General features: G+C 46.6%; 13 protein-coding genes across 13 annotated transcripts; 4 read left to right on the top strand and 9 right to left on the bottom strand.

The window, feature by feature from the left end:
* Positions 1–26,136: 26,136 nt before the first annotated feature.
* On the bottom strand, positions 26,137–27,654 carry PtA15_7A582 (uncharacterized protein; the record flags this gene model as incomplete). Its single annotated transcript, XM_053171203.1, has 6 exons — positions 26,137–26,257; positions 26,340–26,443; positions 26,517–26,595; positions 26,689–27,289; positions 27,366–27,447; positions 27,556–27,654. The coding sequence occupies 6 exons, from the start codon at positions 27,652–27,654 to the stop codon at positions 26,137–26,139; spliced, it is 1,086 nt and encodes a 361-aa protein (XP_053022408.1).
* Positions 27,655–33,160: 5,506 nt separating this feature from the next.
* On the bottom strand, positions 33,161–35,034 carry PtA15_7A581 (uncharacterized protein; the record flags this gene model as incomplete). The annotated part of the gene is made up of 4 exons (XM_053171202.1): positions 33,161–33,304; positions 34,146–34,449; positions 34,545–34,804; positions 34,912–35,034. 4 exons carry the CDS (start codon positions 35,032–35,034, stop codon positions 33,161–33,163), a joined length of 831 nt encoding a protein of 276 aa, XP_053022407.1.
* A 1,678-nt stretch (positions 35,035–36,712) lies between these two features.
* On the bottom strand, positions 36,713–38,360 carry PtA15_7A580 (uncharacterized protein; the record flags this gene model as incomplete). Its single annotated transcript, XM_053171201.1, has 5 exons — positions 36,713–36,867; positions 36,964–37,146; positions 37,297–37,935; positions 38,003–38,102; positions 38,235–38,360. The coding sequence occupies 5 exons, from the start codon at positions 38,358–38,360 to the stop codon at positions 36,713–36,715; spliced, it is 1,203 nt and encodes a 400-aa protein (XP_053022406.1).
* Positions 38,361–48,150: 9,790 nt separating this feature from the next.
* On the bottom strand, positions 48,151–50,061 carry PtA15_7A579 (uncharacterized protein; the record flags this gene model as incomplete). The annotated part of the gene is made up of 9 exons (XM_053171199.1): positions 48,151–48,396; positions 48,470–48,600; positions 48,665–48,776; positions 48,847–49,050; positions 49,119–49,249; positions 49,312–49,347; positions 49,418–49,639; positions 49,741–49,783; positions 49,888–50,061. 9 exons carry the CDS (start codon positions 50,059–50,061, stop codon positions 48,151–48,153), a joined length of 1,299 nt encoding a protein of 432 aa, XP_053022405.1.
* A 1,052-nt stretch (positions 50,062–51,113) lies between these two features.
* Positions 51,114–53,107, bottom strand: PtA15_7A578 (uncharacterized protein; the record flags this gene model as incomplete). Its single annotated transcript, XM_053171198.1, has 8 exons — positions 51,114–51,144; positions 51,238–51,341; positions 51,477–51,548; positions 51,642–51,679; positions 51,750–52,018; positions 52,347–52,544; positions 52,672–52,699; positions 52,840–53,107. 8 exons carry the CDS (start codon positions 53,105–53,107, stop codon positions 51,114–51,116), a joined length of 1,008 nt encoding a protein of 335 aa, XP_053022404.1.
* An 11,901-nt stretch (positions 53,108–65,008) lies between these two features.
* Positions 65,009–65,698, top strand: PtA15_7A577 (uncharacterized protein; the record flags this gene model as incomplete). The annotated part of the gene is made up of 3 exons (XM_053171197.1): positions 65,009–65,222; positions 65,317–65,405; positions 65,495–65,698. 3 exons carry the CDS (start codon positions 65,009–65,011, stop codon positions 65,696–65,698), a joined length of 507 nt encoding a protein of 168 aa, XP_053022403.1.
* A 1,161-nt stretch (positions 65,699–66,859) lies between these two features.
* Positions 66,860–67,526, top strand: PtA15_7A576 (uncharacterized protein; the record flags this gene model as incomplete). The annotated part of the gene is made up of 5 exons (XM_053171196.1): positions 66,860–66,890; positions 66,974–67,000; positions 67,084–67,184; positions 67,290–67,386; positions 67,465–67,526. The coding sequence occupies 5 exons, from the start codon at positions 66,860–66,862 to the stop codon at positions 67,524–67,526; spliced, it is 318 nt and encodes a 105-aa protein (XP_053022402.1).
* A 989-nt stretch (positions 67,527–68,515) lies between these two features.
* On the bottom strand, positions 68,516–69,959 carry PtA15_7A575 (uncharacterized protein; the record flags this gene model as incomplete). Its single annotated transcript, XM_053171195.1, has 2 exons — positions 68,516–69,256; positions 69,324–69,959. 2 exons carry the CDS (start codon positions 69,957–69,959, stop codon positions 68,516–68,518), a joined length of 1,377 nt encoding a protein of 458 aa, XP_053022401.1.
* A 1,313-nt stretch (positions 69,960–71,272) lies between these two features.
* On the bottom strand, positions 71,273–71,960 carry PtA15_7A574 (uncharacterized protein; the record flags this gene model as incomplete). The annotated part of the gene is made up of 4 exons (XM_053171194.1): positions 71,273–71,332; positions 71,410–71,446; positions 71,524–71,716; positions 71,807–71,960. 4 exons carry the CDS (start codon positions 71,958–71,960, stop codon positions 71,273–71,275), a joined length of 444 nt encoding a protein of 147 aa, XP_053022400.1.
* Positions 71,961–76,933: 4,973 nt separating this feature from the next.
* On the bottom strand, positions 76,934–78,302 carry PtA15_7A573 (uncharacterized protein; the record flags this gene model as incomplete). Its single annotated transcript, XM_053171193.1, has 6 exons — positions 76,934–77,110; positions 77,207–77,356; positions 77,457–77,679; positions 77,776–77,918; positions 78,048–78,158; positions 78,273–78,302. The coding sequence occupies 6 exons, from the start codon at positions 78,300–78,302 to the stop codon at positions 76,934–76,936; spliced, it is 834 nt and encodes a 277-aa protein (XP_053022399.1).
* Positions 78,303–81,140: 2,838 nt separating this feature from the next.
* Positions 81,141–83,559, bottom strand: PtA15_7A572 (uncharacterized protein; the record flags this gene model as incomplete). Its single annotated transcript, XM_053171192.1, has 7 exons — positions 81,141–81,179; positions 81,276–81,595; positions 81,704–81,964; positions 82,075–82,501; positions 82,597–82,696; positions 82,775–83,251; positions 83,342–83,559. The coding sequence occupies 7 exons, from the start codon at positions 83,557–83,559 to the stop codon at positions 81,141–81,143; spliced, it is 1,842 nt and encodes a 613-aa protein (XP_053022398.1).
* Positions 83,560–84,269: 710 nt separating this feature from the next.
* On the top strand, positions 84,270–85,121 carry PtA15_7A571 (uncharacterized protein; the record flags this gene model as incomplete). The annotated part of the gene is made up of 2 exons (XM_053171191.1): positions 84,270–84,280; positions 84,464–85,121. 2 exons carry the CDS (start codon positions 84,270–84,272, stop codon positions 85,119–85,121), a joined length of 669 nt encoding a protein of 222 aa, XP_053022397.1.
* A 4,160-nt stretch (positions 85,122–89,281) lies between these two features.
* PtA15_7A570 (uncharacterized protein) lies at positions 89,282–141,389 on the top strand (the record flags this gene model as incomplete). The annotated part of the gene is made up of 11 exons (XM_053171190.1): positions 89,282–89,600; positions 89,675–89,764; positions 89,864–90,857; positions 139,536–139,657; positions 139,744–139,858; positions 139,930–140,029; positions 140,145–140,365; positions 140,441–140,773; positions 140,896–140,907; positions 140,975–141,171; positions 141,253–141,389. The coding sequence occupies 11 exons, from the start codon at positions 89,282–89,284 to the stop codon at positions 141,387–141,389; spliced, it is 2,640 nt and encodes an 879-aa protein (XP_053022396.1).
* Positions 141,390–142,915: the final 1,526 nt, after the last annotated feature.

The raw sequence follows: 142,915 nt of genomic DNA, 5'->3' as shown, positions 1-142,915 counted from the left end.
TCCATAACGTCTTGAGATCAAGATTTCAAGGGGAGTTTGACAAAAATATAAAGGAAGCTGTGCCGGCTTGTCACCTGGTACTTGCCATGTGTTGCTACACCAGGGATGCAAGGAAGGTTTTTGGAAAGGGTCAACCTTTATGCACTCCAAAAAATTACCACACATTACTGTGCACTCCAAAGATTTTAGAGTGCATTACTGTGCACTCCAAAGATTTTGGAGTGCATTAGTGTGCACTCCTGTGAAGTCTCGCAGGTTTCTGGAAAGCGGGAAGTGCGAGAGAACTAAGTTGCGGAATATATTGCACGGCTTGGAGCCTCCTTTTATAGGCGAGGGGTTGGTAGCGAAGCATAGCAAAGAGTAGGGAGGACTCGGGAGGAAAGGGATATATCCCATGGGATGGGATGGTACAAGATACAGGGTAAGGGACGGATAAGGGTAAAGGGGATGGCCGGACTTGGAGAAGTCCGGTCGCGACTTAGGTCACTAATATACATGCTTCGGAGAAATAAGCTATAACAAGGCGAGAGCGCCGTTTATAGAGATATAAGGCCCCGTTTGGCAGCAGTGATGTCATGTAATAACTACTGCTTTTCTATAACCGGGCCTCACCGAGGCCCAAATCATATCACTCGCGCGTTTGGCAGATTTGAGAAGTGATGAAGGTCATCACGACTTTTGTCATCACCGCTCATCATCCCCGCCATTTCCCACATAGTACCCCTGGGGGTGTATTTGGGATGATATTGGCACACTTACACAACACATCCCCAACCATACCCTCCCACCAGTACATTTGTTCCGGTACTCCCCTCGATGGCCGGTACAGACTTTGTACCGGCCATCGAACTTAGTCCACACTCCACTCCCATTGATTCCAACACACCCGCTCATCAAGAGAATATGCCCCCTGCAAGGTTGGATCTACCAACCATCCTCGTTAGCAACCAACTGTGTCGGCCATTATTGGGAGTGGATGATCCCTTGATGACCGATACAGTCATTCATCAAAGGGAGATGACCTTGTATTCCCTTTGGTGACCAATTCTATCGTTCATCAAAGAGTCTACATGTATGTATATGTACTCCCTGATCTCGATGAACGATCAAGTTGGTCATCAAAACAACCTTGAACTTGCCTCAATGAGCATTTCTACCGGCCATCAAATACACAATCCAATGGCCGGTATGTACCAGCCATGCAGCTTGTTATGTAGATCAAAGTACATGACTCGAGTGTCTGCCAAACACTCGAGTTATGTAGAAATATATGAAATACACAAGTGATGTGTATCACATTAGGTAAGTGCATATCATCACATGACATTACTGCTGCCAAACGGGGCCTAAGATGTATAGGAATATAGAGCCGAGGACGGCTGAAGATACAATATGAGTCGGAGAATCCGGTCTTGGATAAGACCGATAAGAAGACCTAGTAATAGAGCAGTCGAGTGCGGCTGAGAACAAGAGGAGAGCCCAAGAGCGGGCAGAAGAGATGCCTATAATAGGCATAAGATAGCATACCGGGAAAGGGAAGATGAGTGAGTCTTCACACTCCAAAGATTTTGGAGTGCACAATTCAGGCACTCCAGAAACTTGAAGTGAATACTTTTCCATTCCAAAAATTGAGTGTATTACCTTATACTCCAAAAAATGTTGGAGTGTGCACTTCATACACTCCAAAAAGAATAGAGTGTTGACTATTTCACTCCAAAAATTTAAATATTGGAGTGACCATACATTACACTTGATGTACTCCAAAAAGAGATGGGGTGTACTCCCCTCATTGACATCAGACCAGTTGGTGCCAGTGCCAGCCATCAAAAATCTAGTATATTTTTGTTTCTTGGTCAAGACTAGGCATTACTGAGAAGAATTTCTCCTGCTGATAACTGGGACAGAATAATAATCAAGATGTTATTTCACTCTATTTCTCTCAATTTTTAGTTTTTGTTGGCCATTGGGTTTAGTTTGTTTCCCTTGATGGTGTTTCAAGACAGCCATTAACAAAAATATTGGGGCAGGCTAAATGCACTACCAATTTTTACTACATGTACTCCAAAATATTGGAGTGGAAATTAGCCTACTCCAATAATTTTGGAGTGGACCACCTGTGCACTCCAAAAATCTGGAGTGTACCTTGTGTGCACTCCAAAATTCTGGAGTATGTGTGCACTCCAACATTTTTGGAGTCACTCGAGTGAGCATGGATGGCAATACTCCAGTGAGCATGGATGGCAAGACTCGAGTGAGCATGAATGGCAAGACTTGAGTGAGCATGGATGGCAAGGGGAGAACCACAGCCAGTGTTGCTCAGCCAATCTTAGCCAAAAAGTGCATGGAGGCTCAGCAACATTCTGTTGCCATTGCGGAAGCGACACCCCGTCGCACACAAGCTTCCACTCAAGTGAGTGAAGCTGGCCACAGGCAAAATGAGCAGAGATCGTAAAGGATAACCAAAACCAATGCTGCTCAGCCCACCCTGACAAAAAAAAGCAGGGTGGCTCAGCAACACTCTGCTCCCCCCTCACTTAAGCTTACACACATTGGTGTGGAGCTGGCTGCAGGCAATGTTGCTCAGGGTTAGGGTTATTGGTTTTTTCAGCATTTGGCTTGGAGTCAGCAAGAGCTGGAGAATTGTCTGCCTCATTGGTTGGGTCATCATTTGAACCGGCCAAGACAGAAGGTTCTCCTCAGGTTTTTTGGTGTTTGAGACTGATAGAGCCGGAGATGGAGCTGATGATGGCTTTGATTGAAGTGACTTAAGAGCGGGCAGAGTAGAAGAAGCTGAGGAAGGTGCTGAAGATGCTGCCTCTGGGGAAGGTGTCAAGAATGCTGCCGCCAGGGGAGTCACTGAGGAGGGTTCCAGAGATGGAAGCAATTTTCCCTTCAGGTGCATGTAAAACCCCCCAAAATAGCACTTTTCACCTGTTTTGCTGGAATTTCACCCGCACTGAATGATGCAAGCCACAAACACATAACAATAACCGTTTCAAATTTATAGAGTAAACTTTTGGAAGAATTGGATCTCAAATTGCACCCTTTTTGGCCCCTGATGTGCATGCAAAACCCCCAAAAATAGAAAATTTCACCTGTTTTGCAGGAATTTCACTTTCAATGAATGATTCAAGCCATAAAAAAATAACAAGAAATGTTACATCATTTCAAGAGGCAACAGCTTTTTCCATCATTTGATTTCACATGGCACCCTTTTTGGCCCCTCATGGGCACGCAAACCCCCCAAAAATAGCACTTTTCTCCTGTTTTGCCAAGATTTCACCCTCACTGGATGATGCAGGCCAAAAACAAATAACAAAGATTTTTGCATCATTTTAAGAGTAAACTTCATTGAGTGGCTAAACAACCACTAGGCTCCCATATTGGGGCAGTATTAACTCTCACAAATTCAGACAGTGGTAAATGCTATCCCTCCATTGACTGAAATTGTGGTTCAATTTTGCACAGGATATGTAGGAGTTTTTGGGAACAAATTGGCAGATAAGAAGGCAGAAAAGGCCAAAAACCTGTCCTTCCTTGACCCAACAATATCACAAGCGTGCCAATGGCGAGATCCAGCCTGATGGTGTGCCAAAGAATATGGGAAGGTTAACCCAGGATGACTTTCCCTGTCCAATCAGCTTTTCACCCATTTTGATGAGGTCACATTCAGCTCAATACCTTGCAATTCACATGCAGATTGTCACCTTTCACCATTTGTGAAAATTGTGATGTCCCATTCTTAATGGGGTGGATCAATTTCACAATCTATGTTTTACACCCTTTGGGCATTTATGGATTACCCCTGAAAGACAATTTTTTTTTGTAAAACTATAGCTACTAACTGATAGAAGAATATGCAATGAGCAATGCTTACAATAAAAAAAAGGATGAAAGTCACACTGGCAGAGTGATTTCAAAAAATAGAGGTTCAAAGCAGGTTCTTAGTAGATGTTATGAGCTGCTCCTGTGCGTGCCATGGCCTACGCCAGGGACATGTCACATTTGTACATACATGTCACGGCTCTCTGCCCCAAAGGAGAGCTGGGGGGAAATCCTAACTTCTTCCCCATCTAGCAATCAACCTACTAGAGCTAGAAGATCAGAGACCAGTCCCCCTCCCCAACCAGAACCATAACATATTGCTAGATCCATCAACGGGGACGAGGACAGAAACCAAATCACCAGAACTTGAACACAAAACCGGAAAAGCACCACCAGGAACCAAGAAACCAGATTTTCTAGACAACCACCATGGTTGCCACGGCTCTCCTGCAGCAATTGATTGATCTCATGGCTGTTGTGAATGAAGAACAGGAACTGCGACGGCAGGGGGAGGCGGTGCTCCAGGCGGCCGAGGAAGGTTGACAGCAAGCAGAAGCCGCTCTCCAGCAAGTGGCGGCCCACCCACAACCATGTAAGGACTCTGTTGAGTCCTTCAATGAGCGTCGTCAAAGGGGCAGGGAGAGTGGCACAAGGGCCATGAAACGTTCTAGTTCCAACATTGGGGGGGCTTTGTTGCATGTATCTAGACCGGAGAGAGGAAGAGCTCTCTCTGTAAGTAAAACTAGGAAGGAGGAAAGAAAAGGGTGTGAGAATTATGAAAACTGAAGATTATATTATCTTTAATAAGTAAAGCAATCTATTTTACATGAATATGATAAAATAGAAACTATAGGTTTTATTACCTGAAGGCAGATAAAATCTACAGTTCAAGAGTTTGCTTTTTATAAATAATCTTGGATTAGGAATCCGCTATTAATACTAAAGCAAAATATAAGTTTATATTAGCTATGATTGTAGCAATGTCTTTTGTTAATGAGTTTATTTTTAAAGAGATTAACTTTACTTGATAGTAGTTCAATGAACTATTACAGTAAAGCCATTCAGCTTATCATTTTGGTTTGACTTGATCGAAGATTGAAGAGGTTATACAATTTTGTAAACTCGACCTGTTTTTTTTGAAGGACAAGTCAGTTATGAATTCTCCTTGACTTGAAGCTTAAACAAAGCTGTTTTGATAAGAATGACTTACGATGAGATTGCAGTCAGTTTGTTTTGATTTGCTTGCATTTGTTTGATTGTGCTTTCAGTGCTTGATCTGAAGAAGAGGAAGATAAGACATTAGCTCATCTTAATAAACTAAAGCAAATGAGCTGGGTTGACTCGCGAGGAGTTTATTGATGATTGATCACTATGGTTTTGATTGGTAACAGGATTTTCATCACTGCTTGGCACAATAGCGCAAGGCTTCTTGTGATCTGGCTTGCGTGATGAACCTGTCACAGTTTTCATGCATAATGAATATAAGTATTCATTATACAAGCTTTGGTGAGTGTACAAAAGTACTACTCACCGGGGGTACTCCTCTTAAGAGGGAGAGTTGGATGCCAACAAAGGGGAAAGGGTGACTGGCTTACCTAGACCGGAGAGAGGGAGAGCTCTCTGCCGGACTAGGAAGGAGGGGGAGGAGACAAGTCTAAGTACTCGTGGCAAGTCAGGGATGATGTAAGCGGGTGACAGGACTTGTGAAACCCCAAAAGGGGTGGTGGTTTACAGTCTCCCCTCCCATAAAAAAAGGGAAAGGGAGAAGAAGAAAAAAAAAATGGGAAGGAAGGGACAGGCGGGATGGGATGGTTGGGGTGCGTATGAAGGGATGCAATGGCACGGGTGGGACGGTGTGGTAAGCCAATCCTGATCTACCCAGAAAACCAGCAACCATCAATCACAATGCTGTCACACCTCAAGAATAAATCCCATACCTCTGGCCCCCTTGTCAGCAAAGCCCAAGCCCCTCAACATCCCCACTCAATGGAAATACCCTGGATAATAGTATTCCCTCTTCCCACACTCTCCCTCTCTTGGATAAACCCTCTTCCTAGTCTCAAACATCTACCCAGATCACATTTTACCCCCTTCTTCTAGTGTTTCCTTAGAACCATGTGCTCAAAGATGTATAAGCACCCTTGAAACCCTTCACCCTCCAAACCCAACATGATACACATTATGCTAGACATAGCCCCAAACCCCACCTAGATTACTTCTTCCTGAAACACTTCCTGAAACTCATAACTCCTCCTATCTTAGATCATAGAATATTCTACCCCTATTATGTCTCACATATCCCCTCCTCCAACTAGGAAGATTGCACCATAGCCCCCAGAAGATGGCATCATCCCCACCCACTATTACACCATCATGTGACTCCTTGAACCACTACTCTGACCACATGGCTGTTTCATCCTATAGAAGTAGAATGTTCTATGCTTCCCTGTAGGTTATCCTTGTTTCCTCATGGCTCCTCTTTCTTGTGTATATAAACTGGGTTGTTTTCCTCTTCATTTATTCCCCATCAGATCCTGTCAAAGTAATTCAGATCACTGGTCACCATTCACTAGCCTAGCTTATGCCATTAAATCAGAGTGGACAAGCTTGATAAGTCTATGCCAAATATATCAGGTTGGACAGACTTTACATTACCTTTAACTTGCTATTAGATTAGTAGAAAGTAAACCCTTAGACAAACCTCAAGAATCCTCTATAGCCACACCTTTCCATAAGAGTCCACACTCTTATATTCTTTTTCTTGTTCCCAGAGAGGCAGCCCATTAAAGCACCATTCCCTCTCCAGCTCTATTCATCCCAAGAGTAGTTCCACAACGGGAAGGAGGGGACAGGTTGGCCAGGACAGGAGGGGACAGCCAAGGCAGGACGGGGAAGGACGGGCGGGACGGGGCAGGATGGGATGGGACAGGCAGGAAGCAAAAGGTGGTGGACTGAGCCCCTCAATAGGGGCCTCCACTACAAGCCCTTCCAAAAGGACCCCAATGTGCTTCAACAGGACGGGCGGACGGTATGGGCAGGATGGAAGATTCAGGAGGCTTCAGGGGGTTTGGATAGGTGCGGATATTTCTGGGGGTGTCGGATCGGATCGGACGGGGGTTTGGATAGGGTCAGAACGGAAGGGGAGTTTGGGTAGGGAAGGGCAGCGCAAGGAGGAGGGCAAGGTCAATGGAGAGTTCAGGAAGGTTTTGTTGGGTAGGGGAGGGTGAATGACTTTGGTAGCGCCAATGAACTGTGTTCAGTAGATGACAAAGCCAGCAATTGTGACAGTGACAACCCTGAACAAGAAAGCACCACTTTGGCCAAAAAGAATTCTGATACTGAGCTCAACATAAATACCAAATCCAAAAAACTCCGGCATCTAACTGTGAAGGTATGTACATCATCCTCTGCGTCTGGTTTAGCTTGGGCCTAATTCTTTTTGTGTAACTTCCATGTCATAATTAGCTTGATACTGTTATCAAACTAATCACTTGCTTGACGGCTCAGCGGGCCAATTTTGAGCGAACAGCGAACTTAACACAGTCCCTCCGAGGAGGTCGCGCTTCGCGCGACCTCCGCAGGAGGGACTTGCCCGCAAGCGGTGATCTTTGGCACAGAAAACGCGGTTTTTTGAGAAAATCACACTTTTTTTAGTAATCTCACAATTTCTCCCTCATCTTACCAAGTTATTTCTCCTGATTTTCAGTACATGAAAGCTCTGCATGTTGTGGAGGGGACTGCCGTTTTAAAAGTTTCATTATCTGCTTTCTTCATTGTGTAATCAAAGCAACAAACCATCCAACTTCCTCCTGAGGGGGAGGAGTGAGTAACTCGATAAACTGCCCCAATATCTTTTTTCCTTTCAGAGTTTAGACAGCCACCTGACATATCATGTTCAGTAGCCTATACTTATCTCAGCGTTGTAATTGAAACTGCATGTGTGTGTCAGTGAGTTTGTGAGAGTATGGCATCGCGGTATCTTCGAGCGAGTCCGGACACGTTTGCCTTTGGAGCACCCGGACAAACAGGAATGTAGAGCTGAGGGAATAAGGATAAGATGAAGATGAAGCCCTGCTTCCTCTCTATCTTTTGGTGTAACATACCATGCAAAAAAACCATGACATGGGGGTATAAATACTGATGCAAAAAAAAACCCTTCATGGAGCCTCAAATTTGTTCCCTGCCATGCCAACTTTCACCGCTTAGGTGTAAGTCCCTCCTGCGGAGGGGCCTTTGGGCCCCCTTGGAGGGACTTTGATAAGTTCGAGCGAACAGCCAAGAAGTTGCAGGTCAAAGTGGCCCCTTTGATTGCAGGTTACGGTATCAGATGGAACATCAAGTACCAAAGCTACCAAAAAGCCCTTGACACCCGCGATGTAATCGACCACATCCTGAAAAAAGATCAAAAGCAAAAAACTGACAGCCTCTTCGACAACATACTGTTCTCCCCGCGTGATTGGATGGCAATAGAAAGTTTGAATGATGAGCTTGGGGTAATTCATTCTCAATTCTCTCTCCTTACTGTCATTGCTAAATCATCAAATATGTATCTAACAAATTAGTCTTGTTCTTGTGTACTTGGCTAGGTGTTTGTCAAGCTGACCTCTCAGATGGAGGGTGATTTGGCTACAGGTACACATGTCATACCAAGGTACCTGGAGCTCAAGGAAAGCCTTGAAGAAAAGCTCGATTGTTCAGCTCAAACGGATGCGCTTCACCCGATGTACTACACAATGTTGAAATGGGTCAACAAATATCTCAATGAAGCTATGCAATGCGAGACCCTTGTGCTTTCTACATTGATGCATCCTTGTTACAGGATGCATTTATTTGAGATCGTTTTTGGGGCTGAGAGTGCTCAGGTTACTGAAATCCTCGACTTACTCAAGCAAGAATTTTGCAACATCAAAGCTCACCAAAAACACCTAGCCAGCATGAAGAACGCGCAGACCACGTATCTGAATGCGGTTTCTATAGGTAAACCGGTGAAACCTTTACCAGTAGCAAAATCACTCATGTCTTGTCTTGCTTCTCGTATGACCGCGCAACCAACAACAGCCCAGGTCCAGGAGGATGAGGTTCAAGCGTACTTGTCAGCTAACCTGTAATTTGAGGATGGTGCGATTGAAGATAAGGAAACACCTTTGATGTGGTGGAAGGTATTGCCCATTTCATTTCCCCTTTTTTTGTCAATCTTGATGGCATTCTGGACTTGAGCTGATTTCATATGTAATACACAGGCAAACCAAGCGCGGTACCCAACCCTTGCAGTAATGGCCCGGGCTTATCTGGGCACCCAGGCTAGCTCGTGTGCAGTTGAGAGGCTATTTTCAGCAGCAGCAGATGTATGTAGCAGCAACCGAGGTTGCTTGCTACCCTCCACAATGTCACATTGTGTGAGCAGCCTTATGTGGCTCCGTCAAGAAGTCCCCCTGACAGGAAACTTTGCGGAGGCTGGAAAGGCTTTGAAAGCTTTGGTTAAGCCCAGCCAATAGTACACTCTCCTTCGCAAATCTGCTGCTCAAGTTATTGTAGTTATTGAACCTTGGCTTTAGATATTGTGACGGAATTAAAAAATAAACATTTACATTGCCTGATATTGTATTGGTATAGAGAAAAAAATAGTGAGAAATTAGGTTATTGTAAAGTAGGCTAAAAAGTGGATCCTGGCAAGAAAAGTACCAGTATTGAGCAAAAAAAAAAAACTACAATAACACTACTTTACCAATAACTGTAAAGTAGCGACCCACCGTTGCCATGAGTCTCACTCCATCAGATTGGAGTGCATTCCCCCAGCACTCCATTCCTGATATTTCTCCTCCTCAAAAGGGGAGTGCAGTACTGTGCACTCCAGCAAGAGCTGGAGTGCCTACAACTTCAACCGGGCTATGTACAAACACACCCCACTCAATGCCAGCTGCCACCTCCTGATCTCCATGACCGGTACAGACCGGCATTGAGCAGATTAACATCTCCCCTCAATGACCAGTCTGTACCGGACCGCCGGTCATTGAGGGAAATCACACCTCTCGATGACCGGTCTGTGCTGGTCATTGAGGGGAGTAACATCTCCTCTTGATGACCGGTCTGTGCCGGTCACCGAGGGGATTCACACCTCTTGATGACCGGCGCGGACCGGTCACACCTCCCGATGACCGGCACAGACCAGTCATCGAGGGGACTCACACCTTGATGATTGGTCACACCGGTCATCAAGGCTAATAACACCTCCTCTCAATGATTGGTCAGACCAGTCATTGAGGGTAATAACACCTCTCGATGACCGGTCATCGAGGTGAGTCACATCTCTCAATGACCGGTCATTGAGGTGAGTCACATCTCCCAATGACCGGTCAGACCGGTCATTGAGGGGAATAACTGTAAGAGTCTCTGTTAGACTCTTCACTCCAGTTCAGTGAAGGTGATCCTAACAGGATCCAGTGAGGATTTGGGGCTAGACAAGACTTTTAGTCTTGGAGAGAATTTTCTAGAACCCAACAGTATGTCCTGCAAATCTAGCTCAGTAGATAGAAGTCAGCTTTTCTCTACCTACAATGGTTTGAGGATTTGAAGAGAAAGGAAAGGGATGGAGGGAACATACCTAGCTCAGTAGATAGAAGTCAGCTTTTCTCTACTGAGCTAGGAGGGCGCGGGAGCGTTGAGTCTAAATAGTTGCCGTGGTGGTTGCTGAGGTGATCATCGGGGATTGTTATGTGAAACCCGTACTCGAGGCTCAAGGGCGCGCTTCACAGTGTCCCCCCCTATAAAGGAGGAGAAGTCAATATATTGGGGGGAAGCGGTTCCGGAGGGTCTTCATCAGGGGGAAAGATGTAGCGTTTGAGTTTGGAGATGTGAAAAACCGGGTGTCGTTTGTCGTTGGCTGGGAGCGCTAGTTCGGCATTGAGACTGTGGTTGAAAATTTTCATGACTTGTTAGGGTCCCTCGAAGCGCTCTTTCAGCTTATCAGTCCCACCTTGCTTTTTTCCTCTCCAATCTGCAGAGTTAAGCAGTGCCCAGTCATCGGGGCGCAAGTCCAGTTGCTTGCCGCGGTGTTTGTTGTGTTGTCTTGCTTGTTTTACACGGCTAGTCCACAGTGCATCCCTGGCATCTGCCCATGCGCCTTCGCGCAGTTTAATCCACGCTGTCAGCGCGGCTGAGGAATCGTCCGGCGAGTTGGAGGAGGGAAAGAGACCCGGTGAGCGCCCAAACAGTAGTTCAAATGGGCTATACCCCGTCGAGACGTTGACTGCTGAGTTAATCGCGAGCTCGACCGCAGGCAGTGATTCTAGCCATTTGGATTGCTTTTTTGATGTGAAGGATCGCAGAATCTGGCCCACCGTTTTATTTGTCCGTTCACTGCGGCCGTCTGCCTGGGGGTGAAAAGAGGTCGTCATGTGGAAAGATATGCCTAGTCTAGCCATGAGGGATTTCCAGAAGCGAGAGGTCCAAGCTTTGTCCCGGTCGCTAATGATTGATTTGGGCGCCCCAAAGGTTGCCATCCAACCATTGAACAGTTGAGAGGCCGTCTTTTTGGCTGTGTCTTTTTGCAGGACAGGGATTATCCGGGTGAAGCCCAAAAGTCGGCATGTACACGTCAAAATCATATCATAGTGTGCGGTCAACTTTAAGGGTCCCACAAAGTCAATGGCCAGATCAGTCAGGGGCTGGCGTGGGAAGCTAGGGGTCGCCATCTTGCCTGCTGGGGCCGTAGTCTGGGATTTAGTGCGTTGACAAGTCGAGCAGGCGTGGACAAAGTTGAGAACGTCCTGGGTCATCTTTGGCCAGAAGAAATCGCGACGCAGTTCGGTGAGTGTCTTCAGGTGGCCCATGTGGCCCAGGCGTTGATGTGTCTCCGATATTAAGGATCAGCGGAGCTCTTTGTCTGCTGGAATGACCATTCGTCCGTCAACGAAAAGGAATCCGTCGATTTCCGCATAGTTATCATGGAGGGGGAGTATTGATCTCATCAATTGGCAAAAAGGGGCATTTTCATACCCCACCTCCACTGCCTTCTTGACGTTATCGGAGAGCGTAGTCAAGAGTTCGGTGAGGGATGCTACACAGGCGACATTGCCTGGCGTGATTTTGTCGTCTTCAGCCTGCATGTCTTTCCTGGAGAGGGCGTCCGCGACTGTGTTATCCTCGCCGCGGATGTAGTTCAAATGGAGGTCAAAGTCGGCCATTAGCTCGGTCCATCGGGCTTGGCGTTTTCTGAGGTTTTGTTGCTTTGGCAGATGGATCAGTGAGTGATGGTCCGACATCACGTTGACTTTCATTCCTAACAACAACATTTTCCATTTTTGCAACGCATGGATGACCACGAGTAGTTCTTGCTCGTGGACAGGGTAGTTACGTTCGGCGGCCGTCATCAGATGGGATTCGTAGGCTATTGGAGACGCCTCCTTCCAATCTGCGCCCTGGGAGAGCGCCGCGCCTAGACCTGATCCACTGGCGTCAGTAAACAGCCATAGTGGGTCGTCGGAGTCGTAGTCGACATTCTTCAGACACGGCAGGAAAGTCATCAATTTCTTGATGTTGTCAAAGGCGAGTTCCTCTTTCTCGCCCCATTTGAAGTCTTTCGCGTTGAGTTTAGTGCTGGTCAAGGGCGTTAAGGTGCCGACATACTTCTGCAGCCCCCAGATAAACTTTTTCATCCACTGTACTGTCCCCAAGAACCGCTTTACTCCTTTCGGCGACTTGGGTGACGGCCAGTTCTGTACAGCCTCGATTTTCTCCTCGTCGGCTTGGATTCCGTTTGACAAGATGTAGTGCCCAAGGAACTTGACCTCGTTGCGGAAGAGGAAGGTTTTCTTGGGTGAGCAGTAGAGGTGGGCGGCCCTGATGCGTTCCAAGACCGCGCGTACGTGCGAGTCATGTTGTTCTGGGTTTTGAGAATAGACCACGATGTCCTCTAGGTATACAACGCAGATCTTGTTGATGAGGTCTCCTAGTGCTTCTTCCAGTCGGGCCTGATGGGTTGCTGGGGCGTTAGTTAGTCCCATAGGCATGACACACCATTCCATCAGTCCCCAGGGTGTTTTTACCGCTGTCAGAGGGATGTCTGCTTCCCGCATCCTTGTCTGAAAGAATGCGTTTGTCTGGTTGATAATGGAAAAGATCTTGCCTGTTGCAACGATCCGGATGAGTTCGTCTACATTGGGGAGTGGGGCTCAATCTTTAACCGTGAGACTGTTCAGGCGACAGTAGTCGCACACCCAATGGGGCAGCGCGTCTGGGTCCTTTTTAGGGATGATCAGACTCGGGGATGCGTATTGGCTTGACGACCGGCGAATGCGGCCGGCTTCAAGATGTTGGTCGATTAATTTACGCCACGCCGTCAGGTACGTGTGTGGGTAGGGGTACTGCCTTTTGTTAATGACAGCCGTTGGGTCTATCAGGATGATGCGGTGGCGGACCCGGGAGCTTTCATTTTGAATTTTCGACGGGAAGGTACCGTCGGTAAAGAGACCCGCTTCTTCTGCCTCATCTGAAACCGCCGGAATGTCCGCTGGAAACAGGTCCGCAAAATCAGCGAGTACCGCTTTTTCCTGTGTGGAGTTCGAAGAAGGGGCAATCCCAGCCACGGAAATTTCATGAGAAGTGTGATAGTTGTGTAGGAGGATGCTGGTCCGGAGGCATTGGACCGCTTTTTTTCGGCTGAGTACCGCTAGGTCAAACCAGTACAGGAAAGGCATGCCGAGAATCATATCGTATTCCCCGTCTATGTGGCCTACCCGCAGTGGGACATCTTCGAAAGAGAGTCCTGAGCACGCGTCTTGAAGTGTGGCATTCAAAAAGTGCTTGATTATAACGCGTTCCGCGGAGGCGCCGTGTAGCGCCATACGGACCGCTATTGGTTTGGTTAACGGCTTTTGTTGGAGGTTCGCCGCCAATGCTGTCCGCGTCTTGATGAGATCCAGTTCTGATCCAGTGTCAATCATCGCTTGTACCGAGATGTTTGCCAGAAGTAGATCAACAATGATTCGGACTGGTCTGTCCGTCAGGGGAGGTTGTGCCATCGCCAATCGCGATAGCGGCGGGTTCAAGAAAAAAAAAGTGTAAGAGTCTCTGTTAGACTCTTCACTCCAGTTCAGTGAAGGTGATCCTAAAAGGATCCAGTGAAGATTTGGGGCTAGACAAGACTTATAGTCTTGGAGAGAATTTTTCCAGAACCCAACAGTATGTATTGCAAATCTAGCTCAGTAGATAGAAGTCAGCTTTTCTCTACCTACAATGGTTTGAGGATCTGAAGAGAAAGGAAAGGGATGGAGGGAACGTACCTAGCTCAGTAGATAGAAGTCAGCTTTTCTCTACTGAGCTAGGAGGGCGCGGGAGCGTCGAGTCTAAATAGTCGCGGTGGTGGTTGCTGAGGTGATCATCGGGGATTGTTATGTGAAACCCGTACTTGAGGCTCGAGGGCGCGCTTCACAATAACACCTCTGGATGACCGGTGTGTACCAGTCATCAAGGGCAGGTGCTACTCTTGATGACCGGCCGGTCTGACCGGTCATTGAGAGGAGGTGCTACTCCCCTCGGTGACCGGCACAGACCGGTCATCAAGGGGACTCACACCTCTTGATGACCGGTGATGACCGGTCATCGAGAGGACTCACACCTCCCGATGACCGGCACAGACCGGTCATCGAGAGGACTCACACCTCCCGATGACCGGCACAGACCGGTCATCGAGAGGACTCACACCTCCCGATGACCGGCACAGACCGGTCATCGAGAGGACTCACACCTCCCGATGACCGGCACAGACCGGTCATCGAGAGGACTCACACCTCCCGATGACCGGCACAGACCGGTCATCGAGAGGACTCACACCTCCCAATGACCGGCACAGACCGGTCATCGAGAGGACTCACACCAGCTCACACCTCTTGATGACCGGTCAGACCGGTCATCAAGGGTAATAACACTCAATGACTGGTGATGACCGGTCATTGAGGTGAGTCACATCTCTCAATGACTGGTCTGTGCTGGTCATCGAGGGGAGTAACATCTCCTCTCAATGACCGGTCAGACCGACCGGTCATCAAGAGTAGCACCTCCCCTCAATGACTGGTACACACCGGGCATTGAGAGGTGTTATTACCCTCAATGACCGGTCTGACCGGTCATCGAGAAATGTGACTCACCTTGATGACCGGTGATGACCGGTCATCAAGAGGTGTGAGTCCTCTCAATGACCGGTCTGTGCCGGTCATTGGGAGGTGTGACTGATGACCGGCGCGGAGGTATGAGTCCTCTGGATGACCGGTTGTGTGAGTCCCCTCAATGACCGGTCCAGACCGGTCATCAAGAGGTGTGATTGCTGTGGGCACTGCAAAAAAAAGGAGACTTGGAGTGCACCCCAATGCACTCCATTTGCTATTTGGCAGCTGGAGTGCAAAGCCAAAATCCTTCACTGAAAAGACTCCAATAAACATGGAGTGCCCATCTGGAGACTCCATGTTTTGGGAGTACAAAATCAAGGCACTCCAACTTTTTTGGAGTAAGGGTGTTCAAAGTTGAAATCATAAAATTTTCAATGCATAAAATCATGAAATCATAAAACTTTCAAGTGATGATTTCATATGTACCATTCTAGAAATGTTGCTCTAATTTGAGTGCTTGGGTGCAACATATTTTTTCAGCTTGGAATTTTATGATTTTATGCAAGTCAACTTTGAACACCCTAAGTGCTGGCCCCCCAAAGCCAAAAATGTGGAGTGCATGAAGTAAAAGTTTGGAGTGCATTTAGGCTGACCCATGTTTTAATGAGCCAGATTTATGCAAAACACCCACCCAACACCAAGTACCTATCAAAATGGCCAGTTTACATTGATCCAACAGACCCCAGCCGAATATACATCCCTTTGACCACACTGAATACCCAACTTTGGGCGCATGATATTGTGAGATATTTTCATCTGCATCTTCTGTAGTTTGATCACTGACAACTTGCGTGACTGTAGTTAAAAGAAGTCAAAGGGGTTGACTATTTTACTCCCCCATCAGCGCTCCGTTTCAAAAAGCTCTCAGCCCATAAGAAGAGGAAGCTTTCTCATCATGTTGTTGAGGAAGCCACTCCCCCGCCTCGAAAATCCTCACCTGCCAAGGCATTGGAAAACTCCTTGGTAGCCGAGCCTGACAAGAATCTCATGGCGCAGTACCTCGAATTTGTCAAAATCCAGGAAAGTAAGAGAGATGAGGTCCTCAGGATTCTCAAGGAGGAAGATGTTATCCACCCAAGATTCTTTGAATTGGACAGCATCACTCCAGCGGACATGAAATCTTGGGGCTTCACTGCTGGCATTATTACTCAATTACAAGACAATGTCAAGAAATTTGAGAAGAGCCGCACTCCTCAATAGCCAGATTCATCACATGCCTCAATATCTTCCTTTATTTCCTATCTTTCTTGGTTGCACTCAATCCTCAATAGCCAGATTCATCACACGCCTCAACATCTTCCTTTATTTCCTATCTTTCTTGGTTGCGCTCAATAGAAACTTTACTTTTTGCGTTCCTAAATCCATAGAATTTGTATTTCTTCTTTGTATTGTATTTCTTAGACACTGTTGTATTTCTCAAACATTTCAGAGACCTGTATCACAAACAATTCATGTGCCCTGTGTGCACTAGATATACCTGAGGAAAAGGAACTTGTACATTGGAATTGGTTTCAGTCTCAGAGACTAGATAAAACTGAGGAAAAGGGACTTGAACAATAGATCCGACTTGGTTGCAGAGAAGCTATTGGACTAGAGAGCAGAAAGACATTGGACTTGGTTGCAGTGGATCAAGCTGGACGGAAAATAACTTGGTGGAACTTGGACTATTGTGGACAATGCTGGACTATTTGGAATTGGGATGATGCTGGACTATTTGGAATTGGGACAATGCTGGACTATTCATAATTGGGATGATTCTGGACTATTTGGAATTGTTATGAGCTGTAGCGCAGGCTCTGCAGCGCAGACTCACATGTAAATAGACTACACGTACATGTCACGGACCATACTCAAGGTTTGAGAGGCTGGAGATCCAAGCCTCTTCCTCATCATGCAATCTACCATCTTGGATCCAGAACCCCCAGAACCCCAGACCCAGACTCCATCTTCCTCTCCATAGAACAGACCATAACAGGAATTCGGATGCTGCTGGACTATTCAGAATTTGGATGATCATTGGTTTGGAACACCGTATCCACAGTGACAGTAGACTTTATTGCACAGCTCCGCTGTCATGATTTCAGCGGCTACTTGGCGGATATCCCATTCCGGGTTGTCGGCTTTGTTTAGAAGCTGCGTAGCCCTAAAATATTGCTTGGTTGCAGCAAAACACAGTTCTATCGGGTTCAACTCCAGGCAGTAGGGTGGCAGGAAAAGGATTTGGACCCCGGCAGCGTTGCACAGCTCTCTGATGGGGTCAACTCGGTGGATTGTGGCGCTGTCTAACACAATTACTGAGTGCGCATCAGGGTAGCTAGAAAAGATAGGCTTTCAGCTTGAAAAGGATGAGGATGGGGAACATGATGGACTCACCTGCACCAAGCTGAACTCTAAGAAATGTTCAAATTTCTCACCAGTAAATGTGTCAAGCGTAGTGGTGAGGGCCAAAAGCCCATCAATTGAGATGGCTGGGAGTAGGCTGATTTGATTGGGGTTCTGGTTGACGAGAAACCTTGCCGAGGGGGTCCCTTTTTGGGACCTTGCAAAAAATCGGAGAAGATCCTTGTCAACAAAAGAGCATTCATCTGAACAACATACCAAGGGAGGAATTGTCAGCCAATATTGATGAAAAAGTAATGATTAAGGGCTTGGAATCAAAGAGGGCTTACCGGTGAATACCAAGAAATCTGCAGGGAATAATTACATGCGTTCAACGTACGCATACTTCACTGCGAGGGACAGATATTCTTTGTGTCTGGTTTCTTTAACGTGATCAAAAGCTTCTAGAAAAGGGCTCTGTGAATGCCTGAGGTACTGAGGAGGGTTCCAGAAGACTCATACAATTTCTCTCAGATTTTGTCCAGGAAGAGGCCGGGCTCAGTACAAACAAGCTCGATCATGAAGGCGCACTTGTCTTGGGTGAGTCCCGCAGGGCAACCACGTCTCTCATAGTCAATCAGATCCTTGATGATGCATCGAGTTTCTTCAAAGAGGCGCTTCCATTGGCAGAACAACTGGGGTGAGAACTGAACACCCAGTAATTGCTGGATTGACTGGACATAGAGGCCTTGCTGGGACATTCAGATTATGGTGATTTTTGTTTTTGGGGGGGGAGGGTGGGTGCGGTAGGCCATCAAGGATATTGTTTGTGGGACCAAGAGGGTTGGTGAGGTTAGTGTTGATGGGAAAGGGGATGGAGTTGCTGTTGGTGAGGGTTGGCAGGAGGATATCCCAACTGCCGGGATTGGATGTGATGATTTAACTGCTGTGTTGGGCAGAAACACTGGGATTAAACCTTTGATATGCTTACTAAGCGCATACCTCAGAAATCCAAAAAAGTGAAAAAGACCAAGGTTATTTCAAAACAAAATACTGAATACAACCCTCATTGTCTCTGTGTGTCAACAGCTCCCCGTGTCACAATACTCAGTCTGTGAACCTCAGTCCTGCAAACCCTGTGCCCTTCAACATAAGAGGAATCTACTATATTGATTTAGGTAAGTTACTAATGAAATGAGTGTTTTAACTAATGAAGACTGTAGGTTTTCTGTAAATCTTATATCCTTTATAACTACTGAACCATTTAAGATAAAGGGGTACTATGTGGGAGTGGCTATAGGTAAAATGAGGCGTAGAATCTGAATATGCAATAATGATGAAGTATTTATGAAGGGTTACGGGGTAATAGACAGTGTAATAATGAATAAATATACAGAGAAGATAATAAAATACTACTTGTGGTTTGGAATGGAGCACCACATTGGACATAGTGGGCGGCTTGTAAGAGGCATACACAGAACTAACATGGTTGGATGCAAGTTTCTGCGCGTGCTCTACACATTCAAAATATGAAGTTTGATCAGTGAAATACACCACAAGGAAAAAAAGAAAGGAAATCACCTAGACGCTGCTCATACTTTGTTCCAGCTCCAACCTGTGTGCTACTTGGGGTGGCTGAGGATTCCACATTGTCCTGGTCTTCCTGTTCATTGATTTGTTTGGTTTTGGTGTTGCCTTCTATTTCCGCCCAACTTCGGAGCTTTCCAATGGATCCGGTTTCTCCTCAATAGGAGATGGTTGTAGAGGGGGTAGATTTAAGAGGGCCTTGTACGCCTTTGTTTGTTTTGGTCTTTTCGGCAGCCAAGTCTTAATCTGTTGTAGTTGGAATCCTTGATCGTGTATTGCTCCACCCCGCCCGCCTCTTGAACCTCTCACACTCCAAATGTGGAGTTTGCCCACCCCACATCTCAACAACTATTAACTCTTGCAGAGGTGCTATCAACTGTGGCGGAGGGACTATTATCTGTTGTGGAGGTAATTAGTAGCAGATATGACCAAAAGCCCCAGCTACCTCAAAATTATTTTATGCTGGTGTGTTACTGCCTTGCAGCTAAAAATTTGGTTACAGAGTATTTTATTTCATGATCCAAAACTTTGGTGCACTTTGGGGCACTGTGGCAAAGGTTTTGGCAGATTTCCTTAGTAGGAAATCCACCAAATGACACCCACAGTTGCACACCCCTTTCCTGGGGTTTCCTACTGCCAAGAAGTTCACCATGTGCCTTTCAGAGTCTTTTATGCCCACTCTACAATTTTTTTTTGGGGGGGGGGGGGGGCACTGTAGCTAACGCTTTGGCGGATTTCCTTAGTAATCCGCCAAATAGACCCACAGTAGAACACCCCTTTCTTGGGGTGTGCCAATGCCATGAAGCTCATCAGATGCTATTCAGATTCCTTTATGGCCTATGTAAATTTTTGGGGGGCTTTAGGTGCCCCAGTGCGGAGGTATAAATTTCTCTTTATTTTCCATCATTTTTTGTGAAATTAAAATTCCAACTCCCATTCTGGAGAGTAGAATTAATTTTCCAACTCCCAAAATGCGCGTGGGTCAAACTTTGGTCCCGCGGACCGGGGACAGACGTCTAGAGTATTTAATTTTTGGGGGGCATTGAGACTCCACACCTCTACATACAATAATCAAAGACAGAACAAAAGAGAATGATAAGAAAACAAATATATCTGAGTTTTGAAGGAAGAAACAACAAACAAAATCGGGAGACTGCGGATTTGATAGATGGAAACAATGAGATTAAAAAAATGAAACAATTAAATCACTTGAATATTTTTTCCATTGCGCTAGAGTGAATTGTTGCCCTGACTGGTTTAGTGAGAAAATCCGCAATGTTGGAATTTGTCAATACCCATTCGAGGTTGATCTTGTGTTCTCTGACCGCATCATTCACAAAGAAAAAATTTTGCTCTAGACTCTTCATGCGTCCTTTCAATGCATTGTTGTCGGACACTAATACTGCCGCTCAATTGTCGCATTTGATTGTCAATGTCGGATTGACGTTGAGAGATTGTAAGATTGGTAATATGAATAATAAGAAATCAACTGATGATCCAAGCGATATGAATTCCGCCGCGCAAGTCAACGTGGCCACAACTTTTTGTCTACGTGATCCCCAAGCAATCGGACTGCCAAACATGGTGATGACAAAACCAGAGGTGGACCTCTGGAATCCCCCCCCCCCCCCCCCCCAGTTTGTGTCTACCCAGGTGATAATCTCATTGCCCAATTGAGAAAGTCGAAGACGCTTCGATTTGGTCGATTTGATGTATTGTACTAGGTGTGACAACGCCTCCCAGTGTGTCTTGTTTGGATTTGTGCTGAACCGCGCTAGATAGTTGACTGCAAAGCTTATGTCGGGTCTAGTTCCCAGCGCAAGATAATTGATTGAGCCAATTGAGGATTGGTACAATGTTGCCGCAACCGGTTCTCCCCACAATGTCGTGAGAGTGTTGCCTGACAGAGGTGTGTGCTTGGTCACGAGGTTCGGATTGACTTCTTTCTTGAATTTGTCGACTAGTTGGTTGATGAGCAGATGCTGGCTCAAGCATATCAAATCTTCTTCATACTCAAGGCGTATGCCAACTAGTTTATCCGGTTTTGAATCCCATTTAACCCTCAGGTTATTTTCCATCTTTTGCTGAAACAAGTCAATGTCCTCCTGGATATTCCCGAATACAATTCCATCATTGACGTGGATCCACACTATTATCACCGAGTTCCCCTTTTGGTACCAGTACAAGCACTCCTTGACTTCATCACACTCAAATCCCCAACCGTGTAACAGGCCCTTGAAGTGCTTCCACCAGCAACGGCTGGCCAGTCGAGTACCGTAGAGTGCTTTCTTTAGCCTTAGGACCTTGCCTCTCAATTCGGGGAGAAGTTTGGTCGGAGGATCCACGTAGATCGTCTCTTCTATGGGACTATGTACGAATGCGCCAGTGATTTCAAAAGAGTTGATATTCCATCGCCGCTGAATAGTCAGATTGAGTAGAAGCCGGAGGGTCGAGAGGGAAGCCGTTGGTGCAAAAGTCGATCTAACATCTTTACCAATTCTCTGCTTGAAACCGCGGATGACAAAGCGGGTCTTGAGCTTGTTGATGGTATTATCTGCGTTCCTTTTTATGTTGAAAACAAATCTTGTTCCAATCAAATGTTTGTTGTCCTTGTTCAGAATTTCAAATGTATCTATTTCTGTCAGCTGATTCCACTCTGATAGGCAAGCCTTCCGCCACTCGGCAGAAGCTGGTGATTTGAGAGCGTTCTTCAGGTTGGTCGGAATGTCTGCGTCGGATAATGCCTGAATTGAGTCCAACTGAGAGTCTTGTTCTTCACAGATTTCTTTGGTCTTTTCTTGTCCCAAGGTCAGAACTCTACGGACGATTTGATTGTTAGTTAAGCTCTTCGGTACAGGAAACAAAGGTTTTCCCTGAAAATCAAGGAATGTTGCACACTCTGAGTTCACCACCTTCTGCGTCGCCGGGTTCCAAAAAAACCAACCCCTCTCGTCGTCTTGATATCCGACAAGGTAACCAGTCCATCCGCGCTGGTCCAGCTTGCGTCGGCGTTCTTTGGGAATGTGGATTGTCGCCAGGGAACCAAATGGATAAAATGCATTGGCAGTTGGTTGCCGTTCAGACCATACTTCAAGAGGATTAGTCTTGCAACTTTGATTTGACAGTCTATTGAAGAGATTGCAGGCGCATCGGTACGCGTAAGACCATAACTTTGAAGGGAGTTCCGAATGAGCTAGAGTGGATCGAGCAATGTCTCCTAGAGTCCTGTTGAGACGTTCTGCCTCGCTGTTTTGTTCCGGTGTGTAGGGAGAAGTGAAGATGATCTGGCATCCGACCGATTCAAGATAGTTTGACAAGGGTTGAACAGTGTATTTTTTTGCGTTATTGCAGCAGATGAATTTTGGTGCCGTTTTGAAGTGATTGACGATCTTCTTAACTAACACCAACATAACGGTGGGAACCTTGGCCCTGGATTTCATCGGATAGACAAAGGAGTATGTGGTTGCATGATCCCGTACTGTGAGGAGAAAGCAGTGACCCATGACATCCGGTTCAAACGGTCCCATCATGTCTGTCACAAGGAGATCGAGTCGGTTTTCTCGGGGGATTATTTCTTGGAGAGATGTCCGTCGCCGTTCGCTTTTTGTCTGTCTGCATGTCTCACAGATGAACGGTTGCCAGGTCTTTAAGTCGAAAGAAGGAACAAAGCGTCTTAGGAAATCTTTTACAATCGGGTCTGACACGTGGCCCAGTCGGCAGTGCCAGTTGTAGGATAGAGATGTTAATTGAGATTGAGATTGGGTGGTAACTTGCATGGCCAAGGGTTGAAAGAAATGATATGAATTTGGCGAAATAATCCACAATCAATTTTGATATTGAGCCGTGATGGAAGCAAAGGAAGACGTGAGGACTATGTCATGATTAGGGAGAAAGAAGGGACGGAATCCCGAGTCGATCATCTGGCCAAGACTAAGAAGATTCCTGTCGTTTCCGGGCTGAACAGAACCTTTGGGATGGTTAGGGTACCATCCCCATTGGTTATCCGCAGGTGACCACTATGTGTGGCCATCATAGAACCCGTAGATGATGCAAGGTTCAGTTTTAATGCTGGCCAGAGGGGAAGAAGATTAGAAAATAAGTGGAAAGAGCCGCTCACGTGATGGGTCGCCCCAGAATCCAAAACCGCGCCTTTGCCGGCGGCACCCGTCGCATCCGCTCCCACGGCCAAACGAACCGCCACATTCTGATCTGAGCCGGTAGGAGGGTTGTTTGGGGGTGCAGCCTGACGGGTATAAGCGGAAGCGGGGCAACCGTTGACGGGGGTGTTGGGCGGCGGCAGTCTGGCATCACTGCGGAGGTTCAGACAAGACAACCTCCAGTGGCCCAAAACCCCACAATAGGAGCAGGGTTTGCCTTCAAAGATGGTCGGATTGCTAGGCCCTTGATTGCCTCTCTGGATGTTGTTGATTGCGGCCAAGATGTCTTCAACCGTTGGGTTGCCAGGTCTCCCAATGTTTCTGGTTCTTGCTGTAGGTTGAAAATTCCCGGGTTTTTGTCTGAGTAGTGCCTGGGAGTTACTTCTTGGATTAGCTCTGCTGTTCTGCTGTTGGTTTGCCGCCCATCCGGGCTGCCTTGAGTCTTGGGGTGCTTGATATGATCGAAAAACTGAAACATTCAAACCAGAGTCGAAACAGTTACTCTCGCCGTACACCGAGGTGAGGATTGTTTGAATGTCGCGGGCTGTGACATCTTTTTTCTTCCCAAGTTGTAAAGAGATGTTTTGAAAAAGTTGCAATCAGGACATGGTCGGAGGTGGTGGCGCGATGGCTTGCAGTAATAAGCTTTCAACCAGCGGAGGTAACGCTGCCTGCACGTTCTTGAGGTCGGCGAATACGTCGAATACTTTATTGAAGAGGCCCTGGACCTGTGAGGGATCAGTTGTTGGACTGGTGATTCGGAATTCGAGAAGTCAATCAATAAGCTCCATCTGCCTGAATCTGACTGTTCCTTGGAAGTTCGTCTGAACTGCATTGAAAGCTTTGGTACCCTTTGTGTATTGGTCGACAAGTGATGAAAGTTCATTGTTGACCGTGATTTGAATGAGATAAAGCAGGCATGTTTCTTCTTGACCACTGATCTTCCTGTAGCTCTCGGGGTTGTCGAAAAAGCTCGCATGGTTGAGAGTCAAGAAAATTACTCAGGAGAGATCCCTTTTCCACTTATTGAAGTTCAATCCGTCAGCGGCTAATTGCTTGATTTCTGATTTGTACACACTGGGCTGTTGCAGGAATTTGTTCCTGGGAGAGATTTTGGTTGGGGCCGTCTGGGACATTAGGGGGATAGGTGATTTGGGATGCAAGATGGTTTTGGAGGAAATGGACAATGTATCTGATGGGGATAGAGGTGGAGACGTCCCCCTTGGTACGTTATTTTTTGGTTGATAAGCAGGTGTTGGTAGGACGGTTGTTATCGATAGTCCAAATGGATTTCTGACAATTTGGTTGTTGTTTGGTACTGAAGCCAATGACGATGTACCTTTGTCGATGTGTCTAGTTATTACTTTAGAGAAGATATACGAGAGTGCCGAGATGAATGGTGAAGGGGGTCGGTCATTTTCCAATGGATCCGGTTTCTCCTCAATAGGAGATGGTTGTAGAGGGGGTAGATTTAAGAGGGCCTTGTACGCCTTTGTTTGTTTTGGTCTTTTCGGCAGCCAAGTCTTAATCTGTTGTAGTTGGAATCCTTGATCGTGTATTGCTCCACCCCGCCCGCCTCTTGAACCTCTCACACTCCAAATGTGGAGTTTGCCCACCCCACATCTCAACAACTATTAACTCTTGCAGAGGTGCTATCAACTGTGGCGGAGGGACTATTATCTGTCGTGGAGGTAATTAGTAGCAGATATGACCAAAAGCCCCAGCTACCTCAAAATTATTTTATGCTGGTGTGTTACTGCCTTGCAGCTAAAAATTTGGTTACAGAGTATTTTATTTCATGATCCAAAACTTTGGTGCACTTTGGGGCACTGTGGCAAAGGTTTTGGCAGATTTCCTTAGTAGGAAATCCACCAAATGACACCCACAGTTGCACACCCCTTTCCTGGGGTTTCCTACTGCCAAGAAGTTCACCATGTGCCTTTCAGAGTCTTTTATGCCCACTCTACAATTTTTTTTTGGGGGGGGGGGGGCACTGTAGCTAACGCTTTGGCGGATTTCCTTAGTAATCCGCCAAATAGACCCACAGTAGAACACCCCTTTCTTGGGGTGTGCCAATGCCATGAAGCTCATCAGATGCTATTCAGATTCCTTTATGGCCTATGTAAATTTTTGGGGGGCTTTAGGTGCCCCAGTGCGGAGGTATAAATTTCTCTTTATTTTCCATCATTTTTTGTGAAATTAAAATTCCAACTCCCATTCTGGAGAGTAGAATTAATTTTCCAACTCCCAAAATGCGCGTGGGTCAAACTTTGGTCCTGCGGACCGGGGACGGACGTCTAGAGTATTTAATTTTTGGGGGGCATTGAGTGGCACTTAACTTCCTTTGTTATGACACCATTGGGTGTGCTTCATCCTGTATTACACATCTTACACTCAACTCAATCCCAACTGATGATATTACAAAGGATATTGAAGATCAAGGAGGGGTGGAGATGAGGATAGTAAATACAGCTACAAAACCCGTTTGGCCGGCTGGTTTTGCTTGACATGGGTGCCGGGCCGGGCGAGGGGCAAGGGAGGCAGGAGTGGCAAAGGGCCGGGTCAAGGTAAAACCGCTCCAGGAATCCCATGGTGGTCCGCACGACGTAAACGACTTTTGGGAGTTGATTTATTAATTCTTGGGAGTCAATTTTTCAACTCCCTGATTTTATGCAGGTCAACTTTGAACACCCTAAATGTAACTATCATACAGCTTATGATCAAACTTTACTAGTGGACAATATGTCACCTTGCCTTTTTATTGCACACACCAACTTCTGCCCCAAGTTTTTTCAGGTTCTCCAGGATCATTTTGTCTTTCCATCAATACCAATTCAACTTAATGTTTATTAGTTAGTTCCACATTCACCCTTGGAGTTTCAACTGACTGCTCACCTCAAACATCATCATTTGAATATTTGATTGGATTGGCTTAAATCTTCAGTTTGCTTTAAAACCATAGATGGCTACAGTACTGCACGTGAACCCCATGCCCACTTTAACTTTTTTTTTTATAAAAATGGTTTCCAACTAAATACAACAAGTAGATTTGATCATGTTGAGAAATCGGGCCCAAGTAAGCGCAACTAACTTTGCTGTAGAGTAGCACATTCGGTAGATGATGATTGGAGAGGCTCGTCTTTCTCTTCTTGAAAGTGGTTGTTGGAGGTGTCCAGTTCAATCGTACTTGAATCATTCTCGTTTTCCCTGCAATAATGTGTAAACAAAAGATTAGCAAATCAACTCATTGTGAATCAGCCTTTCCGAAATATATAGCTAAACATTTCACCTGGTTCGAGTTGTTGGACTAGATTCCAACGTCAAAAATAAATTTTTCAAGTTAGGTAACGTATGTCTCAGATCACTAACGACAACCTTTTGGTGATACATAATCTACGCGCCGTAGATCAATAATCATAGTCGGTTTATTTGTTAGCTTGACTAGAAGGGTGAGATTGCGACTAACTTGTTCGATGTTCTTGTTCAATAGAAAAACAGCATATTCAAACCTAAAGCGATCAACTCCTTTAAAGTACAATGGAAACCTTTAGATGTATGCAAAAGGATGGATACGTATAAGACAGGTAGAATCGTCAATGACCATCAACAAAAAGCAAGTTAGAGTAGCAATCACCTACGAACGAGGTCCAGGTATTCTAGAGACCAGGTCCGAAACGAGTGAGCGTGAGCCGATGAAATTAACAGGATAAAGAAGCGGGACGGCCAGATAAAGAGCGAGTAGCTGGACGAGATGAGCAACAAAGCCGAGCGCGGTAGAGACGATGAGGTCATCATCGGCCAGATCAAGCGGCTTGGAATGGAAAAACTGAATTAGACTTGGCCCGGTTTCTGTTGTTCCCGCTGATGCTGTGGTTGTTGATGTTGATGAGGAGGGTTTGTTTGAGATTGATTGAGTGGGTTCTAGATTGGGTAAGATGATATTGGCGATTGAGAAGAGTAATAAGCGTGAAACTGATGGGTTGCTGATAGATGAAGCTGAAGCGGAAGACGAGGTGGGTTCGATCGGATAAATTGTCGATAGATCGACGACCAGTTCGGAGCGTCTCTTGCTCAACTCTCGTCGACATGCTTCTCGTCGGGGCAATTCCCTCCCAAGTAATCGCTCTCGTTGCTCGATCACGTTTTTCACTCGTGCTTCAGTCAATGAATTTCTTGCTGCCTCAGTTAGTTTTCGCCTCCTCTTCAGCTCTCCTTGGCGGTCACGCAGTTGATCCTGTACTGAAATCAAGTCGGATTAGTAGTAGTTCGTTGGCTCCAGTGGTAAAACGTCAGGAGATTGGCAATCGTGACTAACATTTTAATAATCTGATTTTGGCAGAAGTTTGCTCTAAATTTAACTGATTGAGATTCTCGTGAATTTCAGAAAGCTTTCTGGACTAAAGAGCCTCTTCAACGATCCATCGAGAAGAAGTTTTAGTCGTTTAAATTGTCCAACCAGAAAATAAGATTAGAGGGGAGATATGATGAGTTGAAGATGAACTGACCAAATGGGACTGACTGTTTTCCCGAGCATGGGCCTTCAAAGTCCGTTCGATTATCTCGATTTCTTCCAGAGTCGGTTGCAGTTCCGCTTCTTCCTGCATATCTTCGTTGGCCTTGATAGTTGAGGGACACCTCTTCCTTGCCCGAGGCCCCAGGGCTCCTTGATTGATCTGCGGTGGTAGACCAGGGTTTCGATTTTTCTTCGAAAACCTCCGGGGTCGAGTAACAAAAGTCCCTCCCGTGCTCGCGGGGGACTTGCACGCAATGGAGGACTTCCCGTCGCAATCTGGGAGCAATCTGAGAGCCTCCCAGAGTCTCAAAGCCTAAATTTCCCTGCGAAATTTGGCTCAGATCTGGGTCTGGAAGGGGTTCCCAGATTGACGGGAAGTCCTCCAATGTCAAGATACAATCGAGTAAAGCATCAAATTTTGGGAAGCCGTGGATGACTGGATGACTTCCCGTCGTCATTTAGAGTGCTCTAGATGCCCCTCTGAATCCTAAATCAAGACACCTATCAAAAACTCAACCAGTGCACATGAACTTAATGATCTGTAGGGTTAGGAAAACATTTCCCTTTTTGTCAAAAATTGAGAATTTGGATGTGTAAATTGAGATCTGGGAGGCTCCCAGACTCGACGGGAAGTCCTCCACTCCCGTCGAGATCTGCGAGCCTCCCAGAAACGGTTTAGAGCCCGAAAAGCTAGATTTCCTTGCGAAAATCTAGGCTTTTCAGGTCTAAAGCGGCATCTGGGAGGGTCCCAGATCCCACAGGAAGTCACCCAGTACCATTGTAATCATCATGATTTTCTACATTATCTTCCGGTGGGGAAGTTGCAAAAAAATCATAAATCTGTTCAAAACCTCTTGTAAATTTAGCCATAGGGCAATCATCTGTCACAGAAATTAGATATTGGGCACGCAGGTGGAACACTAGCACACCCCTCAAAGGCCCTTAGAAACTGAAAAATTGTTTTTTTTTTTTTTTTTTTTTTTTTTTTTGACAGTTTCTTTTTTGAATGACAGCCACAAAGGTAGACTTCACTTTTGGTCTTGGGTAACAATGTCCAAGCTCTGCCTCTTCAATAATGTCCACTGGGCTGAGTGGTCACCAATGACTTGCACTCTGCTCTCCTATGTTACACTTATGGTTTTCAAAATTGCATATGTCACTATCTAAGTTTATTAAAACCACAGATTCACCAAAGAATAATTCAAGGGTTTCCCCTGTACATGAGTTTTTCAGAAACAAAAAAAGTGTTTTCCCTACAAGTTAAACAAAAAAACAAACTAAAATAACAGTTTAAAAATTTCTAATGTACATGATAAAAGCAACTGATTTTACGAACTCCCAGCCTGTGACATGCCACAGGTGAAAAGAGACCGGATTTAACCGCTCAGCCTGGCACAAGTGCGTGGGGCAAAAGTCAGGGCTGGAAACCCCTCAGCCGAGTGCAAATGCAATCGGGGAGGGGGAGGATGACCACCAGTCTGCTGCAAATGCAAGCGCAGGGAAGGTCACCTGGGGGTAAAGCTATCCTGAAAGATCTGGTGAGGTTATATACCCATCAGACCAACTGAAGTGCGCATGGTAAGTTGTACCTTGCAGTACATCCAATACAGGACAACGGTGGCGCGGGTTGTGTGGCTGATGCATGGTTATGCCTGGATGAAACATCAATCTGTTGCGCCCTGCTGTTGGTCGGTCCGCACCTCCCTGCCACAAATGATCAAAAACCATGGCAACAATTCCATTCCCTGTGAGGTTCTTCGCCATCTTCAACTCTTATCGTGGCCCCACCTCCTTATTAGGCAACCTGTGGCGACTCATCAAAAGCCCGGCTAAGTCAAGTGGACTCCAACTACCTCAACACATCCTTACTCCGCCAACACACCGAGACCCACACAAAGTTTACCAAGAGGGCTGAAGATGGCGTGCAGCAGCTGACAGGGCCTCCCAAATTCTGCGAGGCCTGCTGCGAGGGCTAATGACCATACACCTGTTCAGGAGAGCCCGGAAGCGCAGTTTGAACTGGCTTGAGCTCCACACCCACTTCCATTCGCTGCTCATTGACCACTCCGACCCGAGATCTCTGCACACGCCAATCTTCCTTGCGTGGCCCTTGTGAACCCCCTGGCTGTTGAGTTACCTTTCTCTCCTTCACTATTTCTCTCTACTTATAACTGAAACCGCTTTGCCTGTTCTATTCTCTTCAACAGTCATCCACAGAGAGGGAATGCGGAGCCAGGCCGTATAAGAAGAAACGACTGGCAAGTGTTGATACTGGCGAGTGATCAGGTTGCTAGATGGCAGCCAGACTTTTTATCAAAATCTGGCCGCTGAACCAATTCTCAAACAAGCATGACCCAACCCCGACCTACATATTGGCTTTGAGGGAATCAGCTTGCTGTGGCAAGGGATTCTTCCTACCCCATGGTCACCATCCCTGACCCAGACCATGTAATTTATCTGTTTGGTCATGATATGCTCCGCTCAGGCTTACCCAATTGAAATTTGCTTCTGAAGACCCTCCCACTTCCCCCTCACTCTCAAGGCTTAATCCAGAAGGATACTCGGTAGAGGGGTGAGCTGTGTGGGAGTATATTTGGAAACTAACGTCTTCGCACACGGGCTAATTTATCTTACCCTCTCCCGCGTTGCCAACCTAGAAAACTTGCTTGTGGCGAGGCAAGAGGGGAGGATTGGTATCATCAATGTTGTTCACAAATCAGTCTTTGCTTTCAGGTTGCACTTAAAAACTATGTGAATTGTGTCTAATGTGGTCAATTAAGGGTGTATTTGATGGTTGTAATCTAATTTGGGGTTTCAGCCAGCAGGCTAATGACTAAATTTAGACAACTTAAAGTTGGAGGTAGGACCTGACTGGTCATGCAAGGGAGCAAAAAAATTGTTGGATCTTGTGTAAGATTATTTCCAAAATTGAACATTTGACACACATTGGTTATCATACTTTGTTGGTGTTTATAACATGACCTAACCGTTGATAGTAATTTCCCATGAAAATGGAGTTGAGATTTGGATGGCTGTTGCTCCGGCCACAAAGAGCAAGCTCCCTCAATGACCGGGACTGACTGGTATGGGTCTCTGCTTGGTGCTAGGCCGGCAGCAGCGCTGGGAGGGGAAAAGGTGCTCTGGAAGCTGCTCTTACAGATGGTCTGGATGGGTTGTAGGGATTTGGGTTGATAGTGTTGGGGAAGTGGTTTTGAGATGTTTTGCCGGGTTTGGATCCTCCGCGGCGGTTTAGTTTTGTTGGGAAAGGATTCTCAATAGGGAGTTGGCCTCTTGGAAGGGAGTCTTGATGATTGGACTCAGAAAAAGATTGATAATATTGATAACCCCTGACTTGGATCAAAACATGATGCTATGGCCTCCCATCATCCAAGCCCGCGCTGAACTTGGAATCCTGGAGGCCTGTCACATACATTTCATCATCTACTCCGCGCGCTACGCGCACGCACACGCACAACAAAACAGCAGAGAGAAAGAAAGAAGAGAACAAAGATTAAAGAAAACACAACACAAAAGAAAAGAGGAAAGAGAAAGAGAACAACCAGGACCGGAGAGGGAGAAAGAGAAGGGAGAGTAAGATGAAATGGAAATCACAAACAAAACAGAGAATAAATCCACAGCAGATGCTGTGTTAGGACCAAGAAGGATGGAATGGAAGTGGGTGAGGGGGAGACAGTGGAAAGGCAAGAAAGAAGTTTGAGGATGGGAATGGAAAAGTGGGGGGGAAAGAATTTGAAGGATGAGAAAGAGATGGGGAAGGGGAAAGTTCTTGAGGATCTTGAAGTCTTGAGGATGGGTGAGAATCTTGATGGCTGCTTTTAGATCTTGATGCTTGCTGAGTATCTTGCTGATCTTGATGGTGGTGGCGGCAGACTGCTTCTGACTATCTGAAAACCAAATGGGCAATCACACCAGCTATCAAGTGGGCATGCACACATTCATCTAACTGTGTTCCGGTCACCCGCGGTTTAGACAGTTTTTGTTCTTGAGGTGTAGATGTCCACCTAAGTTGTGTAAACATATCAGTGAATTGTCAGTTATTGCCTTGTCTTGAGGTTGCACCTGGCTTAACTTGAATAATCTGTTACTGCACCTTCAAACTTTGGAAGTGCAGCGGCGTAGCCGCCTTGGGCGCTAGTTTACATAAAATCATAAAACCAATAGGGGGGTTCACAATAGGATATAAATAAAACTTTAGAGCTAATTTTAAGGCCTTTATGAACAATTTTCTAAAAAATGAAGAACTTGCACTGATTCTCAGGGAACACCCAGTCCTGTACATCTTGCCAGATTTTTAGAAATTTGTTGATAAAGGCCTTAAAATTGACTCTAAAATTTTATTTTTGTCCTATTGTGAACCCCCCTAATTTTGGCTGGGAGATGTCAGCGTGCATAAAACTTTAAGTGACATCTCCCAGCCAAAATTGCAGTTTATGATTTTATGTAGAAAAATCTTATGCAATTTTGAATACCATAACTAATAATCAGAGCTCTGCAATAAGGGGGTTCACAATAGGATAAAAATAAAACTTTAGAGTCAATTTTAAGGCCTTTATCAACAACTTTTTAAAAATATGGCAGGATGTACAGGATTAGGTGTCCCCTGGCAATCAGAGGGTGTTCTTCATTTTTTAAAAAATTGTCTGTAAAGGCCTTAAAACTTTAGAGTCAATTTTAAGGCCTTTATCAAGATTTTTTTTAGAAATCTGGCAAGTTGTACGGGACTGGTTGTCCCCTGAGAATCAGAGCAAATTCTTCATTTTTTAAGAAATGGATCATAAAGGCCTTAAAATTAGCTCTAAAGTTTTATTTTTATCCTATTGTGAACCCCCCTAATGAGCCTGATATTTATTATAATGGTTTTCAAGAAATGAGCTCTGCACTCTGCTAGTGAAGTCCGCAATAAATGTAAATAATGATGATAGCAATGTAAAAACTCTTTCTAATGATAAGTACCTGTACCACCGTAAGTGTAAATACAAATTGCAACAATGAGTAGTTGCATAATGGATTGATAGTAAGATGATAGAAGAAAGTAAAAGAAAACCATCTGATCCATCCTCCTTCCTCCCCTCCATTCACACCATCCGCCTTTCCCACACGGCTCCAGGCTATACAAAATTCATATCACTCTTTTGCATTCACAAGTATGGATACATACTCTACAAACGCTAAATAAATTACTTGTTAATAAAACCTCGCTGTAATCATTTTCCAGTTTTAAACTTGATGTTCTTGATGTGATTAGATGGCTCCTTCAAATTCTACTTTTGGCCTCAAAATACATATTATATAACTTAACATCTGGAGAAACTACAACTTGATCAAAATTTGAAGAAGCACCTTCTGATTTGGATAAGGTTTAGGGTGATAAAAAATAGCCGTGGGCTCTGCTGGAGGGTACGTATGAGCCGAGATAAGAGTCGTAAGGCCTAAGTCAGGGAAGCATAGGTCAGGATAAGCCATCAAGAGTATTTTGTTTGCTATATCTACTTGAGATAGAATTAATTGGCATCGAAGTAAAACCAAAAAGAAGGGAGATTATTACCAGATGGATGGATGATACGCAATATCATCAGTTAAATCGTTTCATAAACTGATTGGTTTATCCTTGCAGAGGTCTGTGCAGGCATCAGAGCTAATTTTGTGCCTTTTGAAGTGCCGACGAGCGTTTGAGAGGATGTTGAACGTTTGGTCACATCCGGGAACTTCGCAGGTGTAAGCTAACATTTCAACCAAATCATCCAAACCGTAATGCAAGTATTTGTGCATAAAAAAGGTATCAGAACAAAATCAATTCACGGAAAAGGGGAAGAAGCTACTCTCAAGTTTAAACTCAGAGTGCAGATGGATGGATAGTGCAAATATAACACACGCCGTTCTCCAGTATGTATGCCTAATCGTGGTAGAATGGCATTTTTATCGAGTTTCATGAGTAGATGTCCTCAAAGCTTGGATGACCGCAAGGTACTCACGCTGGTGCTTCGGAGGACAAGAGGGAAAAAAAATTATTTTCACGTGGCAATTTAAAGCAAAATCAGAGCAGACTTACTTGCAATAAGGTAGACGGTCGCGCAAAAAGTTTTTGACCTATGATGGAGTGTAGCAACCACCAGTCAGTGGATGATTCATCCTGCTTTGAATGGCTGGTAATCTGACAAACAGACGCGCTGCGATGAAAAAACTTACAATCGGGACACCTGTATTTGTGCAGATCAAGAGATTCGGCCAATACAACAATATCTGATGTTAGACCAATATCAAATCCGAGGAAAGAGGCTGATGGGAAATATTGACTTGATTTTTCTGGTCTCTATGCCTTCAAGCTCAAGTATGGAAGACAGGAGAGATAGCAGAGATATCGCCTGCCACTTACGGGTACTCTCGATACTTTCTTCCACAAACCACCCGACTTGTCCCAACGATGTTCTTATGGTCCCTAGCCACAACGATGCTCTCTCCTCGTGCCTGAAAGGATCTGTTGTCGCGGATCTCTGTAGAACTTGAGATAGAATAAATCTTGCTTTCATTTGGGAGAAAACGTTCCGATGGGCGAAGTCGGACTTCCACGTCGGGAGGTTCCGGAATCCTGGCGATCTTCCTAAAGCTTTCTAGGGTACTGGAACGTGTATTCGCCAAGTAGCGCGCAAAATGGAGCCCGTCAAATTGACCATGATAAGCCGTCCCTAGCGGAGATCCAGAAGTAAGGTCATCCTTATCCGTCGCTTCGATTGACCCGGGTGTGTGCTCAGTCGGCGTTCTTGGCGTGGCCAGGCTAGCAAAATTATTCCCGTCTGATCGCTCTAAGGCAGCAGCTGTAGCCACCGTCAAACGACTATCGTCGGTGAGGGCAGTATCCTGGTCCACACTGACCACAATGTCATTTCACGTAAAACCCAGGATAGTCAGACATATCTTTCAGTGTATCTAATTACTGTGAGAATAGTCTTTCTATCCCCTTACCTTTTCAAACGGGCTTCTGAATTACCACCACTCGGATTGATTTTGTTTGGAAAATTTCGGAAACCACCTCTATGCATGGAATTGTTGAAGCTGCTGTGTGACCTGACACCAATATGCGTTCCATCTTCCACCATCGGGGCGAAGGGAAGGTGATTGCTAGGCCTCGATGGCTCAATCCGCTCCTCAAGATAGGCAGTGTGATCCGACGCGCCAAAACTCGACAAAGTAGCAGGTCCGTAGAAAAAGCTTGGGCATGGATGCTGTCAATAGCGCAAATGATGAGCTGCGTTCGGTATCGCGCCGTTTCCAGCCAAGAAAGTAGACGGTGTACTCAGTATCCCCAGGCTGTCCAGTAAAAATTGCTTACTTCAAAATCGACTTTTAAAGGCCCTGAATCTGCAGATAAGTCTGAAAGGCTCAATAAATCTTCAGACCAAGTAAGTAAACTATTACACCCCGGCGTTTCGGAGTCTTTTGATATGTCAGTCATGATTCAGATATTTGTGAAATATTCTCTAGGGATGGAGATGGTGGAGCATCAAAAATTTTTCTCCGATACGTTCCTACTAAACCAAGTTGCCAAATAAATATCTCTTGAAGTAGTAGAGGGAAACGAAAATATCGGGAGGCGCGGCAGGAAAGTAGCGTTCAGCTCAGGCAAGCCAGGTATGTACTCCTGGAACGATTGGAAGTGGTGTGTGGAATTTAGAGGATTATACAGAATACAGCCAATGTGCCACTGTTTGGAGGAACACTTGCACCATCTTTCGCCAAACGACTGTCGAACCCCAGAGACCACCCGCCGAGAAGTTGGAGTTGAGAACCAACCCTCCACAAGCACGTCCCGAAGTTTTAGAAGAATTCGGGCGTACAGCTGGAAATACCCATTAAGATTTTGATTAGCATCCAGTTTGAAATTTTTCTTTTGAGTTCCTGTGTAACTGTTTTATGTGGAAATGCCGAATAAGAATTAACAAGGTTTTCGGTTCAGAAATTCTTCTGTTGGAGCGACCGCGGTCGCGGGTTTAGTCCGGATTGTCTCATCATCGAGTGACTGCACTCGAAGAGCAGTGTGTGCCGGCATCTTCTCGATGCTTGGTACAAACGCCGACCATCGGGAGGATATTTTGCACTGCTCTTGTTGGCCGGATGTACCGGTAATCAAGTGACCGGAACGGACCAGTCACCGAGGGGAGTATATTGTACTCATTTCGATCACCAGAACGAACCGTTGAAGGAAGTTTGTACTCCCCTCGGTGACCAGAACTAAACAGTCATGAAAGGGAGTGTGTACTCCTCGCGATGTCCGGAACGGACCTGGTCATCGAGGGGAGTGTTTACTCCTCTTGATCAACGGAACGGGCCCAGTCATCGAGGGGAGTATTTACTCGTTGAACGGAACAAACCCATCGAGGGAAGTATGTACTCCTGTCGATGACCGGCGGCGGAACGGAGCGGCCATCGAGAGGAGTACATACCTCGATGCCCGATAATTTGCACTTCATGTATGGCCTGGCCGGTCACCGGGGGGGTGTGTATGCTCCGCTTGATGACCGGCCTGTGCCGGCCATCTGCACCGCGGCTGGATGTAGAACTCCGGCTGTCGGAGTTCTGCCCCCCGAACTTTGTTTTCGAGGTACCCGACCGATTAAGTTTTGGCAGGGTGAAGATCCGCGGGGGAGTGTCACCCGTTCAGATTATTTTTGTATTTGTTTTTCACCCTTGGTTTGTCTCAAACTGAAGGTCCGAAAAATTCCAAGAAAGTATTGGATCCAGAAGCAAGAAAACGCCCCTTTGTCTGACAGCATGAGAAGTTGAAGCTTCATCTTTTTTGATGTGCAGTGCGCGAAGTGCTTCGTGCTGTGACCGGTACGTCGAGTGGAGGACTTCTGCAGTGCGCGGAGTGGATCGGTAGATATATATCTGACCAAACTAGGTTTCTAATTGTGATTTGTGAACGATCAACGGAGATGCATCGGAAGACAAATAAGAGAAAAGAATACTAGAAGTTGTTACAAAGGTGGTCCGTTGCGAAATATTTGGCGTCAAGTTTCTGGCACGATCTCGTAAGAGGTTGATGGGCTCTCTGTGTATAAGGGATGGAAGAGGTGATTGTTCAGTCGTTATTGGTGTGTTTCGTGTGCCTATAAAGTCGTGAGATGATGTGATTATAAGCCGAAGCTGACGAATCCGAAGCCGAGGAAGGTGAAGAAACAGATGAACAAATTGATCAGAGCCATCATCGCCCACCAACTGGCGTTGTTTGTATAGTATTCATCCCACACAAATTTGCGCGCTGAGCTCATGGCTGTCACCGTTGCAACTGCAAATTTTAACCGGAGAGAATCCGGAAACCCATGAGACATCAATATCACACATGGAGGAAATTTTTTTAGTTAGATTGAAAACTCCAACTTACTGACAATGTTGGGGTTTCCACTGGGGGTAACCCAAATCCCAGGATACGGATTGTTTGGATTGTTCACATAGGGCGTTGGTGATGACGAGGCAGGTATGTAAGTTGTGATGATTTGTCCGTTGCTCACATAGACTGTTGTGGCTGGCGAGGCTTGACTGATAAATACTGTCTTCGTAGCAAAGACTATCACAGATCAGAATTTATGTCCATTGGGGTGATTGGTTGGTGATGCAGTAAAAGACAAGAGGGAAAAATATCATTAGCATGAGGAGAAAGGAAGGTTGATGGAGATGAGAGCAAAATTTAGATGGCGATCGAGAAGGGTAACTACACCTGTATCAGTCCCGGGCCAAGTCTGGGTGGGCCCATTAGAATCTCGTCGATGGCGTACAAATGAACGTTTGTGATGCAGGGAGGAAGTTGTATTTGAATATGAATGTGTTGAGAGGTTCTTGGTATCTTCGATCGGCACGAGTTCAATTTGTTGAAATACTTGTTGTGGAGTGGAAGGATGCGGGCTGGGGAGGGGTGCGAAGAGGGCCAAACTCGAAGCGGGTGGAGCCGACTTGGCCTGCCGGCCCACGAACGGATCGGTGAGATTGCCTAAGTTAGCAGGGGGTAGTCGTTCGATTGATTGAGATAGAGGGGAGGGGCTGAATATCGATGGAGTATCGGGTAGATGATGGGTTGAGAGACCGGCCCGAACAAGCTCATCAACGGGATTGGGGCTAGGATCTTTTTGCTCGGGGGAAGAATCGGGCGGGGGCTCGCGATGGTCTACCGGTGGGCCCAGAACTTGCTGCCGGTGAGGCTCGGAGAGGGAGGGATGTGGTCCTGAGAGTGTGAGAAGGATGGCGGCCAAGCAGACGCGCGAATGGAGGGGCCGCCTGACAGTACGCATGCCGGAGGACTGAGACTCGGTAGACGGGACGGTGGTGGGCGGCTGGCGGTGAGACGCGGGGCAAGTCGCAGCTGTACAAGATTTGAGTAGATTGCTCCTCCCCGCATTCGCTGAGCTGGATTTGCCGGGCTATTCTACCGAACCCGGGATGGACTGGAAGATTGATGAGGGTGAAGGCGGATGGCGATGAGTGGATTGAAGAGCCGATGAGGACCGAGGGGAGTGGAAGTTGAGTGAACTGGCAAGAGCCTGGCAGATACCCACACGGGACTCAGGAGTGGGAAACGCGCTTGTTTGCAAGAATCAGGTATTCCTGAATCCTAAAACACCAGCGCTGCAAGAGCCGGGAAAACTGTCGAGATCCGCACACAGGGGTCATAACAAACATGGCCGAGCCTCGTGGTGTTTGTTTGGCTGGCCGCTGGATGGTGGGCTCGGAGCGGGCCCGCTTGAAGATCGCGCCGCGTCTTCCGTGCCCCGGGTCTCCGGTCAACATATCCCGGCTTGACCGATGACTACCGGCCCCCTGGCAAGGCGTGTCCCACTTCTCACACGATACACCCGCCAGATTTGTACCCCAGATGACCTCAGACGGTCCTATGTATGATGTCGGAACTGCTAACATTTTAAAGCGCGCCGGCGTCAGCAATCGAAAACGCGAACCAACTAGTAGTAGTGCATATCAAGCTGTACCACGAGTTCCAAGGCAAGGTCAATCCGAATCACACATACAGCAATAGCGAAAAAGCTTGCGGGTGGGCGAGGCTGAAAATCCGACAGACAAACTTTTTCGCTTCAGCCCCGCCCCCTGTATTCTTCCAAATCTTCTCAACTTCCAGCCCCTTCGCACTCGACCATATCCCATATCGCCTCCCCCCTCCGCCATCGGAAATGGCCCCCGACCGAATCCCCCCCGCCGGACCCAACCACTGCCCAGCCGTCCCCAGCCGCCAGCCAGGAACCGATCCAGCAGCCGCCAAAAAAAATTTTTCACCGGTCAGTTGCCCCCCCCCCCCATTTTTCCGTCCATTGCCCGTGGATAATCCACTCACACCTGCTCTGCATCTGCACAGCCGCCGCCCAAACCGATCCAGCCGCCGCCCCCCAAAAAAGAATTGCACCGGTAAGCCGCCCCCCCCCTTTTTCCCTTTTTTGCGCCCATCACCCGCCGGATCAACCTCTGATGTCCCCTCTGCAATTGCCCAGCCGGGGCCAGACATCCCAGCCCCCGCCCAGGAGCCCATCCAGCACCCAGCCCAAAAAAAAAAACCATTGGTTAGCCGCTCCCTTTTTCCTTTTTTTGGCATTGATGGCCCGCCGGATCAACCACTCACGAGTTGCTGTTGCCTCCCACCTTGCCCCCTGCTCACATTATCCGCGGCCTGCCATCCCAGCGCCCAGCCCCAACCCGGCACGGTTAGAGGTACAATGGCATTTGTCAAATACCCGCGGGAGGTCAAAGCCATTGTGGTGAAGCTCAGCCAGCGAGGGAAGTCGCTCGCAGAGATCAACAACCTGATCGACTACAACATATTGGCCGACTCGCTCACCCGCTGGAACAACCTATACCACCGAACCAGAGATGTCGTGAGGGATCCGGCCCTATACGACAAGCGTGGCCGCCCATTGGCCTTCACCCGTGAAGAGGCGGAGTTTGTCTTGGCCGCGCTCAAGGCCAAACCAACTCTCTACCTGGACGAAATCCAGAATCATATCCACGCAATGACCGGAACTCGACATCCGATCTCCACCATCCGAGACGAGTTGAGGGCCCGCCTGCTCTTGACCAAGAAGAAGGCCCGAACAGTGGATCCCAACCAAGACAAGGCGTCTCGGATGGCATATACCGACAGGATCGGTGGGTTTCCCGTCAAGTATCTGGTGTTCATGGGTAAGTTGCTTTCATTGCGCCAATCTGATCTATCCTTGATTGTATGGGTGGCTGATGCTACCCTTGGTAAAGATGAGGCTGGCGTTTCCCTGGGGTCCCACTCCCGAGACACTGCTTGGGCGCTTTGGGGCCGGCGCACAAAAAGGATCCCAAAGCCCGTTCGCGCAAATCGGGTCACGGTCATGCCCGCCGTGTCATTGGACGGCTTGATGGGCTGCATAGCCCAAGTGGGTTCGATGAGCCGCTTGGACACGGAGTATTTCATACAAGACGTGTTGGTAAGCTTCTCACCGTACCCACTGTCCTTTCCTGGGAAAATTTGCTCACTGGGCGTCATGTCTCATCATCAATTCCCCTAGCTCCCCGAGATGAATCCGTTCCCCGGGCGGAACTCAATCCTTGTGCTGGACAACGCGCGCATTCATCATGGCGGGCGGGTTCCTCAGATTTGCGCGGCGGCCGGCGTTTTGCTCCAGTACCTCCCGACCTACTCGCCGGATTTCAACCCGATAGAGAAGGTATTCTCGGCGCTCAAGTCCCAGCTCAAACGCGCACAGATTCTGACCGGGACTTGGGCGGATGCAGAGCTGGTCAAGGCTTTCCTGCCGACTGTCGTAACGCCGGCCTTGATGAGGGGCCTCTACCGGGTCAGCGGGTATTCTGAGGGCCAACATTGATGGCCCTCATGTGGTATTACAGTCTTTCTTGTATCTGATGGGTTCTTATCCCTTCAGATGTGGCGCCATTTTTTTTTTTTTTTTGGTTTTTGTTGGAATTTTGCCATTTCCTCTTACTTACACCTCTAAAACATTGTTTCATGTCATTCTCAAAAGCATTGCCAGTATCCTTGTTAGTACAGATTTTATCACACCAAGTAGTCATTGAACCGTGTGTAGTAGATAATATCTTGTCATACTTGTTATCACGCATAGTCTCAGAGATAGTATAAATGAAACTTGTCTTGATCAAACTTTTTCATTATTCTATTGTCTTCCAACCACTTGTTGGCCGCTTGTTTTTAGTCTATTTAAAGCCAGCCTACAACAAGAAATTACACTCATCGGTTCTCCTCATTCTTTCTCCGCGCCCCGCTGAGCCGCATCCGGTGAGAGAGTCATCCTCACTGCCCAAATTCTTGAGTTTTTATCAATACTCATCTTAGCCCTTTTATTTCTTGTGCCTGAAAGTTCTAAATTTTAACAGTTTTTCATGGGTTCTTATCCGGACCCTTTTGATTGTTTTATTTTTTTTCTCTCTGTCCGGCTTATGTTGGCGCCTTGCAACACAATGTAATGAGACGCTCACATGGAATTTAACGAGAGGGTCACACTACTTAAGAGGAAAATTGACCCAAGACCAAGAGGGTCACTACACAAGAGAGAGGCAAAAAAATGACCCAAGTCCGAGATTTGCAGCCGTCCGAGGGGACGACGACCTCCTGCGAGGCTAGATATGTACGGTTTTGGCAAAGTTCCCGCTTCGTGGCCCTTGCCCTGGAGGCAGCTAGCGGATTTTGGCTAAGTTCACCCCAGCACGGCCTGGAACCACCAAACAGGTTTTCGCTAAGTTCCCGCTATTGCCCGGGGCACAGAGCAGGGGGCATTAAAGGTGGTGGCCAAGCGCAGGCGGCCACCCACACAATGGCTCAAGTCGGGTGGCATTCCACCCGGAATTCTCACGTTCATCCAGTCTGCCCCGCGGTTTGCGTGGTACAGAATGTGGGGGGGGGATGGCATCACTCTCATTATTGTTCAATTGTCGGTTACTCATTGATGTTGCGGCTTTGAAAGGCCGTGAGGGGAAGCAAAAACCAGACAAAAAGATTGATAACAAAATATAGAAAAATCTTACCACGGGTCTAGTACCCAATTTATTGAAGCCCGAGTGGCCCAAGTCAGATCTCCTGAGATGGTTCAACTTGGGCCCGCATAACACAACTAAGGGACGGCTCAGAGCCTGAGTTTGGTGAGCCCGGAGGAGGTGCTTCTGTCGCGGAGGGGGGGGGGGGGGGGAATTGTGGCGTCGGTTGGGGGTTGCGGGGCGCCTATGGTGTGAGGCGAGGCGATAGCGGGTTCTTTCGCGGCAGGGAGGGGGGCGACCAAGGGCTCGGCGGATCCTTGCAAGGCACCTATCTTGGGCAAGTCCAGCGGGTCCTGCGGTTCCTTGGGTGCCACGGGAGGGTTATGCTCGGCTGGGGTTGGGGATATTGCGTGCGTGGGAATCAGCCAGCGCGCTCCTTTCATGAGCTGGGACGCCACGGCGGGTGGGAAGTTGAGTTGCCTGAGTTGCGTGTCGTTGGTGTCCAAGAAAAAATCCCACCTCCCAATATGGGCCAGTTTGATCAAGCCGCGTGGGAGGGGATCATCCGGCTCAAAATTGCAGAGATCTAGGAACTGGCTCATGGTTAATCGCCGGCCAGCGTCGTTAAGTTGGAGTTGCGTGGTTGGGGACGAATTGTTAATCCAAGAGCTCAAGCTGAGCGTATCGGATTTAGGTGTTGGCACCTTTTGGGTACAAGGAAACATGGGAGGTGACCTGGGTCGGGCCAACTCAAGCCGGCTGATCGTGTGGGCAATGCCATCCGCACGGCCTCGAGGGACCTTTCGGGCCGGGGAGCGATGAACCCCTGCATCTCGGGCTTCAGGCGGTGACATGAGTTCGATAGAGCTTGTTGGACTGGGGGCCCTGGTCGCAGGGCTGACAAATTTGACTTCTTCGTCCGAGGCCGATGACTCTAGCTCGTCTGCATCAGGGACGAGTGCCGCCTCCCGCGCAGGAGCTGCGTTGCGCACCGCCTGGGTAGGAGTTTTTAGGTGGGTCGCTACGGGCGTTGGGGCGCCACCTGCAGCGGCGGGCGATGGCTTAGATGGCGCGGGGTTTCATATACCGGGTTTAGGTCCTGGAAGTCCGTGGGCCGCTGGAGTCGCCAGCTGGCGCGGCGGCGCAAATCGGCCTGATGGTAAGCGGCGGGGAGGAGTGAAAATTGATGACGCATTCCCAGGTTCCGTGGATTTTGAGGGAATCCCAGGATTGGCAGCCAGGTGGCCCTGCTTGAGTGGTGAGCCCACTTTGGAGTGAGAAGCACCTGGGACCATTGGCGGCGCAGATGAGACGGAGGATGGCGCGCGCTCGCTGGTCAGAGCAGAGGGACTGCCCGCGGAATTAGGCCTCGAAGGCGTCGAGACCGACCTGTGCGCATCCAGCCAAGCCGTCTGTTTGGCCAAAGTGGGCCCCGGCCGCGGGTCCTTAGTGAAGAGATCAGGGACATCCGGGGGATGGTCGAAATCTACCCCCTCAAGCTCGTGGAGTAAGCATTGACTCCAACACCTCAAGCCGTCCCGAGTCACGCGGATCGAGGTTGCGGGATCAGCCGGGTTTTTGATTTGTAGGGACTCGTCATTCCCGCCATATTTGCCCTTCAGATAGAGCTGCAGCTCTGCGCAAATCTGGATGCGCTCAGCCGACCTCTCGCCCTCAACCACGTCGGCATTTGGCTGGACCAAATACGAACCAAGTCAGCCAATGCTCACAGATCCTCAGACCACAAAGGGGGAGGGGCTTACATTACGGACCAGCCGAGTCGCCGTGCGTTCCAACGCCAATCGAGTATCGTTGGGCCCATAGCCCATTTCCAAGCTATCTCGCTGCGCGCGTTCCTGGGAAGGCCAGAGTGAGCAATACCGGTTAGCAATGTACATGAACCAGTGGTGGGGAGGAGAAAAGAGTGAACAGACTCACCACCTCTAGGGCCTTCGCCACCTTTGCCGGGTCCGCCATTGAGACCTTCACCGACACCTTGCGCAACGGGTTGGCGTGGCACGCATCCACAAATGCGCGAAAATCCTCGGGCAACGTGATCATGGCGTTGATTCCCTTGCCGTACACCTTGTCCCTCGGGATAATCCCCTGCCACTTGAGCAGGCCTTCTTCCTCGCAAGCAAGGAGGGGGATTGTCGCATCGATGGCTGCGATGCAGTTTGTCTTGAATACAGGCCAGACTGCGTGCTGGAGGACCGTCTTCAGCACTGCCTCGCCCTTTGGAACGACCCGCTCCCAAATTTTTGTCGTTGACGTGATGGGGGCAGTTGGATTTGCCAGAGCTAGCTGGCCCGCGGGGGTCCGGATGAAGACATGATGCTCCACGGTGATTGCCCGGGTAGTTGGGGTGGAGGGTGGCGTGCGGCCGGGTTGATGGGGAGCGCCAGGAGTCGCTGGGACGGGTCGGCCCCCATTGGGCGCGGGCGCGGTTGGTTCGGTGGAGTTCTCTGCCGCCGCTGGGTCGCCATCTTCGAAGAACAACCGGCAGGCCTGCGCCTGAGAGTCAGGTTGCTGACTCGGCAGCAGGTATGACTCTTGCGGCTCGCCATGCACATTGGTGAACGGCAGCGGGTCCACTCGGCGGGTAACGCTGAATCGGGTGTTGGGTTGAATAGTCATTGCCTAGTGGTACAAGTCTGTCAGCAATTGTTTGTGGACCGGGGTGCGGAGGATAAAGGATGACACTCACGATAAAACAGGCAGCGGCTGGGCAATTGGGCCGGGAACCAGGAGCGAGCCGGCAACAAAGCGTCAGTTGTGGATCCGGCGGGCAATGGAAGCAAAAAAATCAAAACAGGGGGGGGCAGCTAACCGATTAAAAAAAAATTGGGCCGGGTGGGTGCTGGATGGGATCCGGGGCGGTGGCTGGGATATCTGGCGGCGGCTGTGCAGATGCAGAGCAGGCGTGAGTGGATTATCCACGGGCAATGGACGGAAAAATGGGGGGGGGGGGGGCAACTGACCGGTGAAAATTTTTTTTTGGCGGCTGCTGGATCGGTTCCTGGTTGGCGGCTGGGGACGGCTGGGCAGTGGTTGGGTCCGGCGGGGGGGATTTGGTCGGGGGCCATTTCCGATGGCGGAGGGGGGAGGCGATATGGGATATGGTCGAGTGCGAAGGGGCTGGAAGTTGAGAAGATTTGGAAGAATACAGGGGGCGGGGCTGAAGCGAAAAAGTTTGTCTGTCGGATTTTCAGCCTCGCCCACCCGCAAGCTTTTTCGCTATTGCTGTATCAACCCATCAAAATCAAGCCAATACAAGTCACAAAGATGAACTGACGGAGGAAGAAGCTGGAAGAAGCCTGCTTAACTCCCGCTCAGTCTTTTCCAACCCCCGTCCTTCGGCAAGACAACAAACTGAACGCTTGCGTTCTCTTCATTGCAGCCCTTGAGTCCAGGCTACTTGGCATCCAACGTTGAATCAGCTGTACAGCATCTTCGCACACTCCCAACAACAATGAAACATACATCTATATGTGGGTCCGGTTAATGATAAGTAGATACGGTGCAAACGGACGATCAAAATTGAGCGTACGGGAAATCAAGAATATATAGTTCCTTATCTATATCTCTTCCGATCAGACGCCTCAAAAACAGACTATGTCCAACCCCCCCCCCCCCCCCCCAACGTTTGGTCGGACGCCAAAAAATATGAAATTTCGAGTACTTTCCGTCTCTCGGCTCCGCCCCCTGATAGGAAACCATCAAACCTAAATAGACACCATCGTTTCTCGCAGTTGATCCCCTTCAACTTACTCAGGAGCCTAGCAATACATACCGAATCAGTAAAACATTCATAATAACAAGCTCCAGTTGATTTTCTCAGACATTTAGCGCTGGTTAAGCTGTCAACCGATCATTCCTATCATCATAATCCTTGCAAGCGTAACATTATCACAAGCTCATCATATCTGCAACAATGAAACTTTTTCAGTCGCACGTTTTTGTCGTGCTTGCTCTGAAAAATTTAATCAGTGTCTTGCTTCTCCAAAACATGCTTATGAGCAATGTGGTGTCAACGGAATACGTTTTAGACGCCCTTGTGGTGAATGATCTTGAAGCGATCAGAAAAAATTGTGGAGCTGCCAAGTTGAGTATCTATCAAAAAGAAGACAGAGGCTTGTGATAGAGTGTTGACGTATGTTCCTAATTTGTATGGACCCCTCTCCACTTCACTCTCATTCAAAATAGACCAGCCAAATCAACATTCACGGCCCACAAGCCAACGGAGTCAAACGGTGCGAATATGCTTCCAGGATCTGATACCAAGGAATCAGCTGGTATATGGGCCAATCTTCGAGCTCGTTTAAGTTTTGGAAAATCCGAATAATTTGCCTGGAAAAAGTGGCCCTGAAGCAGAAGATTCACAATCCAAATATATAGTACCCCTTACATATTGCGGATCCGGATCCAATCATCAAAATTGAAAAAAATAGCTACCAGGATCATGCATCTCAATCCTGCACATGGCTCTTGATTAAGATTTGAAGATTTCACAAAATCACCTAGCTAATATATTTCTGGTTTTACCAATTTCACATTTTACCCATTTCACATTTTACCCATTTCACATTTTACCCATTTCATGTTTTACCCAGTTCATTTTTTAGCCATTTCATGCTTGAGCCATTTAATGTTTTGGTGATTTCATGTTTTACCAAATCACCCAGTTGTGATCACCAATTTCCAACCAAAATGCACACACAGAGAGTATAATTATTTCCCTCTTCAACCATATAGTCTTGTCTGATTTTCCAAAAAAAAAAACACTGCAAAAACACTGGGTCAACTGACATGCAAGGTGCCCCAACCAAGCTGCCATTGTAACCCCACTTTTAATTGCATAATTGCCTTTTAGTCACAGTCACTGTGCAATGTGAATGGGCACTGGCCATTGAAGCTTGGTGGAGTAAACCCTTTGAGAAAGATTGGAGTAACACCACAAGCCTCCCTAAGTTCCTGCATATCAACTGCTTACAGTCAAGCCATTTATTTGTGCAGTGAACTGGTCCATTTTCCCTTTTATAAACAGGAAACTGATACTCTAAATCATCAATTTGAATTTGGCCAGAAGGTTTTTGCATTGCCTTCACAATTTACACAAACCAAAAAAATGGCCTGGTGACCTAAGGCTAGACTGGATGCTGTGCCAAGATCTGGTTGATCTAAGTTTTTACAATCAGTTTTTTGGTCTGAGGTGGTGGAAATTGGAAGCTTGACACTCTTCTCTGAATTTAAATGTGCAATGAGCTAGAAGGAGGAATTTGCCTCTGCAAGCTGCACACCTGCATATATGTGAATAGACAGCCATCTAAATGCTCAACAGATAGAAGAAGGATTCTTTATATATCTTATTCTTATTTGGTTATTCAATCTATGGGATCCCAAACCAGAGATATCTTCAGATCTCTCAATTTGGATTATCAACCCAACCAATAAACATGTAGAATTAGATTGCTATTCATTTGTGGCTTCTGGCCCAGGCCAGGCTTTGGGAACCTGAAGTCACATAAACTATGGGTAACTGATGGAGATGGCACTTGGCACCCGCCGGCGGGTACCCGTCACAATTCAGCACATAATTCTATGCACCTGCAGGCACCCATGGCGGGTGCCAGGGGTTCTATTTTAGTAAAAATACATGCAGGGAGCTACAGGCATGCAATGGGTACCCGCAAGCGCATAGAATTATGTGCTGAAGTGTGACGGGTACCTGCCGGCGGGTGCCAAGTGCCATCTCTAGTAACAGAGTTTCACTTGCCAGCTGAGAGCAGATGTTTGCAGGGAAATCTAATCCCAGAGGCTGCATATCTGACTCTGCAGCCCCCTACAGAGCCAAAGGGAATTATTCTAGTCCTCCATTCATTCTGTTGGATTTGTGGAACTTGATTTCAAATGTTAAACAAGTTTGGGTGGTGTTCAAATTAAGATTTGGAGTTGGGAAATCAGACTTCAGAAAGCCCATCCAACATGGGAATAGTTTTGGCTATGGTATAGGGCCTAGCAAAGTTCAAACCATACCAAGTATAAGCCTGTCATTGCCAATCACGATGACCTGATAGCAGGTAGATCAACCAGGAAACAGTACAATATGAATGCAGATCCTACGCATCAACTCTAAACAAAAAGAAGAAATGGATCAGGAAGAGATAAGTTGGTAAGATTTGCTTCGACAACTTATCTTCTTTGTTGATTCATAGAAGTGTTGATAGCAATGAGCAAAAGCAAGAAAGGCAAGGCAAAGGTCTGCTGTGTGGATTATGAGCGAGAAGAGCAGATGGACTTGGGATGCGAAGTAGATAACTAAGACCCAAAAACACATCATCAACCTTGAAAAGAGATTTTGAGATGAAACAGCTTAGAATAGAGAAGCAATCAGAAGTAGAGGAGAATAGGTTGAGAAGACGTTCAATCAACCCATCTCTGTATGACCAAGAAGTCAATCAAATTCTTGGAAGAAAATAGAAGAGCAGAGAATTACGGAATATAAAAATAAATAAATAGATGAGGTACAAGGATCTAGAAAGAGTTGTTTCATTCATGTGTTTTCAAATTGTGTCCTTAAGAGATCTGATCATAGTTACTGCAAGCCAGCGATTGTCAGGGTAAACAGACCAAGAAGGAAAAGCTGTTCGACTGGGGGCCCGTAAACTGATGCTGCCAGGCTTCTGCGAGCGGCGGCAACGGAGCCCGTATTAGCAGCTCCGGCAGGGTATGAGCTCGATCCTTGATTGGGCGAGCTAGGGATTTGGAGTGGTCCTCCTGGATTGGGCACAGGATCTGGAATATTTTTGACACGAGTACCTTTCGCCCATTCGGCAAAGGTCTGTCGCAAAAAAGAAAACATGCCTCAGCCGATGTCGAAACAAGTGCACACTTAAATAGTCCGAAAGTCTTACTGGGTAGGTGTAGCTAGTCTCTATGTAAGGCTGGGTGACGTTTTGACAAACGGCAACTGGGACGACATGCTTGAAGGCTTGCTGAATCTTCGGCAAGTATGCTGCACTCGTGTTCATTGTTCCATCGTTCACTAGAGGAGACAATTCATCAATAACACCGTCGGATACGAGTGATCAGTCATAGGTTTTACTCACATTCATGGGACAAGACGATGGTTCCATGGGCATTGAAAAGTCCTTTGGCAGCCCCATCCAAAAGGTTTTGATAATTAGCATTGACTACAGCCTGGCCCAAAGTGGCAAACCTCTGAATGCAAGGAAACAGAATAGCAGTGAGCGGGACTGGTCAGGGCACGACATCAAATTGATGGACCCACAAAGTCGTTGACGTCATTATCCCACAGCACGGTCGAAAGTCCCAAGCTGGCAGCAATGAATCTAATGCGATCATCGGTATCCCCAAAAGGGGGGCGCCAACATTGGACGGTGATTCCGAGGACATCCTTGATGATCTTCTTGCTGAAGTAAAGTTCAGCAAAGGCTTGTTCATTGGTCAGACCGGTCATGTATTTATGAGACCACTAAAATCACGATGTATAGGTAAGTTAATGTGAGGTGTAAATCGATTCTCATTCTGGAAGTCACTGACAGTATGTGAGCAAATCTCATGCCCATCGGCCAGCCCGCGCTGAGCTTCCAAGGGCCAGTCGATCACGTTCGATCCGACGTAAAACAAACTTGCTTTCTGGTTTGTCTGACGAAGTAAGTCATAGTAGGCATCTAAAAGAGGGTCGTGCGAGTCAGTAAGAGGAAAAGAAAAAAGTAGAACGGATGAACTAAACTGTGTGAGCAATTGGGTCCATCGTCCAACGTGAAACCTGTATTATCGAAGGAAATACACAGATGGTTAGTAAGAGCGTGAGGAGGAGAGGAGTAATTAGAACTGACCGAAGGTGTTTGGCTGTGGACAAGTCGATATATCAGGGATCAATCCGGCCAATTTGGGTGTGGTACATTTCCCGAATGACCACCAACAGTCGGGATCGGTGCGAGGGTAATTGGGCGTGGTGGCTGTGAAGTCGCCGGTCGGGGTTCCCTTGACGGCGATATTGGGAATTTTGGATTGGATTTGACTGTACACCTGAAGAGCTTGGGGATCTAGACCGGGCTCTGAAGGGATGAAGAACAGCGATTCGATTTAGTATACTGCGTGTATGCGCTTCTGAGAAGAGGGAAAGAGTCCGAGAGAGAGGGAGAGGGATCGACTGAACGAGATAGATTGGCGATTTGCCAAATGGCTGGGTAACTCTTTACCTAAATTGATTTCACGAAGCAAGAACAACAACCAAAAAGAAAAATTAGCACGCTTCATCTCTCCTTAAGGACCGCTCGCCAACGAAAAGAAATCAGAGACCTACAATGGCTTGGACAGGTGGATAGCTATAAGGGGCACACTCGACCGCTGGATCGAGGGATTGGGCGGCGGATTGCCAAGTGGTACTTCGCTGTCGGCGATAGAGATGGAGGTCATGGCCACAGGCTGAGACCGAGTTGAGTGATATGATGGCAAGGGAGATGGTTATTAGTAGCATGGTTAAGTGTACTGTATTTTGAATTATTTAGGATGGGGGCCAGGGGGTGGGCAGATCGACCGAAGATCAGAAGGTGTGAAGGATTAAAAAGGGGGTGTATGGACTGCCGAGTGCCGACTGCGTAATGTGTATGTGTACAGGCGTGCGCCTGGTTGTGATGTCAAAAGGAAGGAGTTTAAACTGTAATAAAACCCAGATTCTGTACGACAAGGTTACGCTGGGTTAACATGCATAGATTGGGTGTGTGAATGGTCGTGTGCCAGTCGAGAAAAAGCTGATGGGTGTGGAGTAGAAGTCTTGCGGTAGATGAATGTGTAGCTAGATGGGGACACCATGTAACCACTTCTCCACACTGAGAACAGCTTGGCAAGATGCGAGTCGAAGCCGAACGACGCTCACTGGTGGGTTCAAGTCGGAGTAAGTCTGACACGTCTGAGATGCGGGACAGAAGAAGTTAACGCAGGAGGCGGAGCTTCGGTCGGTCGGTCGAGAGAAAAGAAAAGAAAAGCAATCGGACCGAAAAGGCAGTGGCCAAGCTTGGCTTGCCGCACATGAAAGACTTCCAACCTTCTCACCCTGCAGGGACCAGTCTTCAAAACAACGTTCAATCTATCACGGCGCGCACAACTCATCGCTTGCTTGGGACAAAACCTAGTGCAGTGCACATCATCATCATCATCAACAACAAGTTACAACGCCTCATCTTTCCTTGGCCATGTAAGCCAACATGCACAAAATTCCAGATTCGACTGTTCTCTCTCGAAGATCATCGGAACAAGAACCTTGTGGGTTTTCCAAGCCAAAAAGAAAAACTGATCATGTCAAGCTGAATCTGATCAAAGATAAGTGTGCACACAAAATGCTGCTTGTTGAATAATAGTGATTTATTATAGTATTTACATGATAAGGCCGGCACTTGCTCATAGAAAAGGCCAATTAGATGTAGGGTATTAATAAATATCAGGTGAGGAGCTCGTCCACGTATGCGCCGGTTTTTATTAGAGTGAGATTAGCCGGGGAAAATTTTGTCCATTTTTTATTGGTTCTAACTTCTAGTCTCCAAAGACAGGCAGTCTTCTTATCCTATGGCCATAAATAAACAGAAGAAAAGGCATCGGGCAGACGAAGATGAGAGAAGAAAGGGTGCATCCGAGGATGATAAGCTCGTATCTGAACCTGCTCTTGATAGTCAGGTTGATGACCAATGGGATCACAAAACTTTCGATTCTTCGTATCAGATGCATCGCAGCCAGAGCCGACGCAGCCTGGTCTCCAAAAGTCTATTTTGACCAAATTTCCAGACCCCGAAGAGAACAACAAAGAGATTTATAAATGAAGAATCAAGGGGTCTCATTATTGTGTGAATCATTCAAAGATAAAACCAGTCCACAGGGAAAGTGAATCTGTGAACGCACATCGATAATGTAAGAACCAGCTTTCCGGAATCCAAAGATCACACCTGCACCAAGACAAAAGAGGCCAAGATCCTTTAATGATTCAAGTTTAAGCCAAGGTTTTTTTTAGAATCAGTCAGTCAACATGCGTTTATATACTTTGCAGCAAATTGTTCAGCTGCTTACTGGTAACAGCCATGAGCTCTTGAGGTTAGTGATCAGCCCTGTGAGTAAGAAGGAAAGAAGGGGGTTAGCCAAGCGACTGATTGGTGTTTCAAGGTCGAGGAATCATACCAAAACAAAAAGTGCCAAGAGGGAGGAGTAATATTCCTGGGAGCATACACCGGAGTTTATACTCCGGCTGATCCCGCGAGCGTTCTGAGACGATTCCGAGCCGGTCACAAATCGCCGACAGGCCCCGGGTGCTGAGCTTGCTTGCACAGATTGCACCAAGCGACATCGACAACACGTGCAGGCAGCTTAGATGGATCGACTCATTCAGGTCGTGGTGATACAGCGAGATGATTCGGGTCTGAACGATGTAGAACAAAGAATAGATCATGCTGAGAAACAAGAAAAAAGGGGGAATTGAATCAGTCCCTCTTAGTCTTATCCCTCTTGAAAACATGTGCGAAATGCCTGCATTAAGCATAGGGAAAAGTCCCATCATCACTCATTTAGCAGTTCCAGTCCGTTTGCAGTGGCACCTACCCCATCTGTACACTTAAGATAAACACCAAGGGGTCATGGAAAAAAATCCACAACGGGAGTGGTACAAATTTTGAAAGAAAAGTCCGCCGAGAAAATCTGCATACCAAAAGAAAAGGGTCAATTGATATCTTGCAAAGTGCCGAGCCAAACCACGATACACCAGCAAAATTGATTCTTTACCGATATTGATCCAAATTTTTAGAGCTTCCTTCGGCGGGAGTTGATGGCCTTGTAGATTTTTCGAGCGTTGGTTCGGGATCATCAGATTTGGAGGCGGAATCGATGATGTGTGGCTGATGATTATTGACCATGGTGATCTCGCTCAACCTGATATCAGACACCTGGAAAGTGGCATTTGTGGTAACGGGCAGCTTGGCCCTATTGGCTGGAAATGAGCGCACACACCGAAATGGGTCAAAGGAAACAGGGACACCACAGGTGAGCACCTCTGACCCTTTGGTGTCGAGTCGGAGCCCGTAAAATACATAAGACCCAGCGGACGTACTTTCTGGAAGGAATAGTATTACCAATATCTGTAGAAATATTGAAATTAGACTTGTGCTCCAAAACGTCCATCTCCAAGGAAATTCTATCGTCCCACCTAACAGATCTCACAGAGATTTCAACCGAAGTGAGATTCTCATTTTTGATCAAGAAAGAAGTTGAAGCCTACCCAAGACGTTACCAATAGACGGGCCGACGACGACGACAAGCGCGTTCAAGCAACAGGGGGTACCTCTAGACTGTCTGCCCCACATCTCGGCAAGGATCACTTGACTCAGACAGATCGGCCCGGCGACAGCGAGCCCAGCAAGGAGGCGGAGGGCAAAGAGCTGGGCTTGGCTGGTCGCAAAGCCGCACGCGGCGTTGAGGATGATGAACAGCATCCATCCAGATCTCATCACCGGTACTCGTCCATATCTCTCCGAAAGTGGTGCCATGAATATCGTCCCAATCCCATCTGAAAAGATTTGTGTGGTATCCAGGTTTGGTTTGGTTTTGAAATAATAATCAAGTCAGGAGTAAGTCGTCTATACATAATCTCGGGGTGCCACGCTCTTGTTCCCCAGAATAGCGTCTAATGTCGAGCTGGAAAGCTGCAAGGAAAGGGACTAACTTCCAAGATTGAAGATTGAAAGAGGTACGTTTAAACCTTTCAAACCGTCAATGAAATCCGCAGTCAGTTCGCCCTCGATCTTCGTCCCCAGAGCTGAAACCAAGGAAGAGAATATTGCATTGGCTTTGTTGGTTTTCGATTATGGTTATTTTGTTTGATCATAAAAAGGACGAAAAAGAGTGATGGCAATGTGTTGAGCTTTCAATAATCATAATTCACTTTTGATCCTTGGAAATATTTACCATACACCAATGACAGGACTAATTATGCAAAAATACGTTAGCTGACTGCTGCCAAAGGTTCGGTTTCAAAATAAGTTGATTACATCTTGATTGTCTGCTCACCCAGCAAACTGATTAACCACTTCTTTCTCCACGAAAAGTATTCGGGATTTTCGTGATGACCAACTGGATTGAATTTTTGATTCTGCAGTTTGAGGGATCCTGCTTTTGAAATAACTGAGTCTCGGTATTTACTATCTGTTTCTCTATCACCATTCTTAGATGCTTGAATTTTCGTATTATCTTGGGATTGCTGGATGTTGACGGTGAAGGTCAAAGGCGGCACGCCAGCCTCTATGGCATGAAAGAGACACACCTCGGTGGGCTTCAAAGTTTCGAATGGTCCGGTGATGTTGCCCATTATCTGATCCTGGCTCAGTGAGATCAAAAAATAATGGATCAACAAATCATAGGGACCGGGAGAGCTGGCTCCCTTGATTCTGAAAACATGCCTTTTCTTTATCAATCAAATTTCGCCTCAGCCAAGTCATCCATCCTAGCGATTTCACTCAGACACTTCAGCGTCTCGATCACAGTAGGCCCCGGAACACAAGTTTCTAAATTCTTACAGGCGTGTTTCATTCGTAATAATTAGTACTCGATGCCGTAGAGGCCATATATTGTCCAGAGGAACTGACTCCGGTGACCCCCGAGGCAGGTGTATTGGAGTGCTTCAAGCACAATTTCTTATGTATGACAGTGTCGTTATGTGTGCTGAAGTCGATGACGCAAATGGTCTTCGCCGAGGTAAAGCTGTATGACCTGATATACTTGAAACGGATACGCGGATGTGAAGGCTTAACCGAACAAGTCGTCTGCCGTCAGGACATCGAGCCAGGTGTTTTGTACCTCGAGGCCTGGTCACGAGACTGCGCTCATCGACGGCGAAAGAAGGGAACCTTCTTCTTGGTGTATATACAAAAGATGAAGCTTGGATTCTTGGACTCCAATCTTTCCTCGGTGGAGGATCAAAAAAGTTGTACATCAAATACACAGTCACGGACTGGCCTGGCCGGCTCGTCGTCACTCTTGGCAGGGCGTCTTAGATGGAAAAGCCAAAAGTTAAAGCGCTCGTTAGGCGAACAGCTGACTCTGAGGAGAAAGAGAAAGCATCTCAATATCAACTTTGCAAATTCACTCTGGGTCAGAGCCAAGGGGCATCCAGTATCATCACCCCACCAAGCAGGCTATGCTGACTTGGCCCTATCCACCTCCTATAAGGGGAAAAATTCAGAAAGTTTGCGCTGGGAGAAGGGCGCCTAAACCATAACCGTCTCTCCGTCGGACATCCTGTTTACTGGATGAGTCTGCTTACCGATTGTGAATCAAGTCCATCTATGACGACAGTGAATAGTCATAATTCTCGCGTCTCATAGCGAATATTCAGCTTTCGTCTCAAGCCTGCGGCCCAGATCGTCATAAACTCCTGCAAGTATTCTCAGCTCTCTCAATATTTCCCAAATAACCATTCAAATCTCTAACTTTTGTGCAAAAGTCAGAATTAGGGGGGTTCACTTTAGCCTGATTTCGGCTGCTGGTCACGGATGGTTTCAAATCTCATGCACGCTTCCTGCATAAACTTAAAAAAAATGCTGCATAAGCATTCCCTTCAGCAAGGCCTTTACAGGTGTTAGAGTCCGTTATGCACTTATGCAGAAACATACACTTAGCTATTATGGTATTCAAAATTGCATAAGATTTTTTTACATAAAATCATAAACTGCAATTTTGGCTGGGAGATGTCACTTTAAGTTTTATGCACATTGACATCTCCCAGCCAAAATGGGCTTTATGATTTTATGTAAACAGTGGCATATGCAATTTTGAATACCATATATGTACTTACACACTCATGTACATAGCTATTACCTAACCGAGGTAGTGATGGGGACGAAACCTAACCCTATCACTACCGGCACATATGGTTCCGACTCTCCCGCGCCCGGGATTCTGTCTCTTTCCTTACCAAGATTGGATACCTGGGATCGTTGTGTGGAGAGCTCACCGCCATTGGTTCTGTATCATGCAGGTTAGTGTGCTTCAGCAATGTTATACCAAGATTGGATACCCGGGATCGTTGTGTGGAGAGCTCACCGCAATTGGTTCTGTATTGTGCAGTTCCGGGCCTTTATGACAGGGGAGGTCTTGCTGAGAACTCTATTTATTAGGGGGATTCAAAGTTGGCCATGCACGACTTGCATTCACTTTTGCAAGTTGGTGTTCAAGGCTTTTATTGAACACCAAATTTCAAAAAAACATTCAAGCAGGCTTAGGGGGTGTAGTACAGTGTGGCTTGCATGCAATTTTGCAACTCAGTGTTCAAGAATGAACTTGAACACTGACTTGCAAAAGTGCATGCAAGTTGTATCTGGCCAACTTTGAAACCCCCTATTTTCTAGAATATCCTTGCATAGACCTGCATGAGCAGACATCAATTTTTAGCAGTTTTTAGATTGATTTTGAAATTGGGCTAACGTGAACCCCCCTATTAGGTTTGGATGGAGGGGGCACAATGAATGCACACCCTCAAGAGTGATATATAAGTATTTGTTTGAGGAAGACTAGATAGGCCAGACAAGTGATGTTTGGTACATCATTGTTCCTGCTTTGCCCTTTTTGTGCCGTAACTTACTAAGAAGTCACTTGGGAAAAGGAGTAGCTGCTAGGCTGCATAATGGAGGAATTGGAGGACTTCCCGCCGATCTGGAAACCCAGATTTTCCCAGATTTCACAGGTAAATCTAGGCAGATCTAGGATTTGGGAAGATTCAGATTTCCCCGCAAAATCTGGGTTCCCAGATTGACAGGAAGTCCTCCATTCCCATCACTTTTGAACAGATCTGGAATTTAAGATTTCGCAGGGAAATCTGGAATCTGGATCTCTGGATCACTTTGGGGATCTTCAGGGACCCAGATTTCCCTGCAAAATTTGATATCTGGTGGCTCAGATCTGACTTTCCAGATTGACGGGAAGTCCTCCAATAATCTTGGTAGAATGAAAGCAACAGTGGAACCGTTAAGCTACAAAAAGTGCAGCGCAGTGGTTTTTGGCACCACTGCACTGCCCTTAAGAACAGAGGTTGTTGCTGCGTTGAGCGCAGTTTGATCTCAGTGGAAAAAATACCTGGAATTTCAGTGCACTGATTCAGCAGCCATTAAGCGGCAAGCCACTGATTTTTAGGGGAAACAATAGGGGGGCTCATTTAAGGCTGATTTTGAGGAATCTTCATAGATGGTTTGACTGCTCATGCACCTTGCAGTAAGGATTATGCATGCAAAGTTGCTTCCCAAGGGAAGCTACCCACCAAACCTAATTTCTTTCTCAGGATAAGGGAAAATGGTTTGAACAAGGTTTCATGACTGATTTTAAAATCCGCCCAACATAAAGCCCCTTGATGTGGAAAGTCACTTGGAACCAGCGGCAGCGCAGCATGTGAGCAGCCCAATCTAAATTCTGGTGGGACTTGGAGGGATTTTCAAAATGCTATAATTCCCTGCTTACACAAATATTTTGAGATTAAAATTGCTGAGTTGGAAAACTTGCTTGTGCCTCTCCAACCTAGAGAGTTTGATTCATCTTAATCCATTCTTTCACTCCCTCCCCACCAGGAAAAAAAATAGTCACTTGATGACAAGTGACATCATGCCAGCTCCAGCGGGCTACCCACCATCTACCAGCAGTGGGTAGTTACGTTACCAATAACGGTAACGTAACGGTAATGTAACGGTTTATAAGCCGTTATTGTTACAGTTACTTGTAACGGTGGTGCGCTACGTTATTGCGCCACTGCTTGTACCATTTTTTTCTGTTTGTTGGGTTATCTAGGTCCGCGGTGCGCCAGATAACAAGCTAATTTCAGCGCCAAAACGCCCCTTGAGGGCTTGTTATTGCATTATCCAAGTGATAATGTAGCATAACGGCCTCTGAAAAAGACCTGTTATGCTATCCATATTCCACTTAAACAGCCCATTACTTGTAACGTAACAGGGCGCAGTGGATAACACAGGTAGTTACATTACACAAATAGTGCAGATAACACAATTTAACATAACTACCCACCGTTGCATCTACCCACCATCTGACCACATCTCCCCCCCATCTAGTTACCTTCCAGAATTTCCACAGGAGATTCTCAGTTTTGGCTCAGATTAGGACTATCATTGGTCCAGCCAATGCTCAGCTTTGGACCGGTATTGGCTCAGCTCATTTTCAGCTTTGGATCAATCTTGGCCCAGCAAATCCTCAGCTTCTGACCACTCCTGTAACAGCTGATGCTCATCTGTGGACCAGACTTGGCTCAGCTGATGCTCAGCTGTGGACCAGCCTTGGCTCATAAAATGCTCAGCTGTGGACCATCCTTGGCTCAGCTGATGCTCAGCTGTGGAATAGCCTTGGCTCAGCCAATGCTCAGCTTTGTCTGAGGCTCAGTCATTTCCTACTGCTCAGATTTTGATGAGCATCAGCTGTTCCTGGGAAACATTCAGGATCAGCTGACTGTGCCACATTGAGTGCTTTGGTGCAGTCCTGTAAGCCCTGCAAGTGCTGGTGGAGCAGACTTGGAGCAGTGCTGGAGCAGCTCTGGAGCAGAAACCAAAGCTGCATCATGTCACTTGCCATCCAGTGACTATATTGCTTTCCTGGTGCCCCCTGAATAAAAAAATAAAAAAAATAAAATAAAAAACACCTAAACTGTGGATTTTACACAGAAATGGTTTGTGCTCACCACCTCAGTTCTCAGAGTAGTCTAGACTCTACATTAAAATGCAGACCATAGCACATCGAATCAAATCGAATCGAGTATTTGTATTTGAATTCAATTCGAGTCAAATAATGCCTGGGCAAATTTAAGCTCGAATATTCAAATAAATTTGAATAATGGCTCAATTTTACAAAGGGGCGCGTAGAGGGCCAATGCAAGCTTTCCTGGGGCCCAAAGGCCCCAGATGAGTTTGAAATGGCCCAACAGTGGGTCAGCTACGCTAACCATAGCTGTTAGCATAGCGTAGCGCAGCGCAAATGCACTATTTTTTAGCGTGGCGTTGGCGCAATTGCTCGCATCTGCGCTGACGCTACGCGCACAGGGCGAAAAGCTATGTTAGCTTTTAGCGTAGCGTTAGCACAGATACGCGCAATTGCGCTAACACTAAGCATGCAGGGTGCAAAGGAGCGCGCGCTAAGCTGCGTCCGCCACTATCAAAAGTGTGTCTGCCACTATGGAAAGTGCATCCGCCACTATCAAAAGTGCGTCCACCACTATCAAAAGTGTGTCCAGCACTCTGAATAGTGCGTCCGCCATTATGAGATATGCCTCTGGCAATATTGTAAGTGTCTTTGGCACCATGATATTTTTGAAGGATGACCTCAAAAATGAGCCAAAAGAAGTCAAAAACACAAAAAATGTATTTTTTTGGTGTTTTTAATGTATTTTGGAGGTTTTTCCGTCAAATATCTCCGAATACTCAAATATTCAACGGGCCCAAAAAACGTGTCGAATACCACCATGCTATGGTCTGTTAAAACGTAGAGGGGGTCATTCAAAATCTGGATATCTTCTGCTGACATTAGGGGTTTTCAAACATGGTGCAGGTCCTGCTTCAGGAACCCCCAATTCACAAAATCAGGGCACCTGAAACAAACCCACCCAATTTTACCCAAAGAACATACCTAAATAATTTGAAAATTTGTTTTTCAGGAACTTTGTTTTCATGAATTGGGGTTCCTGAAATGGGACCTGCACCATGTTTGAAACCCCCTTGAGCTAATCACATAGGAGCGGGTGTGGTAGGTGAGTTTCAGAAAAAAATAAACAAAGTAGGTACCTCAAAAATACACTCTTGCTCCATGTTATGATGCTGTAGCAAGTTTTCCCCTATTTATGTAGATGTCACATACATGTCACAGACTGCACACTCATAGGTCAAGAGGCTGGAGATCCAGACAGCTTCATCCTGCAATCTACCATCTTAGGATCCAGAACCCCAGAAACCCCCAGAAGCGCAGACTCCGGACTCCATCTTCCTCTCCATAGACCAGAACATAACACTCCATGAGTTTGGGGAGCTATCTGGGTAAGTTGCTCCTGATGGAGGCTTGATTGGTGAGTTCAGCCACAAATTCTTCAAGGAATTTTTCAAGTCTGACTACCTTCACTTGAAGGAATAGTAGCAGCCCATTTCTGCAGAGCTCTTTATTTCTTCCCCTTGATCATCAGAGACACACCTACTTTAAGAAACTTTTTCTAAATTTTTCCCAAATCCACTCACTTACCCTTGGGAAAAAGGGGCCTTAGTATCAGTGTTGTGTTGCTCAATCCAGTGTATCTTGTGGTGTCCAGATGGGTACAGGACCTGAAGCTATTCAAGATACTCAAGTCAGCTTCAAGATGAAGAGCCTAGGCCATGATGTTTTACTTTATTTACTTCATTATTTTTCTCTCCTTATTGGTTTGATCCTTTACTATTCTTCTTCTGCTCAGTTTTGTTTTCTGATTTACTTTATTTTCATTACCTATTATTTTCCTGATCAATATCATTATCTTTTATTTTTGTTTGTTTATTTTTTTTGGTTTGATGTTTCTCTCTCTATCCCTGTTCTTTGTGTGTGCACACATTTCATATGCTGAAGCATGAATCCTGCACAGTATGGGACTTCTTCCATCCTAGACAGAGGCAGTAGGGAGAGGGGAAAGAATTCTGTTAAGGCTGCCCTATGTTTTGTTATGGACAATGAGGCAGAAGAATCAAAAATGAAAGATTGGGTGGGTTGAATTTCACAAGACACACCAAGGTTGGAAGCCTGGCAGCAGTTTGGATGGTTTGGTGAGGAATCAGGATCAGAACAGACTCTGCCAGACTGAAGAACTGTGAAAGTCAATCAAAACTCTGATGTTTATTCTCTGGATCAGAAGTTCCCATGCCAACCCATCCTCTGAGTGTTTACTTGCCCTTGGACTCCAGGAGGTTTAATGCTCTCCTTGCACATGGCAAGCACCCATAACATAAAAAAACATAAAACATGCAGTACAACACTGCACACAAAACAAAAGAAAACAACTGTTGGAAAAAAGAAACAACCTGCAGTGCAGGAAACCTTGAATATCAATTGGACCAAACCTTGAATATAAAACTTTGAGAACCAACCCGCATCTGACCAATTGGGGAGGAATCTTGGAAATCCTGCTCTGCCTTCTTCCATCTTGAAGCATCCAACAACTTGATCCTGTCTTGGCACTGGTGTGAACACTACAGTGGGCAGGGATGGGAACTTTTCTGATCCAAGAAAGAATTCAACAGATCCTTTTTTGATTCATTTTCAATCTAATTGTGTGAAACTGATCCCAATTTCTTGTATTCTGATCTTTAAATACTCCAACTACCACCAAAAAGAATTTCTGCTCCATCAAACTTAAGGCACCAACTGGAAACACCTGTTCTACATGATAAATTGGTCGATTTATCACATGTAATGGTGCATCCAAAGAGGGCCTAACAAATCCCCCTCACACGTTATCAATTCCTTCTGATCCTTATCTCTTATCTGGAATATCCTATAGGGAGCCACACAGCAATATATTTCCCCAGTGCTGCCTACTTCCTGCAAGGAAGGGGCTCCATAGCATCTTGAGATCAAAATCTTAAGGGTAGTGTCACAAATCATAAACAAATCTGTGCCCGCTTCTCACCTGGTACTTGCCACAAATTGCTGTGCCGCAGCTACCCAGCGCAAGTGTGGGAAGAAAGGAGGAAGGGGGGGCAGTTTCCTGTGACTTCAAACCTCCATCATTGACAAGGAGAGATGCAACTGTGCTTACATTTCTTAGTCCACAGAAGCAAAAAAAGTATGTAGGGTTTCAAGCATAAACCTTACACACTAGGGACCTCCTACAGTGTCAGGCCATAGGCAGTGCCTCAAGGGGATAGTGCCATTTGAGCTCATTGGAGGTGGTATGAAAATAGAGAGAAGAGGATAAAATAAGTGTATAGCGTTGGTGGGGGGGATTGATTTGATAAGTAGAAAATGGGCTAGAATACCATTGGTGTGGTTTGTTTGTTGAGGATCAGCTAGAGAAATACAATTAGGGATACTTCTGGTGATGATAATAATCAAAAGGAGATTCTGGGAATACTTCCAGCAGATCAATAATGTGATGGCATACTTTTGGATAGCTAGGATTGATGATGCCAGCTTGGGGCCAAGTGCAGTGCCAGCCAAATTTCAAACATCCACAAATGGCTGGACGCACATTGGGCACCAAGTTGGTGACATCAACCCTCACCAGAGCAAGTCCCATGCCGTCCCATCCAAAGTTGAACTCAAGCTGACTCCAGAAATCATCACATCCATACATACAGAAAAAATGAGAAATGAGAAATGAAAACAAAACCAAACAAAACAAAACAAAACAAAACAAAACAAAACAAAACAAAACAAAACAAAACAAAACAAAACAAAACAAAACAAAACAAAACAAAACAAAACAAAACAAAACAAAACAAAACAAAACAAAACAAAACAAAACAAAACAAAACAAAACAAAACAAAACAAAACAAAACAAAACAAAACAAAACAAAACAAAACAAAACAAAACAAAACAAAACAAAACAAAACAAAACAAAACAAAACAAAACAAAACAAAACAAAACAAAACAAAACAAAACAAAACAAAACAAAACAAAACAAAACAAAACAAAACAAAACAAAACAAAACAAAACAAAACAAAACAAAACAAAACAAAACAAAACAAAACAAAACAAAACAAAACAAAACAAAACAAAACAAAACAAAACAAAACAAAACAAAACAAAACAAAACAAAACAAAACAAAACAAAACAAAACAAAACAGGACAAAAAATGGACAAACCAAACCCACCACACAAAACCTCCCATGAATCTCAGACCAACAAAGAAAGAGAAAAGGTTAAACTATCCATTGGAAAGAAACAATAAGTAAACAAATAAAAAACTAAATAAATAATAGGCCAATCATGAGATTTATGAAATTTATTCCTGCTGATCTTGAAGCTTGCAATCTTGATGGTTACTGGAACTGCTAGTGTAATTGTAAGGAGAGCAAGATAAGCAAAATATTGACAGGATGGGTGCTAAGGATGGCTAATGGGCAGCCCGGTGTGGTGATCAATTCTGGAACACGTGTCAAATTGTCCATGGAGCAATCAGTGCAACGCACAGGTGGTGAGGAAACGGTGTGGAACGGAGCAGAACAGAGCGGACCGGAACAGTGCGGAACAGAGCCGAGCAGAACAGTGCGGAACAGAGCCAAGCGGAGTGCACAACTGAAGGTGGCGGTGCGTGGAGCTCAACGGCGGAGCTGGACTCAACTTAAGCAGGCTGGCGCGGACTGGATAGTATAGGCTGTGACCCAAAAGCGGGGTTTGGGGCATGACCCAGGGCTCATGCCCCGGGGTCTGGGGCATTGGGATTGGCTGTGGAAATGCCCCAAACCCTGGGGCATATGTTTTTTTTGCAAAGGGGGGATTACGTGGGGGGATGTGATGTCTTTTTTGGGATTTTATGTTTTTTTTGTCATTTAGAGCTGAGACGCGCGAGCTAGAACCCCCAGGAAATGGGTGTAGAAGTTAACAACAAAGGAAAGGGGATCAGAAGGGGCCATCATAAGCTTGGTACACTACCACCCCTTGAGAAACAAGAGATGCTCAACACTTTTTTTTTTTGAGTGCAGATTGCTGCTGGGAGAGGATTTGTTGGCCTTTTAAGAATACATACACGCTTGGAAGCCGCAACCAAGAGGAATTTGTGTGGCATTTGCGACAGGATGGAATAACTCTTCTGTCGGGGATGATACCCACATCATTTTATTGGCAAGAAAAAAAAAATGACATGAACCGGGGCTTCAGGGTTCCCCATGGCATATCCGGGGTCTGGGGTTTGGGATGACCCTCATGTCCCGTCCTGAACCACGGGTCACAGTCACAGCCTGTGAATGGGGGAAGCCGTGGCAGCCAAAGCAGGTTACGTGAGCGGGTGTAGCTGGGGCGGAGGCATCGTGTGGGATCCCAGCATTGAAGGCTAGGCAGGGGCGAGGAAGCTAAGGCAAGAGGAGTCCAACGGCGGGCAGATGACATGCGTGGTTGTGGGAGCGGAGCTTGGCGGATGACGTGCATTTGTGTATAGCGCTTGGATGGTGTGCATGGGAGGCGGGGGAGGATATCTTTTAGTTCTCTTCCTTTTTCTCTATAAAACCACAGTGGGGGGAGGGTGGATTCTAGTATCATACTCCCCACAGACTCTCTTTTTACGGGATTTACTTTAAATTTGTGGATTGTTGTGCTTCTTTTACTTTGTGTATGTTGCGGAGCAGAGTTTTACGTTGCGGACTTGCTTTATGTGTTACGGTTGTGCTTGCTTTACGGCTGTTTTCTTGTGGTTTTGCGGAGTTTTGTGGCGGAGTGATCTTCTTTATGCGGTGGAGCTTTATTTTACGGTTTACGTCTGCGGAGCTTTATTATTTTATGTACTTTACTTTATTTATCCCACTCAGAGTCCTACAACGCGGCGGAGCTGCGGAGCGGAGTTTCCCTTTACCTGGGAATCATCTTGGAGCGGTGGAGTCCTGCCAATTCTACACAGTGACCTCTTTTGTTCATCACACCGGCACCATCCAAATAAGGAGTTTGAGCTATTTCTTGAACAGGCCTCTCATCTAAGTAAATGGTCTAGAACCCCAGAGGCTGTCTTGTCTGGTTCATGGTCAAAAATTTTGATTGGCGCAATTGGAGCCCGCAGGTGGCCCATTGGAAAGCCCGCCCATGGGTGCAGTTGGGCAACCCAAGGAGAGAGCGCTAGCACCTCAGAAAAACATCTCCAATGTGCTCCAGGTACATATGTAATTTTTAGATGAGGACCCATCATGCACTGCTCTCTAGGTGATAAACTGCTGCTGTGATTTGGGGCAGTTTTTCCTATCTATTTTTTCTGCACTGTCGAAAGCAGGACTTGTGTACTTGGATATTAAGTTTGCAATTCAACTTTTGGTGAGTCGTGACCAATCGTCAGTCGTCGGTTGGACAGCAAGCATTTTTCTGCTTGGCAACTGGTCGCATGGCACCACACAAGAAAGATCGCAACAAATTGACTTCAAGTAGCCGACCGATACCGGTCTCTCGGAAGTAGATACACTGCGTCTGACACGGTGCTCATTGGCAGTGTCTCCTTTGCACTTTTTTGACTCATCGTTACCCCTTCACCCTAGCGCCCAACCGGGACCTACCAAGACCTGAGGTTATAAATGCTCTACTTTCAAGGGTCATCTTGAATTTACCACATCTTCATCATTCTGTCATCAGCAGTACATTGTTGACCACTTGCGCAAAATAAAAAAAAACTCAACCCCAGGTTTTCTCAAGATTACTTTGCCCTTATTTTCTTGAATATTTTGCCTTTGGAAACAATTTGTTAGAATCATGATGCTCTTATTCTACACAGTTATATTTTTTCTTGCTGCGACCTGGGTAGATGCCATTGGGACCCCCAAGAAGCCCCCAGCGAGCGCAATAAGAATACCAAAAGGCGATTCATGTGATTTACCAACTCTCTCTGCCACTGGCGTTCCTCTCAAAGGTCAAGCTTTCGGCCTCTTCCCGAATCAAAGAAGTCGATCACCTGGGACCGCAACAAGTGAGTCAAATTCCATGATTAATCAACAAACGTGATTTATCAGACAGTGGGTCTCACGTGTGATATGTATTTTTGAAAGTTGGAATTCTACCAGGCCGCACCAACCCTCAAACAAAGAAACTTACCTGCCCTGGTCGGTCGAGTGCTCAATGCTGTGATCCTACCAAGCTCAAAGTAGACATCGTGCGTATAAAGCCCCTTGCCATTCAATGTTTGAGCTGATTTGCCCAGTTTTAAAAGCTGATGGATTGAACATTTTACGAGTTGATCAGACTAAACCATTGGATCAGCAGACAGCAGTTGATCGTCTCCTCCAGGTTACACCTCTGTCGGTTATAGCAGCCTGTCCAAACGTTGTATGGTCTGTTTATTTCTTCCAGATGTTGAATATCAGGGAATTGGAGTCAAGGAGTGAGCTTAAAATATCAAACCCTAACCTTTCTTGTCCTCAGATTCGCATTGCCCCTTTTGAATGACGTCAATACGGAGAATGTTCCCCGAGAAACTTTATGAGCCCGGTCAAGCAGGTCCACAGATGGTTTATTGTTCCAATTCCAAACATCACCACGTCTATGCATCGGGCATTGAAAATCTCAACAAATCATTTTTTCTGTTTGATTTTCACAGTCTACTTTGTTTCCTATCTGAGACTGAATGTATTATTAGCCGGCTTAGAATGCAGCATTTTCTTCATATTATTTAGTTATACACAATTGTAAAAATTTTTGTTTGAATTAAATTTAACGAATCGCAGATTTCGGCGTTCGCCCGTAGGCTCTTGCGTTTTGTAACCTCTTTGTTGAGGTGAGCTGGCCAAGCAAACTGCTGAAAAGCCCCAAGTGGCCAGGTTAGATATTCTGCCCATTGTCGAACACTTTCTAAGACTTGATTCGTGCGTGGACACAGTCAACCATGCCTCTCTTTGTGTTTCATTCATCCAAGCCCCGTCACACTTCTTGCCACCTCAGTGAGGGTCATTCGGGTTCTTGGTGACCAAATTTGGGTCGCCGGTTTCAAGAGCAGGTGTTGTTCTACTTGCAGTCAGCTGGTCCGATGTGTCCGTTACCTCTGCACATGAAACTCACAACAAAATTGCCTCTGAAGAACCGACCGGCACCGGTCTCCTTTAGGCGGTTAATTGATACAGGGGCAGTGTGTTAATTTTCTTTGACTCTCAAGTTGCCCGATGCTGTTGCAATTAAGCTTTGGCGACCAACCGCCGGTCGCCGGTTGGACAGCAGGCGTTGGGCTGCTTGTCATCTGGTCGCATGGCACCATACCGAAAAATTACAGCAAAATGGCCTCTCGGGAGCCGACCGGCACCGGTCTCCGGGTGCTAGCTCATGGGAAATAGCTCATATTCACTTTTTTCGACGCCAAGTCACCCTTCACCCTCACGCCATCCAACCAGGACCTAGCAAGACCTGTGGTTATAAAAGCCCTATTCGCAAGCGTTTCTCTTGAGAATTCCCCACATCTTCCCCATCTTACCCATCAACAGTTCTTAATTGATTAGTCTTCTTGAAGAAACTTCATCCTTGAACTCTCTTGACTCATTTTCCTTCCGGAACAAGTTTTTAACACCATGATGCTCTTCTACTATGCAGCTGTATTTCTGCTTGCAGCAACTTCAGTAGATGCCGCCGATACAAGAAAGAGTGCCAGCAAGTCCGCGAAGCCGACGACGAAACTACCTAAAATACGATGTTTCAGCTCAACCACTCCGCTTACCCCTTTCTGCTTTTCCTTAGCTGACATCCAGTCCACGAAGTCGCAAAGTGAGTGAAATTCTATGACTGACATTGACACATATAAAGTTTCATGAGTCATTCCATCTCACATGTGTGTTACTCGTCTACAGTATTCGGCAAACGCCCCACAGCCGACTCTAAATGCCCGCCGGCCAACAATGTTAAATTTCAAGGTGATTGCTGCGATGAGGAAAACATAAATTTCTCTCAGGTGTGTATAAAACCGCTTCCGATTCCATGTGCGAGCTGTTGGCCCAACTGCAGGAGCTGAAGAGTTGTGCATTTGATTACTTGAGCAGAGTAACCCTGATGGTAGTTTCACGATTACAAGGGACTCGTTCAACCAAGCAGGCTGCAAACCGGCGTGAACTTCCCGGGGAAGCGCTACATGCACATGGCAGAAAGCCGCTATGGTGTGTTCATTTTTTAGTTGGATGGGGTCGGCGTCAAGGAGTGAGCTTAATCCCAGTCCCACTCTTTCTTGTATTCAGGGCTGGCCCCTTCTGAGTTACGTCAAGACATAGAGAATGCTAGACTATCTCAAAAGACTTGATAGCTGGGGTCAAGCAGGTTCATTTTACACATTTTTTTTCAATCAAGTGCTCCCTTATCTGTATTTGTATCTGTCAAGAAAGATCAAATCTATTCAGAATATCAACCACTCCATCTTTTTGCTTAGTTGTCATCTTTTCATCTGAATGTATTTTTAACGGTCCGCTCCAAGATGGAGATTCCCTTTTGCGTGCACACGATTTTTAATAACACCTTTGTTTTGGATTAAATTGTGTGCGTGTAACAACATAAGCTCATGATTTCATGTGTGAATTCAGTTAACTCTTTACTAATTAGTAAGCTTGATTGGCCGAGTGAACTAACTGATAGAGGACTTCAGGACATCGGGGGGCACATTCTGCCCGGTGAACAACATGCTTCTCAGAGGTTTAAAGGCAATTAGATCCGATCAAGACGAAGTTGAAAATTTTGTCCGGGAACACCAATGATTGCTGCTGAATAAATCAGACTCTTCGGAGATCTTCTGGATACGATTTGAGTCAAACAGTCAAGGCCAGAGTACCTTGTTTACCCCGGCTCAAGTATGCAACAGGCCAGCCCATAGCGAAATCCGGGATGCTCTTAACGCACGAGGGAAGACTATCAGGGCCGAGTTAATCAACCAACAATGATGATCATCCTATTTTTGCTTCTCTATACTCATGGATAATAAGATCAAGCGGCGCAGTTAATTGATAACAGATGAGAGAGACGGAGCGAGAAAAGGATCAAGACGTTGAGAGATGATGATGAATGAGGAGGAAAACATGCTGAGATTAACTATATACGTATTGACCCCGAAAAAGATAAAGAAACAGGAGTGGAGATGAATTATCGATATTCTAACAAGTGATATTACAAACAATTATTCAAATGTTTGGGGTTTTTTTTTGATGCTCTATGATGAAATTACTTTTATTTTCGAGGTCGAATGAGTAAATAGAGACGGGCATGACGGAATAACTGAAATCTTTCTGCGAATGGAGCCTATTAAAATACGATGTAGTCTTGGTTGGAACCGACATCAGTGCGTGAAGAATTGGCGGGAGCAGCGATGAGGAAGTGGGACTGAGATTCGAGATTGGCGATCCTAGATGGATTAGCAGATCCCTGTTCGCCATTAGCAACATCTTCCTCGAGGTCTAACTTCTTGACACAGTTGAGTTGGTCCAAGATCTTATCGGCCCCATCGCGGAATAATTCATCGGCCAGGGCGGTCCCAAGATGGGCTGCATCCTTAGGACCGCAAACGTCCAGCCAGGCTTCCTTCTGTACTTCTTCGAGGCCATCCACGCTGGTGACAACTCCGGTGAGCGTCAGTCGAGCTTTGGGTGCCCAGGGGCATGGCATCGGCAGATCGACCAACGAGCTCCTCACTCCGACGGGCACACTGCAGCCTCCCTCGAGTCGACGAAGCAAGGCTCGTTCCGCTTCACAGCTGAATGCCGTCCGCCAATCTTCCAAGCTCTTCACCAACTTTCGTACCGTCATCGCCCGCTCCCTCAAAACCGTCTCCTCCACCGTTTCATTCAGCTTGATCTCGGGTGGTGTTCGGATCTCGATTCCGATTGCTCCTTGGCCGACGGCATGGTACAGATCCGGTGGCTCCAAGTAAGACGTGATTCGTTCGGATAGACCTATCCTCTTCAATCCAGCGACCGCCAAGATGATTCCCGTGTAAGGTGAATCTGGAGCATCAAGTTTTCTAAAGCGTGTTTGGAGATTACCGCGCTGCAATCATTTTGACAAACCATGATTAGTTACAAAAATAGGTTCCATCGTAAAATTTGATACTGACTATATCTTGAAAGGCCAGATTGGGAAACCGACGGCGAAGTTGGGCGACCCTCCTGACACTCGAAGTGCCGATGATCGAGCCGGCAGGTAGTTGAGAGAGGTTGCTGAATGGTAGCCCGGTGCGAATGATGAGGGCATCCCGAGGGTCTTCCCGAAGCATGACTGAGGCCAGCTCGCATCCTGCGGGTAAGGTAGTCGGTACGTCTTTCAAGGAGTGGACGATCAGGTCGATCGAGCCGTTCAGGAGGTTGAATTCCAGCTCCTTTGTCCAAACAGATTTCCCACCGAGTAGGTATAAAGGTTTCAGCAAGTTTTCATCGCCTGAAGTGCTCATCGATTTAATCTCCGTCCTGATCTTATCGGATGAGAACCGCTCGTTGATCGCCCTCTCCACTGATTCTGCCTGGACTAACGCTAGCTTTGAGTTCCTGGTTCCGATGATCAAGTTGTCGGTCAAGCTTAGGGCCGAGTTCATTTCGAGAATCGAATGTCTTGCAGAGCTCGTTATTTCTCGCAGTTCGAGATCGATTGGTCTTGAGGCTCCTAGGATAGTTTTTGGGGCTGATGTGGATGGGGAATGCGGCTGGTGCGGCTGGTCGGGATAAGACTCCATGGTGGGTTGTAAGTCCTGTTCCATGCCTGGGATGTGGTCTCTGGGGATACGTTTTGGGATGTTCTATGTACGTGTGCTGTGGCTTGGGATTCGGGTGGTGACTGGCGGTGCTTATTGGGTGGTCGTGATTGGTCGGCTTGGGATGGGCTTAAACCCGAGGGGGCTGGCGATCCGCTCAGGCCCGCCCCGGGGCGGGCCGGGTATGATGATTCCCACCGGAGATTGAGCAGCCAGCTGGCTGGCAGGGCACTGCGTCGTGCACAGCTGCAGCCTGCATGGAATCGGCAACCAAAAGAAAGCCCATGGGGCCGGAGGAGGTGAAGATGAGTGAGCCGATCGCTTCATCCGTACATAATGATGTCCATGATAACCCGGCCAACCAGAATGTGACCCACAGCAACCAAGTAGCTTCGACTTCATGCATAGCAAAGTGGCCACTCAACACGCCAAGCTGATCCTGGTGCAACTATAGTAGTGCGACAACCCAGCAAAAGCAGTCCGCACTTACAACCGAAACCCATGGTGAACGGCTTGCGCGCCAGTTGGGCCATGCTGGTGCCCATGTTTTGTGGCAACAGAACAATTCCATGGAGTAGACACTCAATCTGGAGTGCAAAAAAAAAAACTGACGAGCCGGCGAATAAAAACAAACCTCGCTCCAGTCCGAGGTTTTGTTCAAATGCTTGGGTGGCCTTAACTAAACCAAAGTGCCCAACCGCTTCAACAGCTGTCATCTCTACGCGCTCAAAGCCCGTAAGTGATTCTTTAACTCGGCAAGGGTTTTGATGCGGGAGAAAAGCTATATCATATATATCCATGCATCCGGTTGTGTTGACCATCACCACATGAGTTTCCTCCTACTGTAAACTACATGATACAACAAGTTACTAAAAGGTGGAGGCCGTTGTAAGAGAAGGAACAAGCAAATCTCAACAATGTTAAGTTTCTAAGCAATCTTCATTTTGGAGGCCAACAATGGGTAACTATGTATGTGCAGATTTTAACGGGAAGCCATCCACTCTTCAAACTCTCAATGGAAGGGACCACCACCATTTTTCCTGACTTGTTTGCCGGTCTTCTGGTGACAGAAGCTCTAAAGAAGAAAAAAGAGCTTTGCCCCTGTCTTCCTGTAACTGACGACGCGGTCATGGGCAGCGTGCACCTTTGGTTACTCAACTGACAAGAAATCGAACAATGTGTTGTGAAACTAAGACTTGGCCAGTTTCTCTGGGGCTGATCTGTGAAGGACAATTGTTATTGAAGCTGGCAAAAAAGGCGAAATAAAACCGAGTACCCAAGGAAATGTTCTCGTCGTTGATTTGTCGATGGCTATAACATCAGTTCGGCTTGATCGTCACAGGGGTATTAGACATCCCCAAGGCAGGCACATTGGAGGTCTGGAAGAAAAGTGTAAATTGTGAAAATCAATTACACTATATCAATTAGGGAGCACGGAATAGCAAGCAAATCTTACTCCTTTCAAATAATACTCCGAGACGCCGAAAGTATACCTAAAACGAAAAGCCAAACTTGCGTAAGGCCGAATAAAAACAGGAAAGTAGTGACTAAGAACGAGGCGACCACTAACGGTCTGGAGAACTGGTCGATGAATCCTTCGGCTGCGGGCAAAGTGACCTCGAACGAATAAGTGGAATGCTGTGAGTCCCATTTAGCTTGCCCCTTTTCAACTTCCACTGTCCGGAGGAACGGTCGCCCAAGGCTTCCCGGATAAACCGTCAATCCGACGGCAAAAGCGAGTGTTTTAACCGCTGAATCGGTGGCTAAGATCCGCTCATCAACATTAAAACCACACGACGTGAGTACAAAATATCGGGTGAGAGAGGGAGAGAGCTAAAGCGAGTGCAGCTCACAATTTCTCTTAACGACCACCGTGAGCGTTTGGCCCGGTTTGAGGGTTTGGTGAGCCGTCGGCGATACGATCGAGTTCGCGTCCACCCATGACAATTGGTATAGAGCCACCGATAGCAGGAGGACGAATTTGAGCAGCGAGCTTAGAATTGCCATCTCGTATGATTGATCGCGACCTTGAATATTGATGATGGATAAAGCGAGGAGACGATCACGAGGTGGAGAAGCTTGGACGGCGAGGTTGTACGAGCAGGAGAATCAGTTGTGCTCGTGCAGCCAGAACACAAATATTGTGGTGGCGGTGTTGTACTTCGCGGGCGTGAATGTGTGGATCTCGTTATGCAGTGCCGAACGAGATCTGTATTGAGATACATAAATAATTCCCCTCAATCCCCCCTGGGAGGAGTCCGCCGCGCAGTAGCAAATGCTTCTTTCTCCCACGAACAGACGGTTATAGCCTGGTGAACACCGAGGAATTGAATAAAACTTCTCTATTTCCGAAAAGAGAGCCAGTTGCGAGGACAAATCAGCAACAGTCTCCACCAGAACAACAACCGCGTAAAAAAAGGTAACTTCTTCGGTGAGCACCTGCACATCGGGAAGGATTCCACCATGGAGCAGTCCGTACCTGCTAGCCAAGGAAGGCTGCTCCAGGCGGACAGCAGCTATGTGTATTGACTGGCCGGACGGCGGAAGGTGTCTTCGCTCGCCGGGCCCGGGGAGAATATCGCTCCTTGTAAGAGCATCTCCAGCAGAGCTTGGACCGCGCGAGTTTTGGACTCGTTTGGCAGGTCGCTCAACATTTCCGGGGTCCAGCAGACCCCCTAAACGACCTTTGATTGATCCAAGTCCATCCCATCCCAGACCGCGGCCGGCTACTTTCCCCATCCCATCGCCACCCGCGACAGAGGCTGCTACACACCACACATCACCTACTCGCCACTCCGCCATCACCTACTCGCCACTCATCACCACCGCGCCAAAAACATGATCGACCCAATGCTGGAAGATCTTGCTCGTAGTCCGCCACCGAGAACACCCTCTCCAGAAATTCAACCGCTTCAACCCACCAAAGGAAGGAACGGACCTGCGAAAAAGAGAACATCAAGGCCGAAAAAATCCGCTGCTGGGACTGCTACCGCTACCGCTACGACTGCTACCGCTACCGCTACGACTGCTACCTCTACTGCTGCTACAACTGCTACCGCTACGACTGCTACCACTACTGGCAAATCTGAAAAAAACAAAAACAACAACACAAACGAAGAGAAAGAAAAACGAACAAAGAATCCAAATTGGAGAGTTGAAGAAGATAAACATTTATGCATCTCTTGGCTCAACACAAGCAAGGATGCCGATATTGGAACGGGTCAGAAACTCTCGGCTTTTTGGGAACGGATCCATCAATGCTTCCTCGACATGATGAAAGAATATGTTGAGGAACATGAGAACGACAAGAACTTCAAACCTTTTCCAACCCGACTCCAAGGGGCCCTTGAAAGTAGATGGGGTATCATCCTCCATCGAGTTAACAAGTATTGCGGATGCTTTTTACAAGCCGAACGCCGACTCGGAAGTGGCAAGACCCGCAATGAAATTGTGTGTTTTTTTGGTTGCCTCACTGATTTGATTGTTTCTAACATTTTTTTATGATTGATTATTAGGCCGTCGACGCGAAAGAGATGTTCAAAGCCGAGATGGGCTTTGCGTTCACCCTTGATCACTGCTGGCTCATTCTTCATCATTCACCGAAGTGGCAAGACACCATGGACGAAATCATGGTGCGATCGAAGAAAGAAAAACGACCTCCCAGTTCAATTGCAGCCTCTGAGCCCACAAGTGTCAAAGGAGGCGAGGGAGATGACAAAGGAAATGAACACGAATTTGAGTCAATTGGATCTTCGCGACCTGAAGGACAAAAGGCGGCCAAAAAAAGAAAATATGAAGAAAGCGAGGCCCTCAAAGCACAAAAAGAGCTCATCAAGATTTCTCGTGAAAAGATGGCCGCCATGCAAACTGTTGCTGATCATGTAGTTATGTCAAAAGATCTCTTGAACTTGGATCCTATTTCTCGTTCTTTCTACACCGCTAAAAAAGAAGAGGTTGCCAAACGTCTTGGCTTGATTCCCTCCGACTCTTAAGCTCATCAAAATCTCGCGTGATCTTTTGTCTATTGTGAAGCTTATTTATCTCATATTTCACTCGCTTTTGCTTATTCATCTCACTTTTCACTCACTTTTTTGTGCTCTGAAAATTTAACTGTGAAATCTGAAAATTGAGATTGTGAGTGAGTGAGGGAATAAATGAAAATATAACAAAGATAACAAAAAACAAAACAAAGAGATTCATTGCCACTCGGAGATTGATTGAGCCACATGTGAGAGATATTGGAAACAGAAGTAAGTAAATAAGTAAATATCAATGAAAAATTTACAAAGAGGCCGAGTTCAATCTTCATTGTTGTCATCAGAACTGTCGGAGCTTAAATCAACCGGAAGATCTCCAAGCGCCCTTCTTAATCTGACTCGCTTCTCATGTAAAGTCCATTGAAGCTCAATGAGGTCGTCCTTCAGCTGATTGTGTCTTGATTGGTTTCGTATCGCTTGATATCGCTCGAGGAAGCAACGAAAGTCTGATTTGCTGGTTTCGGTCAAAGTCACCTCGGTGGCATTTTCTGGCTGTTCATACTCCTGATCATCTTCATCCGGAGTATCTCGTTTGTCTTCGACAATCATATTGTGAAGAATTATGCATGTCTTCATGATATAGGCGAGATCCTCGTGCTTCCAAAGTCGGCCAGGTTGCTTGACAATCCCCCAGCGAGCCTGCAAAATCCCAAACGCCCGTTCCACATCTTTTCGATAAGCTTCTTGATGTTTAGCAAAAAAAATTTCCTTCTTCCCCCTTGGGAAGCTAATCGTTTGCATCAAAGTCGCCCATTTGGGGTATATTCCGTCCGATAAATAGTATCCCATCAAGTAGTTGTTTGATCCAATTTTAAAATTGACCTCCGGTGCCACTCCGTCTTGAAGATTTTGGAATAGAGGCGATCGATCAAGAACATTCACATTGTTTAAGGTTCCAGGCAAGCCAAAAAAAGCATGCCAGATCCACGTATCGTAGGAGGCAACAGCTTCAAGTATGATTGTAGGTTCTTTTTCTTTTCCGCTATATTGACCCGCATGCACTGTTGGACAGTTTTTCCACGTCCAATGCATACAGTCTAGCGAGCCTAACATTCCCGGAAACCCTCGCTTCTTTGCAACATGGAGTAGGCGCGAAAGGTCCTCGTGGTTTGGACTCCGTAGATATTCTTCCGAAAAGACATTCACCACCGCTCAACAGAATCGCTTGAGACTTTCGAGGGTTGTTGATTCACCTATTGAATTGTGGTTTGTCAAAAAAATGCATTCCAATTCATACTTGAAAAGAATAACTCACCCATTCTAAAATACTCGTCAAGAGAGTCAGCACTACAGCCATAAGCGAGCATCCTCAGAGCGCAGGATATCTTTTGATATGGGGACAGCCCAAGCTTCCCAGCGGCGTTCCGCTTCTGGACAAAATAGTTATTGTGTGCCTCGACCACGTTGAGAATTCGGACAAACAAACTTTTGTGCATTCGGAATCGTCGACGAAACAGCTTCTCTGGATATGACGAGTTTTTGGAAAAGTAGTCCTTGCGTAGCTGGAGTTCACCTTGAAGGTGTTCACGATTGATAGTTTTTTGGCCAACGGTAGATCCTCCTCCCCTTCGAGATTCATCACAGTTGCTTGAAATAATCCGGTCAAACGTTTGGTAGGCAATGTGATCATCGTCGTTGTCCATGAAGTTGAGTAAATCAACCGAATCCATGCTGGAGATATCGAATTCCATCGCAGTCGTGTCGTCCAGCATGGCAATCTAGCTATCCACCCCCGGCGTGACCGCCAGTCTGCTGTGGAGCTGCTGTTGAACAGCTGAGACAGGTGTGTGAAAGGTGGTCCCGGCCGGCTATAGGTAGTGGGTCTCATTCCCGCTCTGCTGGAGATGCTCTAATTCACTTGGCTCGCCGAGCCCGGGGGGAATATTGCTCCTTACAATGCACCAGCTAGTCTACATCCTTGCCGAGGTTGCTCCCCGGCAATCACCTGCACATATGCTTGCCAAGAATGATTCATTCCCACCGGGCAGAATCCTCGGCACTTGTACATGCTTGACAATGAGACTGGCCATCGAATGGAGTAAACACTCCCTTTGATGGCCGGTCCGACTGCACATCTAGAGGAGGAGAGTCCTCTCAATGGCCACTGTCTTCTCCCTTTGATGACCTATTACATCGGCGGCCATCGGGAGGGGTAACTGAAGGCCGAGGAGGCATTCTTGCACCGGGAAGGGGCTGGGTGGGACAATGGGTGACTTCCCGTGGGATCTGGCACCCTCCCAGATGCCGCTTAGACCCAAAAAGTCTAGATTTTTGCAGGGAAATCTAGCTTTTTGGGCTCTAGATTGTTTCTGGGAGACTCCCAGATCTCAATTTACAAACCCAAATTCTTAATTTTTGACCAAAAGGAAAATGTTTTCCTAACCCTAGAGTTCATTAACTTCATGTGCACTGGTTGAGTTTTTGATAGCTGTCTTAATTTAGGATTTAGAGGGGCATCTAGAGCTCTCTAAACAACGACGGGAAGTCATCCAATCTTTGCAAGATCAGCATGTGTGGGTTCTCAGGCCCTTTTTTTAGCAATTAAAGAAGTTTTATTCGGGGGTGCGGCAGCGGGGGTGGGGGGATTTTAAACCGGCCGATTGGCTGATGTACCCGATTGTTTCCAGGGAGGGAATGAGATAGAGCGAGCCTGGATTGCTTGAAATGTTGGTCAATCTAAGACCCAGTCGCACGCGCCTTGCTTATACAGATCATGATTCTTCGTTCATGGGGAGCAAAAAGGAAATAGATTGGCCACACTGGCTTGTTCGACTTTTCTGTGGTCGAAGCAAACCATGCTGGGGATAAATGCAACATGGCAGTGACCTGGCAATGTCAAACCAGCAGGTAGCTACAAAGGTATGGGAGGCGAGAAAAATGCTTGATATATATTTATGGATGTGCATATCTATATATAAGTTGTTTTATTATGTTGCTTTGTAATTATTTGTGGGTATCAATATTGAGTAAAATCCCACTGCCGTTGTTCCCTCCCGATGGGATGTACTGTACTCCTTGGCCTTTACTCAAGGTGGTAGCTATTTCTTTCGCAGCCTCAATCTTTCGGAATTGGACGAGGCCTTCACCGGCTCGGTCTAAGGCTTTGGATATAGTTGCAGCCTGTCAAGGACCGCCCAGAAAGAACTTGGATCAGTGTATCGTTACACAGCCACGAATTTTCGAACAAGGCATAACAACAATGGAATATGAACTGACTGCTTCGGCTTCTCCTTCGGCCCTGATGACGCTAGCCTGTCGTTCTTGCTCGGAACGTTCGACAATGAATTTAGCTCGTTCAGCTTCTTGTTGTGCAATCTGTTTGGCCTCGACTGCGTGTGTAAACTCTTTGCCAAAAGTCATGTGAGTCTAGCAGATACACAAAAGAGGTGGGGAGGATCTCGTGAGTATGTCGTCTGGTATTTGATGGTATCAGTCGAGGGAGGAGAATGAGCGTTTGAAACCTCACGATCGATACATCCTCGAGTACGATATTGAAGTCCGAGGCCCGCTTCAGTAAATCTTCCCTAATTCGACCTGAGACAATTTCTCGCTGAGTAATGAGCTCGGCCGCGTCGAATTGAGCCACGATCGCTTTTAAGACTTCATTCCCGATCGATGGCAGCACCCTCTCGTCGTAATCTTGACCCAGATTTTGGTAAATCTGTGATAATTTTGATACATCTGGCCGACTGATTTCGACGATGAAGATTTGACATCGTCCGAAAATATGAGTTTGTGAACAGATGAAGACCGTAGAATCGAATATTGGGAAGAGCAAAACCGACCTCATCACACGTAACGTCAGGCTGACAGTTTGTAGATCCTTTGAACCTGTAGTTGTGGCAATGTTACGAGGCTTGATTCGGACATCGTAGAGGATAGCACGCTGAACCCAAGGAATTAAAAAATGGGTTCCCTCATTGACGGCCTGGACAAAAAATTCCCATCGGTGAAGACATGTGAGATGAGGGAATTTCGGAAAGGTCGGATCCAGCAGGATGGAGAATCGTGTACCCGCCGGACCCTAAGTAACTTCGATTTAATGGAATGCGCTCACCTTATCTTTAACTCCAGTGAAACGATCGAAAAGTACAGCCCTGTTTCCTCCAGGAACGTCGTAGATCGAAGCCTGGGCTACTAAGGCACCGGCTACCAAAGGCCCCGTGAGCTATTTTAGCCAGTACGGAAAAGGGAACAGATGAAGTAGATATCAGCTTCTGTAAAGTGGGTTACAAAGAGTCCAAGCCGATTACAAGAAAGGTATGGACGGAGGCCACTCAACTCTTCCCAATGAATTCAGTATCTGGGCCATTGTTCGTGCTCGCAAATCAGTCGTCAAGTTCCTCGTTCCAGTTTATTGGTTTGGATCGGATTATGTAGCCGTACATGAAAATGAGGCACCCCTTGTAAGTGCGGACTTGCATACACACCCCGGGGGTGTTTTGAATCCAGCCCCACGCGCGGATCAGCTTGGCGACCGCCGCGCCTCAGCCCGCCTGCAAGGAACTTGACCGCCCATCTCCCCGCAAAACAGTTCAATAGCTTGCTATATCCGAGAGGAGCCTATTGAGCCTTGTGTAGGGGGAAAAATGAGCATCATGCAAGAGGAGGAGTACAATGATAGGGGCTACGGTTTTATGAAAAACCTTAATTTTTGGATTGTGGAGCATGGCCTCAGACTTACAACTCAAGAGTTATAAGTACAGAATTGACTGTGTGAAGACGTATTGACGGAGAACCTGTAAGAAATCTGAAAGATTGTTGAGATTATGATCTATTAAAAATAAACAACCATGGCTTGATAGGATAGGGAATCTCAAGAACATGTTTTATTTCAATCTGAAAGAAGCATGGGCGAGGAATCCATTTAACACTCCAGCATTTATCCCGCAGCTCCCTCCCTGGAGCAGCCTTGACCTGGATAAAACTTAACAACATAGCCCTCGGAGGGCCATCCTGATTACCTCACTGAGCACTTCTAGAGAGGGTGTTAGTTACAGAAAGGCAGCCTGCCACTGATTGCATAAGCTCATGAAAGCTCCAAATTGATAAACCTGATTGGTAATTTGCCCCAGTATAGGGCATATTTGGAAGTAGAGGCCGGCGGACCCGGGTGCGCAAGGTACCCGGATACCACACCGCTATTTTCGAAAAAACGGGCATCCAGCACCGTCTGGCGGGTGCCGGCGGTGTACCAGCGGTACTCAGTGCCTCTTTTGCACGCCAGATCAATTGGTAGTATAGGTGCGTCTCCGCGGCGTCCATGGCCTGGAATTCCGGGCTGTGGTGGGAGAGGAAGGGCGGCACTGGAGGGGCCGCGTGGTCCATTTCCACCTTGTTCGCAGCGGACGACGCCCCGCAAGACTGCCCTGGCGTGTCGGAGAGTTGGACAGAGGCTGTGCGGGCTGGAACAATGGCGGCCGGGGCGGGTGTGGAGTAGGAGACCCGACCCAACCCCGCCGCCCCATCCGGGTGAGCTGGGGCAGTAACCTGGGCAGGTTACTGCACCACATTTTCCAAAATATGTAACAGGCACCCGGCACCGTATCCGGCACCGTCCGGCGGGGCGAGGGGGGTGCGGGCGGTACCTGCCAACCGGTGCCGGGTACCCGCCCCGGGTCCGCCGGCACATTCTCTAGTAACAGTCATTAAAGATTGACAATCATTGAATTTGACTTGAAGTTGATGCAATATAACACCTACATTTATGATGTGTCCAAACAAGGCCGTAATCTTTGGAAGCCAAAGAAGGGAACCAATTATTCCCTGCTCCCTCCATTTCTTAACAACCTGTGATTTACTGGTTGTTAATCAATCCAATTCTAAAGTCAGACTCATCAATCATAGAAGCTCACCAGTTGTTGAGTAGCATACTTTAATAGGGGGGTTCACAATTGAATTTTACTAAACTTTGGAGCCAAATTTAAGGCCTTTATGAACAAAGTTTTAAAATTTTGGGAAAATGCACAGCAGCAGGTGATACTGATCAATCAGTGCAATTTATCAATTTTTTTAAAAAATGTTCATAAACACCTTAAAATGTGTCCCAAAGTTTTGTAAATTTCAATTGCAAACCCCCCTAATGAGAAGATTGAATAAAAAGGACAAGACTGAAAAAAAAATTAATTTGTTATCAGGCATTGATCAAACAAAGAAATGCAATAATAATTTATTTTGTAGGGTTTATCACCAAACCCTTATCACTAAATTACAGCCAATCCAAAAAAGCTTGGATGCTTTGGAGGGAATTTCCACTGGAAATTCCTATGGGATTTTCCAACCTTGTATGCAATGAAGTGACAAGGTTGGACATTTTGATATATGCAGGATGCCTATATCAAAATCAGGCAAGCTCAATCAGAGACTTCTGGCTGTTTTTCCCGGATTTTGATTACAGAATCAGAATCCTTGACCAATTTTCACCCTGGACTCCCGTTCCGACGAACGCACCCGGGTGTCATGGTGCCGGTCCCCCCAGCGGCCTGCATTTTTTTTCGCTACCGAACGGCGCCACCAATAGCAACTGCGCTCGCGGGGATGGATATCCATCTGTCAAACTGTGTTGTTGGATACACACAGGTTGGCAAATCCAGAAAGAATTTCCGCTGGAAATTCCATCCAAAGAAGCCAAGCTTTTTCGGATTGGCTGTAATGCAATTTGATATACATCTCATTGTCTTTTATCCTTTTAATAAAATCTCTTATCTCAAGCAATACAAATATATGTTATAGTTGTTTTTAGATTATAATTCTTATCTAAAGCAACCAGCAGATCGTATCGGCCTTTAAGCTATGTTATTTACTATTTTTTTCTTTACACTTGTATCCGCAAAACGTAATTAACGCTTATTTAAGAAATAAACTTTGAAGTTATCTGCATGGAATTCTCGCAAATGGGAGGTTAAGCTGAAGTGCACTGTGAAAATGCGGATAATCTTCTTCAGGCATCAAGGGATTAAATACAAAAATCGGTTGGATCACGTTTTGGCTATTAGCTTATGTGATAATACAGATAAGATGGATGCTTTGGATAAGATTCAATAGATCATTTACAGACAAATTTAGTTCAGCTTGAGTAATGGTGAATGCAAGAATAGCTAAGTCTAACAGCATCGGTATGTTTTTTTAGTTGAAGTTTTCATTTTGCCTTTTACAGCTTGAGTGACATCAAGTTCATGCCCTTGCGAATCTATGCGGGGTTCAAGACATAGATAGACGTTAGCTTTACAGCTCGTAGTCGTAGGCGAATCGTAATTCATCTGGAGAAAGCTAGGGAAAAACCCACCTCCGACACGGACGGAAATTTCTTGCGAGCAAAAAGCTCAGCTGCTTGAACCATCATGGGATCTTTTTTCATGGTCGCAATCGCTACGACCTCATCGCCTTTGTAGTAGTATGCTACGAAATTGAGATCATCGGCACTTCCGTCTATGATCACGTCTTCCCATTGAGAAGCCTTTCCGGTTCCGACGTATCGTAACTGTTCACCTTGCGCTGACCAGAAAATGGCCGGTTTAGTAAAAGCTACCAACGATTCTGACTTTTGCTCTTGAACAATGTTCTTTGCTGCAGCCCGAGCGTGGTTGCCTGCGACATTCCAGTGCTCTGTTGGTGGGAAGCATCACGACCAACATTTTCAAGCATAGATCGTTAGCAAGTTGTACTGCTGCTGTAATGTGGGAGGGGCAGATTGGGGAAGAAAGTGCTACATACCAATTCTGACCAACGCTCCGTCAGTCAATAAATCGGGGTATTTGGCAATATCTCCGATGGCGTAGATCGTGTTCCGAGCTTTCGAGTCTTTGATTCGTAGATATTCGTCAACCACCACACTACCGTCTTTTTCCAAGGCTATACCTGCCGCCTTGAGCAGATCAGTGTTAGGCATAACCCCCACCCCGAGTACCACACCGTCACACTTGACTACTTCGCCTCCCTTCAAGGCCACTCCTCCGACATGAGAAGGGTTAGATTCTGACCGACGAAAAAAAAATCGTGCATATGCACGAGGAGTGCCGATCAGCCATACATTCTTTGAAAATAAACAAGAAAATAAGGAGATAAAAAGTTCCAACCAAACATACCAGAGGGCACGAATTTCTCTAGACTGGCTTCCAGGTGGAATACAACGCCGTTTTTTTCGTGTGATTTTTTAATCCCGTTCCCGATCTTGTCGCCTAGAATCTTTGCCAAGGGGATTTTATCCATTCCAATCACATGTACTTCGACATTCTCCTTCTTGGCTGCACAGATCGCCAGCTCCATGGAAATAAAACTTGATCCAATAAGAGCGATCGTTTTCTTCTTGTCGGGACTGGCGCCGGACAACAGGGACTGGATCTTTTGAGCGTCCGGAATTGCTCGCATGACGCTGATGCCCTCGAGGTCGGCTCCGTCTAAGGGCAATTTTCGTGGGATTCCACCCGTCGCAACCACCAATTTTGAATATTTGATGGTGGAGCCATCCGATAAGCTTACCGATTGACCTTCCAAGTCAATTTTATTTACGGTCTGATGGGTTGGAGAGAAATCAAAGACACAGGCGACGTCAGCATATGATCACTAGCTAATTTCATTTAATGAGAAAAAAAAGTGGAGCTAGCTACCTTGCCGATCTGGAGATCTATTTCCGTGTCACGGTAGAACGCTTCATCTCGGAATGCAATTTTTTTGGGATCGGTGATTAAAGCTTTAGATAATTTAGTTCTTTTGGTGGTCAATACGCCATGAAAATGTTAGCGCACGTTGTTGAAGAGAAATAGAGTGTGTGCTAGGATAACGTACCTGTCAATCGGTAAGTTGGGCTCTTGGCTAATCAGGGTAACGCTCCCGTTGTAGTTGAGCCTTCTGATCTCTTCGACGAAATAATGGCCGCCGGATCCACCCCCGATGACCACTACCCCTGGTTGATTGCTCGCTTTTTGGCCGGTCGATCTGCATTTTGCAGGTGTCCGACCGAATTCTGTCGCCTTGACGAGTTCAGGATCGACTTCAACAAATACACCGTCGTCCTCGATCACGACCTTGAACGACTGTAAAGCGTTCAAGCCTGGTGCATCCTCGATGTCACCATCCTTACAAACCGAGAATTTGGCCCCATGCCAAGGACAGGTCAAACAGCCGTCGGAAGCCAAGACTCCGTTGATCAGAGATGCGCCATAATGGGTACATCGTGACGAGGTGGCGTGAATTTTGCCCATGACTTTGGATACAAGCACCTTGGGTGACTTGTCCGCCTGAGGGTCCAGAGGAATTTCTTTCCTGTTGAACAACAAAACGGATGGGGACGATTGTCAGTACGCAGCTCGATCTCGCAACTCGCTGGGACTGAGGAGGAGAAAAGTAAGTCACATCATGCCATCTTGCCATTCCGACAACTTTCCAGCCTCGAGACGCATGTTGAGAGCTAATGCGGAAGTGGTGGTCGAGAAGCGCGAGAAGGAGGTTGAAGGGAGCCCTTTTCTGGCGGAAGGAGGTTGCAGTCGGGCAGTGTATGCTCGCAAATGGCAAGTCGAGGCTCTCTTCCAATTCTTCGGATACGGAAACGCTACGATTCGGAAGGCAGTCATCGGCCTGTTCCACTCAAGCTGGAATCAAGGCATACCGGCCAACATGGAATCTATCCCTGCCGTGTCATGACGTCATCCGGAGCCCATTCGACCAATCACAGCATGGCCATTTGGTGGTCATCACTTTGAGCTGGGACGTTCGACCTCACGATAACGATCCAAACACAGTTTACAGCCCAACATGCACCTCAAGTCTCAGACGACCCGCAAGTTATGTACCGAGACACATGAAAAACAAAAACCGAGATCTTCTTCTTACAGCAGATACGAAAAAGCTTGCGTTTGGGGGGTCTGAAAATCCGACCCAGAAAAAGCCACACCCAAACAAAGCCACAGAGAGATACAGGACCTGTATCTCTCTGTGGTTTCCATACCCCCCACCCCCCGATGCCGGCACCATATCCCCCCCCCATTCCGGCCGCACCCACCCCAGCCATCCTCGATCCCCCAGCCCCCCAAATCCCCCCCCCCACTCAGCCCGTTGTGAGTTTCTCAATCCCTCCCTCGTCTCTCCTTCCTGGCTTTGGCTGACCCACCGACCTCTGCACCCTCCCCCCAGGCCCGAAACCATTGGACCAGCCGAGATCAGTCGAACACCCCGCAGCAGAGCATTTGCCCGCTTTGCAGGTATGTAAATTTGGAACTTCGTTATTCTTCATCCTCCGGCTGACATCCCCTGGGGATCTCACACGCTCAGGTATCAACGGCCGATGGACCACCAGTTTGACTCACGAATCCCGCCACTCCCCTTTGCAAACGAGCCCGGCGGCACCCAAGAATCCTACTTGGGGCCGTCTCTGGGCAATGTACCCGACTCAAGATCGTACGTGCTATTCGACCAGTCGCAAACGCAGGCGTTCCCGTCGCAATCGCAAACCCAGCCCCTTCCTTCCCCAAATCACAGGCTACCCAACAGCCAGGCGCCTGCCCCGCGACCACAGCCGCTGCATGCGTATCCACAACCACCCCAAGTACCGCCCAACTTGCAGCTGCAACCCCACTCCTCGCCGCCGCGCTCCCAGGTCGCCTCTCCCGCCCACCCACCACGCCAGCAGCAATCAAAGGAATCCGCCGCGTCCAAATTCAAGGGCCCTCCAAGGGCAATCATCCTTGAATTTGCGGTTTTTGCCCCTTCGGTTGCCCACGAGATCGCCCTAGCTCAGAAGGGGAAACCGACGCCGGCCGTGCCCAAATGGTCAAAGTTAGGCCACGCAGGCGTCATTACCTGGATGGTCCACCTCTCGGACTACTCGTTTGACTTGTTCAAACGAGATTTCATCACGAGGGTGTCGGTCGATCGCGAACATGTCTGCACGCATTTGAGGAAGTTGGAGTTGGAGGGCAATAAGATCCAGTGGCGGTGCACAATCCACAACAATCGTGTTTTCGGAGTCGCCCGCAACACGGCAGTCACATCCGAGGAAGAATGGTTGAACTTCGTGACGGAGGTAGCTCGCAACCCCGGGAATGAGGTCAAAGTGAAAATCACCATGCAGGACCCATCAGTCCTGGAGAAGCAGGCTGCCGCGGTGAGATCACTCTTTCTCATTTGGAGCTTTTGATTGGATGGGCTGACTTTTGTAACCTTTCCCCAAAGGTGCGAGCTCAAGACGAAAACCTGGCCCTTATTCATGCGCCAGAGGAAACACGCCTGGCGCTGCAATGTAAGGCGACTCGCTTGGTGATGAACGTAATTCATCCTTACGGTCTTTACGGTCTACTTACGTTCATCGCTGGTTTTGGATGCTGACTGCCTCCTCAGCCAAAGGCCGATGTAGACTCAGCTGAGGTAATACAGATTGTGGGCGACCTGACAGCGCACATTATCGCGAAGTACGGTGGGAACACCGAGAACCTCCGGATTAAAGACCCGCTCAATTCGTCCAAGGCCTCGATTCCAATCTACACGAATAACTTGTGGCAGTGGGCACGGGCCATCCGTCACGGGGCCCCAGGAGTGGACTATGACAATCCCCCCAGGTCGAAGGACTTTGTAAGCGAAAAAGTTCCCATCCTCACCCTAGACAAGGTCGCCAAAAAGGCACCGATCCATTGCAAAGGCAAAGGCGGCGGCAAGGCCGCCAAATCCAACTCCGCCACCCCAAAGTTCACTCCAGCCCGGGTCACCGCAAACGGGATCGTCCGCCCCCCCGGATGATCCATGATACACCGACGCCGGCTTGGGTTGGTTCGGATCGCGCGAAGGCGGGGGCCTCGCGGGCAACAACCAGTACACCCCAAGCGGCGCCGCCACCGATTCAACCCCCTTCACCTTGGATCCCAGTGCCCGCCGTGTCCTATTGGGGGGATCCTTGCAACGGCGAGATGGCTCCTATATCCCAACCATGCGTCCCCATAAACGCCCGGGTGGGGGTGCCCATCCAATCAGAATCCCCTCAGGGGTTGCCTGACGTCAACGAGCTGGACCGCCTGAGCCCGAGTGCCCCGGGGTTGCCCTCCAAGTCGCAGGCCAACTCGTCGGACACCGATCACTACCCTGAGGACCCAGCCGAGCATGACGCAATGGAGCGTGCACTGCGCCCCTTCGCCCGGCCGCCAGCTAAGTCCCCACAGCAGTCAATCTCCGTGGCCAGCACGGAAATTGAGTGCGTCTCTGGTGGAAAAGAACACCTGGCAATCGACCGGTCGCCTGTCCGCAAACTACCGCGCAGCCCGGCCACCGACGGGGTAGCTCACACACTGAGTCGACTTCAATTCAACCGACACCGCTCACCGCCTCGCCGGGACGCTAAATCCCCAACTCGCAAGGCTCTGGAGTCCGGGGCGTCTTCCGCTATCCAGCTAGGCTCGGGCCGCTCCGCAGCCACCCGCCCGGAAGTCTCTGGGATCGAACCGACTGAGGTGGACTCCCTAGACGGGTGGGTATCCAATTCTTCGCCCAAGAATAGCTATGGCCATCAGTACCCCAGACACCTCAACGCTGCTGGCCGCGCGCTCACAATGGAGCAATTCCTCGACCACTGCAATTTTCATCCAAACAACCCAAACCCTTGGGCGTTAATCAACATCTCGCTGGTCAGCCATTGGAGCTTCTTTGCAGAGACCAACCTGGCGGAGTTACGGTCCATGAACTATCCGATACCTCTAGCTCGGCAGCTCTTGACTGGGGCGCAGACTTTAATCCCTACCCACTATGATTGATCTCCATCCCATTAGGCCATAATGAGTGTTTGGAGGGTTGCTCAACATAGGAAGTTTCTTTTTGCGGGCGGCAGCCTTTTTTTTTCTTCCTGATGAGACCCATAGCAGCCCCCTTCCTTTCTTTATCCAATTCCTATCTTGGTTATGTGTTTCTTTTACTCTTATATCCGTGACCACCTTTTTCCATTTTATCTTAGTTATGTTTTCCTCTTACTCTTATATCCGTGACATTCTCTTAATGGAATGCATACATATATCTTAGCTCCAATAAACAGACAGTGCGGGCGGGCGCCAGTCTTGGGCCCGCCGGCTCCGCCGGGATGTGAGTTTGACTTTGCCTAAAATGTCCGAGTCCCTCTGCGGCCCAGTTTACCGCTGGGGCCCGGGGACCGTCTGCAAATAGAAAGACTTTGCCAAAAATGATGGGGCCCGGGGGCTGTCTGCAATTGTCCCTCTGGGGCCCAGCAATTTTTTACAAGTCACGGAATTGCGCGTGGGGCCAGACAAGATGAATCATTAATTTGAAGTACCGGCCGGCAAGGACAAGTCCCCACCACGGACGTAATCTTTCCAAGTCCTGGCCCACAAAGATAGACCAGTGCCCACGCAGCCTAGTCACGTAGGCCCACCATATCTCACAAGTCCCCACCGACCGGCTCAGAGGGATGCGCTCAGAGGGCTCCTTATAAAGAGGCAGAGACTCGAGACTATTTAATTCTCATTTGAAGAAGTAAAGAGGAAAGGAACAATAAAATAGCCAAGAAAGACAACAAGAAAGTGAGTCATTAAAAAACTATCAGGCTCAGGCCCTGTACCCACTGCCCCGAAAAAGTTTTTGCATCAAATTGGGGGTGGCAATCCTTGGGAGCACCCCCTTGATAATGTCGGCGTCCAACTCGGTCCCGGTGAGCATCCAATGTCGTTTGAGGTGCGACTTGAGGTTTGAGAAGACCTTCTCAATCGGATTCATGTCCGGCAAGTAAGGCGCTAAATATATCAGCAACACCTGATTTTCCGCGCAAATCTCGGCGATCCGTCCTCTATGGTGAATTGCTGCATTGTCCATGATGAGCACGCTGTTCCTGCCAGGGAACGGATTCATCACAGGCATCTGAAAAAATTGAGACAAGTACGTAAGTAAGCCGCTGAGGTCCGCCAAAGAAAAAGCAAAAAAAAAGGAATCCCTACCAGAACATCCTCTAAAAAGTACTTGATGTCAACGCGACGCATCGTCCCCTCCTGCGCCATCACACATAGCATGCCATCGAGTGAAACCGCCGGACACACCGAGATACGGGGCGCATCATGAGCACAAGGGATTCGTTTCGTCCGACGGCCGCGGGTTGACCACGCACGATCGCGTGAGTGGGTACCGAGAGACACTCCGCATTTGTCTGGATGCAGCCAATGCGTCAGCCAAACTAGCCAAATAGATACCACAAAGCAAACCACCCTGGACTTACCTATAAACACAAAGTAGTTGGATGGGTATGGGCCCACCTGGGTCACATATCGGGCTCTTTTCACTGGGCATTGCGCCGGGTGGACGGTCCGGGCGACCTTCTTTGAGAAGTTGAGCCGGCTCCTCAACTCGTCCGAGATCGAGGCGATTGGGTGAATTTCGCCTGTCATGGTCTCCAGGTGAGACTGAATCTCATCTAGGTAGAGTGTCGGCTCTAACTCGAGGGCCGAGAGGATAAATTCCCGCTCCTCGGCCGAGAAGGATAGCGGCCGACCTCTGTCTTCATACAGCGCCGGGTCACGCACCACATCTCGAGTGGTTCGATACAGGCAATTCCATCGCGCCAAAGAGTCGTGAGAGACATTCTTATCGATTGTGTCATTGATTTCATCGAGGGTCAGTCCGCGGAGGCTGAGCTTGACGACAATCACCTTGACGTCTCGGGCGTACTTCACGAACCCCATTCGGGAGGGCGGCTGGCTGGATGATTGGGGAAATCGGAGGATCAGACCTATTGATCTATCATGGGGGAAAAAAAAACCTACATAATACTGACCACCTCGCGGGTTATTGGTCCAATGGTTTCGGGCCTGGGGGGAGGGTGCAGAGGTCGGTGGGTCAGCCAAAGCCAGGAAGGAGAGACAAGGGAGGGATTGAGAAACTCACAACGGGCTGAGTGGGGGGGGGGGGGGGATTTGGGGGGCTGGGGGATCGAGGATGGCTGGGGTGGGTGCGGCCGGAATGGGGGGGGGATATGGTGCCGGCATCGGGGGGTGGGGGGTATGGAAACCACAGAGAGATACAGGTCCTGTATCTCTCTGTGGCTTTGTTTGGGTGTGGCTTTTTCTGAGCCTGGGGGTCGGATTTTCAGACCCCCCAAACGCAAGCTTTTTCGTATCTGCTGTATCGTGGTTTGCGCATACACTGTGGTAAAGGAAGCGAACAGTTGCAGAAGGGAGGCTCTGACATGCGACAAGATCCACACAGCACGGCCAACGGGCATTTTGAGCTTGGCTTGACTCTCCGCCCTCGGTTTCGTGACTCCGGATCAACTTCGCGCGATTGAACCTGCTCCCCCTGATTATTGAATCACGCGTCATGAAAGGTCTAATGCATTATTACCTGGCTTCTTGGGCATTAACTCATATAGCGTCCATCGGGTGCCAGTTTCCCCAAGCGACAGAAATCAGAGTTCCGCTGGCGGCCGCGAGTGCCTCGCCGGAAAACCTCAACATCGCCCATCTCGACACACCCGCCCAAGATTTCGGATCCCACTTCGGCTTGCCTGAGGTTTCACCGTTGCACCATGATGGGTCTGGGTGGCCTACTGAAAAGAGTCATAAGCGAGCTCGATATCAAGGAAGCTTTAACTTCCCTTTTAGTTTGGCGCCGTACGCTCCCAACTATCCTAACCATGGTGAACAAACAACAATCATTGATACTGACGCTAAAAGACATTCCAATTTACTGATCGTCTTCTCAACTCCACAGATCTGTTCTCGAACGCCGTCTCACGCAGTGGGCTCATCCACCCGGATCTACAGCAAACCCCCCATCAGATGCCAAATCATCCTAAGCAAGGTTAATCAACAAATTTTCTCAATGAAGTCAATCAACTGGTATCTGGAATGCTAAGAATTGAATTTATCGTGCTATGTATATGACCATCCGTTTCCTCAGTCAGAGCCGAGTGGGATGGACAGGACGTCCAGGATTACGGAGGGATTTCCGACATTGAAATTTTGGATCTTGATCGAGACAGGGAATTATCAGCTGCCATTAGCATCTCACCTCCTCCATTCGTGTTTGACTCAATCAATACAAAACTATTCTTGGTTTCCGAATCCCTGGTCAAGAAGCACACCAAATTGTTTAATTACCAGTGTCTCATTCATCAGGAAACGGGAGGAAAGGTGGCAATTTCCGGGTACCCCGTCCCAGCACTAGACCTGAAGCACAGGTTTAAAGACCTCACCAAGATGATCATCTACTGTCACGCCGCTCTGCTGAGGATATTACCGAAGACGATCGAAGAGACACAAGCCGACAACGACTTGGAAGCATGGCTAATCAAGCAAATTTTCGGTCCGGACGTTGGCCTGGCTGTGATAGGTCAAGCCACGGGGAAATTAGCCATGGACAGGCGCCATCATAACCGAGCCCAATGTTTGATCATCGCCTACCTCCGAGAAAAGCAAGCGCCTGAGATTGAGAACATATTCAGTACCTCGATCTCTCTCATCGGTCTTTATTACAAAACTAGCCTGCCTGACGTATGGAGGAACTTTGGGGACAGTGATCAAGGTTTCTGGGAAACCCTACAAGCCGCCCTTGAAAACGAGAAGCGTTTCGGATTGGCCCATAGAATCGCGACAACTTACAGACCAATTATATATAAGAGAGCACCTGACAGCTGGACAAAATTCGAAGAAAATTTCCCAGTTGTATTATGTGATGGACACACGAGAGACTATCGTAAAAATCCCGTTTGGGCGATCGGCATCAGGGACCGAAGGCGGTTGATTCGCCTGAGCTTCGCCGCAAGCAAAACTGAAAACTTACTGGCTAGCTCTCTGAATGATCACAGAACCCTCCTCGAGTACCTGAACAAGAATAAACTACAAGTTATTCCCAACGCATCAAAGAAATTTTTGAACTGGTTCTACAAATGCTTGTTTGAACATACGGAAAACAGCTTACCAGTGTTTGGATATGTGACCAAAAAGATTGACGGAAGACTTCAAAAAACACGTTTTGGTTATACTCAGCAAAATATCATTCAATTCTTAAGTGGGAAGGCACTAGATGATATGATAAAGAGTGGTTGGCATATTATTTTTGATTGGTATCAAGACACAAACAAGGAATATTGTGTGGAGCACTTTGGAACAATGGATGATTTCCAATATCATTTTAGACAGGCTTTGCCAATTGAAAAACATAAAACATCTCACACATTCTTCTAGTCAAACATACAATTGTCAGAATCTCATTTGTGAGGGCCCTTAGAGACCTTGATTGGGAGAATTTAGGCCTCAGAAAATCTTTGTGGATAGTAAATTGAATCAACAAACATAAACTGTTTGAGAAGGTTGTTTGAATTCACACCTAGCCAAGATGACTGTTGTGGTTGTTTATATGGCAGATAGAAATAGGAGTTGCACCAGCACATGGAGCAGTAGAAAATCAGAAAACATACTGAGGCATTTTCCAGAGGGGTTTAATCTACCAGATTGTTGCCTTGCCACTTTCAGCTGCATTTTTTCAAGTATCACTATATTTCCAGTCCAAAGCCAAATTGATTTGCCATTTCTTTGCACTGCAGGATACATTTGGGATCCAGGCATGAACAAAAAACCATCAGATTATTCTGTTGTTGTACACATGCACATTTTAATTCAAAACAAGCTGTTTTTTACAATTGTGCGTACAAATATGAAGGAAATGTTGACTTGCCAACTTTGGGAAAACAACTTGCAAAAGTTGGGAAAATCTCAACAACTAAAATCCAGTACTGGAGGACTTCCCGCCAATCTGGAAACCCAGATTTTCCCAGATTTTGCAGGGAAATCTGGGAAGATCTAGGATTTGGGAAGATCAAGCCCAGATTTCCCCGCAAAATCTGGGAAGATCTAGGATTTGGGAAGATCGAGCCCAGATTTCCCCGCAAAATCTGGAAAAATCTGGGTTCCCAGATTGACGGGAAGTCCTCCACTCTTGGGCAAGGTAGTACATATGTAGACAACCACTTCCAACCCAAGTGAGATTGTTGCAGGAACAGTTGATTAGATGTGCTTTTGAAAGTCCAACTGCTGCCTCATAATTTATGTGAGAGAGCCATGAGCCCAGGGCTGATAATTATGTGACAATAAATTGCAGCAATTGTACATTAGACCCTGTATCACATTCACAGATGTACTTGCACATGTGCAATAAGAAGAAAGGAAAAACTCACGTGTGTAGCATACTTGTGGACCTCAGCGCCAATCAATGCTAGGAGTTCCTTTGTGTATCAATCAGTGGGGTTCTTGTATTTCTGCTGGTATAGATTTGGCCGTTTTTTGAGAAAAACAGTATACCCCTGGTAGAAATCACAGCTGAAATGAGGCTTGATTGTGTCACAAGAAATTGGAGTCATCTCATTAATTCTATGACACTTGGGGTGGGGAATGGATTTTGTCTTGATTACAAGATGTCATGCCTCCATATAATTTTTTGTATGTATGTTCTGGTGAGTAGTGTTTTGGATGAAAGGGCTGGCAATCATTTTATTTGGTCTATTGAATAATGGATAAAGGAATTTTATTACCTACATTCCAGTAAAACAATGACCAATCCTTGATGTACATGTACCACTGCAATAGCATGGCAAGCAATCCCATGAAAGCCCAATGTATAGGTAGAAATAATGCCATGAAAGCCCAGCATATATGTAGAAGTGATGCCATGAAAGCCTAGCATATAATTAGAGGTGATGCTATGAAATGCCAGCATATAGGTAGGAATTTTACCATGATTGGATTTTGGATCATTGCCTTTTACAGACTTGCCTTCTGAACACCAGAAAGGGAGTGGTTTTTGATGGTGTTGTGATTTCTTTCAACAAATATCATGGTGGTCCCAATGTGGTAGACGCTTTAGTTCTGGATGGAAAAATTCAAAAATTTCCAGTTTACATATGTAGTGTTACATTACACCATCTTTTGATACACACACTCCCTTCAGTTTACATACACAGTTTTACAAAACTGCATGTATATAGCTTACATACTACCCTTTTACATATATATGTGGCTGTGTAGCAACCAGCCAGCCTCATATGCAGCTGTGTAGCAACCACAAGCCACTTATTACAGTAACCCAGCAACCACAAGCCACATTAATAAAGCGGCATAGTAACCATGGGGCTGTGCAAGTCAATCAAGCAGACTACACAGCAATACAGAAAGCTGTGCAGGTCACTTGAGAAGACTCCATAGCAACCAGAGGGCTGTGTAAGCCACACTTGTAACTAGATCACCAGCTAAATTTGCTCATGTATACACTGCCACACTGTACATAGCTGTATTTGCACAGCATTTGTAAAGGCACACCAGCCAAAACTCCTCATGTACATAGACCACCAGCATAAATGTCTCACATTTTCCTATATAAGGAGGGGCTCTCTCTTCCTTTTCCCCCCATGGAATCCAATCAAGGAGATCATTCCCCCCACAAGATTCAAATAAATTGTCACCCTCACACTCTCTGCCACATAATAAAATACTAGCTTTCTATTTTGAAATACACAGTCCATTGTGAGCCACTTGTGAGAAAAGTATTCAACTACACTAGACCACTGTCTTCTTGCTTCCAGCCTAGCTGGGGGTGTTGTCAGTCTTTGTCTTTCAGAGAAGCAGGGGTTTCCCCTCAGTTCCTTCTCTAAATTCAGCCATAAGAGGTGCAAACCGCTTTTGGAGTCTCACACCGTGTGCAAGCATCATCTTGTGTTGCCATGGGGATTGAATTGCAAAGAGAAACAGTTTGGAATCCAAGAGTACTGGGGCAAAGGTGTGCCATCCCAATCCATCAATTTAAGATTGGTAGAGGGCCAACAAGGTAAAGATTTTTGGGTCCCATCTTGCAGGAGCAATCAGGTGTGTGCAAAAGAGGATGTAGAAAAGGTCATAAATGATACAATGGCCCTTGGGGAAGGCAGAGACAGTCTTGCAGATGATGCAACAAAATTTTATCTCAGTCTCTTGTTCAGCACCACTTTCAAGGAAAAAAAAGATAGTCACTTGATGAAAAGTGACATCATGCCAGCTCTAGTTGGCTACCCACAATTGATCCAACATCTAACTGCCATCTCTCACCATCTCCCCCCATCTAATCAGATTCTAGAACTTACACAGGAGCTCCTCAGTTTTGGTTGGTACTAAATAATCCTCATTTCTAGTCAGCTGATGCTCAGTTTTGGCTCCCAGCTCATGCACAGGTTTGATGCCCAGGGTCAGCTTTGAGCAAGTCCTGGCCCATCTGATTATCAGCTTTAGACCAGTCTTGGCTCAGCTTAGACTCACATTTAGAATATTCTTGGCCCAGTTAATTCTAAGATTTTAATCAGTATTTTCTCAGCTTATTTTTAGCTTTGGATCAATCTTGGCTGAGCTGATTCTCAATTTCTAACCACTCCTGTACCAGCTGATGCTCAACTTTGGACTAGCCTTGGCTTGCCTGATTAGAGATAGCCAAGTGGACCCAGGTAACTGCAGTGGGTGCAGGAACCCACGGCAATATTGGGCATAACTAGATAACCGGACTTGGACCCGGTGTGGAACTACTCAAAGGGGAGAATAGAGCTTGGAAGGTAAATGGATAGCAACACTAGTACTAATGTAAGCTATGCAAGGGTGCTGATGAGGCTGCCTTCCTGACTAATGCTGAGGGGATGAGAGTAAAACTAAGAAAAAAGAAGAAAAGGTGTGGCTGATTTCTGCTTGATCTTAGGAGCTAGTACTATGAGCTTTAACTACTGACTACTGAGGGTAAGAGAGATGGAGGATTGATGAGAGTGGGGAACTTATAATTTCTGTATCCAAAATTATCTATAAATTCTGTATATATTTCTCTGCATGAGGTACAAGTGAGGGGGGGGGAAGACAATTCTTATAGTAAGGAGGGATGAGCACAGACAATGAAGAGTTCTGGCTATGAGAATGAAGGTTGTACAAATGAGGAAGAGTGATGTGAACATAGTAACAGTATGTAATGATGAGCAATGCTGAAAAGGGAATGCTGGTTATGGGAATAAAAGAATGTACTAATGAGGAAAAGTGATGAGAACATAGTAACTACTTGTAATGATGAGCACTACTAAAAGAGGTAAGCACAGATCTAATGATGTAATGTGTACAATAGCCATAGTACATAATGAGGAATGTATGTAAAGGGTTTAGGATGTGAAAGTAATTATGTAAAAGTAATGTACTGTAATGATTCAAGTAAGTTACTAATGAATTGAGTATTGTAACTAATGAAGACTGTAGATTATCTGTAAGTCTTATATCCTCTATAACTATTGAACCATTGAAGATAAGGGTATACTATGTATGAGGGACTATATGTGAAATTTGATGTAGACTCTGAATATGCAATAATAATGAGGTATTTGTGAAGGGTTATGGGGAAATGTTCAATGTAATGATGAATATATGTAAAAGAAAGCAATAAAATACTACTTATGGTTTGGAATGGAGCACCACACCGGCACCTGTAGGGCAGGTACCACTGACTGGCGGTACCTGCCACTATATTTTTGATTTTTGAGGCATGTTTTCAAAATTTCACAGCAGTATATGAGAATTTGAAAGACAAGTTTAACTCTATCTATAACACTTGCTTGCCTTTTGTCTTTGAATGTTTTTTTTTTTATCCTGGATACCATCCTTACATTTCCTGAGCAAACTGGGTTGGATCTGTTTTTCTTAGTAAAAAGCAATGGTCATGCCCCTAATGATGGAGATTGGGCTGAGACAGTGTCTTTTTTCTGATACATAATCACACCCAAAGGAGAAATCCCGCTTGTCATTGACTGACCTAACTAGATTTAATAACAACCATAAAATCAAACCAAAGTGCTGGATCTGATGTTGGCAATTTTCCAAGCTCCATCTTTCAAGGAAAGGGTGTTGAGGGACACAAGGGACTGAAACTTAGGGGCTACCGGTGCTCACAGGCAGGGGGCTTGACAGTAAAGATATGGTTTAGATTCAGTGAGGAAAGGAAGACTCAGTGAGAGACTGGTAGACAGTAGTGATGGGCTGCTTGGTAGAAGCATATCTACATACAAGCATACAATTACTACAAAACAGGATTCACTATTTTGACATCCCCCTTGCTGATGACCAAGTTAAAGTTCAGAACTAATAAATAGATAATAAAGTGGGAATTGCACTACTATAAGTAAAAAAATACTAATAGTAGGGGAATAACCATGTGGTAGGCTAAGTTTTTATAGAGCACTAAAGAAAGAGTAAAGAATTGATAGCTTTGCAAGTATCAGCTACTTGTAAACAACATGAAATTCTTCTTTGTTGTTGTAGGAACCTGAGTCATAACTGCCTGGCTTGACAACGGCGCCGGCACCAGCTTTGGTTTTACCAGATTTTTTAGGTTTGGGGAAATTGTTTGATTGATGTCCTTGGATTCCGCAGTTAGAACAGCCTATTTGCTTGGTGTACGCGGCAGAGACTGGGGCAAGGTTGCTGGCCTTGGTACCGTTGAGACTGACCTTGTGGGCTTCCATAGCCCCAACAACATTGTCAAGAGACATCTCTGTTGCCGTGTAAACAATGGCTTCCCTGACGTTTGACCAAGAGGGATCAAGTCCTGCAACTAGACTGTAGGCAATTTGAAGATTGGTTGGAAGCTCCTTAACCATCAAGAGATTGTCAGCAGCTGTTTGTACGTGGCCAATCCACAGAGCAATTGCCTCATTTGGGTTGTGACAAGTATTCCAGAACGCTTTGTGTAGAAAAATTTGACAAGCCCGGGTATTCTTCTTGTAAGCGTTGACAATAGTCAAGTATAGACAATGAGCTGGCTTAACCTTTTGATATTTTTGGGAAAGTGCATTGGACAAAGTCAGCCGGATAGTGTGGCAAGCAATATCCAAGAGCAAATCCCAATTGGAGGCTATCTCTTTTGGGTTATAGCCTTTGGTTGAGTTGGCCAAACGGACAACAGATGAGTCTGTTTTGGTTTCTTCTTTAGGGCAAGTAAGTGAGCCCTTGACAATTTCAAGAGTGTTTTGCATTCCCAAGACGCCCTTGAGTCAATTGCGCCATCAGAGGGATACCGCTTCAGTGCCCTCCAAGGTAGCAATCAATGAGAGCATAGCAGCAATTTTATGGACTTGTTGGTAGTTTGACATGCTAGTCAAGTCAATTGAAGATGTAATTGTGTGATTGGAAATTTGATCAAGGGCTAGCGGCAAGTTTTAATTCTGATTCCAAGAGGGTGAAGATGAGGCTTTGATGCAAAAACTGAGCAAGACTAGGAGGGTCTCATAACCTGTTGAGGGACACCAGGGACTGAAACTTAGGGGCTACCGGTGCTCACAGGCAGGGGGCTTGACAGTGAAGATATGGTTTAGATCCAGTGAGGAAAGGAAGACTCAGGCCCCATTTGGAGCCAATATAATCCGGGCAATATATGAGTTTTTTTGCATGACATCCTATGTGACATCTGATCAGGCGCGCCAAAACTTGATCAGATGTCACAAAATTCCAGATTATATTGCGCAATTATATTGGCTCCAAGCGGGGCCTCAGTGAGAGACAGGTAGAAAGTAGTGATGGGCTGCTTGATAGAAGCATATCTACATACAAGCATACAAAGAATACTAAACAGGATTCACTATTTTAAAAAAGGGGTCAGATATAGAAGCAAGGGAGACAAATTAGATGGAATAAAACTTACCAAGCTCCTCCTCATCAGTGAGTTCCAAACGGGTCCAAGGGCCTGTTGTGCTAGTGGTTGTTTCTACACCATTGCCAACAATAACAATGTCAGTATCACCAAAATTGGGCTATATTGATTGGCTCCTAGCATCTGGCAATCCCGGAGGCAAGGAGAATCATGCACTCAGGGTTGGTTGTGGTCTCTTTCTTGTTTGTTTCATTGTTGGAGCTCAGAGTTATTGGTGATGTCAAGGTTGGAGGTGGTCTCTGTAGACTTTTCCCATACGGCTGGAGGTCCAAGGGGCCAAACTTAGTCAGTCCTCCCTTTTGAGTTGGCTGGCTGGCAAACTTGTGGAAGTCACTCTTCTGCAGGGAGGCGGGCAGCCCTGGTTGTGGAGCAACCCCTCCGAAGGAGGGACTTGAGTCTAAAACCAACTTACAACTGCGTCATGGTTGGCCAGCTGACTTTTGGACTGCTGCTGTCAACCCTCTGTTAGTCCCAACAGCACAGAGGGTTGCAAAGGACCGCCCCTTTTGCCGCCAGAATGGGGCGCAGCAATAGATACCTCAGCAACGCACTGACCTTGTTGCGGTGTTGAGTAGCACAATAGTGCGCTTGTTGAATAGTATGTCTGCTTAACAGTGGGCAGGAAGTTGGGGGAAGAAGAGCTTCTGGGATTGGAGCCCACTTTTCCCATATAGTAGGGGGACTCTCTTCAGGAGAGTTGTTCCCCAGAGTTTTTGGTACCAAGCCCGCCTATATTGTTGAGCATACTCAACAATTGGGGCTTTTATCCTTGAAAACTTGACAACAGCTTCTTTTCCTTTTTTCTTAGCTCTTGAACTCAAACACTCCCGCTCCTCTCGACCAACCTCCTCTCTGCTACTTATCTCTGGCTACAGCTTTGCTTATTGGATCCTCTACAGTCTCCGACAAGGTAAGCTTGCCGGATCCCATCCTTAGTTCTTCCTTGCTATATTTGAGTGGATCCTTTGATCCCGGTACGACTCCGCTCTGCCCAGGCCCCTCCATCTTGGAGGAGTGGCTCCTCCTCCCGCCTAGTCGGTAGAGTTGAGACAAACTTTGGTCCTCCCTTACAGGGTGTTCTCTGCTCCGCAAGCGTGTATCCGTAGACACTTAGTGTTGTTGCATAGTCGGGTGTTGTCACATTAGAGACCCGCCCTGACAGCTGCACCTCCTGTACATCCATCTCCCCGGAGGTAAAAAGTTGGGTCAGAGATAGAGGAGGATGATGCAGACCTCCTCATCCAAAAATTCAAAAGAAAATATTGAAAATTGGACCAGCAAAATTTTTGCAAGATCACAAAAATACAAAAATCTGACTCTTTAGGATTGAACTGAAGTTGATTCTTGGCTTCTCAAGCATGATCCCTCCTTCAAAAAATTCCTCTAAAATTTTTCTATTTACTATCCTGAGTGGGATGGCCGTCTTGTCCTCTATTGATTAGGGGGTTTCAAAATTGATCCAGGAAGTGTTCCAGGAAAAATGAGCAACCTGGAACTCTTCCTGCGGGCCTGATCTCCTTCTTCCTATGCCCTTCCAGGACATCCAGGACAACAGGAAATCAGGAAATTAAAAGAGGACAAAAGAGGATAAATCCAACCTTTCTTCGCAAACCCCAGACCCACACCTTTTTTTTTGACACTCATCAAACACCCAACTCACTGCCTTGAAGTTGCATAAATCAGACATCCAGACAAAAGTACGGACAGCTTGTGCTTTGCCGCCCAAGTTCCATAAAAATCTTGCAATAGTGAAAGCAGACAACCAATCACTTCAACTTTGGGGGCTTGTGATACTATGAGAAAAATGGAGAAAATCATGACACGGCAGGTTTGGCCGGGACTGTCACCAGCCCATGGAGCCTAAAATTTTCAACCCTGAGGGGAGGGAAGCATTCTGACACAAATAAATATGTACAGTTGCAAAACCTACCATTTTCAAGAGACGTTTGGAATAATAACAACATAATTTATGAGCAATTGCAAAGCAAAAGTTACAATGAGTAGAGTTCAACAATAATTGAGATATCAACAAGATTAGTTTGATACATGAGGAAAGAAAACTAGTGTGGCACTATTTTTGAACAATATTGGTAAGCTGCTGAAGTCTTTAGAGATGGAGTAAGAGAATCAATGCCTTGCGAGAATCATGACAACCTGTTTGTTGTTGATGGGGTGTGTCTTGGTGTCCTTGGGGGTGCTCTTTTTGTTGAAAGTGCTCAAGATGCTGTTGACAGCCTTCTGTAGGATGTGGTCCGGGCTATGTCCAGGCAAACACACATGGTTAGCGGTCTTGGAGACTTTCAGGCAAATGAAGATTGAGAATGCTTACATGTCTTTTGTGACCACTTTGTCCTTGGAATTGTGACCACTTTGTCCTTGGAATTGTGAAGTGACAACTGGAGCAAGAAGATTGGACTCGTGAGTGGACTGTCTCTTGAGCGCACGCGGCAGCAACACTGGGTCGCTACGCTAACCATAGCGGTTAGCGTAGCGTAGCGCAGCGCAAATGCGCTATTTTTTAGCGTAGCGTTAGCGCAATTGCACACATATGCGCTAACGCTACGCGCACGCGGCGCGCAGCTATTTTAGCTGATAGCGTAGCGTTAGCGCAGATGCGCGCAATTGCGCTAACGCTACACATGCAGGGCGCAAAAGAGCGCGCGCTACGCTGCGCTACAGCGCCTTTAGCGGGAAAAAAGGGCTTTTTTTCCGCTAAAAGCGCTGTAGCGCAGCGCAGCGTAGCGTAGCGACTGTAGCGGCGCGCTAACTCTAACAAAGAATTGGCGCGCTGTTAGCGCCGCTGAAAATTAGCGCAGCGTAGCGGCGCTAACAGCGCGCTAACGCTATGCAACATAGATGCGCGCTTTTTGCCGCTACGCTAACGCGTAGCGTAGCGTAGCGACCCAGTGTTGGCGGCAGTCTCAAGGCGGGACTGAGAAACACCAGTGACGCGCAGTGAGCTAAGGAGGCCGATTGTGGGAGGCCGACAAGAGAACAAGGAGAGAGAGAAACAACTATGCACCTGAGAAACACCAGTGACGCGCAGTGAGCTAAGGAGGCCGATTGTGGGAGGCCAACAAGAGAACAAGGAGAGAGAGAAACAATTATGTACCTAAGGAGGTGCAATAGGAGTTGATACAAGGAAGAGTGAGTGTTTCATTGCACAGGGAGCACAAAAAGAGAAAGGATAGAGAAAGTGAGAAGGGAAGAGAATCAATACCTGGGAAACACCAGTGACACGCAGTTAGCTAAGGTGGCCAATTGTGGGAGGCCAACAAGAGAACAAGGAGAGAGAGAAACAACTATGCACCTAAGGAGGTGCAAGAGGAGTTGATATGAGGAAAATAAAAGAGGAAAGAAACAGTACAACTGTAGCTAAACTAGATACAACAAGCTAAACCTAACCGGTTCCTTGTCCTCACACGCCTTGCCGCAGTACCCCAAGTAACCCCCTCTGTCCTGTATCGCCACAGGGACTTACTTGGCAGCTTCCATTGGAAGCGGAGTGTACGCTCTTTTTGCTCAGAGTTTGAGCTGCCCTGTTGGAAAAAAGAAGTTGAGAAAAGAGCGGAACAAGGTCAGTTTACAATGATACAGTGAGATAAAGGACAGCCGGTGTGCTTCAAACATTGTGATTTGGAGAATACTTGAAAGACGCCTTTGCTGCTGATGCAGGTGACACTGTTGGCGGAGGTTTGACGCAAGAGGCAGTTGGCATTGAGGTGGATTGCCCAACGACTGATGGAGCGCGCCGCTTCCTGCTCGGAAGCCTTTGCAAAGAAGCCGCCCATGCCGAGGGCCATGTTCATTGGGGAGACTGCACCCCCAAAGCAGGCGCCGCCCATCAACCAGGCCAAACTGTTGATCCATGGGGATCCAAACATGCCCAGGGGCCAGTCCCATCCCGCCCAGCGAGTAAAAGCTGTTGTACATCCTGTCAAATCCTCCAAACCATTTGGCATCCACGTCTTTGTTTTTCACCCCGCTTACTTCTTCCGCATGCGATGCGGCGACAAGTACAGAGAAAAGGGTGATCAGGTAGGTTAAGGAGACCATCTTAAATTGGGACTGAGGGGATGATTTTGGATTGGAGTGGGTAAGGCTGGAGTTGAATTGTGAGGCTGGCAGTGGAGTGTTGGTGAGGTGGGTTGGATGATGGGGAGAGAGACATTGAAGGTCGACAACAAGCCATCTTTATACCTTCAATTGGTGCATCCACTCTGGCCTGAGAGATCGGGATGTGCTGCGGAGCAGTCATGCGCGTAGGTAGTGTACACCCGGGGAAATCACGCAGATTCCACAAGGACTCCACGTGGTAGCCGCGCGCAAGGTTGGACCAGCGGCTGGAGGTCCAGGGAATCACGGGGTCACCACCAGGAGGATCACCCGTGGATTCCACAGCAGCTTTTGGCTCTGCATGGAATCCCTGTGGATTCCCTGTGATCCCGACATGAAGGTCGGGCCCACGGGTGGATCACGCGTCCTTCAACTGTGGACTCCCAAGGAATCGCCATGATACCCACGCGCGAGTTGGGCCCACAAGAGGCCACTCAGCTTTCCCCCGTGGTTTGATTAGCTAGCCCAGGGCGGAGCGGATCATATCCGCGGGTAGTAAGTAATGTAGCAGAATGTGGTACTGCCAGGGTACCACGCGCTGCATTGAAATCCAAATGGCCGTTGTGAAAACATCAAAAAAAGAGATACATAGATGAAAAAAAGAGATAGATGAAAAAAATGACAAAGATAAAAAAACACAAATGAAATCAGGGAAATGTGAGAGAAATGATAGGGATGTCGGATTGGACAAAACAACCTCTCTCAATCTTTGCGGCGAAGATTGGGGATGATGGGTGAGCTCAGCACAACAGGCCTCAGGGCTTAATGGTCGTTGGCGGCCTTGCATCTCTTGAACTTGCGCTTGACAAGCTCAAGGTGGACTGGATGTTTGACGGTGAGGAAGATCAGCTGGCTGAGCTTCAAGGGGTTGACAAGCAGAGCACGGTGTTCATGTTGTTGTTGACTTGCCGATATCAAGCCCTCCTTTGAGACTCGCCTTTCACTTTGATGGCACTCCCTCCCAGCCAACTGAGCGCAATACAAGAATCCCTAGCAAGCACAAGATTGTCCTACAGACACAAACATACAAAAAAACCGCACCCAATCAACACTACATGTGACCAAGCATGCCCGATAAAAAATGCACCTTTCCCATAGCTCCGAGGCCAACTGCGACAAGCTTATTGAGATGGTCAGCAACGACAGAGGGCCTGGGAGCAGCGAGCATGCAGAGCACAATCGCCGCGCCACGGCGCTGGCGTTGGGCAATCTCTTTGGAGGTTGCATTGGGAGGCTCGTCGACGGCGGCGTTCTAAACGGCCCAGACAAGATGGACTATCCTCTTCATGTCGGGCTCGGCCCCTTGAAGCTTGAAGTCCAGGTGGTCTTGAAGAAGTGGATGGCCTCAAGCACCTCGGATCTTTGTGGATAGGCTGGTCACGATCGGCCGCAGCTTTGACGATGAAGGCGGAGAAAATTCAAAGTACCAACCAAGCCAAGGAGTGTGATGGACTGCTCGGTTGTTGCTGGATTTTGTCTTGGTAGGAGGCTTTGTCACACAAGTCCCTTGTTGCCCTGGGTCATCCAGAGTAATCAGGCCGGACCGGAAGTTTGAGCCGCGGCGGTTGCCATCAAATGAGCCCTAATCTCCCGATGAGCTGCGTTCTTGTCGGTTCCTCCCGGCAATGCAGGGGCAGCCGTGGGTTCCTCGTTGTTGAGAACGACAGGGAATCCACGGCTGCCCCTGCAGGTTGTGTGCTCGTGGGCTCCACCGCGATCCCACAGGCGGCCGTGGAATCCTCGTCATTCTTGACGTGGAAATCCGGCGGGTGGAGACGACGGGAAAGTCAGTCGTGTCCACGCATTTTCCACGGGAGGGTGGTACCGACGGGGAGAGCAGTGAAATCCACGTGGGTTTCACAGAGCCGGTGATTCCGTCGTCTCCACAAACCCGCGGGCCAGGAAGCACCCCCGCCGTGTACGGTCCGCACCTTTTTCTCTGTAGTGGTACTGCTAACATTTTCAATGCGTTTTAGACATCTAGGGAGCCCTGGAAGTCAGGGAGTGACTTTCCGAGGCTCCCGCGTACGGGTTGTGGAAGAGGGAAGTAACTTGATGTTGCTGACGGGTGCCGCCTCTTCCCCTCAGTTACCTCAGCCATAGCGAGAGGGCTAGAGTCTCTAGGGGTAGAGAAGTCGTGCTCCTCCACGCAGCTGAAGAAGAGGAGGAGAGAGACCGGAGGGACCCTCCTCTTTGGAGCAGCACACACGGGGTGTGTCGGCCAGCCGCATCAAATTCTCCAAACAACAGTCCAGTCGCAAGTAAATATGCAATGACTTTGAGGGTGATTGGTCGAAGTTTCTATGTATCAATGAACATTGGATTTTCCTCTCATCGGGCACAATAAGTGGGATCTAAGCCTCGCAGCTCACTCAACTTCGTGACGGGCTCCATTGCCTCGAGTCGGGGTTCTTTGCTGGGGACAGCGTATAGTATGTAAGACAAATTCATCTTGGGCGCGCACTCCGGTGTGCCTGCACTCACCAGGGCAACCCATAACCCATTCTTGCACTTGTAAGCATATTGGTCGTTGCCACCGCTAACGGCTGACTCCCTTCCGAGCCGCAAGGCTGGCGGGATAATTTATATCACAAGGACGCGTGTTAATGGGAAAAGAGCAACTTGACCGATTAGGGGTTCATTGATATTCTAAGGGATGATTGCCATAGGCATCTTGCTATCACCCCGCGGTCCCAGAGCAGGGTAGAACAGCATGACCGGCTCCCAGCCATCGAAGCATTACTGCAACTAATTTCATAATGAAATTTTCAACAGATTCTGCTCATTCTGAACCCTTCGTCATGTGGATGGTTTATCCATGCTAGATGTCGATCACAGCTTTTCATTTGCAAAGTGATAGATCCAGTAAATTAGACGAAGTGAATATTTCAAGCGTTGTTAGGCTAGCGGTAAACTGGGGCCTTGCCATGGCCTCGTCAGGGGTTCGACTCCCCTACAACGCATCGGGGGGCTGGAAGAGGGTCGGGCTGTCCCTCCCTTTTCCTCGGAGGTAGACCTCGGATGGAGTTGTGCCCAGTTCCGGTCCGAAAGTACCCTGCTGCCATTGAGCAAAGCTTCCCATATCTTTTGTTGGTTGTTTGCCAGATGAGCTGGGGTGCCAGAAATCACCATGAAATTTTGTGAGAAGTGCTGTTCCAGTCGCCAACGTTGCCGGGGGGTCTCAAAAACAGGTGAGCCATGAATTCTTTTGAGGTTTAGAGAAAATGCAACCAAAAATTAGTAGAATCACCTATTTGCACATTCTTCTTGATTGATATTGCGTTGGATTTGAAGAGCTTACAAGGAATGTGAGGATTGAGGGCATTCCCATCTTTGTCCACTTCGGCTGGGGCATCAGTGAATCCTTTTTGAGCGGCGTTGGGATCCTTTTGATGCTGGAAGTTGAACTCTTCTCTCGTGACTTTCCCGAGTGCACAGAAAACACAGAGCGTGGCGAACTTAACAAGTCTCTCCCTGTGCTCGGCGCGAGTACCCTCAAACTTAGCTAAGAGCATCTCCACCGCGCGGGACTATCTGAGGGACTAAAGCCTCAGCTCGGACTGCGGCGCACTTATAGTCCCACGCCCAAGGACTCTTTCACACCGCAAGGTCCTAAAAGTAGCACCTAGACTTTATGAAAGGCTGTGCCCCCAATTCCCCCTACTTCACCACCGGATTGTGACCGCGATAGCCAAAGGTAGCAACCAGAAAACTCACACACAACCAACATGGAGAACAAGGAGATTGACCGAGGCACAATCAGCATGGGTATTGACCCCAACGTACTGCAGATACTAATCCGACAAAGGCATCTAGTGGCAAGGTTCAGATCAACAATCAATGCGGCTCTTCAAGTCATGCCATTGCTGCTTGATGACAATGAATCCTGCAAGGACGTGGATTTTTCTTCACACAGTGGATCAAAACCAGGCAAACAGCCCAACCGTCCCTGCGACTTTGAAGGAGCCTACCAGAGGCTTGTGGGTCATTACTTTTGCGCACAGCCTTTCTACGATGAAATAGTATTCCGGAGATGTTTTCGAATGGGAAAGCCCCTCTTCTTGAAGATTGCAGAGGCTGTTGAAAATTTTGATCTTTACTTTAAGCTCAGGGCCGACGCGTTGGGAAAACCTGGGGTGAGGCCCCTTGTCAAGATAACGGCCGCTTTGCGAATGCTTGCGTACGGAGCCGCTGTCGACTGCAACAACAAATACTTACAGCTTTCGGAGTCCACGTCTCAAGAGTGTATGGGCAGATTTTGCAACGATATTGTTGCTATCTACTCAGCGGAATATCTTTGACACCCAACAACTGCCGACTTGGAGCAACTCCTCTCCAAAGGTGCCAACCAAGGCTTACCAGGCATGCTTGAATCGCTCAATTGTATGCACTGGAAGTGGAAGAACTGCCCATCCGGCTGGGTGGGAGCATTTCAAGGAAAAGAAAAGGTGTTAACTTTCTTTTTCCTTATGGTCCCTCACCGACTGCTTTGATGGATTGGGTTCCTTTGAATGTGTGATTTGCATTTATGGTCTATACTGCACATGTGATTGAATTGCCCTAGTCTCATGGCAAATCTTTCTAGTGGAAATATAGTGCCATGAAGGCTTATCAGCTTCAAAGAGCCCCACAGCAAAGGTGGGGTAGATGTACCATGCTGACTTGCTATCATTTTCAGCAACAAACAGTCATTCTTGAGGCAGTTGCATCACAAGATATGTGGATCTGGCATGCCTACTTTGGCTTGCCAGGCTCTCACAACAACATAAATGTCCTTGATACTTCACCACTATTTGAGAATCTCTTGAATGGTCAGGAGCTGCAATGTGAATACACAATCAATGGACACAACTACCAGCAAGGGTGCTACCTTGCCAATGGAATCTATCCAGACTGGGCAACCTTTGTGAAGACGTTCTTGCAGCCCCGGGGAGCAGACCAGAAACACTTTGCAAAGCTCCAAGAAGCCCGACGCAAAGATATGGAGTGCGCATTTGGGGCACTTCAAAGTCAATTTGCCGTTGTTGCTCGCCCAGCCCAAGGATGGAAGCATCACAACCTTGCAAACATCATGAAGGCATGTGTTATCCTCCACAACATGATTGTGGAGGATGAAAAAGGGACTTGCTTGAAATATACCTTTGACAAGAACCCTACTGGTGCGATCATCACGGAGGTTGACATCTCAAGAGATGGCTCATCGATTTCCTTTTCCAATTTCATCAAAAACTATCATTCAATGAGAGACTCTAGCACACATTTTCAGCTCCGCAGTGATCTAGTTAAACATCAATGGGAGATCAAAGGTCAACTTGAAGAAGAACCTTGACTCTATCAATATTATCTTTAATTTATATCTTCATTTCTCATTAGCTAGTTCATCTCAGCTAGCTAGTTTGTTTCTCCTTAGCTAGTTTTCTTGCTTTAATCCTAAAAAAATTGCAATAAAAAAAACTCAGGTTGCACCATTTGACTGATTGAGTGATTGATTGAGTGAGAGATTGAGAGCAATCAAGATAGGAAAGACAAGTTATTGAGGCTAATAGAGAGTTTTCAAGGTCAATAGAGGTTTATCAAGGCCAAAAACTAGTGATTGATAGCAATAGTTTTAGAGATAAGAAAAACAAGTGATCAAGAGCAAAAGAAAAAAAGTGATCATGCGCGATAGAGAGAAAACACAACAGTGATTGAGACCAAGTGCAGGTAGAGAGATTCATGTGGATTTTTCTTTCTCACACAGAGATTGGAGAATCTCCCTTCTCTTCAACCTTTCATGATGGACAGCTCAGAACTTGAAGCAGTCTCTGCATTTTGTGCCATGCGTTCTCCATTTTGTGCAATGCACTCAAGGGAAAGTGAATTGTTGTTCATGATGTTGTTGAATTGTTTGGATTCAGATGCAATCTTATTTTGAGCATCAGCAACATTGACTTTCCATTCTTTGTCTTTGGTTGCTATTTGTTTGAGTAACTTTGCCTTTTTTTGCAATTGGTTTTTCAAGTATTAAAGGATTTGTACCAGTACCATCAAGCTCAGAAACAGCATCGGATGGTGCGGGAGTTTGTGCTGCAGTTGATTTGGGTGCATTTGATGGTGGGGGATTGCTAGTAGGACTTACGGATCTCTTTTTCTTAGAAACTTTGGCTTTCTTTTTGTTATCACAACAGTAATTGGTCCACTTAGGGCTTTTAACAAGGAGATTGTAGCAACGCAAATGTTTGAAGTGAGTATGCTGGTCCTTGGTTTAAAGTCAGAGAGCTCGGTTTAACTGGTCCTTGACAGATGCACCACTCTGGTTGAACTGTCCAACCTGATTAACACAACCACAGAATTTGTTTATTGTGGGCTGCACGTTGTTGCTCCATTGCTTTTTCAAGCTGTTGGCTGGTTGGATTGGATAAGGCATAGCTTTGTGATACACGGTCAAAATTTGTTCCCAGAAAGTGCCTTCTTCTTGATTGGTTCCAACGGCGGGATCTTTGGATACCTGAACCCAGGCGCAACATAGCTCATAGTCTTTGGGTTTGGTATAAATAGGACCTTTTTTCTTTTCCTCTGGCTGCGTGGCTTGGCTCTTGTTGGGGGAGAGTTGTGGATCAATATCATCTGAGTAGGTAGCAAAAAAAGCCCAGTACTTGTTTAGTTATGACAAACAATGTTGAATAAGCAGAAAAGAAAAAAAAACCCACCGTGGACTTCATCGCCCGTGTTGATTTTTCTGGGGTGGTTTTTTCTTCTTGGCATTTCAGTTGAATGGAGAGATGACCTGGATTTGCTGATTTGGGTCGAGGTGTGGGGTGGAGATGTTGGGGGTTGTGTACACAAGGTAGTGCAGTATCACAAGAAGGTTTTCTGTGTGATATGTGGATGAGGGAGACTATCTGGGGAGCTATACGGTCTCAAAGCTGGGACTGGTATAGGGCCCGGAAGGTTTTTTCCAAGTTTAGGACCTCCTTTACTCCCTCCGGTGGAGGGACTAAATTTGGTATAGTCCCCCAATATAGGGCCTGCGGTGGAGATGCTCTAAGTCCTTCAATTGGAGGCGCGGGAGCGCTGTTGCAACCCTCCAAAGGAGGGACTTACGCCCTACCTTGCAAAACAATAGGCAGCAGACGTCTCTTTTCAGCCTTTTTTGCTTGTCCCTCTGTTGAAGCTACGCAAGGACAGCTAGGGCCAAGTCAGCTGCTTCAAGAGATAGCCAAGAAGCATGGCTCTCTGCTGGTATCTTTCTTTTATCTGTAAAAGTTGAACTTGATTTTTAAGAAAGAGACTAGAGGCTAAGGCGGCTGCGCCGCTGCGGGGTAAAGCCCTACTATTTTCTATCTTAGCCTCACATTCACACAATCCTTTGCAAAATCCTACCCCCAGTATTAGGAAGAGGTCCATGGACATCTAAGTCTGATCATTTTCCTGGTAAGAATGGGCATAATATTACTTACTTTGAAATAAATCAAGGAAAAATGTGACCAATATTATCCAAGAGTATAAAACATGATGATGAGGTAAGGAAAATGTGGAGAAGATGGCATTGGCATGTGTTAATCAATTAAACTACATACAGCATCTCTTGTTTTCATAAAATTCTTTTCCAAGGAGCAAAAAAACAAAAACATGAAAGAATACTGAAGCTCACTTGTCGGAGCAAGCCGCGAGTAGTCGGCAAAGAAGCTAGCTGTCTCGCAACATTTGCTTGGCAACCAGTTGCTTTTTTCGCAGACAAAAAAGAGGAGATGGGGAGGATGGTGATAGCGGGCATACAGGAGGATACAGGGGCTGTAGTATTTAGTTTCCCAGACGGGGCGCGAGCGTATGAGCCGCATCCTCTTCTTTCTTACTCGACCGTCCAGCAGCAGGCTGGTGTGGCCAACAGTCTCCCAGAGGAGGAAAAGGTGTGAAGGAAAGCGAGATAGGGTGATGGTGGAGTGTGAGGAAAAGGGGATGCAGATTGGATAAAAGGTTCAACTCTTTGAAAGTCCGAGCGATGCCGGCGGAAGCGCCGATAGCCTTTAGGGTGTAGTCTACGCGGTCAAGGCTGGCGGAGAGCCTTTCAAGGACAATGCGGCCAGCGCGGTCAAATATGAGATGGATGAGTTGTGGAAAGCAACAGAGAAGCGAGCACAGGCAAGTAAGAATGACTTTGACTTCCTTGTTCCAATTTTTCAATAACATTCTGTATATACATGATCCAGTTTATTCTGCATCACCATAATAGTAAGTTTCAAAATGGTTCAACAAGGCAAAAAAAAGAAAAGTCACTTGGTACTTCACGCATAATTTGTTCGGAAAGTTTGGCGGTCAAGTTGAAGTAAGCTAATGAGGGCTCTGAGCCTGGGGCTTTTGATGTTTGATTATTGCAGCGTCCACTAGGATTGGACTATTGGATTAGAGAATACATCAGGAATCATAATAGATAAGATGAAAAGTAGCCTTATTGAGAAACTAACGAACTGGACGAGGCCCTGGTTGGGGATCTGGACATCTGATCCTCAACCTTTTTCCGGGCCAAGACAATTGTCTGGACGTGTGGCTGGATGGCTTTGAGGGAGCGGATGAAGGCCAGCATTTGTGGACTCGGAGCTTCTCCTGTGGACTGCTCCCCTCAATCAATGCTGTCTCCAGTTCAGAATCCAGGAGCCTCTGTAGCTTGGATGGATTCAGAGCGCTTTTGGCTAAGAAGTGCCCGCCAGACCCGGCAATTCATCCCTTGCTGACTGGACCCAGTGGCCATGATCCCAATGGCATATTGGAGAACAAGGCGGGAGAGGGTGAAGAGGAAATGGTCGGAGCCCAAGACCGTGCTCAACGGAGGCCGACACCAGCCGCAGTGCAGGAACGGATCTGGGCAGGCGGTCGAGTAGACCAGCCAGCCATTGAGCGTGTTCAATTTCTCAATCATCACGCCAGTTCCTACGTAGTCTCATTGATGCCCCTCGAGCGATAGTACCGCTCCACAAATATTATCAGCGTCGTCAAAGGCACGTTCAGCAGGAGTTTTGTCTGTCGGAACGGGTTGCTCTGTCTTGGCTTTGTGCTCAGAAAGCGCAGCCAGTGAGCTAGTAGGACAAATCCAAGGAAGAAATTCTGCGTCTCCAGATATCGACGCGGCGGAAAAGCTTCAGGCTTCCTCTTAGGCGTGCTGACTGATTTTGGATCGGAGGCTGGAGACTTCTTAAAGGGATAACAGAAAAATTGGAGGATAGCACGGATTTGGGATAATGAGCCCAGATGGAAGGGAAGCGTATGATCTGTTCAAGCAAGAAAACCCCGTGTCAGTTTAATGAGGCCTGGAATTGAGCACTTAGAGGTACGGACCAGGACAGTTTGCCAAGTAGCAAGTGATAGACCAAGGGGGCACCAACTCGTACAACTGCCAGAATATCAATTGTTTGAAAAACAGGCTGTCAAGTAAGTCCAAGATGTTGTGCCACCTAGTGTGTTTTCTTCTGTGGATATACTGTCAAAGAAAAAGTGTGATGAGGGGAAGAGGAGAGAGTGATGACAAACCTTTGAGAACACTGAGTAAGATATGGTGAGTATTGGCAAGGATTGCGTTTGATTCGTGACGATTTCTGGTTCTGAGAACTGTTAAGAGTGGCGCAGGGGACAGAGTAACCTGTAACAACAGATAACTTTTGTTGGTCATTGCCAGAGTCTAGGCAAAAGCCAAGAGTGAGTATCTTGAGACGCCAAGACGCGTTGGCCCAGGCAAAGCACAAGCATGAGGCCAATCTTCTGCAGCTCTGCCTGGACCGTGACATAGCCGAGGCCCGAGAGCGCCAGCATGACAAGGACCGGAAGGCTGAGCGGCAGGCGGACATCAAGAGGCGCGCGGAAGAGATGAATCACTATGAGGCTAATCAAGAATGGCAAGAGCTCATCCGCCAGGCTCACCAGGCCACCATGCTTGCCTTCATCAGATTGCTAGGGTTGTGCGGTGCCTCTTAGGTGACTCGGTTTGGATGGTTCCTACTCCTTATGTATGCAGATGCGCACGCCGCGGTGATGATATTGACTATGGTATTCAAAATTTCATAAGATTTTTTTACATAAAATCATAAACTGCAATTTTGGCTGGGAGATGTCACTTTAAGTTTTATGCACGCTGACATCTCCCAGCCAAAATTGGCTTTATGATTTTATGTAAACAGTGGCATATGCAATTTTGAATACCATAGACATAGACAATGCCTTGCCGGTCCAGGCACCGCTGCGGAGGTCAGAGTTACATGCAGGGGCGTGGCGGTGGCGTGGTAGTCATGGCTTGATGAATGCAGCAGTCGCTTTTACTGAGGGCAATTCCCAATTGTCTATAAAGGAGGACTTTGGCTTGTGTGTTTGTGTCCCAGGGCGTCCTCTGCTGCTGTAATTCCAGCGTGCAGTTCGCCCTCACCCCTCCGCTGTTGCACTTGCGCAGTTTGAGGGGCTAAACTCGTTGGCCCCCCTTTGCATAATGCCTTCAATGCGGCGCGCTGGAGGCCATCCACCCACTATTTTAAACCCTGCTAGACAGGGATGGATAGTGGGTCTAGTTTGTGGTGTTTAGATTTTTTGTTAAGAACACTTTTTTTGTGATTTGTTTTTTTTTTGGAAGGGGGAACCCTTGCATTTTTTTTTTGTAATTTTGTTAATTTGTAGGGGGAACCCTTGATCTTTCTTTCTGTGTTTCTCTGTCTTTAATAAACTTGGATTAAGAGCTGCTAAGTTTTGACAGGCGTCAAAAGTATGGCTTTGACTGAGGCCTGTTTGAACAATGCCCTCCCAAAACCCATGAACTCCTTTTTGTTTCATTTGGGATTCAAGAGAGTTTTTGGAGGTATCCAACCTCAGGAAGGTGGCAGGTGCAAGTGCTGATGTAGGCAGACAAAACTGTCTACTCAGAATTTTGATAGTCTATAGCTGAGTCAAGATATAAAGAGTTGAAATTTTTGAAAGTTTTCCCCAGCCAAATGGGATTTCTGCTGCCTACTCTTTTGCAAGGTAGGGTGTAAGTTCCTCCTTCAAAGGTTTGCTTTGCAACAGCGCTCCCGCGCCTCCTCCAATTGAGGGACTTAGCTAAGTTTGGAGTACCCTCCTGCACGCGGGAGGGACTTGGGTGTAATGTCCCCCATTTGGCTTGAGGCTGCCCAGCCAAATGTTAAAAAATTCCTTCTAACCCACATATCACCGCATATCCCTCTGAATTTTGCAGAGCCTCTGGCACTATTACAATCAGCTTTTATTTCTCCATAATCTCATGTGTCCAAAACAACACCTACCACCATCCCCTGAAAAAAAGAATGATGTAAAAATTCCACCTGGGAGCCTATCCACAGTGCAGGGTAGTTACTTTACGCTACATTATCCGTGTGATATGCGTAACGTAACTTCTCTTGTTATCTGCTGCAACCCGTTACGTTAGTAGTAACGGGTCACCAATTGGATATCTTGTTAGCGTAACTGATACTTTTGCTGTTCTTTCCCAGCGGGTTGTTAAAGTAACTGAGAGTAACGCCTTGTAACATTGTGGCGAGCAAAATGGTACAGACGGTCCATGGTTCAAGATCCAGATGAAGACTCAAGATTCAAGTGAAAAGTTATCAAGATCAAGCCCTCAAGATTATCCATCTCAAATTTCAAGCTCAAGATTCAAGATGTTATGATTGTTGTTGATTTTTCTCTCTGTTCTTTTTGATCCATTGCACCCATCCTCTTATGTTACTCTCCTCATTTTTCTATGTGTGTGGTTAATCTTTTCTTTGTGCGTGTTTTGTTTTTTTTGTGTTGTGCAGAGCTTGTTTGTAGTTAGAGATGTGATGAACATGTCTGTGACATGTTCACTTCCTGGAGTCTGAGTTCAAACTTCGAACTCAAATGACACTGCCAGCATAACTGGCTGGGTTGAGGTTATCCCAGTTAAACTGGGATGCACTCAACCAATTTAAACTTGGGTGATCTCAACTGATGAAATATAAATCCAAGGTACCCCCCTTGGCTTTATATTAAATTGGTTGAGATCAACCAAGTTTAAATTGGTTGAGTGCATCCCATTTAAACTGGGATGACTTCAACCCAGCCAAATATGCTGGCAGTGTGATGGGGAGGCATGGCAGTCTTCTGATCCACGAAATACACCATCAAGATTCTCAGATCCTTATCCTCATCACCTCATCAGATCCTTATCAACCCTCAAGATCCTCATCAGCATCCCTTCCCAGATCCTCAACCCCCAAACCCACCAACAAGTCTCACTGACATTGTTGTTCAACCCCCTTTCTCTGGTTTTCTCAGATCTCATTCATCCTAGGACCTCACAGGAAGGCAGGCTAATCACCACTTTCCCTTCCAAGCACTGCCTACCGCCTGGCACGGTAGGAGTTCCACATTTGGTCCCCCAAGCCGGGATCGAACCAGCGACCTCAAGACTTACAGTCTCGCCGATTTTCACGGTTTCGAGACGCTTGGCGGTCCTCTTTCCTTTTCTTTCTTATTTTAGGTTTTTTTTTTTTCAGCGGCGGAGGCACAGGAGACTAAAAGTAAGTCCTCCCAATCGTGCACCTCCCAGGGTTTTGCTACATAAGTCAAGGCATTACTTTAGCCACCGCTGTGAGCCACTCGAATTCATCGCAGTTTTTTTTCAACCAGGTTTCCCCGCTTCTCTGCGATGGCCGAATCAGCAGCAGGCGCAAGGCACGTGAAGATCAAGCCGCAGGACAAAGGCTTGGTTTTTGACGGTACACATGTAGAGCGTTTTCTGGCCGACTATCAGCTGGCCGCAGGTCTGGACGGCGCGTCTGAGTTTGACATGGCGCAGCAGGTCCGGTTTTTTGTACGCAAGATGGAGGTCAAGGATGTGCTGGAGACACTCGATGGCTACAACCCCCCTAACTGGTCTTCTCTCAAAGCTGCAATGCTCGCGTATTGGGGTCAGGTTGACACGGCGCGTTTCACATTGCCGGATCTGGAGGCCCTCACTCAATTGTGGACCGCGAAGGGCGGGGTTTCGTCGGTTCGGGACTACCAAGTCTTCAAGAAATCCTGGGACCCAATTCAGGCCTATCTGGTGCGGAACGAGCATGTCGACTCCATTGAAGAACTCGATTCTATCAATTGTTTTCCCTTAGTTCTCAAGATCAGATCCGCGAAGCTCTCATCAAGAGTGACAAGATGATCACTACACCCGATAATAGATTCAAGCTACCTCCGTTGGATGATCTCCGCTCCGCCGTTGACGAAGTTATGCGAGGCCAGATTGCCTTGACCTTTGAGCTTTCTAGATCCTCTGATACTATCTCTGCGCCGCCGTTCAAGGATGCGAATGAAGTCATGCGGAAAATGGAAGCGGAGCGGCGCCCAACAAACAACGTCACTACCGCTCCGCAGGCCCCGGCGACCATTGATGAAATCACCAGGATGCTCCAGTCCTTTGAGCAGCGCCTGATGGAGAAGTTTGCTCTCCGCTCTCCGCCTCACTCCTCCGCTCTGCACTCCACTCCGCCCTCCGCAGTGCGGCGACCATTGATCTGTTACTACTGCCATTTCGAAGGTCACGGGACTGGCTGATGCTTTGAGCTCCAGAAGGACAAGGAAGATGAGCTTGTTGAGCAGAAGGGCAACAACTACTTCCTCCCAAGTGGTGCCCTGATCTCCTTTGATCCTAGTCGACCGATCCACCGCGTGGTGGCCTCCTTTAAGGCATCACACCCGTCTAGCAGCTTTGTTTCCGCGCCATTCAGGACTGGTTGCGGAGCTCTTCACCCGTGGTATCCACCAGTTTCTCCGACTCCGCCGCCTCCTTGTCACCCGATCCGCAGGCAAGCAAGGCCAGATTCATCCACCCCTAGTTCTCCGTCTCCGCAAGCAGTAGATGCCGTTCTTGAGAAAATATCCGCTCTCCTTGTTCCCAATCTCGCCACTACCGCTCCGCCCATTGCAGAGGATAGAAAGAAGAAGATTCCGTGCCCCTGTTTGGATTCCCGTCAAATCAAAGTGAAGCAAGATCAAGATTATCCCGCCACCCTTTCTGGTTCCAGTTCTGAGTTTGTTCCTAGCCACCAGCTCTGCCAGCCTGCAGAGATTTTGATTCCGCCGATCGGCCTCCAAGATGAAGTTAAACTATCTTTTCTGATCCGTGCTTGCGACCGCCTCCGCAAAGAGGCTAAACTATCTGATCCTAATCCAATCTCTGATCCTATTCCCGCTCCTTGTCCTCTGATCTCTGCGGACCGTCTCCGCTCTTCTACAGCTGTTCTCTGCAATGAGAATAAACTAGTTCCGCATGGTTTGGATGTGTTGGGTTTTGGTTTTCTGTGGAGGCAAAATGGAGTGCAAGTAAGTCCTCCCAATTGTGCACCTCCAGGGCTTGATGCCACTTTAGTTTTCAAAACCCTACCCTGTGCCACATTTGTGAGCAATTCTTGATCCCTTGGTTCTTCCGCTCGTTTAGGCCAGCTCCTTCAGTTTCAAGATCATCTCCAAGAGCCCCGGACTCCCTTCTGGTTCCCATTCTTTTAGGTTTTTTCTTTCAGTTCAACTTTGACTCAGCATAAGTTTATTTGGAGAGAAGAGGAGAGCAGTCTAGGGACAGACTGCAAGTTGGGGAGAGATGTGGTGAGCAAAATGGTACAGACGGTCCATGGTTCAAGATCCAGATGAAGACTCAAGATTCAAGTGAACAGTTATCAAGATCAAGCCCTCAAGATTACCCATCTCAAATTTCAAGCTCAAGATTCAAGATTTTATGATTGTTGTTGATTTTTATCTCTGTTCTTTTTGATCCATTGCACCCATCCTCTTATGTTACTCTCCTCATTTTTCTATGTATGTGGTTAATCTTTTCTTTGTGCGTGTTTTGTTTTTTTTGTGTTGTGCAGAGCTTGTTTGTAGTTAGGGATGTGATGAACATGTCTGTGACATGTTCACTTCCTGGAGTCTGAGTTCAAACTTCGAACTCAAATGATGGGGAGGCATGGCAGTCTTCTGATCCACAAAATACACCATCAAGATTCTCAGATCCTTATCCTCATCACCTCATCAGATCCTTATCAACCCTCAAGATCCTCATCAGCATCCCTTCCCAGATCCTCAACCCCCAAACCCACCAACAAGTCTCACTGACATTGTTGTTCAACCCCCTTTCTCTGGTTTTCTCAGATCTCATTCATCTTAGGACCTCACAGGAAGGCAGGCTAATCACCACTTTCCCTTCCAAGCACTGCCTACCGCCTGGCACGGTAGGAGTTCCACAACGTGGATAACGTGTTTGAAGGCCTGTATTACCCCTTGCTTCCGTGGGTTTTTGAAAAAAAAAACCTGTAGCTTGCGCTGTGGGCTTGCCTGACCCATGGCACCCCAAGGTTGAACACCCCTGGGCCCTATCCTCGCCATTTCCCCTCCCTTCCCACCAGAAAACGTCTTTGCCATGGCGCCGGGGAGTCAACAGCTGTCAGAAGAAGCTGAAGATAATGATTCTCAAAGCAACCAGTCCCAACTGCATTGGTCTAGACGTGCATCATTGGTAACAATTGGGCCAAATATGATCCCTACTTTGTCAGATTCTCGACTAAAAAACACCAAACCGTCAGGGCAATCTCAAAAAAGGCATGTGCTTCCTTCTTTGGAATCTGAGCAGTCAAATACAAATGGAAAAACAACAAAGAATAGAAAAAGTGTTGCTAAGAAACCTCGTCAAGTTGCATCTGTGAAAGCTACAAGCGGCACCAAGAAAATTACTCCACATCAGAAGACCCAAAAAGCCAGAGCCAGAAGTCCGCGGCGGAAAAATCAGTAAGAAGCTTGTTTTATTTATTCTTTTTAGAATATAACTGACAGAGTGGCTGCTTTATTTTGGGAAAAACGTTCCCTTGGTTTGTGTGATCACAAGACTGATAAACCAAACAAAAATTCTGACTATGACCAAGTTTCAGACAACGGATCAGTCAATATTCAAACTAGAGAAGTGAAAAAGAAGGAGGAAAAGTTTGCCAATGTGGCTGACTATGTCCATGATTCATTTTTCAAGGAAGGCAAAGCGGAAAAGGGGGAGAGCCCTTGAATTACTGGTGTCGCTGGTGTCACAAGGTTTACTCAACAGATGGAAATCTCACTATGAATTGTGACAGCTCCAATCAAGCCGGCAGGAATGCTAAGGGCTGCCCCAAAATTAATGAAGCTAAGGCTTCCGGCATGAAATTACCGCCCTCAATAGCCAAGAAGCGGCTGATTGATGGAAAACAAACCCCAATGAGCACATTTCTTCAAGCAAAGCCCGTCTTTGTCAACCGTGTCTTGAACCAGATCATTATGATCTGGCAAGTAAGACAGGCAATTGCATGGGCCTGAATTGAAGACTCAATCCTTTGTGCAGTGTTCTTATATGCAAACCCCAAGGCATTACTCTTTGGTAAACAATAGTTGGTGGAAGAGTCTAAGAGGCTTTATTGTATGTTGAAGACTACTGTGTCTGAGGATTTAAAGGTCAGATCAATTCATTGTAATCAAAACAATGTGATAATCTGCTTATCCATTTTTTTTGGTTTCTTTGAACAGAAACTTGACACTAAATTTTCCCTCATCCACAATGTTTGGACGACTAAGGGTAATAGATTTGCCTTCATTAGCGCGGCGGTGGCATACGTTGACTCCAACTGGGATTATGTTGTTCGTCATATTGCCCTCAAAATGAGCCCTTGGAAGCACCACGAGAATCTACTAGCCCGTCCGATTGTTGCTCTCCTGAAGAAACATGATCTTTACAAGAAGATGTTAGTGCAGACAACTGATTCTGGCTCCAACAACAATACCATGGCCAGCGCCATGTATCTTCTCCTGAACAATAATAACCTGTCAAAGGAATCCAATGACTCTTGCCAACACCTGGTAGTTACAATATGTTACGTTATTGAGCGTAATTTCTTATCACAACTACTCTTGTTATGGCGGACCGTTGTTATTGCTATCTGTAACAACTAGATTCCTTACTGTTCTTTAACGTAGCAAATAATAATTACTGTATTTCTTAGTTCTTGCTAACGTAGCGCCACCTAACGCGCAATAACAACTGTTAACGTGTTTGAAACCCTGCGCCAGGTCTTGTACTACTTTGTTTGATACCACAGGGGCGCAGGACCAATACAGTTGTACTGTTGGATTTTGCAAAATCCAACAGTACAACTGTGTTCACCCCTGATTTTTTTTTGTTTGACACAACAGGGCTGTTCCCTCTTTCTTGCTGCTTCCAGTTCGCCAGACTTTCCATTCCAGTCAATCAAATATTATTTCTTTGAAATTTCTTGTTCAGAAGTAACCTACCAATTAAAAAATGCCATCAAAAAACCTGCCACAGAAGGGCACTCAAGATCCAGACGCCATTGCCAGTGGATATGCGACCAACCAATCTCAACCCCGCCGCTTGACCAAAGCTTCATCTGCAGTTGTGGAAACAAACATGGTTGCCACAGCTCCCGACTCCCGTGTCAGCTTGAGCAAAACCGCCAAAGCTCCGGCCGCTCCTTCTTCAAAATCTGCTTGCCGGCCGACCAAGCAGTGCTCAGTCGGCCGCTCCAGCCAAATCAAGGGCCAAGAAAAAATGGATAATAGAAGACAAGTCCTCCGCAACTGAAGCAGCTCAGGTTCCCGCTATTGTTAGAAAAAAGAAGACCAAGTCAAAGAAATCATCCAAAAAAGTGCGCATATAAGCACTTGAGATGCTTAAATTTGATTTCTTGAATGGTCAAGTGGATACTGATTGGACATTTCTTGATGGTAATTATTCTATCTTGTTATTAGGCAAACGCAAACGGGCAAGACTATGACTATAATCAAGAAAGCAACAACTCAATTGAAATCCAGCCTAGGGAAGCTAAAAAAAAAAAGGAACAGGAGTTTGATACAATCTTTGAATTCTTTGAAGAACCTTATTGGAAAAAAGGTGACAAACCCAACACACAGATCAACTACAAATGTAAATGGTGTGAAAACATCTGTTGTGCGCACAAGACATCAACCTTGAATTTAAAGGTCCATTGTGATGGTTCAACACAGTCAGAGAACAGAAGCCGCAGGTTCCCCAACCAAGATAAAGCAAAGGCTAGCGGTGCAAAATTGCCTTCCTCAGTAGCTGAACGCAATCTTGCCAGAGCCAATGGACCTGGTGGTGGTGATAGTAAACAAACTGTCATCATCAGGTTTCTTCAGACCAAGCCCGCGTTTTTCAATTGAGTTCTCAATCAACTCATCATGATTTGGCAGATCCGCCAGGCCCTCCTGTGGACTAGGATTGAGGATTCTTACCTTTGCACGGCTTTCCAGTATGCAAACAACAAGGCTGTTTTTTATGCCCAAAGATGGTCCGCTGATGAGTCAAAAAAACTCTACTTGATGCTCAAAAAGAATGTATTTGACAAGTTGAATGTACGCCGTGGTTTCTTTCTTATGTTTCTTGTTTTTTAATACTAACATTTCATTTTGCAGAACCTTGACACCAAGTTCACCCTCATTCATGATGTATGGACAACAAAGGGGAATTGATTTGCATTCATTGGAGCCTTGGTGGCTTACATCAATTCAGAATGGGAGCAGCGGTGGGTAGATACGTTCTCCAAATTGATAACTCTGAGGGTAACGTAACCTTTACAGTTACGTTATCTGCTAGTTACAGATATCTAATTTGGAGTTACAATATCTCCTGCAGAAAATGGGCTCCATTTTATCTAGTTGCGTTCCCTGGTTATTTTGAACAAAACCACACCAGGGGAGATATGTTCCCACTCCCCAGGGAGTCCCTTACTGTAAATTTTTTCCATAACTGTGCTGGAGGCCTTTGGTAAAGAAATATTGAATAGGTATGAACAAGACTGGAAGTCAGCTTGAAATCAGTTGGAAATCATCCTGAAATAAACCATAACTTGCCAAGGAATAATCCAGAACTCATCTGGAATTCATCCAGAGCTCATCCAAAATATAGGACTTTCTTGGCTCTATGACCAGTGTGTCCTTTTCATGGGGATGTGAAAGGCGCAGTATGTCATATTTTCCCCCTCATGTACTCGCGTACATCAGGGGGACAATTGGTGTCTCAACACAAATTTTTTACTTTTCATGTGGCTGTGAAAGGTCCATCCTGTGATATTTCCACCTCAATGTACGCGCGTAAATTAGGGTGACTATTAGCAAAGTGCAAAAAAGTTCACTTGCATGTGCACATGTGGATTTTGAAAAGCAAAAAAAACAAAAAATTGCACAATCATTTTTGTGAAGAGGCCAGGATATGTGGCCAAACTGGAGTGGCACTGCAATCCAACCTTGACTTACCTCAGACTTTCACCCCAATACAATAGTTTATCACCATTTTTTTAGCCAAATTCAAATTAATTACAGCATTTCCAAGAAAATGGGTTTCACTAATTTTACTGCAACATTACCACATTCCAAAATTCTAAACCCAATAATACCAAGTTGAATTTTACTTTAATTTTGTACATGAGGGCATATAATGTGAAATACAAGAAACTCATTTTTTTTTACAGGAATTACATTCAAGAATGGCAATTTTGCTTTCCTATCCTTTGATATCATCAAACAGGAGCAATTGATGAGTTGGACTTGGGTGAAATATCATTTCATCATATTTTTTCCTCTAGTTGTACCTAGAAAACAAAAGAATTCTACACAACATTGTGTTGACTCCCAAATCAATTCTGAATGACTTTTGACTCACTTCTGCATCCACTTCAATTCATTTAGGGATGAGTTACTGATGCACATCAGGCTCACATCCAACCAAAACTCACATCAAATTCAGCTCTGGCACTCCCTGGGGAGTGGGAACATATCTCCCCTGGTGCCAGTTACATTACATTTTTTCCCAGATTTGGGTAACTTTGGTGTAACTTTCTGGTAAAGGCCCTGATTTGTGGTTGTTTTTATCAATATGAGCGAGATGTTTGCTCAAGTTGACACTAAACAACCACATAAACTCAGTATGCTGCCAGGAAGCCAGATTAAAAGTTGTTCAGAGTGAGGGTTGAACCCACAACTTCAAACATCACCAACCTCAGAGAGGCAAGCCTTAACAAATAAGCTAAAGACATGAAACTACGGGCAAATAGGTGTCGTTGCAGCCCGCAGCGTCACCTGACGTTGCATTTGGGGTTGCGGCCGCAGTAACTGCGCCTACTTGCGCAGTCACGTGGGCTTGCAACAACAGGGTGACGCTGCATCCCCCAGCGACAGCTACATGCCTGTAGTGTGATACCAAATTGCTCTTTTTTTCAATAATCTCAACCCCCTTTGCAAAAAGCCCCATATCAAAAAAGTTATGTTACCAAAAACCTAAAAAAATCAGGTTGAAAAAAAAGTTACTTTACTATAATTTACTGCCCAAATTTTGTATGTTACCAAAATGGCCAATTTGGATAACTAAAAAGATGTTATGTTATCCAATTTCACTGACGTAACGTATCTGCCCACCGCTGCTGGGAGTACACGGTCCACCACTTAACTCTCAAGATGATTCCATGGAAACATCTGGGACATTTACTTGCGCGTCCAATTGCAAGCCTCCTTGCAAAGAAAAAACTTTTCTGGAAGATGTTGGCGCAGACTACAGACTCCGGCTCTAACAATAATACCATGGCTAGCAAGATGTGCAGTTTAATTTACAATAATGAGCCACCGGAGACCGACAGATGTGATCCAATGACTATGCACATCCGGTGCTTCTGTCACATGCTGGCTTGGCATCTCTCTTGCTGAAAACACTGCCTCCAGCAAAAGCCAAGGAGTCAGTACTTGGCTTTTTCCCCGTTCTAGGGAGACTTGTAGAGGAAGACAAGGATGCGGCTGTAACCCCGGCTAGCTCAGCCTCAGGGGTTTCTTCAGACCCAAAGACCCTTGAAACTCTGTTGGATGATGATTGTGTTTCTCAAAGTGACTACGGAAACGCAGATGATGAGCTCTCTGATACCAACATGGCGCCAGCTTCAGCTCTCAACACTAAAATGGCTCCTGACGTTGATTCAGACAAAGAACCAGTCACATCAAACAAATCAGCAAAACATGTGAACACTACCAAACTTCACAAGCTCACAACTAAGCTGGACGTTGTAATTAAACAAATCACCCGCTCTGCAGCTCAGCAAGCAAGTTTCAATCACATGGCCAAGAAGTTGGGTGCAAAGTTTGCACCGTTGATTGCCGGTTACGGCATTCACTAGAATGTAAAATACAAAAGCCACAAGAAGGCAATTGAAGCTCGAGAAGTTATAGACAAACTTCTCAAGGAAGATCAAGGACAGGACCAGACTGGTGTATTCAACAATGTCCTTTTTTCTCCTCAAGATTGATACTTGATTGACAAGTTGAATCGCGAGCTTGAGGTGTGTTATTCACTACATGAGATGATTCATTGCACTCTCACTGACCAACATAAACAGGTTTTTGTACAACTCACAGCTCAAATGGAGGGCAATCAGGCCACCAGAGCGCACATCATCCCCAAATACTTGGAGCTTAAGGAGCAGCTCACTGGGAAGATAGATTGGGCGCAAGAGACGGATCCACTGTATCCAATGTACCACACCATGCAGGCACAAGTTGAGAAGTACTTGAACAAAGCTATGCAGTGTGAGACACTGCTCATTGCCACCATTATTCATCCATGCTACCGTATGCATATCTTTGAGCTTGTATTTGGAGTTGAAAGTAGGGAATTCAAGGAGTGCCTTGCACTACTGAACCGCCATTTCCTGGACTACAAAGCAAAACCAGTTGTTGGATCAGCTTCGGAGGAACCATCTGAGATCACACCCATTGAAAACCCAGCAGCGGCGGAGCCAGACTCTCTCATGGCTTGACTTGCATCACATATAACCCAGAAATCAACTGCGCAGGACAACAAAATTGAAGCCTTCCTTAAAGCTGAACTTTCCTTCACTAGCAAGTCAATCAACGATAAGGCCTCTCCATTGAGGTGGTGGAGAGACCACTGCACCACCTATCCAACTCTCTCTCGGATGAGATGCGCGTATCTGGGGGTATCTGGGAGCTCATGTGCAGTAGAAAGACTGTTCTCTGCTGCTTCCAAAGTCTGCAGCAGTAGGAGGGGTGGCTTACTCCCATCAACCATGTCTCACTGCGTGAGCAGTATGATGTGGCTGCGGGAACAGGTTCCTCTCACCGGCGATTTCAAGGAGGCCGGCAAAGCTTTGAAATCATTGGTGCCTGTGCCAAAAAGCAAAAATGTCATGTGATATGCCTGTTTTATGTCTTTGTAATACAGATTTTGCTACAAACAACGTTTAACAGGCCGCCAGCCCGTTATTTTAACGTAATGTAATATGGAAATCCTTCCCAATAAAAATAACGCAACGGTACTAATATAAAAGTATAAAAAATCCAACTAACGTTAACGTGCGGCCATTAGTCATGGTAACGGCCACAGTAACGCGCCTCAAATTGATATGTTATTGATACGTTAGTGTTACTGGTAGCATAGCTACCCGGTCTTGCTCTTGAGACCCAGCCAGCATGCACATTAAGTGCTTCTGCCATAAGCTCGCTTTGATCGTGAATGCCGGCTTGGATTTGTTGTTGCTTAAAACTTTGCCTCCTGGGAAGGCTAAGGAATCAGTCCTTGGATTCTTCCCTTTCCTCGGAAAGGTACTTCAGGAGGATGAAACTGAATTAGCCAATGGAGCTCCTGAAGTCAAACTAGCCCCCGGTCCAAAGACAAACCCAACTGAATTTGAAGACAATGATGAGGACAAATGGCAAAGCAACTACGGCAATGCCAACAATATTTCTGACAATGATTCTGCTGCTGCTGTCAATAAGAATCAAGGCGTAACCACCGGCACCGCTAACATTAGGGGGTTTCAAACATGGTGCAGGTCCTGTTGCAGGAACCCCTAATTCAGGAAGAAATCAGGACAAATGCAACACACCCTGCATACCTGCACCCAAGTTTACCAAAAAAACATGCAAAATAATTTGAAAATTCTTTTTGCAGAAACTTTGTTTACCTGAAATGGGGTTCCTGAACTGGGACCTGCACCATGTTTGAAACCCCCTATTGTGAAAAGGGCTATCCAAGGCGAGCATACTAAGACAACAAAGCTCCAGGAACTCATCTCAAAGCTTGATGTTGTGATCAAGCAGATAACTCAATCAGCCGCCCAGCGCGCCAACTTTGAACGAGTGGCCAAAGAAATGAATTTTAAGGTCTCCCCGTTGATTGCCTGCTATGGCATCCGCTGGAAAATCAAGTAACAGAGCCACCGGAAAGCCATTTATGCGCGGGAAGTTATCAATTGCTTGCTTAAGGAAGACCAGGGCCCAAAACAGCCGGGGCATTTTGACAATGTTTTCTTCAGACCTTGTGACTGGAAGGAGATTGATGATCTCAACCGCGAGCTTGAGGTGTGTACACTGCTCCTCTAATCACATGATTGGTCTTTTTTAACACATGTATCTGGTTTTTTTAACTAGGTTTTTGTTAAACTTACATCTCATATGGAGGGAAACCAGTCGACCGGTGCCCATGTACTCCCAAAGTACCTGGAGCTCAAGGACTAGCTTTCCACAAAGCTGGGTCGCGCCAACAAGGAGGATACTTTGTATCCAATGTATCATGCAATGCTCCAAAGGGTGCTTAAGTTTTTGGACAAAGCCATGGCCTGCAAGACCCTGGTGCTTGCCACAATCTTACATCCATGCTTCTGAATGCACATATTCCTGTGTTTTTAGTTGGAAAAATTCAAATTTTTATTTGTGCTCACCATAAGTCTCAAGATATCACCACATGGACTTCAGAAATGGAATCTGCGGCCAAAATAACCCTTATTCACCCACTTTAGCCACCCTCATATCTCTAAGTCTGCACCCAACCTGGATGCGGGTGGTTGGGATTAGAGAATGTAAAAAGGTACCTGGCACCACCCGCACCTGCCCAGCAGTGCCGGGTGCCTGTTTTTTGGCAAAAAGTGGTGCGGAACCCGGGTACAGCTTGTCCCTGTTGTGACATGTAGTTAGTTCTTGACTGCGACAACTGTCACAGTGTTTTGTAGATAGTACATCTACATGATTTTCTTACTATGTAATAAAATCATCTATCCTGCAAGCTACCACTCCAACAGGTTATGAGCCTATCTCGCTAGAGTAGCTCGTTTTTTTTGTTTTTACCATCACACGTAACCGGCACTACAACGAGTCAATCACCAGTAGTCCCTTCTGGACAAGCAGTAGTCCTTTCAGGGCGAGAAACAGTAGTCGGCTGGCAAGCATTTTTTTTTCCCTTTTCTCTCAATCATTTTCATACCAATTGACAACCTCCACATTTCCCTTTTATCTTGACCATTCTTGACCTCATCTTCAACGTCAACCTACTCCATAATAACCGCTTAAGAGTCTGAGCGGGGCTAGAGCTAGAATCTTATAGGACTGTACTGTGTGGCTAACGCTCTGCAGGCGTTTAGGTTGGACTAATTACCCATAACCACACAGACAGAACTAGGTTTGACAAAAATTGAAGTCTTGCAATATCGGCTGAAAAGACGGGTGGAGTTAGTTTGTCCCTCAAGCACCCGGATCAACCAATCATCCACAAACATCTACCTTCCCTTCCGCCGTTTTTCACTTTTTCCCCCGTATTTCTTTTCTTTCCCCTTTTCTGTTCTACAATCATCCTGTCAACCATCCCCACCAATCAAACATGTCCGACAACAAGCTACCTCCTGGACAATTTGTCCCCAAAACGACGAGCCGCCTGGGCCCGATTCCCGGCCTCCAAACAATTGATTGCACCACCCCCAAGAATCCCACCCTTAAAAACATTCTTGGTTCTCAAGTCTTGACTAACAACTTCTTCCAACGCAAAATAGGCCGTTTTCCCTCCAACCACAGCCAGACAGAAGGACCGTCAAGCTTCAATACTTATAAGGGCAAAAGCCTGGCTTTCTCGGATGATGTGCCGGAGGAAACGACCTTCCAACCTCGTCTTGCGGGTCAAAACATCGGATCTTCAGCAAACAACTGGCGCCGCACAGAACCTGCGCCTCACCTCGCCGAACCAGGGCCAAGCCAGTCGTCCACTCAGGACCGACAGGATGGTCAAACCCAATCTCATCACAAAGATTCTTACGGAACGCTGGGACAAAGCAACACTACACTCTAGCCCTCTGCCGGAGGGATACACAGCCAACACAGAAGATGATATAGATGGGATTAACAGTTCCGACTATCTCTCTATTGTTGGGAGCCTCAGTTACGTGGCAGTTGGAACGCGACCCAACATAGCGTATAGTGTTAATTATCTGGCAAGATTCTCCGCCAAGCCATCAACACTCCATTGGAAAGGGCTGAAGCATCTCCTAGGCTATATTTCTAGCTCAAAAGATACACCGCTCCACATCAAACTGAGAAAGACAGACCAATTGCCAGTGGAATGCTTTGTTGAAGCCAACTGGGGAGGACCAAACTCAAGATTGTCGTATGGGGTGATTATGCGCCTGTACGGAGCTCCTATCATGTGGGTATCAAGAAGGCTTGTCACGGTGGCCAGCTCAACTTGCCAGGTGGAATATATGGCCCTTGGACACGCAACAAGACACGCGCTCTGGATCCGGAATCTTCTCTACAACATCATAGGGGCAAATTTCACTGTGAACATATTTTGCGACAATCAGTCGGCCATCAAAATTGGATGTGAAGACGCCTCAAACAAACGGACCCATCACATTGAGCGTGACTTCTACGTCACGAACCAGGCTCTTTTCGAAAAGAAGACTTATTGGCACATGTTGGCGTGAGAGCATTCACCACTTTTGGTGGTGGTGGATGTTTTTCCGCCATGACCATCACAGTTTCAGCCAAGTTCATTGTTCCTCCTGGCCAGAGGTACTTGAGCCAGCAGTGGGCAGATACGTTATCCAAAATTCCGCATTTTTGGTTTGTAAATTTGAATTTTGCACACAAAGGTTCAAGTTATCAGCAAGATTTAAAGATCAGGACTTTGTAACACCATTATCTTAAATTTGTGCCAAAAATATCACATTTTTATAGAGTGGTTTCCTTCTAATCATTGATTACGCAAGAGATTTTCAGTTATCTGTAACTTAGTTACAGATAACTGAAAATCTGTTGCGTAATCAATGATTAGAAGAAAATTACTCAAGAAACATGGGATTTTTTTTTGTTGAGATTCAAGATAATAGTGACAAAAAGCCCTGATCTTTAAATCTTGCTGATAACTTGAACCTTTGTGTGCAAAATTCAAATTTACAAACCAAAAATGCGGAATTTTGGATAACGTATCTGCCCACCGCTGCTTGAGCATAATCTTGTGAATCCTGTCAACTCAGAATTCATCCACTCCCTCTCCATCATCCCCAAGTGAGCTTTCAAAACTTTGTATTTGGGGAATTTCCTTTGGCCGCTTACTGGCAGAAACCTTTTCTCTTTTTTTCATACTCTTTGTCTTTTTTTCGACATTTTGGACTTCCCATCATAACACTCTGTCATAACGGGTCATCACAAAACTCACCCCGCCTTCGCCTTCCTCTCCTACCCGGCATCGCACTCCCACGACATACCGGAAATGCACCAATGTGAACCTGTCAAGAAACGGAAAAACATCTGCACCGGACGAAGCAAGCTGACATCAATATGCAAGCTAATCTCGCAGATGGTTTATACACCCAAGTCGTTCGTTGAGGCCTTCCTTAAGAGCAATGACATCTTCATTTCTGCTCAGAAACGGTATTGGTCAACCAAAACTGGATGGCCATCCACTTTGCGGCTACTGAAAACCATCCGCAATTATATCAGTCGCAAACAAACAGGAAAAGAGTGATGGGAGGAATTTATCCTGGAGGAGGTGCTGTATTCTTATTTTTCTGCTTTGTTTTTCTTCAAATTATTGGCTGACTTCTCTTGAATTTTTGATCTTGTCAAAATCCAGGCCAGCAGGATAGTCAACTTTCAAAAGCCGCCAAAGGGCGCTTACCCAGAGGGTGCTTACCACAACACAAAAAATATCTCAGCTTCCCTTTTCACTGACGAGTGTAAGAAAGATCGCGGCGAGGCACTAGTCACCGGAGACATGCCATTCCTCTTCAATCTGATTCATGCCAAACTCAAAAAACAACTTCTCACTGCGAAAAGCCCAGCCAATGACGACCGAGAAGATTCCGACGATGAAACTGACCCTGTCCCCGAAACCGACCTCCAAGGAGATGGCATGGATCCGAACGACGAGTTTGATGTCAACTCACCTGTTGACCATAACAAGCGAGCCTACATGGTAAGTTTCTTTTCTTGATTCAATCCAAGACTATGATCTTCTATTTGAAATGCTGATTCTATTTGATTCTTATTTTATTCAAGGTTGCAAGAACAATATGCTCGATGGTTGCGTTTGTAGCTAATCAAAGAAATAATGGCGACCAGCTGGCTAATTCTTTAACATTTCTTGCATGCGGGGTCTCGGATTGGGTCAACATCTTCCTGAATTACATTGGCCTGTCTTCCTCGCGCCGTCTCACATGGATACCCGGTAAGGAACAGATTGCCGACGTTTTGACAAAGGCACTTGGTAAATCAGCGCACAAGAGGTGTGGCATGATTGTGCAAGGTTACGGTCAATAATTCTTTTGTCCTTCCAACCTATCCACTCAGTTTTTTTTCTCTCTCTTTCATCTGTTGCCAGTTTCTTGTCAAGGGGGGGGATGTTGTGACATGTAGTTAGTTCTCGACTGCGACAACTGTCACAGTGTTTTGTAGATAGTACATCTACATGATTTTCTTACTATGTAATAAAATCATTTATCCTGCGAGCTACCACTCCAACAGTCCCCAGCCAGAGAGCCAGGTACTCCGACCCATTGCCACCTTTGGCTGGCCATTGAGGGGATCAATCACTCCTCTGAATGGCTGGCAGAGGATGATGAAGCTCCCGCGCACTCCTTTGCACTCCTTTGCGCACTCCCGGAACTCCTCAAGTGAAAGCTGTTGTGAAACCTGAATCATGCAAGACAAGATGTGCAAATCTCAACCATGAATGTCACCAACTTAAACCTAACTCAACCAGTGTATTTCTCACACTCAGATCTCTGTTCCGCGCTTTTTAAATTGCAACACTTGCCAGACCAATCCACTCCCCTTCTTTCAACAAACATTCTTCTACTAATTCATGATTGAACACCAAAAATTGTCTAAAATCTTATCAACCAACCTACTTCCTTCAGCCAATAACAATCAACAGAAAAGATTATCACTCATTTGCAGTCATCTAATCATCTCTTCAGCTTGGTGAGAAATGAAGAACAAAAACCTGTCTCTCTCATTTGTAACTTGGATCCTTGATTGTCTTATGTTTCTTTTACTGATCTATGTTTTTTCCTATTTTATAGTCCTGTGTCCTACTTGTGTCCATTGTCCTTTCAATCTTTTCTAGTTGTCTGTCTACATTCATCATGAATCTATTGGGTATCAGCTACAGTGACTTTTCCTTTTTTGTTCATGTCTACAGTGCGGGACACCAATTTTGTGCTAGCCCCCTGGGGGTGTCCAGAATGTTGGGCTCGAGAAATTCACAAAAATCCCCCGATACCCCAGGGGTTGTGGGGAGGGTTAGGGGGGTGACCAGTGTAAAAATTACGAGTCCAAGTGCAAGATGGCGCCTATGACAACAGCACAAAGAGCTCAGATCAAAAGACAAAGAAAAGAGTCCTTAATTTGAAGAAAATCCTCCTCAAGCCAACCAAAAAAGCCTCTGAAACCCTTCTTGCAGCCTCAAAAACCACCTGTTGTCCTTATTGCTGACAAAGACAACCCTATTTTAATTGAAAGCGACAATGAGGATAATTTTGGTCTATTCAAAACTCCTCTTTTAGAAAAATATCAAGAAGAAGAAATTGCTATGGCTGAAGAGGCTCAACAGATGCTTAATTGGTGTTGCAATGGCAAAACCTCCAACAAAAATGATGAAGTTGACGAAGCTACCAGGAAGATCTTGTGGCCAATCTCGTACTCAAAGGATAAAGAAGAGCAAGCGCAGAAGAAAAGGCAAATTCTCAAAAGTGGAAATTCAAAGTACAAGATGCCAGTTCCTAGCTCCGACCCAAACTCAAAGAAACTTGTTCTTTTCCTATGAATACAAGGCCTTGGTTTTGTACTGCAATTCTCCAAAACCCACTATAAGTGCATAATATACACTTAATACATATTCTATATGCATAATGCACCTCCATAGTGCCATACTATGGCCTGTAAGTCCATGTGTCCCATATCCAAACCACCCAAAAAGTGAAACTTTTTTCTGAGCAGTGCCACAGAGCTGGCAAGATATTTATAGAATCCCCTAGCTCTGTAGAGCTCAAAAATTTCTCTTTGGTGTATTGTACATGATATATGTAAACCCTGATAGGTCTCAAAAAATAAAAACATTTTTGCAGGCGCGGGCTAGCACAAAAGTGATGTCCCGCACTGTAATCCTTTTTTTTTTCTAGTTCTGGTCTTTGTTTCTTTGCAATAAAAATTCTCAGGTTCTTTAGGGGAGTTTTTCCTCTTCTTGATGCCATCAAGAGGAGTTAACCATTCCCTTCATGGCATCCAGAGGGGGATGGACTCCCATTGGTGCCATTTAGTGGAGTACAAACTCCCCTTGATGGGATTGAGGGTGTTGTGTACTCTCCTTGATGGGATCAAGGGGGTTGTGTACTCCCCTTGATGTCATTGAGAGGAGTACACCCCCCCCCCCCCCCCTCGATGTCATTGAGAGGACACACTCCATCCTCTCAATGACAAGGGGAGTGTTTCCTCTCAATTACATCATGATCAAAGGGAGTACACAACCCCCTTGATTCCATTGAGGGGAGTGCACCATCCCCTCAATGACCAAGGGGAATATATAGAGACTAGAATACATATCCCCTCAATGGCATTGAGGGGATTCTATCTTCCTTGCAATGCCGTAAAGGGGAGTGTTCCCCCCTCAATTTCATCAAGGGGGTGCACTCTGTTAAACATCAAACTGAAGGATTGCAATTTATAAGACAAAACAAAAAGAACAAAAGATAGAAGAAAGTACCTGAAGGCAAAAACAACAAAGAGAAGAGCACGAAACAATATATTTGAGGAGAGTAAGACAGAAGAGCAGACTAAAAAAGAAAGAGGTCAACAGGAGAGCTCAGAAGTAGAGAAAGGGTTTTGGAACATACAACCAAGAAATTTGTTTGAGGGAGAGGTGAAGGATCTTGAGGCTTTGGCGAGTTTTGAAGATAAATGTTTGAAGGTCTTTGGGAGGAACAAACAGTCCAGACGGCGATGTGAATAAAGCAAGTGAGACTGTGAAGTGATGTATCAAAAACGAGTCGAGTGAGTTCCCCAAGAGAAGGAAACGAGGTAAGAGAGATGTTGGGTTTAAATATTCAGGAGTGTTGGAGCTTTGCGGGTGAGAAGAGTTGAGTGAATCAAGAGGTTGAGATGAGCGGTTTTGAAGCTGATGTTAGCATTTGTCGGTTTGAACGTAAGAGGCGAGCTTGGGAGTCTGAGGGACTAGAGGAAGAAGAGATTATTATCTAATGGTTGAGTGACATCCGCGAGACCACAGAAAAGCTTAAGCTGAGGCAAGAGCTTGAATCTTAACACACTCTTCTTGATGACCGGTCTCTGCCAGCCATCAAGAGGGTAGTAAGTCTTCAGGGCCCCCCTTTGGGGCTTGGGAGTGAGTTTTGATAAAACAAAAAAGCCGGCTGGTACCTGCCTGGTGGTGCCAGATGCAGTGCCAGATGCCTTTTTTTCTCAAAAAAAAAGTGCAGGTACCGGCGTTGCAACTGGTAGCCAAGTCTGTTTTGAAATTCTCTAGTTGAGATTAAGGATGGCATTTGGTACCCGGGTACCAGGATTTTTTTTGACCAAAATTAGGCACCTTTTACTGCCTAGGTGGGTACCCGCGGTACCAGAGGTGGTGTACCTGTGATACCTTGACCCAATGGCATGGCAATGCATACATTGCAAGCTGGAGGCAGCGGTGGGTAGTTATGTTACATTGGGTTATCAGTGCTATTTGTGTAACATTAAATTTCATTATCAGCGCTATTTGTGTAATGTGACTACCTGCTTTATCCACTGTGCCCTGTGAAGTTACAAGTAAAAGGCTGTTTAAGTGGCATATGGTTAGCGTAACGGGTCTTTTTCCGACGCCGTTACACTACATTTATGGTTTTCAAAGTTGGAATTCATCCATGCATAAATGCGTAAATCATAAATTCATAAAAATTCTTTGGCTGGGAAAGCCAAAGATTACTTAAGCAGATTAGTGAGATCCCCTGCAAACAAAGTTTTATGAATTTATGATTTATGCATTTATACATGCATGAAATTCAACTTTGAGGACCATAATTATTGCTTGGATAATTCAATAACAAGCCCTCAAGGGCCGTTTTGGCGCTAAAATTGGCTTTTTACCTGGCGCATCATGAGCCCCAATAATGTAAAAAGCAGAAAAAACTGATTCAAGCAGTGGTGCAATAATGTAGTGCACCACTATTATGAGTAACTGTAACAATAACCGCTTAATATGTTACTGTTATTGGTAACATAACTACCCACCATTGGTACAACAGATCAACCTCCACTGGTTCTTTCCCTCTTTTTCCGCCTTTGAGCTGTTCCAATGAGAAAATCCTATCTCACTGTCATCCTTCTTCTCTCACTTCTCCAACCCCCTTTTTTGGGCTCTCTGGTTGAAAAATCAACAGGATCTTCTGATAATATACAAGATTGAATTTCCTATCTGCAAAAATTGAGTGGCTACAGCTTTGGGATCTGCAGATATCTGCAGGTTTGTGAATCCAAGATCCACAAGGCATGATGGTTGTAGATCCTTAGTTTGCATTTTTTCTAAAAATAAAAAAAATAGTAGCACAGAAAAAATGGTAAGGATTGGAGAAATGAGACCAGCGCCATTTGAAAGCTGAGGTTGAGAAGTGTATTTTGGCTCTGAGGCAGGTCCACAGGAGCTGAGGGGGAGGCTGGGTGATGCTAAGTATTTTTCCTCCAGCCATTCATGATTTCTTTCTCAGCCAAATTTTTGGTGTTGTGCAGTACAAGTCAGTCCCTGCAGCAGGGTCCGCTTTGCAGCCATCCACAGCAAGCCTCCCAGAAGGGGGGACTTGTGTTGAGTTAGGTTGGCCCTAAAGTTTGTACCCAAATAGCTGTTGTGGCATGGTCAAGAGTCTCAACAGTGACACATGTCACAGGTTGTGTAGATAGTATTTATATTGACTTCCTCTCTTCAATAGTAAATCATCACTTGTTCTGAGCTTCTCTCACAATAATAGCGCCCCCAATGGGTCGGGTTGAGGCAGTAAATTCTCAAAAATTCCAACTAGGGTCCCAATTCAGGGCCCGCGGTGGGAATGCTCTAAATTGGGTTTGGGTAGCTAAATGATTTAGTCCCCCAACTTTAGGGTCTGCGGTGGAGATGCTTGGTTTATGTACAGTGGGTGTGCTATAATTTTTGGTGCACCATTTTTTAATTTTTGAGGGACAAGGAGAACTATTAAGGCTCCATTTTCTTTCTCAGGAGGGCTCAGGTGTCAAGGAGAAAGATGGAAAAAACATTATAATTACACAGCAAGTAGAAGAAAAGATATAAAAATGATGAAATTATCAGCAAATGTTCAACTTGCTGGATATTTTTTTGAAAAATATGAGATAATTGGGAGTGTATGCAGAGGGATTTGGGAAGAATGAAGATGAAAGAAAAAAGTCAGAAATATTTTTATTTTTATTTTTAGGCTTTTGGGCTGTTGACCACCAAATTATTGCCTTGATGATTGCACATTTGATCCCAAGCCAGGGTGTAGTGGTGGTTGGCATCAATAAAACATCCATCCCGTCAATTCTGAGGGGTTTCATGAGGTATTGGGGGTGTTGGTGGTGTTGATTCCTGACCAATGATGAGAGGTGGGCTGGGTCACAGGTGATATGCCTCTTGGTGAAACTTGGGGTGTCACACATTTTCACTCCACTCCAAAAATTATAGCAAACCCACTGTACATACCCTGTTGGCTTGTGCAAGTAGAGATGTCACTTTGCACCCGGGTACCCGTTGGGTACCCGGGTACCTGCCTCAAATTTCCAGGATTCTGGACACCCGCACCCGCACCCGGCACCCGTTGACGGGTACCCGGGTGCGAAAGGCAGGTACCCGCGGGTACCTGCAGCCATCCCTCTCGATGACAGGTCATCGAGAGGGCTCTGTCCCCTCGGTGACCGGACAGACCGGTCATCGAGAGGGCTCTGTCCCCTCGGTGACCGGACAGACCGGTCATCGAGAGGGCTCTGTCCCCTCGATGACCGGACAGACCGGTCACCGAGAGGGCTGCAATCCCCTTGATGACCGGACAGACCGGTCATCGAGAGGGCTGCAGTCTTGATGACCGGACAGACCGGTCATCGAGAGGGCTGTGTCCCCTCAATGACCGGACCGACCGGTAATCGAGCTGCAGTCCCCTCGAGGACTGGACAGCCCTCTCGACCGCCAGACCGGTGATTGGGCTGCAGTCCCCTCTGTCCGGTCATCGAGGGCGAATTTGGGGCGGGTACCTGTGTGGGTACCCGGGTACCCGCCTTAAAAACCCAGGATTCAGGATACCCGCACCCGCACCTGGCACCCGTCGGCGGGTACCCGTCACTGAAGGCGGGTACCCGCCCACGGGTGCCGGGTACCCGCCGACGGGTACCCAGTGACATCTCTATGTGCAAGGCATTCCACTGTACCTTTCTTTTCTGGGTCTGGACAGTTTGGGGTCAATTTTTTGGCAAAAAAATGTATGGGTGAGGATACCCCTCAATCAACACTTTTTGATTAGATTATGGGTTTTCTGTTAGCAATCTGTCATGGTGTGGTGGTTAGGTGCTCCCTTTGGTGAGTTTGAGTGGTTGTGGGTTTGACCCTGCATGTTGATGTCTTGGTTTGCCACTGCCAGCGGCAACGGTGGGTCGCTACTTTACGGTTATCGATATTGTAACGTTATTGTAGCAATTTTTGGTCCCTCTACAATAACCGGACCGGTAGCAATGGGGAAATGTGGTGCAATATCAATATTGCACTGGCCAGGTGTTTTTCTTTTCAAGGCCGCTACAATATCTATTAGAGATGTCACTGGGTACCCGTTGGCGGGTACCCGGCACCCGTGGGCGGGTACCCGCCTTCAGTGACGGGTACCCGCCGACGGGTGCCAGGTGCGGGTGCGGGTATCCTGAATCCTGGGTTTTTAAGGCGGGTACCCGGGTACCAACGGTGGGCCGCTACGCTAAACTATCCGTAGCGTGCGCTATCCGCTAGTTTAGCGTTGCGTAGTTCCTGACACATTGCCGTTAGTTGTAGCGCCCGCTACGGGCCGCTGCGCTACGCTAACGGGCGCTAACAGCGCTATCAGCTTTTTTAGCGGTTGAATAGCACTGCTAGCGCTGATAGCGGCGATAGAGGCCCTGTAGTTTCAAGGGGTGCCTGTTAGCGGTAGCGGGCAATCACTGCCCGCTAACGGAAAACCCTGTCATTTGTAGTTTAGATCCGCTACGCTGCGCTGAACTACGGACTAAATGTAGCGTAGCGGCCCACCGTTGCGGGTACCCACACAGGTACCTGCCCCAAATTTGCCCTTGATGACCGGACAGAGGGGACTGCAGCCCAATCACCGGTCTGGCGGTCGAGAGGGCTGTCCAGTCCTTGAGGGGACTGCAGCTCGATTACCGGTCGGTCCGGTCATTCAGGGGACACAGCCCTCTCGATGACCAGTCTGTCCGGTCATCAAGGGGACTGCAGCCCTCTCGGTGACCGGTCTGTCCGGCCATTGAGGGGACAGAGCCCTCTCAATGACCGGTCTGTCCGGTCATCGAGAGGGATGGCTGCAGGTACCCGCGGGTACCTGCCTTTCGCACCCGGGTACCCGTCAACGGGTGCCGGGTGTGGGTGCGGGTGGCCAGAATCCTGGAAATTTGAGGCAGGTACCCGGGTACCCGGGTGCGAAGTGACATCTCTAATATCTATGGGCAGAGCAGGAGGTATTTATCAATATATTGAGCAAGAAAAGGCCATTTCAGGGCTGATTTGGCCTTTCACTGCTCAATAAAGTGTTTCTCTGCTTGATAAGGGCCAAGTTGACCCTCAATTGCTTAATAACATGTTAATTTTCTCAATAACACATTACTTTACTAATAACGGCTGTACAAAAAAAGGCCAGTTACAATAACCGTGACGCGGCTATCCGCGCGCTAGCGCTAACAATAACTGTAAAAATGTTAGGTGCAGCTTTCTACTTTACTCTACAGCCCCAGTTATTGTAGAGTAAAGTAGCGACCCACCGTTGACAGCGGTGCCTTTTGGCTTGTGGTTATGGGTTTAGAACATACATCTATGGGCTTATGGGGCTTGATGCAGGCCACATGCCAACCTATAAGTCCATAATCATTGATATACACAGGTGGGTCCAATCAGACTGGGTGACATTTCAAAAAAAAAAAAAAGAACGGCTGGGCAGAAACCTTAGCCAAGATATTTCTGGACTGTCCTTGGTCTGAAATGCACAAAAATGTGTTCAGGGTGTGGTTTAAGCCCATGGGCTTGACAACTTAAGGGCCCGTGTGCAAAATTTAAATTTTGCAGGTGCACCAGCACAGCTTATTAGGGGGATTCTGCATAAACTTGAATAAAAAACTGCATAAGCATTCCCTTCAGCGAGGCCTTTACAGGAGAGGTCTTGCTGAGAACTCTATTTATTTTCCAGAATATCCTTGCATTGACCTGCATGAGCAGCATCAATTTTTAGCAAGGTTTGTAGACTGATTTTGAAATCAGGCTAATTAGGGTGTTCAAAGTTGACTTGCATAAAATCATAACACCATAAAATCATAAAATTCTAAGCTGAAAAAAATATGTTGCACCCAAGCACTCAAATTAGAGCAACATTTCTAGAATGATACATATGAAATCATCACTTGAAAGTTTTATGATTTTATGATTTTATGCATTGAAAATTTTATGATTTCAACTTTGAACACCTTAAATGTGAACCCCCCTACACCACGGGTGCACCAAAAGGTTTTGGGATGGTTGTCAAAACCAAATTGATTGGATAGTGGTTGTCAGAACCAAATTGGTCTGAATCTGGTTTGTGGACAAATTCCGTTGCCAAAAAGGTTGCAAAAACGGTGCCGTGAGAGAAGGAGCATCCAAATGGTTTCCAAAACCATTTCAAATGGTTGATCTGGAAATATTTTTCAAACCAAGTTGGTTTCCAAAATATTTTTAAAACCACCTCAGGTGGTTCCAGAAATATTTTAAAAATATCTGAAAATGGTTAGTGGAGGACTTCCTGTGGGCATTTAGAGAGCTCTAGATGCCCCTCTAACTCCTAAATTAAGACCTCTACCAAATCAACAATGATCACTTCTGGGAGGCCCTCAGATCTCGACAGGGAGTCAGCCAATGTTATACTGGGGGTTTTCTGAGGAAGTTGGTTATTGATAGATTTGGTAGGAAGTAAAAAAATTGCTAATTATGTAGATAATCCCATGCTGTTGGAGTCTGGGGTACAGTTGCGCAAGGCACACCACGGGTGCAACAAAATGTTTTGAAAACCAGTTTGATCAAGCTTAACAAAGCCTCACTGTGAGAGCCCCAAAGGGGCAGCCCCGCAGGGTCTCTGTCTCACAGAGAGGCTTACCTGGAAAAACCTGAGAGCCCCAGGAATATCCGCCTGTATTAGGCTTTTTTTCACATTTTCCTTTTTTAAAAATCAACCGTTCATCTGTTGAAGTCACCCCTTGGGACTTGAGGAGTGCTTGGCATTGCGCTTCTTTTGATGCAATTTGAGCCTTGTAGCTCCCAATATAAGGCCTGATCCTCCCGGTTGAAATTTCCAATCATGGAGGAAAAGTGGCCGTGTAGGGAGTGAGATTTACTGTACAGAACTGTACAACTCTATTAGTCATCTCAAAGGATTCTCGGAAAGTGAGCTCCTTTGAGCCAATCTCCAGCTCATGGGAGGAGGGCAATGGTGGCAGGCCTACCACCAATTTGAAGAGGAGATGCAGGTCTTTCACCGGTTCAAGAGGCGGGCAACATGCCCTCTGGGAAGTGGGGGATTTGGGGGCACAAAGTTGGCCACCTGCAAAAAACACCAACTGCACGCGGGGCTCTCACGCCAGGAATCGTGGATTGCACGCAAGTCCCTCCCTGACGGGAGGTTGCACTTCGTGCGAGGCGCTTCGCGCCCCTGCCCCCCGGCAGGCGAGGGACTTGTGCTAAGTTCGCAGTTTGATTGGTTTTCAGAATATTTTTTTTAATTGAGTCCGGACGTCCTGAAGAACGAGTGGGACTGGATGACTTCCCGTCGTCATTTAGAGAGCTCTAGATGCCCCTCTAAATCCTAAATTAAAACACCTATCAAAAAATCAACCAGTGCACATGAAATCAATAAATTGTAGGGTTGGGAAAACACTTCTCTTTTTGTCAAAAATTAAGAATTTGGGTGTGTAAATTGAGATCTGGACGGGAAGTCGTCCACTGGAGGACTTCCCGTCAAGTCTGGGAGCCTCCCAGATCTCAATTTACACACCCAGACTATTTTTGGTAGAAGGGAAAATGTTTTCCCAACCCTACAGCTCATGACTTTCATGTGCACTGGAGCCCCAAAAGCTAAATTTCCCGGCGAAAATCTAGGCTTCTCGGGTCTACATCTACAACCTCGAGGGTCTCAGACGTGAAGGGAAGTCATCCAAGTAATGGACATTCGAATGGCGTCACCAACGGCGCTTCGGCCGCGGTACCAATCGTAGACCCCAGTAGCTATGAGAAGACGAGCCGACTCCACTCGGGTGGAGTCTGGACAATCAACCTACACCGTAAGCTTTGATTTCCACCCGACTACCGAGTCATACGATCATCTGATGCAGCTGGCTTGACCCTGTACAGGATACTCAGATTTGAGCTACCAGCGTCCGCGAGAACACTTTCGTCACCCAGGCCCCATCTGGTGGGTATGTCCTCAAGCCTGCCAAGCAAACCATCGAGTTCAAAACTGAAAGTCAGGTCTCTACCACCGGGTCAGTGTTTTCTTTGAAGAGTTTTCCGTATGAAAATCATTGGCTTGCCTGTCCCCTTCTCATTTCGGCAGGCTCAGGCTAGGTTGGCAACAATGGGACCACAGTTACAGCCACTATCCGGGCTTCCTGGCGAACAAACACAACACTTGCTGGGCTGGCGCAACCGCAAGGGTATCCAAACGCCCAACTACATCACAGTATAGTTAGAGCCTCAACTTGTCTGTCTCGAATTCCTGCCAATTTTCTCTTGTTTTCCCCGCCTGCTGACACCCGAACGCTTGCGCAGTACGCTCAGGATCAGATGTCCAGAGTGGCAAGGATGTTCATACCCCGTTATCTGACATGTTACCAATGGTTGGTCCTGATTTTGTGCTCGGCGGAGATATCAGCGGGATGCCCCTCGACCAGGCTACACCGGGCCAAGGTCATGGAATGGGACCTTCAGGACCAACTCAACCCTTTGATGAGCCAGATGAAACCATTACCAAATGTATGCTACCCTGACTTGTTCGTGTTGTTTACCTCGGAAATCTTGGAAGCACCCCGCAATTTCTGCTAACCGATGTTTCTACGCAAAAACAGCATCAACGCCAGACAAGAAGAACGAGCTGACAACGTCCTGCCTGGCAGCAACAAACAAGCTCACTCTTCAAGGCGGCCAAGAAACTCGACAAAGTCATTGTACTCTGCCACCAACACCGAAAAGATCATTCCAGGTGTCAACGATACTGCGCCCAACATGGAGCAGGCTGTGAGGAACAACCATGACGGAATTTATCCCTCGACTCTCCTTGCCATGGCTTGTATCTACGAGAGCGCCCCTTACGTCAACGGTGCCCCACAGAACACCTTTGTTCCTGGATGCGCTGAACTCGCCGAGGAGCTCGGTAGGTTCATCGGTGGACATGATTTCAAGTCCGGACAAACAAAGATCAAAAGTTGTTTGGCCGAGTTCCTTGTGAACAGTGGTATTAAACCGCTCAGCATTGCCTCTTACAATCACCTTGTCAGTAGTTCCCTTCTGAGTAATACTACAGCGAGTTGGCGATGTGAGTACCTTCGATCGAGCACATTCCTGTTCTCATTCAATATTTACTCCTCGGGTCTTCTTGATAGGGGCGGTCGGAACAAGATTGTGATCTCCAACGTCACCTGTCAAGACTCGCTTCTTGCGATACCATTGATTCTCGATCTTGTGATCATCACCAAGCTTTTGACACGAGTCCAGTACCGCAAACCAAGTGGGAACGCGACCGAGGAATCGGATGTTCAGAAGCTCTATCCGGTCTTGTCTCTGTTGAGCTCTATGCTGAGTAAGTACTAACCTCCTGACTAGTCCAGCTTGGTCGAGGAAACTGACGCCCAACGAAAACCATTTTCCCCGGCCGACACAGAGGCCTCACTCGTCAGGCCTGGCCCCGACGTCATCAACGGTGCCGCTCGTCAACGCGCCGCCATCGATCACTTCCTAATGGCACTCCTCGGGTTGCAACCTCTGACCGAATGGGAACAGTCCAAAATCATGGCCTGATCCGATCCCCTTTTCCTCATACCGCCCGCCCTCGTGTTTGTGATGTGGTGGGACCGACGTGATCTTATGTATCATAGTATCCTGATTGATGCCACCGGCGCATCCGTATCCATTAGTAGCGGCTATGCTCTCTTCTCTCTACTTGGCCCTCATTATTGTCTATCTACTCATGTGCTCTGATGCGCGCCTTGTCTCCTGAAGAGCATGTATCACCCTTTTGAACTCCTCAGCAAAATAAAACTCATCAATTTATCCTCGATCTGAGTTTATCTTTAAAGTAACACAGTTGGAAGCTGATGAAAGCCTTTCCTGCTCTTTCAATGATTGGTGCGTGCGTTTTTGCGCACTTCGTGTTGCAGCCAGTTGTATAACTGTTCTAGAATGTAATTATCACGGCTCCTGTAAATTACTTGGCAACTCACACTTTGGGATTTAAGTCAGTAACTAATTCTTGCCAAGTTCAACTGGTGATTCCCAATGCGTTCATTTTTGCGCAGGCTACGGAGATGTTATCCATGACCTGCAATATTAAATACATCACTAAGCTAAGCCCCTGTGAGAACAGGAGCTCCAAAAAAATCATGTCCTTTTCCAACTATGCTGGCTTAACCTTACGTCTCGAAGTTGGGAAGCTTTTTGTGATCCGTTTTGGAGGATATTTGGTGAATCCTCCACAATTAACCCCAGTGGAAACTTTGCTGAAGCTTGCAGGTGCATCAGTAATGTTCCTTATCTGGCAGTGGGCTCTTTATATATTCTTAATGCTCTTTATCTTGTAGCTCTTTATTTCTTTCCGCGCATCCACAATTCATTGGAAATAATTTTTCTGCTGGATATTCTATTTTTACTTTGGTTTTGAGGTGTCATCTGATGTTATCTTTCACATTTTGGGATAGTTTGGGATCCACGTATACCGGATAACGGTCAGTGACGCGCATGAATATGTGGAGTAGTTGAGCAGATTGAGAACCATTCGAACCTGAACCTCACTTGCTACCGACAAACCAATTGAGTTGACAGCCGAAAGTAGCGCTTGAACATATCCACAGCCGAAGACGCGAAGTCATCACTGCAAAGTTCTTGTCAAGGATCGACAAAAAACCCTAAAAATGGACGTCGGCGGCGATTGCTTTGCATGCGCACTGCATGTGGGAGGAAGGTAGGGTTTGATTGGGATCTGGAATCCGACAGAGGACAGCAGGGCCGAGGGCCGACTTCCAGCTTCCAGGAATCCAGGTTCCATGTATTTATGTGTATTAGTTATAGCCCTTTTAGCTCCGTCATACAACCCCTTCCTATGTTTTTAAATAACTTGCTTGACTGCGACTTAACCGCACGCAACCCATATTCTTGCGATCAAAGACCGTTTGACGGAGAGACATTGTTTTAGTCGTGTGACCATTCGAAAAAGCAGCGTCGCAGGTTGTTACTTGAAGTGTTTTTATGTACAAAGATTCCTATCAATCGCCATCATTGGAGAAATAATCACCATCTCGCTGCATACATACAGCGGTACTGCATGTGTA

Source organism: Puccinia triticina, chromosome 7A (assembly GCF_026914185.1).
Source record: "Puccinia triticina chromosome 7A, complete sequence".
Taxonomy (NCBI): Eukaryota; Fungi; Basidiomycota; class Pucciniomycetes; order Pucciniales; family Pucciniaceae; genus Puccinia; species Puccinia triticina.
Note: the sequence above shows the minus strand (reverse complement) of the source record. Positions and strands in the feature narration are given on the sequence as shown.